This window comes from Cryptomeria japonica, chromosome 1 (genome assembly GCF_030272615.1).
Source record: "Cryptomeria japonica chromosome 1, Sugi_1.0, whole genome shotgun sequence".
Taxonomy (NCBI): domain Eukaryota; kingdom Viridiplantae; phylum Streptophyta; class Pinopsida; order Cupressales; family Cupressaceae; genus Cryptomeria; species Cryptomeria japonica.
In genome coordinates, this window is record NC_081405.1 from 190,899,159 (window position 1) to 191,043,337 (window position 144,179).

Consider the following 144,179-nt stretch of genomic DNA (forward strand, 5'->3'; position numbering starts at 1 on the left):
AATAGCTCTTAAGATGAAATGCCAACTGAAAATTACCTGTCCATACCTCATGAAATACACACATTAACATCTAGCCCAGATGCAAAGTTGTAAGAATACACCATATGCAAATAGAAACATAGAAACCTCCTATCAACACATGAAGTACAAATACAATCTGATCAGAGGAGAGGATAATATGTATACCTCAATAGGAAATGGAGAGAATATCTCAAGATAAGTAGCTTAATCTTTGGGATGGGGCATATACCCGAGGAGGACGTCTTGAGGAATGTCACAAACTACTACACTCTTATGGTGGGCACTAGAGTCAATAGCCAAATTAGCCAGAAAATCTGCCAGTTTATTTAACTCTCGAAAACAATGAGATAATACGAAAGTATCTAAGAAGGATAATTTCTCCAAAATATGATCAATTATGTACTTCAAGTGCCAACAATTACTCTTGCAGTTCAAAACACTTTGAATGACTACCATTGAATCCCCCTGGATTGAAAGGTGTTTGATCCCTAAGGAAATAGCCAAATCAATCCCAAGTGACAAAGCTTGACATTCAACAAAATTGTTTGATTGAGATCCAAGGGCATGACATTGGGCAGCTATTAGGACTGCATTATGGTAAAAAATGGCCATACCAGCCCCAGCCAGACCCGGATTTCCCCTAGAAGCCCCATCAAAGTGAAGCTTGAAATGACCTAGAGGAGGAGGAGCCCATCTAGCTGCAATTCTCTTATTCCTATTAGCCAAACCCCTTGCAACAGACCCATGAGAAGGGATGCTAGACAAAGATTTCCATGTCCTTGTAATCATGCCATCCCAATGAGAAAAAGATGTCATATTTTCTAAATTCTTATGAATATATGACAAGGCCACCTTTGAAATAGAAGCCTCTATCTTGACTAAGATATCAGAAAGCAAAGCAGATGACTTTTTGAAGATCCTATTATTTCTTTCTAACCATATGCTCCAAATAATAATCGATGGAGATATGAGCCAAAGGCAGGCATAAAAGGAAGAGGAGAACAAAATAGGCCATGCTTTGAAGTGGGAGAGAAGGTCATTGCCAATAACAAAAGATAGACCTAGTTTCTCAAATAGCCATTGCCAACAACCTAAAGCAAAATCACAATGAAGGAACAGATGAGAGGAGGATTCCAATTTCTGATTGCACAAAACACAAGGGAAAACAACAGATAAACTCATCCTATCTAGTCTCATCCCGGTAAGAACCCTGTCTTGAAGAACAAGCCCAGCAAATGCTCTAGCCTTCGAGAGGCATGCTGGGTGCCAGAATAATTTGTAAGGCCAAGAAGAAAAATCCTTAGCCGGCATAAGAGAATTATATCCATCTTTCACTGAGCATTTGCTAGATGTGTTCTTTGTCCAAATCAGCTCATCTTCCTTCTCAGACAAGATGATAATTCTATCTTTGAGAATAGAACAAAAATCTGCTTTCATGTTAGGGCTAATAGGGAGAAAATCAATCAATTTCCATTTAGCCATCATCATATGTCCATTATGTACTACATTAAAATAATCAGATAAAAAGACCCCCCATTTATCTAGAAGAATTGATTTCAAAGGTGACCAATCCCTAATAGAATCCATAGGACAATGACCATTCCAAGCATCATCCCAAAATCTAATTTTACTACCATTATGCACAACCCAAGAAAGATGTGGCAACAAGACACTTCTACATTTCCCCATGAAATTCCAAATAGCCAACCCCTGAGGCAAAGTCGAGGCCCTAAAAATAGACTCCCTAGTTCCATTATAAAGATACTTGGTGAACATGATCCTAGCCCAAAGGGAATCTAGTTTATCATACAATTTCCATACTAACGTGGCCCCCAGGGCCTTATTTTGATTTTCCAAACTACGAATTCTAGACTCCCCAAGCTCTTTAGGAAGACAAACCTTATCCCAAGCTAACAAGGGGATCCTAGATTTCCCATCCTTATTATTATTCCAAAGAAAAGATCTCAAAATATCCTTTAAACTGACAATAACAGCCTTTGGAGCTTTTAGAATTGACATTAAATAAATTGGCACCGCATTCAACATAGACTTAATCAACACAATTTTCCTAGCCATGGTGAGCCATTTGTGGTTCCATGACAAGATTTTCTTTGACACCCCTGCAACTACTTTATCCTAGAAACTTATCTTATCCTTTTTAACAAAAAAGGGGATTCCTAGGTAGCTGCAAGGGAAATTCCCAAGTTGGAAACCCCAAAACTTCTGAAGCTTATCTTGGATCAAGGAGTGAGTGTTTAAGAAGAAGATCTTAGATTTTTCCTTGTTGACCTTCTGAACCGAAAATGCTACATAAGTCCTAACCACTTGATCTATAGCTCTAGCCTCCTTCAAGGTTGCACAACCAAACAATAGGGTGTCATCAGCAAAAAGGCAATGGGAAATCCTCTGATCAAAGTTATGAATTCTGATACCCTTCCATAAACCGTTCTCACGAGCTGAGCAGATTGCCCAACTCAGAGCTTCAACTAATAATATAAATAAAAAAGGAGACAGTGGATCCCCTTGCCTTAATCCCCTAGAAGAGTGAAAGAAGCCACAAGGGGACCCATTGACAAGAACCGAGAATCTTGTCAAGGAAATACAAGACATGATCCATTTTATTCAAGCCAAGGAGAAACCTAACCTTGACAGTACAACTTTTAATGCATTCCATTCAACCCTGTCATAGGCTTTCATCATATCTAACTTAAGGATCATGGTAGGGTATTTCTGGGTTGAAATTGAATGTAAGACCTCGTGAGCAACTATAGGCCCTTCAGAAGTTTCCCTTTGTGGAACAAACCCTCCTTGCTCAAGAGAAATTATTCTTGATAAAAGTTTGGCCAACCTCATAGCAATTACTTTGGCAAATATCTTATAAATGGTGTTACATAAAGCTATAGGACGAAAATCTATAAAGGTTTTAGGGTCCTCCTTTTTAGGTAAAATAACAATTAAGGTAGTGTTCATTTATTTAAGGATAGACCTATTTCTCCTAGCTTCCTCTAGAGCCAAAAGGACATTCGGACCCACAAAATCCCAACATTTCTGGAAAAATAAAGGAGTGAAACCATCAGGCCCAGGTGCCTTATCTAGGTTCATAGAAAAAACAACCCCCTTAACCTCATCTATTGAGAAAGGAGACCTTAACATTCTATTATCATCGAGAGAGACAAGAGAGGGAATGTGAGAAGAGATATTGTTAAAGTCATCGATATTCTCAGATGAAAGAAGGTTCTTAAAAAACTTTACCGCTTCCCTAGAGATGTCCCCTGACAATCCTGAATACAAGAGAACCTACTCCTAACCCTTTTCATTTTAGTAGTAGCATGGAAATTTTTTGTATTCTTATCTCCATCAGCTAGCCAAAGCTCCCAGGATTTTTGTCTCCAATAAACCTCCTCTCTTGCTAAGATTTCTTCTAGTTCACTCCTGAGAGACCTGATTTCATCCAACACCTTAGAACCCATACCATGCCGCAATACATGCTTATTCAAAACCTCTAACATATCTAAGATCCTTTTTTTTTCTTCAAAAATATTCTTGAAGTGAAGGGAGTTCCACCCCCCGATATTTTTTTAAAAAAAACTGATCTTCTTGACAATATTGAACATTCTAGAATCATTAATGAATGGAGCCTCTCCCCACCATTGTCATAGGAGGGGAAGAAAGAGGGATCCCTAAACCACATGGGTTTGAACTTAAAAGGCAGTTTGTGAGAAGGTCTATCTCTCACAATAGACAGGTAAACCAGAAAATGATTAGACCCAGACAGGGGAAGGATGGAAGAGAAAAACTCAATGTCAGATCCAATCTTTCCACAATTTGAGAAAATTTCTTCCTCATGTTTGTCTATGTGAAAAGACCATTATTTGGCTTGCAATAAAAAAGAGACATGTCAGAAGTGAATGCATTAAAGTCATCCATAGACTTCTTATTTGGACAAATACCCCCTGATTTTTCTCCTAAATCCAAAATTATATTAAAATCTCCCCCAAAAATGATAAAGGAGTGATTCCTAAGGGGGGATGAAACCCTAATGAGTTCTTGCCAAAGATTGTATTTAGCCAAGATACCTGAGGGGGCATAAATGTTAAACACGCATACTTTAAATCTAGAATCTTTGTATGATACTAATGATAACATCCAATTTGGCGCAGATGCAACCAATTTCACATCAACTACAGAGTCATTCCATAATAATGCCAGGCCTCCCGATGCCCTAGAGGCCGAGCAAGATAAACACTTCCACCTCTTCCAAGCATAAAATACGTACTCCAAATTCTCCAACGAGATTTTAGTCTCCTGAAGCATACCTAGATCCCACTTAACCAAGTCTAACTGAGACTTGATCAAGCGTCTCTTGTTAGGGGCATTTAAGCCCCTAACATTCCATGAGATAATCCTTATTGGTCTCGAGGGGAGGTCGACACTCCCCTCTTTTCACTAATGGGAGAAGAACAGTTCTCCCCAAAAATTTTGTGTAAGCTTCTCTTGACTGCCACAGATCTAGTAACCGGAGGACTGAGAACACACTTTTTTTTCTTTTTAATGGAGCATGAGTCACGACCACTACTTTTTCCATTACCTAAAGACAATGTGGAAGCCTTCTTAAACCCAGGGGAAGCAGGCAAGACTTGCTGAATACCTTCATCAATTTCCAGCTGAGTTTTACGGTTCTTTGGAGGTCTACCCTGCTCGGGGACACTACAACGTTAGGGAAATTCAACTCAACTTGGGCAATAGAAGAACTAATAGGCATTTTAAGAGGAATTGACCGATGATCCTGGGAGACATTGATAGGAACCTCAGAGGGATTTAAAGAAGGAGAATTTGGCAAACTCTTATGAATTAAATCTAGGTCATTTACAATAGAGCACATTATCTTGTCCGAGACCTCCTCTTCCAAAAGATCCTTATTAGATTTAAGAAATTGCTCAACTTGCTGAACCCTATGTTCATCTGGAGAAATATGTAAAGACACCTGAGGCATACCGCACTCCCTGATAGGCTCATTATGCAGCAACTCTTTTACTTGTTGAATTAGAGCATCATCATTAAGACTAAAGGGGGTAGACACAACCAAAGCAATCCCCCCGGTATCTACAATATGATGAGGAATATCCATATGACCAGTCGACTGTTCTAAGGAACAAGGGGCCTCATCCCCTAGATTGACACCAAGCCCCTCCTTTTGAACAGGACAAAAATTGGAACCTTGTAAAGGAGGAAGACATGTCTGGCTATCTAGATTAGCAATGCCATCTTTAACCTGAACGACAGACTTGGGAATACTAAAGGCTTCCAACTCAACCTGAGTTAAAGTGTTCACATCACTTTCTAGTATATCAGTGGCGGTTTTATGTTTAAATTGAGCGGCATTGTTGAGACCCTCCTTGGACGAGTAATCAGACTCAACGAAGACTTGAATGGATTCTTTAGTAGGGGCGGGATTGAAAGGAACATATAGATCTTCCTTATTGTTTATACCAGCTTTTGCATAACAAAAATCCAAGAACAGGGGAGCATCCACAACAATCAAATTTTGACAAAGATCATCATTCATCTTCACAATAGGTTATTTCTAAATGCCTTCATTTGATTTAAGATTACATGAAATTGGGCATACTGAAGTAGGGGAAACTAGCACACATATTTTTACCGGAACCTTCCCTTCCTCAAAAATAGATTTAGAAGTAAAAAAATTCCCAAAGTTATCCCCTATGGATTTCAGCACCTCTGGATCTATGAATTCAAAAGGAAGTTGTGGCAGTCCAAGCCAAACCGGTAGAGTTTTAGGTTTGACCCATTCTGGGACAAAAAAGGGTTTCCAAGCGGAAACCCTACATAAAACATTACCAAACCAATGATATGAATTCGCAAGAACATCATCCTTAAAACGGGGGGATTCAAAAACCAAAACATAGGAATTTGATGATAACAACTGAAAACAAATTAATGCAGGTCAATGTTTGCGCAATTTAGAGTGCAATTTAGATAAATTGGTCGGAGGGACCCAAAATTCCCCTAAGATAGCCACAGAATGTAACTTAGAGGCCCTTTCGGCCACAATAGAACCAGTGAAATCAAAAAAGGGTCACGGAAACCAAACCTCTTTCGTTGGGACTGTATCAACCAAGTTACCATTTTCCATACGATCTTTACTACTCGAGCTTCCCGCATCTTTACCAGCAATACCAGCGACAACCGCTTGTTTTACAGACTCGGATGCCCTAAGAGCAGCTTGGACTCCCTTGACCACCACTTCAGCAAAATAACGGTTCGCAGAAACGAAGATGCCCTACTGCTTTCCCCTATTAATGTTTCTCCCATTGCCATTTAGACCTCGCCAGTTGAAGCTACCCATACGACGCCGCAGGAAACTCTTAAAAAAACCCTGAAAAAATTTGGAGACCGGATGGAATTCTCTACGCTGCCTTCCCGAATGCGGAGCCCTATCTTCCCAACGCCCCTTGTAGAACACCCACTGTGGCACATGTGGCGGATCATCCCATGCTACATCTGCCCAAGCGCCAAACCGCCTATTGTCTCCTTCTTGCAGAGCCATTTTTAATTTATTATTAGCCCTTGGTTTATTTTATTGGGCTTGATGAATTTGATATAATTATTCAAATTAGTTTAACAAATAAAATGAACTCAACCCAACAATAGCACACATATGTAGTATATTTGTAATATTGATATTTTTAAATTTGTTTCTCATAAATCATAATATTTTAAGTTTTCATTAACATATCAAATTGTATTTGAGTTTATGATTAATATATGATATCTAATCCAACATCCAAAACTAATTAAGTCATCCCAATAGAGTCTCCAAAATAAAAACCTCTAGTGACAAAATTGTTAGATTGATGAAATATGATACATGCACTAATTTGTGCCCATAGAAAAACAAATTTTGTTTGGTAAACATGAACTTATAATTTTCACGTTTTGTGGGTGATACATACCATCCCAGAAAAATTTATTTCATTTTCTCTACAAAATAATTTTGATAATATAGTTTATTTATTAATAAAGCTATAATGGGGAGTGTCTATTTAGAACATGACCTACAAATTCAACATATTGGGGAGTGTCTATTTAGAACATGACCTACAAATTCAACATATTGGGAAGATTCTCATTCATGATTGTCTAACTTTCATACTCTATATACTTTAATAGTCATTTATATATGTTCTAAATCATCCCAATATATTATTTGCATAATAAAAGCTTCTAGTGATAAAATTGTTGGACCACAACATTAGAATAAATACACTAATTCATGACCATAGAAAAGTATACATTGTTTGGGTGAACATAATGTATGTAATTTTCACTTTTTGTGGGAAATACATACTATCTAAAGAAACTTGATATAATTAGGCATGAAGACTTAAATTTAACAATAATGATGTATATAGTTTTAATAATACATAGTATTTATAACCAAATAGGATCTATATAGAGCACCGCCTCTAAATTCAACATAAAAAAAAAATGCTTACTTGAAGAAATTGTCCAACTTAGATATTTTGCATAATTTTAATTATATTATTTTTTGTATAATTAATTTATATCTCAATAACCCAATATTGCAAGTGAATTGCTGGACTAGGGTTGTTGTTCTGGTGTTGGTTCTCTGCTGGCTTTTCTGTGTTTTGTGCTCTTCGCTCTTTCTTGTGTTGGTTTTTTGCTTTGTCTGATCTTTGCCCCTTTGATGTAATGTTGTTTATTTCTATTATGGGGTTGTTCAGTTTTTGTGCTCATTGTTGGATTAAGTTCTTGTTAAGACTTCATTGAGCTTTGATACTGTTAAAGGGTTTTGGGTCCCTTCAAAACCTATATTTGCCTTAATAAAAAACATGTTATTGACTTCAAAAAGGCAAAAGGTGAATATTAAAAAATAGCAATTTGTTATCAATTGGTTGGGAACATTGACATAGAGTATATAAATGATTGATTAGAGTCAAATCCCCAATCTCTCTTGATTTCATCGATAAATTAGTTAGTAGGTTTAGGAAAGCTAAGCTTATCAAGAAAGAATTCCATACACACCTTTTGGTAGCATTTAAAGACTACACAAAATTTGAAAAAACTCCTAAAAGTTAACCCATGTAGATTTAGTCATGTTTAGGGAATATTAGATAACAACTTTACAAACTCTAGATCAAACTTAACATATTCTCACTATTTGAATTCTTTTTCACCAAAACCACAAAATACAATTATATTTGATGAGTAATCAATTCAATTAGCTTCTCTAACTTTGAATACTTTATACATTCAACATTTCTGTAAAATAAATAGAAGATACACCATACATCTACATATAAATAAGCCACAAGGAGCTTCATTATTCCGATAGAAGGTATTAGCAACAAAGAAAGAGGGTGATTATTCAAGAAATGCAAAGAGAAAGAGAAAAAGCATATGGACTAGAAGCATAGAAGAATTGTAAAATCATCTAAACAACCTAGACAAGATAAATTTTTATCTCTCTTTAGCTATTTTAAAAACTAAAAAAATAAAGATAAGTAGGTAACTATTAGTTATGGCTACGAGAATGTAATGAAATATGAAATTTCTATAATAAATGGTTAGGACAAAAGCACACCAATGAGGGCGTTCATACAACTCTACTAGCTTCCAAATTAACTTTTTAATATTTTTCTTCACACTTCATTGTGATGAGGATTTAGGAACTAATGATATTGTGTTGAATAATTGAATTGTATTTATGAATTGTGTTATATTTTTCACTATGATTCAATTCTACAAGCATGTCTCCATGTTCTAGATTGTAAGAATATTTTTTAATCATCATCCTTTGTAGGATATTTCATTCCTCACATCAGGCCACGTCAACCCCTTGCATCATCATCCTTATGGAAAAAGGTACTTGAGATGATTTTTTATTTATTTGATGCTTTTGGATATTTTTATCTTTATTTGAGCTTCCTATTATACCTAATTAGATTCACCATGATCACTCATATCATGGGGTGTTCTTTGAAAGGTGAAACTAGGGGCACAGTCTTGGCTTTTATGTACTTTTATTCATGATTTTTCCCATGTTGTTCCCACCAAGATATTTTTTGATCTCGTGTTCCACTAGGGCAATACTTTTGTTTATGGTTTTCTAGCACTATTCCTATTGAATTTCCTTGTGACTTTGCTAGATTTTGGACTAACCTTTGTATTTATTGAGTTATTCCTATGCATGTGATACAAAGTTACCTTGGTTTCTCGTACCCTGGTACATGGTATCTCATATTAAATCAAATTAAGTGTTCAATTTTGTAGCTTGCACCCATGTCCTATTTTTTAACTTGACAAAATAGGGGCCCATCTATCCTTTTTCTTCTCCTTATATTTTTTCTTTTGTTTGTTTTATTTTCCCTTGTAATTTTTCTTATTCCTCTTTTTCATTTCTCAAGGATTGACATTTTCGCTTTTGAATTTCTAAGAGTGAAAGTTTGGACCCCCAAAAATCTTTCTTTTCCCTTTTTTCTCTCTCATTGGTTAGACAATTGTGATTTGTCAATTTTACTTTAAAACTTTGAACTTCAACCCTTGACCTTTGCATCTTTGTTTCTTTCTTGTCTCCCTATGTCAGGTAAGAAAATGTGAAACTCGACAACCCCAATCCCTGACCTCACCTAATGTCACTCCACCTAGTGTTTATGATGGTAGGTAGAAAAGAAATGTTTTGTATTTTTTATTTCTTCTATTTCTCTTTCTCTTTATTAGGTTTGTTTATTTTGGGATCATTTGGGGTCTTTGGTGCTATGTTTCTTGGTTTTTCCTTGATTTTTTTGTTTTTTGTTTTTTATGGTTTTTAGTTTTGCCAAAGCTCTCGATTGAGCCCATCCTTCGTTATGAATTAGATCATGGATTTTGTGCCCTTTCATTGTCTTGTTGTTCCCTACAACTAAGTGTACTCCCGCTTGTATTTTTTTCTCAAAATGACACTAATGCAAAAAAAATAGGGTTTAATTATTAGAAATATTGCCTTGAGAAGAAGATAATAAATGTTGCAGTCTTAAGCATCAAAATTTTCTCTTAAGATCCTCACAAGACATAAGATATTTATTTTTGCACACGATCCCTAAAACTTCACAAAATGACCTAGTCTTCAAAACCTAAATTAGACTTTTCGGGACATGGATATGCCTTAGCAATTTATAATTTAGACAAACACAATAATTATAAACCCTGATTCTTGATCATTACAAAAGATCCCTGGAGGAAAATTACTAAATAAAAAAGGTATCAACAATCGGACTTCAAATTTTTCCTTTAGAAATTAAGCTCAAATCAAAAAATGAGAAAACATAAATCTTTATCATTGACCACCTTGAAAATCCCTTAGAAAAATAAGAAAAATAAAGGAAAGACTAGAGATCACCCTTTAGAGTTTTACTTTAAAGAGTTAACTTTAAGTCATGCAAATAGAAAATAGTATCTATGATCCTTGATACCCAAAGAGAAAAGGTTCTTTAAATTAATCATTAATAGTTGGACATCAATGATCAATATTTCACCTTTCAAATTTAATTTTGTAATATGTGAACAATATCTACAAACACCAATCCTTGACTTAACCAAAATTCTCAGCCATAATAAAGACCATTGGGCATCAAATATTAGTGTTCATATCGATGACATTCTTCTTAAGTGAGAAAATGAAGTCCTTGATACCCTTAGCTATCGATCTCCAAGAATTTTTCAATCATTATTCTTATTATCAACCATTGGTGATCAGTGGTTGAGGTGTTTGGTATACTAGTGCATGAGGAGTATGTAAATGTATACTTTCAAAAGGGAATAGAGTACTATGAGAAAATAAAGTCTACTCCCGATTACATCAACAATATCTTACTAACTAAGTCCAGTAGAGGAGTGATTAAATATCTAAGATATTACACAAGAGAGATTTCCATATTGATGTAAGAGGTTAGATTACATTAATTAGTTGGGTTTTAGGACACCCTAGTGATAAATACTGGCACCGATGGATGTTTCTAATTCTTAAATCCATCGTAAGCAATAGACACAAGATTGTTGGACAACCATCATCAATGAAACCATTCACCAATAGTTGAAAATAATGAGAAAGAGGCAAAGTTCTACATGACTTCTTACCTTGTCTATTATTACCTTCTCAAGCCATTTTACTTGTCCTAGAGAGAGTTGGCTGCCAAAGAGACCCTAACTCAAGGATATACAAGTATTATCCTCAATTGAAATTGGAAAGTGTAATGGAGGGTAATAGGGATTCACTAGCCTAACATACAAACTAGGAATCAAGCCAAATCCCATTACATTACACTAGGGAATAATCAATTAGACCTCAACTTCAAACCTATTGGTGAGAGTTGGGCACTAGCTTGTTTGATTGTTCTCCTTACTGAATTGATTTGAATTGTTTTAAAATTTAATGTAAAGCTAAGCCAAAAGGTGGAAAATTGATAATGAACAACATAAACTAGTAAATGTAGATCTAAAAATGAACTAACATGTACAAAATTAGAAAGAGGAAGTAGAGAGGAACCTGTCACAAAAATCTAATTAAAACTAGGTGGACCTTGATACAAGGCATCCCTATCCAATTGGTGAATTTTTTAGTACTAGAATTGGCTCTGAAACATTGAGAGCTTGTGCCTACTTCCCACCAAATATGGGCCTAAAATAGGAGGAGAGGGATGCTAGGAACCCTTTTCTACATGATTCTAGGTGAAATTTGAAGAGGTTCTCTATTTCTAGGTCTCGAGTAATTTTTTCGTCTTTCCTCTCCATCAAAAACATGTAGCTAAACCTAGATCTACACATAATAGGAAAAAAATAGTGTTTGGGTTGTATAGGAATTTATCGTAGTCAAACCCTAATTTGGGACTCAACCCTACAACCATGATGATTAGAAAATAAAAAAATCATTTGAAATTCTTTAATGGAAATCATGAATTGAAAAGATTATACCTTTTGTGTTGGAGGGAAAATTAGGGTTTCACCAATTAAGATAATAAAAACACTAATCTTGTTGGTGTTTCCAACTAATTACTCCAAGATCCCTCTATGAGAAACCAACCTCAATCTTCAAGGTCTTGGATTAGTGAACCAATTGACAGAGAAATGACTAGGGATAAGGAACTAGTCACTCTCTTTATACTTTAGGCTTTGTAAGACCTAGGCAGGTATCCCTTTTAACAACATCTTTGGTATTTTAATTTATTTGATGTTGTAACTGATATATTCTCATCCTAATAAGTGATTCAGTAAACGTTAAAACCTTTAGGATGTGGCTTTCACCCTTGTGGAGATTCTGATCACTATGAGAACTAACTATCCCAATTTCTTCAAAATGAAATTTATGAAATGAAAATCTCTTAATTGAATAGTAGATACAACTTTCCTTTTTCCATAGTTAACAACACAATACCATGATCAATGCATTATCTGTTTGGATAGATGAACCATTATTACAATATAAATTGTACAAACTTTGCACCATCTTTTTCCTATTATGAATAGTATCTGATATTAATATGAATCTCACAATTGCAACGCACTACTTGTTCTCTACATAGAACTCCTTTGAATAAAATTAGCAAGTTTAATCTTCTATGTTAGAAGAAGGTGAAATTTATTCAAGCTCAACAACACAATGAAGACATGTGAATTAAAAATTCTTAATTTTACTTATTCATATAAGATTTTGGATTACAAGTAAAGAAACAACTTGGAAATTATTAGATTGGATTTCAAGATGTTTATACAACTACAAAGCACTTCTACCTATCCTTTGCAAAAACACTACAATTAGGACATGAGACTTCAAATTATAGTATTGTATTGCAAGAAATATGAATTTTGTTGCATATTATTCACCCTTAGTGAATGAGTATATAATCTTCTCTCTTAAAATAGTAGGTTGCCTATATCTCAAAGAAGAAGAAGAAGAAGAAAATAAGGCCTTGATTATCCTTTTATAGAAAAATTTAGGATGCAACAAGCTTCGAGCCTTTTACAATATCAAAATTTAGGTAACTGCCTAATAGGAAAAAGACAAACAACTTTTTGAGTTCCCTGCCAAGGACAAACATTCCTTTATCTTTCTCTATAGGTGGTAGTTGTTGGAGATGATCTGGAAACATTATTTTCTTTGCTCAAGCTCCCTTATTAGGTTGAAAATTATGATAACCCTGCAAACCTATTAAATACACATTGACAAAGAGAAACTTACAAATCCTTCTCAAAGATATGCATTTAATAAGAAGGATAAAGGTCAACATATTTAGGAAGATATTAAAGATTTGTGATTCATTCATGAAATACACCTTTTCAATCTCATTATATTCAAAGATGAAGAAAGGAAACATCATCTTCAAAAAGGTGGGAAACTAAAAATTCAAAAATTCAAACAAATTTAGAAACAAAAGAAAGAGGGATTATGAGAATTCAAATCAATATTGCTTGAACCCTTGCAACCTCCCAATATGTTGCATATAGCTATCATCTTCTATCTTTGATCTTGCAACTTCCATCTTTGTCATTCCACTGTCAAATATTGATAGTACATCCATATGTGACTACAACTTCCCGTGTATCTATGCGTCATCTATGAAGACATCTATCAATATTGGATCCACAATTGCCCTAATTTTTATCTTCCACTTTGCCTTTGATCTCAACACCTTTCTTCCTTCTGTATTGCTATGTTCTCTGTCAAATATGACTGGAATGTGGCTTGTGACCAGGCACTAAAAACCCTTGAGTTCAAGCTTTATTCTATGAGTTTACATCTTATAAGTAATGAAGACGCCTAGTTATTTCAAACCTTGTACTGAACTAAATCAAAATGTCATACAAATAAGCAGGAAGAGACCCAACCAAAGAAATCAAAATGTCATACAAATAAGTAGGAAGAGACCCGACTAAATCAAAATGTCATATTAAAGATTTATGATTCATTCATGAAATACACCTTTTCAATCTCATTACATTCAAAGATGAAGAAAGGAAACAACATCTTCAAAAAGGCGGGAAACTAAAAATTCAAAAATTCAAAAAAAATTAGAAACAAAAGAAAGAGGGATTAAGAGAATTCAAATCAACATTGCTTGAACCCTTGCAACCTTTTGATATGTTGCCTGTAGCTATCATCTTCTATCTCTGATCTTGCAACTTCCATCTTTGTCATTCCACTATCAAATCTTGATAGTACATCCATATGTGACTGCAACTTCCCATGCATCTATGCGTCATCTATGAAGACATCTATCAATATTGGATCCACAATTGCCTTGATTTTTATCTTCCACTTTACCTTTGATCTCAACACCTTTCTTCCTTCTGTACTGCTATATTCTCTGTCAAATATGGCTGGAATGTGGCTTGTGACCAAGCACTAGAAACCCTTGAGTTCAAGCTTTATTCTGTGAGTTTACATCTTATAAGTAATAAAGACGTTTCATTATTTCAAACCTTGTACTGAACTAAATCAAAATGTCATACAAATAAGAAGGAAGAGACCCAGCCAAAGAAATCTCCAAATAAATCTCCAATATGGAAAATTGTTGAGAGTATCAATGCCAGGGTTGATGAATCCACTGAGGAGCCTGAGGAAGCCTGCAGCAAGCAAGCAGAAGATGAACTGGGTGTAGCCTTCTGGGAACCGGTTAAGAAGGAAACAAGTTGCAAACACCAGAAAGACCTCAGTGTTCCTATACTGGTAGAAGCTGCAGCAGGTGAAGAAGAAGATGAAGTGGAAGAAGAAGAGAAAAAGCAAGCAGAACCAGCTAGGGTCATTCCTAGGTATGTGAAACTACATCATGATCCGAAGTAGATCATAGGAGATAAATATGCAGGGATACTCACAAGAAGAAAGGTGAAAGAAAACTCTTCTATGATTTCTAAATTTGAGCCTAAGACCACTAGAGAGGCACTTACAGATGAAGACTGGATAAAGGAAATGGAAGAGGAGATGGACTAGATAGAAAAGAATGCAACATGGTCCTTGGTAACCAAACTAGAACACAAGAATGTAATAGGTACCAAATGGGTCTTCAGGAATAAGCTGAATGAAGAAGGCACACTGGTAAGGAACAAGGAAAGACTTGTATGCAAGGGATATGCTCAGGAAGAAAGAGAAGACTATGGAGAAACCTTTGCCCTAGTGGCTAGATTGGAAGGTGTCTGAATGCTACTTGCATTTGTAGCATTCAAGGGGTTTAAGGTATAACAGATGGATGTAAAATATACCTTCTTGAATGGAATCCTAGAAGAAGAAGTGTATATTGAGCAACCGGATGGGTTTTCTTTGTCAGAAGATAGTAAAATAGTGTGTAGATTACACAAGGCCTTGTATGGATTGAAACAAGCACCAAGGGCATGGTATGAATGGTTACACTCTCATCTTGTGAAAATAGGATTTCAGAGAACAAGTAAGGAAAGCAACATATACCTGAAATATGAAGGTGATCAGATACTGATCTGTGAAGTATTTGTAGATGACACAATCTTCGAAGGAGATGATGAAATGAGTCATGCATTTGCAGATGAAATGAAGAAAGAGTTCGAGATGTCTCTCATTGGAGAGATAAAGTTATTCATTGGTCTATAGATTCAACAGATGAAAGAAGGAATCTTCATTACCCAGTCCAAGTATATCAAAGAGGTATTGAAGACCTTTGGCATGGAGGAGAGCAAATCGGCTGGAATTCTGATGGTGATCGACTGCAAACTGACTAAGGAGGATGACTCAACATTGGTGAATGAGAAGGAGTACCGGTCAATGATCGGTAAGCTGCACTATGTGGTGCACAGTAGACCGGATATTGCTCATGCAGTGGGCATAGTAGCTCATTTTTAGAAGAGTCCAAGAGAATCCCACTTGGTAGTGGTAAAAAGGATTCTTAGATACTTGAAAGGGACAGCTGACTATGGATTGTGGTATCTATACAATGGCGACTTTGATCTCAAAGTATTTATCGATGTAGATTGGGTAGGTAGCGTTCTTCCTTGGTGGAAAACTACTCTCCTGGATGAGCAACAAGCAGAGCTGTATTTCCCAGTCTATAGATGAAGCAAAATATGTGGCAACATTTATGAACTGCACTCAGGCAATCTGGATGAAGCATGTACTGAATGGCTTGAAAGTGCCTATATCTGAACCAGTGAGTATTTTCTGTGATAATACTAGTGAAATCAATATTTCTAAAAATTATCATTTCTTGAGAGAAAAGGTTCAAAAAAAAGAGGTTGTATTAGAACATGTTTCCAATAAGGAGCAGTTAGCAAACATATTCACTAAGCCCTTACCGAAGACTACATTTACCTATTTGAGAGGTGAATTAGGGGTTCTGCCCCTTCATGAAGTAAATTAAAAATGTGTGCTCAAAATCAGTTAGGTACTATAGTGACAAATCTTACAAGGTTGATGTGTTGAAAGATGCTACTCCACAGGGGGCGCAACATAGTGGAGCTTGGAAGCTTGTGCCTCCACTTTGGCATTGTTGTCAAAGGGGGAGATTATATCTGGAGGAGAAGATATCTGATGTATGGGGGAGAAGATATCTGATGATGAAGATATATGGCAGAGTACACACTAACCAGTCCAGATGGTGGTGGTTGTGATCTTTGAACCGGTATATGACAATTGATATATGTTATTGAGCATGGTGCAGATACTGAGCAATGATACACTGAGTATTGCCATCAATGCCAAAGGGGGAGATTATTGGCATATGATGAAGTGGTGACAATGTATGTTGTCATTGATGTCAATAAAGTGCTCAAGAAGGTACATTGATATGCACTAGTATGAAGATTGGAAGCGGTTTTGGTCAATCGGGATGGAGTGGACCAGTGTCGAGGCTCACTAAGTGTAATTACCAGTTGGTAGTCTCTATTTAGTTTTAGGTTTTCTGGTATGGCCTGTGCGGTGCAACCAATGGTGTTTTGTGAATGTTAAGGATAAGGATCAGGATACCATGCCAGTTGTGTGCACATGAAGGATTTCCTTGAGGATTTTGCGCATGGAGATCAAATGTATTGAATGCCTACCTTGGGAATGCACGATTTTTTGAGCGATGTATGAAGAGCGCGTGATTGGTTACCATTTTCTAGATGCGGTGAGGATCGGATGATGCAGAGTGACTTGAGATCTATTTAGATCATTTCATTCTATGTAATGTGTTTGGACGGTCAGATTTGGATCACTTGAAATTGTAAACCTAAAATACTTTGGGTTTAGGGTTGATGTTACCGACCTAATTTTTGTCTATAAGGTCGATGAGTTTTGATATTGTTAGTGTTGGCAAATGTTGTGTTTGTGTCTGCATGTTGAGATACTTGCCAAACCAAAGTGTGGAACCTGTAGAGTGTGATTGTAGAGGAGAGGAGCTGAAAAGGATCTACCTTAGCAAGTAGTGTTGTTATCAGATCAAAGCTTTACCTGTTGACTTCTAACCATTTAAACAGAAGGAAAATCCCTTGACCGGGTAGCTTTAACAGGCTTGTTGTAAATCCTCTAACCAGGTGACTCAAGTTCATTGAGTTCTTTAAATCCTCTAACGAGGTAACCTTTAACAGGGTTTCAACCTTTAATAGGGTTTATAGCCATCCCTTAACTGGGTGATCCCTAACAAGATCGATTCCTAATAGAACCTTATTGTAAATTCTTTAACCGGACTAGGCTCCTAACAGAGTGGACTTTAAAAGAGTTCAAAAAAAGCTTGTGGGTATTCATCTACACCATGGTTTTTCCCATTTGGGTTTCCATGTGAAAAATCTGTGTTATGGCTTGTGAGTTTTCATGTGATGATTGAGTAGTTTTTTATTAAAGTTGAATATGCATGTAGTGCTAAATGACTGTGGTATTATTAAAGCTACTCATGCATGACTAAACTGGTAAAGTTGCTATCAAAATCTGAGATCTGTTAAAGTACTTTTGGTTAACCGGTTTAGTTGTCTGAAGTATTTTTGTGTTTAACCGGTATACCCATGGTTAAGCTCAGTGATGAAGACAACCAGTCAGCATTGTTTTAATATGATAAAGTGTTGAGAATGTTTTTTCTTGTATTGATTCACGCCCCCCACTCAGTACTAGTTAGGGTATCATTTGTTCATCATTATTCATCAAGCCTAAATTTATAGAAAATTCGGAGAGAAACCAATGGCTGAGATAGAATGATGATGAGCGGTCAAGATTTTCCAAGAGGAAGCACAATCCAGGTGAATTGATATGATTGGTTGCTTTACTTAGTTTTAAAGGAAATTGAACTAAAATTAAGATAAAATGAAAAAACTAATTTATTCTCTATTTCATTCAATTTTGATATTTAAATGTTTTAATTGCTTTCTTTGAGATTATTCTTCAATTTTTAATTTGATTTTCAAGATTATCTCCAATTGATTTCTTTTCTCAGATTTTAATTCTTTTTTGTCAATTAATTCTTTTTTGATGATTTAATGGCAAATTGATTTATTTAATTAAATAAACTAAGATATTCAATAAAATAAATAGGATAATTGTTTAAAAATGATTTACTTGGAATGATCAATTAATTAAATAAATATTTATTTAATATTGGTTGATTAATTTGCCATGTGACATCTGATGATTTAAGAAATTAAGTGTGTGCTCAAGATTAATTTAAATTGCCTTTGGTTAGGACCTTGGTGATGTTGTCGAGATTAGGGGCCCATGGTTTAGGTGACCATTTTTAGGGTATTACATTTTCCCCTCTTTGAATTAATGTGCGAGCAGTGCGTTGGTTCAAAGAATAGTTGATGTCTGGGAGATACCAGTTTTGAATTTGATTGATCATGAACCAGATGAAGAGCGAGGTATTCAGCTTGATTTGAAGCGATAAAAGTGAATAGAGTTTGATTAAAGCGAAACTGATCTCGAACTTGATTGAACTAGGACTGATGAAGAGCAAAGATACTGAACTTGAACTTGATTAATCAAGAAGTGGATCTTACTAATATAGAACTTGATTGAACTAGGCACAATGAGTGAAGAGAAAAACCGGTCTTGAACTTGATGGATCAAGACACAATGAGTGAAGATAAATTGTCTAGCTTGATTCGATGCGATGAAACTGAACACCTGCTTAGATTGAGCGTGTGATCAAAGAAACTCTTTAAAACCTTGATTGAGTTTAAATGAATAATCAGCTTGATGAAAAGCAATGCAACTGATTAACGTTAAGAGACTAATTTAGACAAAGACAATATCAGCTTGATATGAAGCGATGAAACTGATATGCCTTTAGAGATTGATTTGGTTCAGATGATCGAGAAATCTCAACTTGATATGAAGCGATGAAGTTGAGATGCCCCTAGCGATGAGGTCTTATTTGATGTTCGGTAAAGATTACTTGCTTGACTTGCAACGAAGGTTTTGAAATAAATTCTCGACTTTGAGGATGATGTCATGAGTATGCCCCATCTGGAGTGAAATCGAAAGATAGCGAGGGTTGCACAGTCATTTTAAGCAATTATTTTGAGCGATTATAAGTTATTTGAGCACAAAGATTAATGTTGATGATTAAAATTAGAGTTGATTTGAGAATTAAATTGAGATTTAGCATTGATTAATGAGAAATTGAGTGCAAATTGAAGAAGAGAATGAGCAGGTGATGAAAGTGCTAAGTGGTCTCATTTGTGTGAAATTGACTAGGAGGATGATCTCAGATTTTGATTTTGATCTCGAAAATAGAATCAGGACGGTCGATTTAGCTTAGGGTGCAAGTTTGACGTCTATCAGAGCAAGTTGAAAAATTAGGGTTTTGGCTATATAAGGGGTCTGAGTGTCATTTTCAAGTCATTTTCACCTCTCCAAGTTTGAAATTTCAAAATCCCTCTACGAAGAAAAATGGCCATTCCAATCCTAGAGCACCGTTTTGAGCACCAGAGATGTCACAATCGACAGCGAAACTATGACCCGACAGTAAGTGATCAATCTTAAGCCTTTTGGATTTCTTAAATTTTGAGTTTTGATTAATTTTTTGTATTTTTGAGCCATTTGAAGTCGTGTGCCACGGTTTGTCGTACGGCGAGACATCGTTTCTCATATGATAAACTATCTCTCATGTAGTTTATTGTATGGGCTTGTAGGGTTTGTCGTATGAAGTCGGTCCATGTCTCGTACGAACTTGTTCTTGAGTGCCCCTTTTGTCATGCGATGTCTAATGTTGTTTCGTATGGGAATGTTTTGTCGTGCGATGTCTAATGTTGTTTTGTATGGGAATGTTTTGTCGTGCAATGTATAATCTTGATTCGTACGAAATTTTGCCTTTTTGTGAAAACTCGTATGAAAAACAACAAGCATGTTTTAGGGTCAAAATATCAATTTTTGATTTTGCATTTTGTATATTTGGCTTTGCAAGCATGTTTAGCATATTTGTAGCACAATTTAGATCACATGCTGACAGTGTTTATGTTTGATTTTGCAGATACGGTTGCTGGATATCTTGTTTCGATGTGTGTATCCACCTACTATGGGATTAGTTTGAAATTTGTTAGACATAGACAAGGCTCATATTGAGGCATGTGGATTTGGATACCTTCTTTAGATGCCAGATATCCATGTTAATCATGGGATGTTGACTGCACTAGTAGAGCGATTCCATTCAAAGCATAATACGTTCCATTTTCGCATAGGAGAGATGACTATCACACTTGAGGATGTCTATCGTATTCTCAGGATTCCATTTGCTAGTGATAAGGTAGATTATGATTCTACTTAGCGACCTGGGATTTTAGCTTTGAGACATATATTTCATGATGAGACCGTCCTTGAGTGGGCCATTACATGGGATGTTATGATGGCTAGATATAGTGAGCAGATTCCACTAGCATGTGTGTTAGCAGGTATGATAGGATTTTTTGTCATGTCATATAGGGGACAACAAGGATTTCTATGTGGTTGGGATAGGATGCTGGAGAGACTACTGACTCATCCTCGGAGATTAAGGTGGGGTTATTATTTGTTAGCCCACATGTATCATGAGATGCACGAGGTTGCATATAGGGATGGGAAGAGCATGGCAACATGAGTCCTAGTTTTGCAAATTTGGGCCTGGGAGCACATCCTAGTATGTCGACTGGTAGTAGATGATGCTCGAGAGCCTCACCAGCCTATTGTATATTGCTATTCAGGCTATGCCACTCATCCCCATCTGGGCAAGATAGATTACTAGAGGAGATAGCTCGATGATTTGATCATGGTAGTATGGAGACTGTATAGGGGTTTGGAGCTATAGAATGAATGGAGAGCACAGAGGAAGGATATGTTTATGACACATCCTCTTATTGGTCGATCAATGTCCATCATTGAGCATTTTGCCATTTCTAGGGTTATGAGGCAGTATGGCAGACCACAGGGTATGTCACAGGAGTTTACAACCTATGCCCGATATGGAGATGAGGAGAGATGAGGATGGGCATCGAGGTTATCCTACGCATTGAGCATGTAGGAGGTAGTTTGTTTATAGAGACTGAGATGGGATTACTTGGAGGATGTCATGGATGTAGGGGTATTGCCCCAATACAGGGATTGGATCCAGAGGTATACGTTTCTGAGATTCATAGATTTCACACAGCACACACTTCTTATAGAGGAGGCTGAGGATGAGGCACCAGCCTAGGCACAAGTACTAGGTCAGGTATAGGGGCGAGGATAGGTGTAGGGACAAGGACAGTTGCAGGGTCCGAGAGCAGAGGCACCTAGGCGAGTAGGAGGTGATCCTGGGGCTAGTAGCAACAATATATCAGCCGAAGGGAGACAACGACAAAGAGGGGAGGGTGGATCGTTAGGGGTTGAGATTGGTGGTTCTAGGGCGGCAGAGGATGGAGGGAAGGAGGAGAGAGTAGCTCCTCAGTAGGTGAGACAGTGAAGAGATGAGTAGGAAGGCAGAGAGGGAGGCAAAGAGCTTATGAGAGAGCAGGGGGCAGCAGATGCAACACGGTCTCTGAGGGCTAGATTGAGAGATTTGCAGTCACAGTTGACAGTGGAGCGGACACAGCTTGCAGAGCGGGATCGACAACTTGCAAAGGTCAAAGCAGAGCGTGATCAAAAACTTGTTGAGATCAAACCAAAGAGTGATCGACAACTTGCGGAGGTTAGAGCAGAGTAGGATACTCTCCAACAAGAGGTTTTGCATTAGACTAGCCGGGCAACCTATTATGTTGCCATGTATAGCATAGTAGTTCTAGTGGCACAACAGGTTGTTCTATATTCACAGTATATGGCTCAATCTGAGGGAGCTAGGGCACCTAGATAGGACGTCGGTCAACCGACACCACCTCCTCCAATTGGTGATGAGGGAGAGGCGGAGAGTTAGATTTTGATATCTCCTAGATTTTGTTATATGTACCCCATTTTTGTAGCCTTATTCGATGATTTCTCTGATGATACATTGTATATGACAGTTGATATCATTTGTACTCTGAGACTTTTATGATAATATATATGAGATTTTGGTTTGATTTCATCATACTCGTGTTGATTGATTATGAGATGTCTTTCTATATGCTTTATTATATATGTATGTATATTTTTCAGAATGGATGTATGCAATGGAGATGTGTATGGATGTTTGTTTTTGTTTCTTTTTCATATGCAAATAAATGATGAAAATGAGTAATGAGTAATGCAAATGTTTATTTTTCTTCATGCAATAATATGAATGCAAATAAGTAGTAATGAAATGTATGGATTTATATAAGATGCTCATGTATGTAGCTAACATCTCAATACACAAGTACTCGATTGGAGAAACGATGATGAAAAAGAGACATTTAGCTGAGAAATGATGATGCTTCAAACTCTCATTAAGAAGATAAAGAGATCATTGTTATTATGCTGAAATTACTCAAAATGCATAAAATTTAGAATGAATGCAACCTAAACCTAGTCATTGGATTTGGAATGCTTAATTTTCATCACTGAGCATTTTACAAACACAACAAGCAGAATAGAGTTCCTTTCTTTTCATATGCAATATTAATTATCTTGTCTGCAATGACCCTTTTTTTGTTCATATCCTTGGATAGATTATGCATGCTTCCGGATTGCACATTAAAAAATTCCCTCAGCAAACAAAGAAATGACTCCAACCTCCCTATAGCATACAAATAAGCGGAGTCGAGGTATGTGTGGCGATTTCACCTTGATGTGAAGGCACTTATCACAGACACCCAGCTAATTAGATGTTTCCAAATCATTGGACTCATTCCTACAAGAAGAAAACAAAGAAAAGTATTATGCCCCCAATCCTTGCTCCTCTTAGTCAAGATGTACAACTTTGTTTCTTGCTTAACCATGAAATTAATCTACTACCAAGAAAAAATGCTTTATTGGTGGTGCTTTTTTTGTCATCTACATCTCTTGCCCAATTTTCATCTGTGTATGCACATAAATCAAAATTTTCATCTCTAGGATACCATAAACCAAGATTTGTAGTTCCTTGTAGATACCGGAAAATCCTTTTCAATACTGATTCATGATTTTCTTTAGGATTACTCTGAAATCTTGAAACAATACATACTGCATTCATAATATTAGGTCTTGTTTGTCTCAAATACAGTAAACCTCCTATCATAGACTTGTACCTAGTCAGATTAACAAGTGTTGATTCATCCTTCAATGATAGTTTATCAGTTGTAGTCATAGATGTGCTTACCAGTTTAGAGTTTTCCATGCCAAATTTCTTAAGTAATTCCTTCAAGTACTTTGATTGATTTATGAATATACCTTTATTAGTTTGTGAAATCTGCAATCCTAAAAAGAATTTTATCTCTCCAATCATAGACATTTCAAATTCTTCTTGCATCTTTTTAGAAAAGTCTTTACACAATCCATCTTCTCCTCCAAAGATTATATCATCAACAAAAACTTCAATAACCAAGATGTCATCATTAGTCACTTTGTAATATAGATTGTTGTCAACATTACCTTTAGTGAAACCAATCTTGAAAAGATATTTGTCCAATCTAGCATACCAAGCTCTAGGAGCTTGCTTCAATCCATATAAAGCTTTCCTTAACCTACAAACCATATCTTTGTCATCTGTCAAAGAAAATCCATCAGGTTATTCAATGTAAACTTTTTCTTCAAGATCACAATTCAAAAATGCACATTTAACATCCATTTGATATACTTTATAGTTCTTGTGTGCTGCAAAAGCCAAGAATAATTTGATCGCCTAAATTCTATCTATCGATGCAAAGGTTTCATTATAATCAATTCCTTCTTTCTATGAATATCCCTTACACACTAATATTTCTTTATTTCCGATTACCTTACCATCTTCATTAAGTTTATTTCTAAATACCCATTTAGTTCCAATTACATTTTTGTCTTTAGGCCGAGGAAATAATGTCCATGTGTTATTCTTTTCAATTTGTTCCAATTCATCTTCCATAGCTTTAATCCACTGTTTATCTTCACATGCCTCATTAAATGATGCTAGTTCAATTTGAGAAATAAGACATACCTCTTCATTTGCTAGTCTTCCTCTAGTCATAACTCCTTGATATTTGTTCCCAATTATCTGATTTTTGGAGTGATTCAATCTTACATACCGGGGTGTTTTTACTTGTTGTTGTTATTCAGTCACTGTAGAATTCTCAGATGATGTCAGTGTGACTGGATCAACATTTTGTACCGTTGTGCTCGTAGTAGGTTCATTTGTGATTATCTCAATTGCTGGTTCAGAGTCTATAGACCCTCTAAACTGTTCATCAATCTTCACATTTGCACTTTCAATAATTTTTTGTAATCTCTTATTAAAACATCTATATGCCTTTCTCTTAGATGAATAACCAAGAAATATTCCTTCATCACATCTATATTCCTTTTAATTCCATTCACTTCACATAATGTATTAAATTCCTTAGATGTGAATTCACCTCCTCGATCTGATCTCAAACATTTAATTTTCTTACCAGTTTCATTCTCTACCATCACCTTGAATAGTTTGAACTTCCCAAAAGCTTCTGATTTCTCCATGAGAAAAGTAACCCAACACATTCTAGAATAGTAATCAATGATTAGCATAAAATATCTATCTCCTTGTAAACTTCTAGTTCTTGTTGGACCACATAAATCAGTGTGAATTAAGTCAAGAACATTATTGGATTTCTCTGGTATACTCTTAAAAGTTTCTCTAACTTGTTTTCCAAATTGACATTCCTTACATACCGGATTGTGAGGCTTAACAATCTTAGGCAAATCTCTTACTGCCTTAATTGTACTGATTTTCACAAGGCAATCAAAATTTACATGACATAGTCTCTTATGTCATAACCAACTCTCATCAATATGTGCAATCAAGCATGTCTTCTCATTGTTATTCAAATGAAAGATATTACCTCTAGTCTGATTACCGGTTGCAATTTCTAAACCAGTTTTGTTCATGATTTTGCATTTACCATTCTTGAATTGTAACTGAAATCCTTTTTCAACTAATTGACCAAAACTCAAAAGATTATGCTTCAAACCTTTAACATAGTAAACATTATCAGTATTATGCTTACCATCAAAAGATATAGTGCCTTTTCCTCTGATCAAACAAGCTTTGTCATCTCCAAATCTTACTAGACCTCCATTGTATTCCTAAAAAAGTTAAGAATTTACTCTTATCACCAGTCATATGATGTGACCATCCTAAATCAGTAATCCATTCATCCTTATCTTCAATTTTAGTTGCTAGGGCCTGCTCTACCAGTTTAACAGTAGGTGTTGGTTGATCTTCTGTTATAGCAACAAAAGCCCATCCATTGTCTACCGGTTCCTCATCAACATCATCAGTAACTCCTTCATCAACATAGTAACATGATTTGTCTCTATTCTTCTTAAATCTGTATCTTTGATATTCAGGGTTAGGCTCATATGTTCTTTTAGCTTCTTCTTTCAATCTTGCATGTCTATCAGGACACCTAGAAGCCATATGACCAATCTTATTGCAGTTAAAACATTTAAATGGTGCTTTACCTTCATACTTACTTCCAACTGGACCTTTAGGCATTTTCCTTGCAAATAGTGCTTCAAGCTCTTCCAGTTCTTCATTCTCCTTTCTAATTTCTTCAAGTTCTCTTGCATAAACAACTTTCCAATTAGATTTCTTAGATAATGATGATGCTTTGAAAGCTAAATCTATCTTAATGGTAGCAACATGACCAAATTCCTCAATTTCAAAAGCTTAAAGTTTTCCAACCAAAGTGTCTCTAGATACTGATGCATTAGGCATTGTTCTCAATTCATTAATAGCAGTAACTTTCATTTTATATGCCAGTGGAAAAGCTCTTAAAACTTTAGAAATAATTTCATCTTCACTTAAGGTTCCTCCACAACATTATATACCCAAAACAATTTCATTTACTCTTTCCATAAAAGCAGAAATTCTTTCATCTTCTTCTATTTTTCAGATTTTCATACCTGACCCGGAAGCATTCCAGTTTTGCAATTTTGATTGTGGTATCACCTTCATTCAATGTGTCCAACTTGTCCCAAATAGCTTTAGCAGTAGATCTATATGATAATCCCATGATTTGCTGATCTGACAATGCGCTCAAAAGTGCTTCTCTTACTTTGCAATCATTTTCCTCATCTTTAGCCAAGGTTGGTGGAATAGGTTGACTTTGAGTAGGAACAACATAGCCATTCTTTGTAACATCCCAAATGTTCTTCCCAAAACAATTCAAATGTGTCTCCATCCTGATCTTCCATATGCTTCGAACTGTCCTTCCTAAAATATTTAGAAGACATTGGATCTCCTCAGGTTGTTAAACTTCTGAAAAAAGAGGACTAGGCTCTGATACCAATTGTTAGGTCCCGAAGGCAACTGAGAGGGGGGGTGAATCAATTGTCCAATAAATAAAAACCAAAACTAACTTAACCAAACTTAATGCTTAATGCCGATAAACCAAACTTTAATGTCGACAGACAGTTTAACAGTTAATTGCAGTACCGGTAAAGTTTAATGCATGAAACAGAAAGACAAATAACATACACAACACATAACACAATTATTTTTACGTGGAAACCCTATAAGGGGAAAAACCACGATGCGAAACCTTACCCACAATCAAATGATACTACTGCAGATAGTATGTGTGTACAATATGGAGTCTGCACATGTAGAAAGGCCAACTACCTAGAGCTCACTGCTCAATCACAAAATGGGAGTCACACTGACTACAATTGGATTGTTAAATCCAATGATAATGTACTACCTAAAATAGCATCTTCATATGCTGGATTTAGTACTGGTTAAGCTATGATTTGCCTTTTTCAAACCTTCCTTCAATCTTGAATGATTTCTGCATGTATAGCTCTGCTTATATTCGCATATACCTTATTACAATCCCTTTTTCCACACTCTATATTAATCTCATAAATGAGATCTTACATTTATACCACAACCTAAGACCAAATGTGTAGGTCGGCTTACTAAAAGATATTACAATAAAATTAATTACAAATGAATCAATATGCGATGCATGATGTTGTCTCAATGCATTTACAATAGCAATAAATCATCTTCATGATGTGCCGTGCTAATCTAGAATAGATATGCTTGCTGGTCCATAATCTAGACCTATTTGCCAGTAACAACAAATATGCAAACCCGATTAGACCAATGAATAAATCACCAAAACAAAAGTGTCCAAACAATGTCTTCAACATAACCAAGTAATCTCCAAGTCATTCCAAGTGTCGGTGAACAATATAACCTACCAGTGAACCAGATACCAGTGACTGTGCATAAGTCACTAAACATGTCGGTGAACATAACCAAAGATCTCCAAGTGCTAATAAGTGTTGACAAGTGTTGACATCAATGACAAAACCATATCAACATATCCAAAATACCAACAAAGAGACCATCATAAATGACATTTGGAGTTGAAGTTTGTGGCTTCATAACCTCATATAGTTTTCCTAACTATCTTGGTGATGGAGGAAGAGACATTAGTGAGAGTACAGGTTCTATTTTATATCCATCCATGTCAGTATTTGTAATTTTCAATTTCTTCTCTGAATCTTTCAACAAAGTTTCTGAACTTTCAACTGTAGAGGTTACTTTATTATGAGGAACAAAACCATCATCACTCTGTGTTGATGCATTATAAGTGTACAGTGGAAAATCGCGATCGAACCCTAAGTGTTCCCCCCACCACTCCAAGGAGAGAGAAAGGAGGTCACTAGGGTTGACGGTTTTCACTTAGGGGAGACTTTACATTCAAAAGAGGGGTTGAAACCCACAAGATCCAATCCCACACAATGCAAGATTGGATTCTAAATGAGTTTCAAGGGTTGTGACAGCAAGGCTACCCTCTTTTGTAAAGGATGTAGATAGAAGGATTAAGCTAGGAATGCATGAAAAGTGAGAAAGATTCACTTATAAACAGAGATAGGAATATGGGATGAAGCTGCGGACCTGGAATTAGCAGTAAAATGTCAAGATGACGCTGTCCTGCAAATTTGAGTGAAAGTTGATGGGACGATGGCGCCTGACGTGCACACGGTCCTCCGAAAAATCCGTGAAACGAAGGGGGATCTGTTCATCTCTGCATAAGGATTCCAGATCTTCAATTACAACCGCGTACTTGTAACCTACACACAGAAAAGAGAGGATGATTGGGGGGTTAGGGATTAGGGGTTTGCCCTTAGGTCAAACCCCAGTTTTGGAATTAACCAAGAAATGAGAAATGTTGTAAATGTAAATGATTGTAGTGTAATAAAGTACCAATACCTTGTTGTAAGAATGTTTGTATTCTTACATGCGAAGGTGTAATTGTTGTTGTATGTTGTATGTTCTAAGTGATCTCCTCTTCAATGGTTGAATCCTTGTCTTGAATGCAACACTTAGCCTTGAATGGAGACTTAGAATGCTCAATTGCTTGAAGGAATGCTTGAATGCTTGAATGCTTGAATGCTTGAATGCTTGAATGCTTGAATGATTGAGTACTTGAGTATCGCTTCCGCATCTTGCACACATATCTCCTTCCTTTTTTCATCTACCCTTTTTGAGAGGGGAAATGTAGTTTATATACTTGCCAATTAGGGTTGAAAGACTGATTTTTCTGACCTTGGGCCGACATAGCAACCTTATTTTCCAATTTGCAAACTAAAAGACCCGAAGCCCCATAAGAGACCGGGCCCAAAATAGGACCAGGGACCAGGGCGCTGGGTGCCATGGTCCCACCTCCAGGGATAGCAGGGTGCAAGGAGGATCAGGCCAGGGTGCTGAAAAATGCAGTTTTTGATGCCATGAACAAGTTTCGGGGTCTCCATTTAGGTTCTGTGTTGCATCGCCATCGTGAAGACCCAAATGCAGTCGAAATTGCAAGTGTCACAATTTTAGGACGTTACAATAAGTATATCTTGTATTAGCAAGAACACTGACTTCAACTCTGTTGTAAAGAAATTTCAAGCACTGATGATATGTAGATGGTATTGTTTTCATTTTGTGAATCCATGGCCTACCCAGTAAGATGTTGTATGAAAGAGGAAGGTCAAGGACCTGAAAAATAACATCTCTTTTCATAGGTCCTATCCTAATTGGTAATAGTACTAGAACTTTAGAGGTTCTTTCTTCTTCATCATAAGCTTTGATCGTTATTTTCTTTGTTGGATCAATGACATTTTTTAGAAAATCCCAACTGTGTCAGTAGATTGTGGGTACAAATATTCAACCCAACGCCTCCATCTATCAAAACACGTTTAACTTGATGTTTATGGATCATAGCTTCAATGTGTAATGGCTCGTTATGCGGGTGATTGAGTGAGTTATCATCTTCTTCAGAGAAAGTGAGGTAATGAGGAGAAGTTAGGTGACCCACCATAGATTGAAACCGATCTACATCTAAATATTTAGGAACATTAGTAGTGAGAAAAGCTTTGTCTTGGATCTCTCCATGAATAGAAGAGATATTAAGCAGTTCTAAAATGGAGATTTGAGCGTTAGTTCTTTTCAGTCGTTCAACAATGCTATAACTAGGAGAGGATGATGAAGCCAACTACTTAGACTTAGGTGTGATTGTATATGTTTGTCTGTTTAAAGAAGTTGGTAGATTTGATGTTGTTTGAGTAGAAGTTGATGAACTAGCTCCTTGGAGAGTAACCTTCTTCTAAGTGCGGGTCACAACATTGATAGTTTGTGCTTGATTTTGTTTATCTTTGATTATGATCACATTGAAATATTCAAGTTGGGAAGATTCAATCATGTTGATCACGTTGTCATTGTTAGTGTAGGTGTAATTGACTTTAGCACCTCCCTTGGGTTTTGAGGAATCACCTTGTTCATAAGAAGGTAAGGGATCTTTAAAAGCCTTGTGATTGGCATTAGTCGTGTGATTTCCAACAACGATTTTGCCAGCATTGATGAGATCTTGAATTTCATGTCTAAGCTTCATGTAGTTGTTTGTGGTATGACCCTTATTTCGATGGTATTCACAATATTCATTTTCTCTCCACCATTTAGGTTTAACTTCTGGATCGTATGGTCTAGAATTGTCTAGCAATGTTATCAGGTCATTTGCTAATAAAGTTTTAAAAGTTGATTCATATGATTCATCTAGAGGAGTAAAATCATGCTTAGGCTTTGAAAGCCAAGGTTTCTCTTTAAACCATTCTTTTGATTTTTTTGGAGGATTTTCTGTTGCAGTCTCAGCTACTTTGAGTGCTTGTGTGCCACTAGCCAGGTTAAATATTGTGGATTTTGATTTTGATTGAACATTGTCTACCACTCTATCATTAACAACGTTCCTGTTGTTATCTTTGCCGTATTTCTAGTATTTGTTCTATTCTTTATAAGTAGAACCTTGTGATGTTTCTTTCCAAAGTGATATATCTCCTTTCTTTATGAGTACATCTTCCATTTTGTTTAATGAAGGATACACTTGCATTTGGATATTATATTTTAATTCAAGGATCAAGTTATTGACAAAGATATCCATCTTCTCAGAATCTGGAATAGGTCGTGAATATCTAGAGAACATCTTTCTCCAACGTTGAAGAAAGGTGAGAAAAGGTTTTCTTGTTTTTTGTTTAGTGTTGCAAAGCTCAATCATAGTGACTAGATGATGAATGTTATAAGATTATTGTTGTAGAAACAATTGGATTAATTCCTCAAAAATTTTAATTCCCATAGATAGGCTTGAAAACTATTCCATAGCTTGTCCTCCTAAACTTCTCGGGAAGAGGCGCATAAGGTATGTTTGTTCGTGCATGAATTCCATACATAAAACACAAAATTCTCTGGCATGGTCTTGAGGATCTGTATTCCCATCATATTCATCAAACTTGGGAATCTCCACTCTTGAAGGGAATGGAGGCATGTAGAGGTTTTTGTCAAATGGGAATGAACATATCGTGTCCAGAGAATAATGCTTTGATGTTTTATCCTTGTTTTTCAGTTCTATGATTTACGTTTGTAATGTTTGTAATTGTTTATTTACCAACACTAAAGGTGTCTCTTCCTCTTTGGTGATGAGGGTTTCAATGTCATAATTTATAGGAAGTTTAGCGCCTTGCTTTTCTAGCTCTAAAAAATGCTCTTCCTTTTTCTCTAGACATGATTATCTTCATCATTTTCTGGAAATGTTTATCATTTAGACATTTATTGATAACAATTTCTGTAGGTTCAGAGGCTACATATTTGTCTAATGAGGAATCACTGTAAGTAAGTTAGTCATAAGTATCTCATTTAGTAGCTTGTCTTTCTTGCCTTTCTCTAGACATGGTGGGAGATAGGGGCTGATAAAAAAATGGTAGATTAAAAATTGGTATTTGTGATGATGAAGGTTTATTTGGGACGAGTTCTTCTACAAAGAATGGATTGTCATTTGACGAAAAAAGATACTCCTTTACCTTTGTCTACTTTCTTGCGAGAACTTCTATTTTGAACAAGCATTTATAACTGACGAGACCGAGAGCTAGATGTGATGCAGAAGTCAAGATCAAATAGAATCTAGTTGTTCATTTAACATAGTGATTGAGATAAGTAACTAAGATCTGGTCTGGTTTTAGGAATGATCTATCCCGTGTAAGACGTTATCTAAGTTAACTTAGGTTTGATAAGATGTTGATTGAACTAGCTGGAAGATTATCAACAAAATTGTGCAATGCAACGACAGGGGTACACTGTTGAGATTGTTTATGCTCAGAATTATGTTAGCCAGTTTTGTGTTTGTTGTAAATTGATCTGGGCAATTTTGACTATTTTGACTGACAAGATCAGGGATTCGTACGATAGAGTTTTCAGACTCAGATGATAGTTTAGCTGTTTACAGACAATAAAGACAGTTATTCATATGAGTTGCTACCTGATTTCATACGACAGTTGGACAGACTCCAAACAATAACCTATTAACTGTGATGTATATTCGTACGACAGACAGTTAGAGATCAAACGATAGTTTTTCAGATTCGTATGATAGGTTTAGCAGAGCCAAACGACAAATTATTATGAGCAATGAAAAATGGTAGGACAAGAGGTATTTAGTAGGACAATAATTCAGTAGACTCATATGACAAAGGACTGGACAGAAATGAAATTCTGACAGAAAGAGTTTTCACGACTGACGAGGACTAGTTTTTGGACATAGATTGATGTTTCGATGACTGACATAGACTAGTTTTGGACATAGATAGAGTTTTATCACTAAATTGTTGATTTGTTTTCTCTAGTATCAGTATTTTAGTTTTAGTTTCAGTTTCAGGGATGAAAACATAGAAAAAACACAAGATATATATATATATATATATTTATAATGACTTCAATCACAACACACTAACCCTATGAAAGTTGGCTTAGAGAAGAAAACCTTTGCTTGCTGACTTAGGTACACATGCAATAGTTAATCAAAATACGGTCATTGAGTCTCATGCAATGGATTTTCAATGTCGTATTAGCTGACTCCAAACGCTAATGGGGGCACGATATGACAAGTGTCTTGGGAGAATTACTATCTCTCTTGCACAAAGATTAGCCCCCTTTCGGAGGTGAATTTGATAGCTTCTATCTTATAGTTCTTAGTCAGAAATTCTATTTGAAATTACCCCTTGAAGTCATGCAAGCATGATTGAGGCCTATAGCCTGACAAGGTACTGAAACAAACTGTAGTCACATAAACGTGATTGAGACTACGAGGCCCTACAAAATGCTCGATATGAGAGATCTCAAAGAGAAAACTCAAATAATCCCATCCTATGAGACTTTAATCACCAGAGGACTATTTATTATAGTGAGTTGGAGTGTTTAGGTCCAGTTGTACTCATAGGGTGATTAATTTTTCCCACTGTGACAGGCCTGCTAAAGGTACACAAATCTCAAAATTTAGAAAAACCTTCAAGGGTCTAGATTTCCAATTGTTTGTAAAAGACAAGAGCATACTCTCCTACCTCTATGATTTTTCTAAAAACACAAAAGACAGATTTGTTCTTTAACCAGATAGCAATTTAAGGGCCTAAAAAAAAAAAATTTAAAGAATACACAAAGTTTGGTCGATTCTCTTTTAGGCAACCTACAAAACCAATGCATCGATAGTCATTTTTCTTTTGATTCTTTGATAGGCGTATGTTCGATTGATAGATTCTTCGACAAGCGTTCTCCATAAAATTAGTTAGGCTTCTCGTACGAGTATTCTCACAAGCCCAATTGACAAAACACAGAGTCAAATAATCAGAGCAGAAACTCGTACGAGCTCTTTTTTGGATTTGCATGATAAAACATAGGCCTTGACAGAATGTTGTACAATGCAGGAAGTAGACTCATATGATATTTAGCAGAGATTGTACGGACGAGACCTGAAAGATAAAAAAGTGATTTTTGAGGCTGAAGGATTGAATTCTGAGCCCCACGACGGGTGCCAAATATGTGTGTGTGAAAAGTGGACCTGTATCTGTATCTGTATCTAAATACACAACACTTCAATTAAGTCATTAGATGCATGGTTAGTAAATAAATAATCAATAAATAATAAACCATTACAAAGAAACCTATTGCATTCTAGTAGATGCGAGTTTAGCCTTGCTCTCAGATTTTATATGTAATACCAGTGACTAGACGACATCTAAATGAAAGATTTAATCTATATGAGCATGAATTTGAGCTAAATGAATGCAAGATTTAAGTTAGATATGCATGATTAATCTAACATGATTTAAGCAATATTTAAGCTAGATGATTTAATAAGGATGCAACAACTAATATGTAATATCTCAATGCACAAATCTCAATGAACCTAGAGCAAAAACAACATAATAACAATATATTCTCTAGGATCCTTGAATGAGAGATGAGAGCCTGAATTTATAGAAAATTCAGAGAGAAACCAACGGTTGAGATCGAATGATGATGAGCGGTCAAGATTTTCCAAAAGGAAGCACAATCCAGGTGAATTGATGTGATTGGTTGCTTTTCTCAGTTTTAAAGGAAATTGAACTAAAATTAAGATAAAATCAGAAAAAACTGATTTATTCTCTATTTCATTCAATTTTGATATTTAAATGTTTTAATTGCTTTCTTTGAGATTATTCTTTAATTTTTAATTTGATTTTCAAGATTATCTCCAATTGACTTCTTTTCTCAAATTTTAGTTCTTTTTTTTCAATTAATTCCTTTTTTGATGATTTAATGGCAAATTGATTTATTTAATTAAATATACTAAGATATTCAATAAAAATAAATAGGATAATTGTTTTAAAATGATTTACTTGGAATGATCAATTAATTAAATAAATATTTAATTAATATTGGTTGATTAATTTGCCATGTGACATCTGATGATTTAAGAAATTAACTGTGTGCTCAAGATTAATTTAAATTGCCTTTGGTTAGGACCTTGGTGATGTTGTCGAGATTAGGGGCCCATGATTTAGGTGACCATTTTTAGGGTATTACAGGGATAAGTTCCCAAACCGACCATTATGATCTGAGAAGTTTTAGACATATACAGTCATAGCAACTATCCATGAAGGTCATAGAAGCCTCAGAGTAGTGGTAAATGAGATTGACAGTCCATTCAATGATTGTGAGAATCAAAGTGAGTAGCCCAATTGATAGAGGAGTACAGTGTCGTCAACTCATCACAAAGACATGAACCTTAAGAACTTTATGTTAACAGTGACAAGTACATTAAGGAGCTGATCATCAAGAGAGTAAGGTAATATTAAGCTATGATGATTGCAGTTCATCAAACACTAGATAGTCGTTAACATCATCCAATAGATTCATAAAAGACAGTCACCATGAGAAATGACAGGGGTAACAACCACAAGAACTAAACAATATAGCCTTAGAAAGATTGCAGCATTCTACAATCAGTTTATAGAAGGATTGAAGTCAATAACAATAATAAATTATCATCAATGGGAAGTCCAAATACCCCTAAGACAATGATAACAACAAAACCCTGATTTAAGGGAAATAAAAAGAAAGCTACAATTCATGAAAGTTACTGCTAATAGAAAAAGAGCAGACTTAGTATATGAAAAGGGAAAAGGTTGCAGTCTTAAGGGTTACACTGTCAAAACCATATTAAACAAAATAAATTTTGCAGACCTAGAATAAATGCAGTCATGATCCATGTGATAGAAAGTATATACGAGGGTTCTTATTGAAACCCTAATTATATATTACAATAACTCTTTCCAAAAGATAAGCCTGTGTAAAGTGAAGCAACGATCATGCATACCTTTCATGCCTTCATGTAGAAGAATTATCCCCTATGCATGTCTAAGTTAGACCTTCAAAACCCACAAGCTGCAGTTTGAAGCCTCAGGGATCAAAGAGCACATGCATGGCAGTGACGGCACAACAATAGGTCCTCAACAAAGAGATGCAAAATGAAATAATACATAAGGAATTAGGGCTCGAGTTTTCTTGTTTTGCATTCCCTAACTCAAGATTGAGTTGGGATTTTCTTTTATTTGTTTTTGGAAACAAATCATGTATCTTATTATTTTCCCCTTGGTAAAGGATTTTAAGATTTTTCCATGCTGTGCATGTAAAACTCTAAAATAAAGGGCTCCTTATTTTACTTCGTATTTTGATTATAATTTAAAAATATTTATTAAGGTTTATTTGAAAAACTTAATAAATATATTTTAAGTTATAAAAAGAAAAATAAAATAAAAGGAAATAATAATTTTTTTAAATCATTTATTGAAAATAATATTATCAATTATTTGAATAATTGTTAAAATAAAAATTATTAAATGATGAAAAGAAAATATATGCAACATGCAGTTTTAGAAGGACATGATCTTTTAGGAGCTATTTTTGGCACCACATAACATGCAGATTTTGCAGACAGATAGTTCTTTTTAGAAAGCTATTTTAGCAGTTCAGATATCATGCAAAATTTCAGAAGGGGGTGTTTGCTTTCTTCTCAGGGCTATATTTGGCATGATCAACATCCAATTTTTTGAAAGGGATTAGTTCTTTTTGGGAGTTCACAGTAGTCAGAGTATCAGTTGCATATTTTATGAGTTAAGGGGCTATTTTTATCATCAAAGACTATTTTTAGCAGATTTTGGCATGTGTTTTACACACTATTTTAGGCAAATTCACCTAGGGTTTCTTCATGCAGACTTTCAGTTCAGAGTTTAGTTATCTTCTATATATTCTCGTCTCTTCTTTATTATTAGGAGTCATTTCTTTCCTCGACATGATTGTGGACTTTATTCAGACCCTTTCATGCTAAAGGATGGTATGGTAGCTCACATTTTTGAGTTTGTAACAACAACAATTCTTTTATTTTCAATAAAATAGAAACAAATTCCTTCTCGATACTTTTTGTCTAGTGTTGAATGAAAGATATTGATGATTTTTTTGTGATTTATTCTTCAAATTCTTTACTATTGTATCTTTCAAGCAGTATTATTTTTAGGAGGATACATGATAGATGCAGGTTATAGTTTGTGTAATCTAATTTTGATGGGTTTGTAGTTGTGAATCTATAGTTTATTTTCCTTCAAGCAAGCTTTTCTAATCAGGCCCTTTCTATGAAATATTTTTGTATTCACATATTCAGTTGAGTTGTGAAACTTTCAAAGTTATTTGTTAAAGATTTTGTGGGTTAAGTGGTTGCTGATTTCAAAAGCAATATTTGGTGCATCACCTGGTAAGATAGGTTTGATTTCAGTATTATTTCTATCTCTTTTCTCAAGAAAGTTTACAGGAGATTCATCAGATAGGAAGTTGGCTTTGATCTCCAGATGTCTACTTTCAATATAGGCAAACCCACAAGCTTGAAAGTATTCCCATGTTTCGTTGGATTGTTGGGTTTTACACTTAGAACATGAGGCGCAATCCTTCGTGACATCAGTCTTAAAATGACATGTGATAGGACTAGATCAATTATTAGTTGTATATTGCACTGTCATGCAGCCAAATACCAGTGCAATAAAGGAAAATTTGCACAAGGTGCACCTTAAAATTGACCTCCTAGTCAAAAAATAATTGCAAAATTCTCGTATGTAAGATATATGCATCCCACTGATTACACTAAATGAATTATCAATAGTATACTAATTATAAAAATGACTAAAAGGATACAAATTTATACACATTTTTGTAGAATCAAAAAGGCATGTGCCCTAAGGATAGTTTTATCTTTTTCAATATTAAAATTATAATTGAATTTGTAGTGGATAATGAAATATTATCCCTTGTGGATGGGTTCTCTAGTCATAATCAATTTAAGGTACTAGCATGTTAATATTAGCACAAAATGGCCTTCATAACACCATAGGAAATATTTAATTAGTATGTTATGTCCTTTAGCTTGGGTGCAAGATACACCCATTAAAAGGCTATGACTATCATGTTCCATCATAAATATAAAGATTATATTGATGACATATTGGGAAAACCTAAAACTAGGGTCAAATATCTTACAATTTAATGACAAATCCTCTAGCAACTAAAATAATATTATTTCTATGTAAATATAAAGAAGAATGTATTTGGGTACCTTTAAAAATATTGAGATACATTATCTCTTAATGGAGTATTGATAGTGATCTTGCAAAAGCCAAAGCTATCATGGAATTACCTCTACCTCATAACCTCTAGAAACTCAAAAATCTCTAGGGGAAGATGCAAGCTATCAGATGGTCCATTACTTAACTTATAGATAAATACTAGCCATATGCTCTTTATTTTAAGAACACAAAATTCTATTGATATTAGCCATGCTAGAAGGCCTTTAAACAAATCAAGTAATATTTGGCCAATTCCCTAGTTCTCATGGGACTTAGTCTAAACCATCCCTTATTGTTATACATCTTAGATACTCAAAATTATTTGGGTTCCTTATTAGCTCAACACAATGATTATGGGTGAGAAAGATAAATTTATTACTAAAGTAAAACATTAGTTGGTTATGTATCTAACTGCACATCCATGGAAAAAACATGTCTGGAATTCATAGTTTTGGCCTTCCCAAAACAAAGATACTATATGCTCACACACAATACAAAACTAATGTCCATGATTGATCCATTGAAATGTCTTCTATCTAAAACTAATTTGATAGGAAGAATGACCAAATTGGTTATACTTAGTGAATTCTATATTGAGTATGCTAGTGAAAAGATTATTGAGGGACAATAAATTGCAAATTACTTAGTAGAGGCACCCTTGAAAAATGCTTGCTCTCTAACTATGGATTTTATAGATGAGTCCATCTCCACTCTTGCTACAACACAAGAATCACAATATAATTTGACAGATCTTTCACCACTAACAACTTAGGAGCATGCATATGTTTTCTTACAAAACAAGGTGAACTTATTCCAAAATCGTTCAGGATCAACTTATCATGTACCAATAACATAGGAGAATATAAGAAATTGATAGGTTTCAAACTACAATTTCAATGTAATGCCCACCATCTATTAGAATTTGGTGACTCCCAATTTGTCATCAAACAATCCAATGATGAATATCATGTAAAAGATGGCAATCTCATTCCATACAAATAGACGGTGGATAGATTCAAATAATACATCAATGAAATATCTTTTGAAAACATCTTTTGAATTATTAATAAAATTATTTATACTCTAATTGTAACAGGCTCTCTTGTTGACGTGTAAATAGACACAAAAGAATACTAGTTTCTAGTGGAGTATTTATTCATCCCAACATATGATGTCCTTGAATCTAAAATGGTAGGTGATATTGTTGGTCCTAATAATCCATAGTACCATGACATCCATACCTATCTCACCCATCAAATGCTTCCATCCAACAGTAACCATTAATTACTAGATAATACATTGAGCTACTATAAAGCGAGATTTTCTTTTTGAAAGAGTTTTTGTTTGTAAATCGCTACATCATAGCATATTTCTTTTATGTTTATTTTCTTGTAGTTGTATGATCAATTATTTAATTTTTTACACTTCTCTCCTCTCATAGACAGATGTAGAAAGTTTATTTGTTAGCTCTCCTTCATTTCAAAATTATGCAAAGAGAAAGGAATAAGCTTTGGAGTAGGCACATAAAGAATTTTAACAAATAATAGAGTGGGTCGGTATTGCCATGATTAAAGTTGAATATTTAGTTGGGACTCGATCTTACAATTGATGAGTTGGAGACGCTCAATGCATGAGATATATATTTTCTACAATGAATGGTCATGAAGAGAAAGACACACACTACCATACTTATGCTTGAGTGAATACAAACTTGTGCTATAACTACAAATGATGATTTATGATTTTGTGTAATACTTTTGATATGAAGATATGAGTTGGTGAGGACACAAATGAGACCTCATCTCCTAAATAAGCATTCAACAATAACACCTTAAATGGGGTTTGAACTTTGATGGAAAGAACAACAAGGAGGCAACTTAACCAACACATTACACCAATACCAACAATGTATAATCACAACACTTTACTAATTGAAAAATGAATTTATTTGACATTAATTTGTTAATATAAAAGATGAAAGAATGCTTGGCTTCTAGCCTCACCATTTTGTTTGCAAATATCACCAATTATATACTTCTCATTATATAAAAGATAACCATATTCAATATGATTTTTTTGTTGTTAATAAAGGATTTATATCATTCATAATATCATTTTTACTACTCAATATACAACACAAGTTTTAGATTTAAACCTCTTCGACTAAAAATCAAAGATTCAGCGATATTCATTCTGCAAAAATTCTTTGAAATACAATTCTAATCCCATCCCTTATGATGTCACTATTTCTTCATGACACCTAATTCTTAATATAATCCATATAAAATTCTTCAACTAAAAACATGGGCATGTGACAGCACCACATTCTAGACGGCTCGACTGTGAAAGTATTTGTTTTTCACGAGTCCAAATCTGATCCAATACATTCAAATTCTTTTCTCAAACTTTGTTTTTTCTTCATTATTTATATCTCGCACCAACTTTATAATATGATGTGAGTGGTACGACACAAGAAGAATAAATGACGAAAAAGATAAAAAAATGTTCATTCCAACTGCCGGCTGTATATAATCGAGATATAAAATGTTCTGTTTCATACTGCCATCTGTATTCAATCGAGATATTAAAAAGTTGATTTCATACTGCCGTCTGTATTCAATACCTGTTATTTTTGGCATAGTTTGGCATAGTTTGGTTTAATATCTTTCTGAAATTGTTTTGATTCAAATCCAAGCATCATATTAGACAGATATATCTTTGACAAAAAAAAATACTAATTAAAATAGATAAATCTAAACAATATGTTTTTATATTTTAATTTTTTTATTCAAATCTAAGCACCATATTAGATAGGTATACCTTTGAAAAACAAAAGTACTAATAAATTATGATAAATCTAACCAAATTAATTATTATTTTGGAGAAAACGTGCATCTAATATAGTTTTGTGGGCTTTTATATAAGGGAGGTTTTATATGAAAGGGCGGAGTTTATTAGGGTTTCGCAGCTATTTCGTCTGAATTTCTCTGATCAGTTTTCAGAAGATCGTTAGAGATTAAATGGGTGGTGGGCAAAGTGTGGAGATGGTGGAGAGAGAAGGTTCTTCTTGTGGAGGAGATTATTTACCTATCTCTGCTGAGGTGGAGAATGGGAAGGTTCAAGGAAGGCCGATGAAAAGGCTCCCACCAAGGAGAGGCGATGTAAAACGGCAGATCTTTGCTTCGATGGGTCAGTCATTAGCAGAATTGGTGAGATCCCTGAAAGAGAGAGGACAAGATTTGAGCAAGCTGATATATAATCAGATTGTTGTCCTCCTTTCTAAAATGTCTCGGTCAAAGACTAACCCCATGACTGCTTCACAGGTGGAGGCTGAGACTATTTTAAAGCTTACAGATATTCAAAACTTGTAAGATATAATCTAAGTAGCAAATTTTGCCCTTGTTTCAAGTAGCTTGCAGGGGCAGTCATTATTAATGTGCACGGGTGATTAGTAGTTGTTTTTGAATAGGAGCATTGTTTTGGAAATCAGGGATTTCCCAGTACAATTTGAAATGGTGTATACTCTTATAAAAGGATACATTTTTCAATGAAATAACAGAGATTTTTGTTATTGATTTTGTCTCTGTTTAGCCAAGGCATAATTGCCAAATATGTTTGAATATAAAGTATACATTATTTATTGTATTTATTGGGCATTGCAAAGTAGAGAGATACTTTGTTGTTGATTTTGTGACTAGTAGTTGTTTTCTTAATAGTAGCATTGTTTTGAAAATCAAGAATTTATTTGTACAATTTGAAATGGTGTATAATTTTGTAAAAATATCCATTTTAAAATGAGAGATGTTTAAATAAATGCCTGGACATGAAATATTGCTAAATATGGAATACACACTGTCTATTGAGCATTTCAAAGTAGAGATATTTTGTTGTTGATTTTTGTTAAATATGTTTTATATAAAAAACACGCTATTTATGGAGCAATGCAAAGTAGAGATATTTAATTGATGATTTTGTCGATGTCCAAACATATCACAATTGTGAAATGTGTCTAAAAACCATATTACACATTATTTATAGATCATTGAAAAGTATAGAGATATTTTGTTGATGATTTTGTCTATGCCTAGATATAACACAATTGTGAAATATTTTTTTGATATATTACGAAGGGAAAGGGTCATGATCCCAAGTTTAAAACAGTAGAAGAACCACCTAAAATACTAAGAGCCATATAAGATCCAATCAAGATCAAAATGACACATAAGCCACAAATAGTATCAAAGTTTTAACAAAATTGACATGTAGGCCTTTATCAACAGTAACAGAAACAATAACATAAATAGAAAGATAAAAAAGATAGGAGAAAGTTTTTGAAATGTTGATGAGAGTAGGAGCAAAGGCTAGAGTACGCAAAACCATAGCCTCCTGTAAAGGAGGCATAGTTGGATGTGATCCATGCAAGAAAAACACAAATGATGAAGATGGTATCAAGGATGTTGATGATGATCTCCTTTTCGAGACCCTATTGGGTGCCCTCTTGCATACTCATCTGGAGTCAAAATCCATTATTTTTTATTAAAGTAAAATAGGCTTTTGAAGGGACCCCAAAACCCTTTACAAAAAAGGACAACCAACACCAAGAGAGAACCAGACACACACCAAAAATTGACCAATAACTAAAAAGAAGGGAAACCAAAAGATTTATAGAAACAAAAACCCATTGAAGATTCTTTAACATTGTTGTAGCTTCTACATTCTTGCAAATCACACCTTCATTGATGTTCAAAACACCATGGAAAATATGGGCTTGATAAATCTTACCTTTATCATGGTTGCGCCTTCTAGTAAAGGGGCCAAGAAAAGGTGTTGTACTCATGCCATGTTGATCAGCAATAAAATTCTTCCCATCATTCTCCATAGAAGTTGAGGGGGAGCCAAAGTTACCCTTTCTCAAACCTTTAAGGTTCCATACCTTGTCATTCAGTTGTCTGAGACCATCCAAACTATTATGTATGGCAATTCTACTCATAGCTACAATAGCTCTAAGCTTATCATGAATCTTATCAATGGTCCCTTCTAGAGACTTGATCTTATCCTCATGATACATCTTCATAGTTTTCACATCCTTGGTAATATTTTGGATAAGAGAAAGCACTTTATTTGCATTGTCCAAAGGAGTCTTATTCAAACTATTTTGCCCCAATTCCAATTTTTCACTAAGGATATTAACCGTATCCTTAAGCAAGTTGATTTCATACACCATTCATCTAAAAAGGTTGTTTTACCCCTTCATCACATCCTTGGCCACCACTAACATGTCCCCTATTTTAATGGTAGAGGACCCCTTATCCATTCCTGTAGGGGTGCCTTTATGTATTTCAACAAGAATAGCTATGTGGATTTCCATCCCCTATGGGTCCATCCCAAAATCGAGGATGTTGACCTTGTCCCCTTCCTCCTCATCCAATCTCTTTTTGACATTCACACTCAAGCTCTCCAATCTTCTTGGTATTGGGGGAATTTGGTCTTCCTTTTGTCCCAAATAACAGAATGAAACAAATTAGGGCCTTTTTTCTTCTTTTCTTTCACCCTTTTGTACTTTGGAGATATAGAAGATTCCCCCACCTAAAATTTACACTTCTTAGTAGAGCTAGGGGTTAGGGAGTCTGAAACATACTCCACTGAGGGCATATAATTAGAGTCTTCCTTATTTATTTCATACTCATGGGGCCAATTAGGGGTGAAATTCTTCATCTCGGGATGTTTTCAATTACCAATACAAAAGAAAAAATCATTATTAGATGGGGTATCCTCAAAGTTAATAGAGAAATTAGAAAAACGCCAACAAACATTCTAGGAAAACTTAATTTTGCATTTAGAAGAAGATGGATTAGTTTGAATAGACAAATATTAAGCATGCTCCATGATAAGGAGAATGAGGCCTTCATGCAGAACCGGGGAATTGGGGTTCCTTCTCTTTGCATTAAAATCCCATTGCTAAGAGAAGAGAGAAGATAAAAGGGCATAAAGATTCACCTATCATGCCTAAAATAATTTAAAATCATGAAATGATAGCTAAACAGGCTTAAAAAATGGCCATCAAGTGTTAAGTACCTCATGGTAACTTTTGCAACTTCAACCCAAAGGGGTTTCATATGGACACACATGGTCATATCTCCCATTTGTAGTCCTCTTAACCCTCTTCCATTCACCTTCTTTCAAGAAGGTATTGACTTCTTTGTTAGACACCTTTCGACCCCTAAAACATTTCTTACCCTCCACCAACATTCTAGTGTATCAGCAATGAGTTCTTCAAAGACTAAGATTTCAACCTTATATGCATGCAAAATCCCATTCTCCCAACCTTCTAGAAAAGTATTGGTCACTAGAGGATCGTGGCCATGGAGTTTCTCTCACTAACTCATTTGAGGTCCAAATCTGACTAAATTTTCCAATGAAAGTGAATTAACTTATTGTTTTGTCAGGTACCTTTCAATTTAATGTGATTTTTTTACTTGTTTTTTTAACTAGTCCCCAACGTTCATTGAAATTTTGACGAACAATTATTATCATTGTTATTCCTATTATATTCTAACTGATATCAATGACGACGACGATATTAAAATGAAGGAAAATAATTGGTTCCAAATTGTATTTTAAATTTGAAAGTATTAAAATGAACTTTTAGTCTATTTGGCTTGTTTTTATTTGAATCTCACATGCGTAGGAGTAGAGAGTTGGGGCTACGATATAGAAGGCATAATCCAATTCTACAAGAAATCCCAATAAAACCACCATTGGCATAATAGCTGCAAGGATCAATTGAAATACCAAGCTGCCCACAAAGCATCTAGCCAGCCAAAAATTGAAACATGGAGGGAGAGAGAGGACAAACAAGTGCAAGTGCCAACAAATCCACTGTAAGTGTTGCATTCTATATTTTGGTCAATTCCCATTAATCATCAAATCTACTATAAAATCCTTCTAATTTACTAAACAAGGTTGAAATGGTACTTTGTTTTTCTACATTGAGTGGGTAAGGCTTTTGGGAGCAAAATTTGTATCAGCTCTCATGGAGTCCACAGGTATACATCTCCTTCACAAGATTGCCTAACTTGTTTGGGATCGGATGTACAACTCTCTCTTTCATAGAGTTTGCCCACAAATTTTATGGTTCTTATATTTTATATTTTTCTTTATGTCAATTTTTGTCATCAGATTATACAACCACACTTTACATTCCTTCCAGCTTCAGCATTTTGTTACAAGAGAAAGTACCCAATGATGTACTACAAAGCATAATGCTCAAAGCATATTAAAACAGTTTGTCACAACACTAAGACATTCGTCTTATGAAATACACCATTACTAATTATCATATAGGTGTTGTACCATCCTCAAAATTCCTCTGCAGCCTCATCAGCTATTTTAGGATGTATATGTTGTCTTGCATAAATGATATATGAAGTGAGGGTTGGCAGGTCTAATGCATCCAATGTTTTGTCCTCAAGCTCATCATGATAATGCAATGCAACAAGATTCCTTGCAAGGCACCGATCTGTTTGTTCATTAGCTTTATCAAGCACTAGGTAGATCAGATCAAACCTGGAAAATAATGTTGGAGGAAGTTAGATATTATAAATTACCAAAAGTCTAGGGTTGCAGGGTGAACCGCTAGGATTGGCACAAGCTAAAACCGATGTCCTTGCATTAAGAGATGCTATGATCCCAACCTTTGCAATTGACATTGTTTGTTGTTCCATAACCTCGTGTAACTTGCTACAAGCATTATCTGACATCTTGTCAAACTTATCTATGCAACAAATACCCCTATCACTCAATACTAGTGCTCCACTTTCTGGAACTATTTCTCTAGTTTCAGAGTCCTTTGATACACAAGCAACCAAACCAACTACAAAAATTTCATGACCACTTGCATAAATGCCTCGAGGAGCCAACTTATGCAATAATGAAGTACTGTGTTTTTGTTACATTGAGTGGGTAAGGCTTTTTGGGGCAGAAAATTTGTATCAACTCTCATGGAGTCCACATGCATACATATTCTTCACAAGATTGCCTAACTTGTATGGGCTTGGGCATACAACTCTCTCTTTCACAGAGTTTGCCCAAAAAATTTATGGTTCTTACATTTTTTTTATGTCAATTTTTGTCATTAGATTGTACAACCATGCTTTGCATTCCTTCCAACTTCAACATTTTGTTACAAGAGAAAGTATCCAACGATGTACTACAGAGCATAATTCTCAGAGCATATTAAAACAGTTTGTCACAACACTAAGACATCAGTCTTATAAAATACACTATTACTAATTATCATATGGGTGTTGTACCATCCTTAAAATTCCTCTGTAGCCTCATCAGATATTTTAGGATGTATATGTTGTCTTGCATAAGTGATATATGAAGTGAGGGTTGGGAGGTCCAATGCATCTAGTGTTTGGTCCTCAGGCTCATCATGTTAATGCAATGTAGAAAGATGCCTTGCAAGGTATTGATTTGTTTGTTCATCAGCTTTATCAAGGACTAGGTAGATCAGATCAATCTTGGAAAGCAATGTTTGAGGAAGTTGGATATTATCAATAACTGAAAGTATAGGGTTGTAGCATGAACTGCTAGGATTGGCACAAGATAAAACTGATGTCCTTGCATTAAGAGATGCTATGATCCCAGCCTTTGCAATTGACACTGTTGGTTGTTCCATAACCTCATGTAAAATGTTATGAGCATTATCTGACATCTTGTGAAACTCGTCTATACAACAAATGCCCCTATCACTCAATACCACTGCTCCACTTTCTGGAACCATTTCACCAATTTTAGGGTCCTTTGATACATAAGAAGTCAAACCAACTGTAGAACTTCCATGACCACTTGTATAAATACCTTAAGGAGACAACTTATGCACATACTGAAGTATTGTGTTTTTTTACATTGAGTGGGTAAGGCTTTTTGGGGCAGAAAATTTGTATCATCTCTCATGGAGTCCATAGGCATACATCTCCTTCATGAGATTGCCTAACTTGTATGGGCTTGGGCATATAACTCTCTCTTTCATAGAGTTTTCCCAAAAAAATTATAGTTCTTACATTTTTTTATGTCAATTTTTGTCATCAGATTGTACAACCATGCTTTGCATTCCTTCCAACTTCAGTATTTTGTTACAAGAGAAAGTACCCAGTGATGTACTATAGAGCATAATGTTTAGAATATATTAAAACAATTTATCACAGCACTAAGACATCATTCTTATGAAATACATTGTTACTAATTATCATATGGGTGTTGTACCATCCTTAAAATTCCTTCAGATTCTCTTAACATTGTCTCTATGGATTGTAACAAACCCCTCACTCACAAGGTTTCCAATTGCATTGTGAATACCATTGAGGTTGACTTCCTTGGATCCCTGCTTGTGCATTTCCTCCAATAACCCTATTTTACGTGTTGATGGTCCCCCTACCTGCATCTTTTCCATGATAAGAATCCTAACTGATGAAACAAGATTGGCTCGTCTTATTCTTTCATTGGCTAAAACTCCCGTAGTGATGAGATCCATGTTAATGGTCCCAGTTGAATGATCGGTGGAAGATTGCTGAAGTGCAACTTCAAGTAGGCAGAATGCTTTTGCCACATCACACCTTTTGACCCACTCAGAGAATCAAATGCAGCTATGTAAGGAAGTTAAGTAGAAGAACAATTTCCTACACTAACCTTGAGACGAGGGTAATGCAATTTTTTTTTAAATATTGTCATAACAATTACAAAAACTAGAAATAGATATAATAACATTCAAACCATAACACAATGATTTACGTGGGGAAAACCCTTTCGGGAGAAAAACCCCACACTCCAAAAGTCACCCAATGTATTATTCCACAATCAAAAACAAATTACGATATACTTGCAGAGCAAGTTCTTCATAGGAGTACTACTAATCAGAGATTCAGAGGTAACTCAATATCTATAAGACTCTTACACACAACCTCTACCTCACGCACCTCATATATATGAGATACAATACAAGAAACCGTCAAACAGTATTACAAAACCATGGGCTAAAATCACCCAATAAGGTGTAGCCAACCTTATCCCCCTTCTAGATGCCCTATGATGCATCCCTCCCTTTTTATAGCTCATTTATGTGTCCGATGTATTTTATATTTCCTATTTCAAGAGTACAAACTTCCAAAGGCCATAACTTGATAACCATGTGTCTTATTGACGAACTGTTTGAAGTGTCGAAAAGATTGCAAAGTTCTCTATTGCCTCATAAGCCGCTATGTTGTTTACACCCAATTTTCAAGGCATTTTGGGGCTTCTAAAGTCATCAAAATCATATTTAAATATTTCATTGGACCCCTCCAAAACGGAAAATTTAATATCTTCAAAACTAGCTATGATCTTGTGACGTAACTTTATCAGAATGCTTATCTAGCCAGCCAGAAGTTTTGGGGAGAATTTTGCACCATTTCATACTCAAATGAAAAATTACTATAAATAGTAACCTCATGTAAATGCAAGGTTGAGACACCAATTTATCAACAAATCTCCCACTTGTCAAACACCTTGCAAGAGCAAAGGGAGTATCAACATAATGAATCAATTGATAGGGGCCATGAGGTACATAGACTCCGAGCACCATTTGAAATTTTATGTTCTCACAGTCTTAGTTAAAGAATATGCAACATTCATCAAAGCTTCTACCTTAACTAGCTTCACCCTGATTTCTTCGACCATATCTCTGACAAAATGATATTGAACATCATTGATCTTGGTCTGGGCATGAAATGTCGGGTTCTTGGATAGGAAGATTGCACTCTGACTATCATGGCTCCTTGTTTTATTCCAATGTCTGAACAGAGTCTATTAAGCCAAATGGATTCTTTACAAGCATGAGTAGTTTCCATATACTTTGCTTCAGTAGTAGACAAAGAAACCATAGCATGTCACTTACTCATCCAGCTAATTGCAACACCAAATAAAGTAAACACATAAGAAGTGGTGGATCTTTTGCTATCAATATCACATGCCCAGTCTGAATCCACATAACCATGAATATCAAGGGAAATCACATCTCTAATTGAATTACCATGATAACACAAACAATACGCTGAGGTATCCTACAAATATCTGAAGACTCTTTTGATTGCATCCCAATGAACTCTACCAGGATTAGACATATATCTGGATAGAAATCCCACTGCTTGGGTAATGTCTGGTCTAGTACAAACCATAACATACATCAAACTTCCAACTACACTTTGGTAAGGAACTATACTCATGTCTTCTATCTCCGATGGGGATGTAGGACAATCTCTAGTAGATAATTTTGTTTCAACTATAAAAGGAACACACAATTGTCTACAATCCTACATGTTGAACCTCTATAACACTGAATTCACATACTTAATCTAGCCTAGCTATAGCTTTCTATTCATTCTATCTCTTCTAATTTCCATCCCAAGAATATGTTTTGCTGCACCAAGATCTTTCATTTCAAATTTAGCAGTGAGTTGAGACTTTAGTTCTGAAATCATACATTTCCCTTTACCAATGAATAACATATCATCAACATACAATGTAATGTATAGGAATGATCACCATCAATTTTATAATAAACATAGTGATCTGATTTAGAATAGTTAAATACCAAACTCAACACATATGTATCAAATTTATGGTACCACATCCTAGGACTCTATTTGAGGTTATACATTGGTTTCTTTAATTTATAGACCAAATTACTTTTACCTTTCACCACATACTGCTCTGGTTGTGTCATATAAATATCCTCCTCCAAATCATCATGAAGGAAAGCAGTTTTCACATCCATTTGCTCAACCTCTAAATCATAAGCAGTAGCAATAGAAAGAAAAAATCTAATGGATATCATTTTGGCAACTGGAGAAAACATCTCACCATAATCAACACCCTCAACTTGAGCTCATAGCCTTTTGCAACCAACCATGCTTTATACTTCTCAATGCTTGCATCTAAACCAATCATTTTCTTGAACACCCATTTGAAACCAACAGTCTTTCATCCTTCAGGAAATGGTACAAGATCCCATGTATCATTATTTTTTAAATATGCTATTTCTTCTTCCATAGCAATCTTTCAGGATTCTGCATCATTCATACCTAATGCCTCTTCTACAAATTTTAGTTCATCCACATTAGTATTCAAAGAAAAAATACATCTCCAATCATCAGGTGAATATCTTTCAGATGGTTGTCTATGTCTTGTAGACCTTCGAACAAGCTGAGTTGGAGGTTCTTCCTCCTCTTCTAAAGATTCGGAGCTATATGAGCTCTCCTCAACTTCTTGTCTATCTAGGGTTCTCAATTCAACTCTTTTAGGTGTAGAAGGAAATTGAATCACATCTTCCTTTTTAGTCTATTATGGCTGTAATGTAAGAGAAGGATACTTAATTTCTGTAAAAATAACACTTCTACTTGTTGGCATTTGGCATAACTGATGCAGATCGGGTGATGCAGTTGAAGTTGGATGACTGCACTGGTAAAGGATAGAAGTCTATTTGTGATGAAGGGATTGAGATTCTATGAATAGATGACATGATCAATTATTTGTGTTGTCATTGCTGGCAATTGATGTTGGTATTTTGGTATGGTTTTGTCATTGATGTCAACACCTACTTTGGAGATCCATCAACATTCACTGGCAAGCAAGTAAACTATGCAACAGATATTGGTATATGGTTCACCGGCAGGATATATTGTTCACCAGTGCCTGGAATGATATAGAAGACACTTGGTAATGTCAAAGACATCATGTGGACACTTTGTTTTGAAGAATTAATCATTGGTATATTCATATTTGCATATTTGCTTTTACCAACAAATAGGTCCAGGTTATCTAGGGTTACACCGATAGGTTTATCTTTTGCAGATCAGCATGGCATGCTATGGAGATGATTTATTATTGTTGTAAATGCATTTAGCTGACATGTTTAATCGGTTATTGCATCGGATATTATATTGTATGGAAAATGTTTTATTGTAATATCTTGTAGAGCCGACCAACTAAAATTAGTCTTAGGGTATGGTATAAATGTAATATCTTATTTGTAAGATCAAGTGTGGGAATGCGAAAAAGAATTGAGTGAAGGTATATTGAGATCAAGCAGGGATATACATGAAGACATCATTTGAAGGTGAAGTTAGGTTTTTGTAGAAGCATATCAGCATTACACCGGTATTGAATCCAGCATATGAAGATGCTATTTTGTGCAGTACATTCTTATTGGATTTAACCATCCAACTGTAGTCAGTGTGACTCCCATTTTGTGATTGAGCAATGAGCTCTAGGCTGTTGGCCTTTCTACATGTGCAGACCTCATTTATGTACACTTACTATCTTCAGCAGTATCATCTGATTGTGGGTAAGGTTTCCCACCATGGTTTTTCCCCTTATAGGGTTTCCACGTACAAATATTGGTGTCATGTGTTGTGGATGACTTTATGTTTATGTTTCATGCATTAATCCTTACCGGTATAGCAATTTATTGTTAACACTATCTACCGACATACTTAATTGGTTTATTGGTATTAAGCATTAAATTGGTTAATTAGTTTTTGGTTTGAATTTATTTGACAACTAATTCGCCCCCCCCCCCCCTCTCAGTTGTCTCCGGGACCTAACAATTGGTATCGGAGCTTAGTCCTCTTTTGCAGAAGTTTAACAACTTGAGGAGATCCAATGTCTACTAATTATTTCAGGAAGGACAGTCCTAAACTTGATGGAACCAACTATGGGATATGGAAGATCAGGATGGAGACACATCTGAATTGCATTGGTAAAGACATCTGGGAAGTTACTAAGAATGGTTATACTATTGTTGTAACTGGTCAGACTGCTCCAACTACCTTAGCTAAAGATGAAGAAAATGACTGCAAAGCAAGAGAAGCACTTTTGAGTGCACTATCAGATCAACAAATCATGGGATTATCAGATAGGTCTACTGCTAAAGCTATTTGGGATCACTTGGAAACACTGAATGAAGGAGATTCTACAGTCAAAATTGCAAAACTTGAAAGCTTCTGAGCCAGGTATGAACATCTGAAAATGGAAGAAGATGAAAGGATTTCTGCTTTTATGGAAAGAGTAAATGAAATTGTTTTCGGTATTAAATGTTGTGGAGGAACCTTGAGTGAGGATGAAATTGTTTCAAAAATCTTAAGAGGTTTGCCACCGGCATATAAGATGAAGGTTACTACTATAAATGAGTTGAGAACAATGCCTAATACATCAGTAACTAGGGATACATTGATTGGAAAACTTTTAGCTTTTGAAATTGAAGAATTTGGTCCTGTTGCTACTATAAAAACTAATTTGGCCTTTAAAGCATCAACATCATCTGCTCCATCATTTGACAAATCAGACTAGAGAGCCTTTTATGCAAGAGAACTTGAAGCGTTATTCGCAAGAAAAATGCCAAAAGGTCCAATTGGAAGTAAGTATGAAGGTAAAGCACCCTTTAAATGTTTTAACTGCAATAAGATTGGTCATATGGCTTCAAGATGCCCTGATAGACATGCTAGACTAAGAGAAGAAGCTAGAAGAACATACAAGCCTAATCCTGAATATTAGAGATACAGATTTAAGAAGAACAAAGACAAATCTTGTTAGATTGCTGATGAAGGTATGACTGATGATTCTGATGAGGATCCAATAGACAATGGATGGGTTTTTGTTGCTATAACAGAAGATCAACTAGCACCTACTACTCAACTGGTAGAACAAGCCCTAGCAGCTAAAGTTGAAACAAAGGATGAACGGATCATTGACTCAGGATGCTCACATCATATGACTGGAGACAAAGGTAAATTCTTGAACTTTCAAGAATACAATGGAGGTTTAGTAAGATTTGGTGATGACAAAGCCTGTTCAATCAAAGGTAAGGGTTCAATATCTCTTGATAAGCATAACACTGACAATGTCTACTATGTTGAAGGATTAAAGCATAATCTTTTAAGTGTTGGACAATTAGTTGAGAAGGGATTTCAGTTACAATTTAAAAATGGAAAATGCAAAATCATGAATAGAACAGGTTTGGAAATTGCAACTTGTAATCAGACTAGAGGTAATATCTTTCATTTGAATAACAGTGAAAAGGCATGTTTGATTGCACATATAGATGAAAGTTGGTTATGGCATAAGAAACTATGTCATGTAAACTTTGATTGCATGGTAAAAATAAATACTTCTAAGGCAGTTAGAGATCTACCTAAAATTGTGAAACCTCAGAATACAATTTGTAAGGAATGTTAATTTGGAAAACAAGTTAGAGCTAGTTTCAAAAGTATTCCAAAAAAATCCAATAATGCTCTTGATTTGATTCACACTGATTTATGTGGTCCAGCTAGAACTAGAAGCTTACAAGGTGATAGATATTTCATGCTAATTATTGATGATTATTCTAGAATGTGTTGGGTTACTTTTCTCAGAGAAAAATCAGAAGCACTTGGAAAATTTAAACTGTTCAAAGCAATGGTTGAAAATGAAACTGGTAAGAAAATCAAATGTTTAAGATCAGATCAAGGAGGATAATTCACATCTAAGGAATTTAATACATTATGTGAAGTGATTGGAATCAGAAGATAGTTATTAGCACCTTAGACACCACAGCAGAATGGAGTTGTTGAAAGGAAAAATAGAACTTTCTTGGATGCAGCAAGAAGTGTGTTATCAGAAGCAAATCTACCACATGTGTATTGGAGAGAGGCAGTTAGCACTGCTGTCTATACATTCAACAAAGTTCACATCAAAGGTGAAACTGGTAAGACCCCTCATGAACTATGGTTTGGTAATACTCCCACTCTTAAGTATTTCATAATTTTTGGAAGTAAATGTTATATTAGAAGAGATGAGTATATTGGCAAATTTGATCCTAGAAGTGATGAAGGAATATTTCTTGGTTATTCATCTAAGAGCAAGGCATATAGATGTTTTAACAAGAGATTGCAGAAAATTGTTGAGAGTACAAATGTAAAGATTGATGAACAATTCAGAGGAATTTCAAGGTATATAGACTCTGAACTGGAAACAGAAATTGTGACAAATGAACCTATACTGAATCCACCGGTACAAAATGAAGATCCAGTTACCCCGGTATCATCAAAAGATTCCACAGTAATTGAAGAACAACAACAAACTAAGACACCTCGGTATGTAAGATTGAATCATTCTGAAGATCAGATAATTGGAAACAAATTTATAGGAGTTATGACAAGAGGAAGTTTGGCAAATGAAGAGGTATGTTTTATTTCTCAAATTGAACCATCATCTATCAATGAGGCATGTGAAGATACATTTTGGATTAAAGCTATGGAAGAAGAATTAGGACAAATTGAGAAAAATAATATTTGGACATTAGTTCCCCGACCTAAAGATAAAAATGTAATTGGAACCAAATGGGTATTTAGAAACAAACTTAATGAAGATGGTAAGGTTGTTAGAAATAAAGAAAGACTAGTGTGTAAGGGATATTCTCAGAAAGAAGGAGTTGATTACAATGAAACCTTTGCACTGGTAGCCAGAATTGAGGCAGTTAGATTATTTTTGGCTTTTGCAGCTCACAAGGATTACAAAGTTTATCAAATGGATATAAATGTGCATTTTTGAATGGAGATCTTGAAGAAGAAGTATATATTGAACAACCTGATGGATTTTCTTTGACAGATGACAATGATATGGTTTGCAGGTTAAAAAAAACTCTGTATGGATTGAAACAAGCCCCAAGAGCTTGGTATGCAAGGTTGGATAAATATCTTTTAAAGATTGGTTTTACTAAAGGAAATGCAGATAGCAATTTATATTACAAAGTAACTAATGATGACATCTTGATTATTGAAGTTTTTGTTGATGATATAATCTTTGGAGGAGAAGATGGATTATGTAAGGAATTTTCTCTTAAAATGCAGCAAGAATTTGAAATGTCTATAATTGGAGTAATAAAATTCTTTTTAGGTCTGCAGTTTCTCAGACTGATAAAGGTATATTTTTGAGTCAATCCAAGTACTTGAAAGAATTACTAAAGAAATTTGGGATGGAGAACTCTAAACCGGTAAGCACACCTATGACTACAAATGACAAATTATCTCAAAGGGATGAATCTACACCTGTTAATCCAACTAGATACAAATCTATGATAGGAGGTTTACTATATTTGACACAAACCAGACCTGATATCATGAATGCAGTATGTATTGTTTCTAGATTTCAAAGTAATCCTAGGGAAAATCATGAATCAGCAATAAAAAGGATTTTTCGGTACTTACAAGGCACAACAAATATTGGATTATGGTATCCTAGAGATGGAAATTTTGACCTATGTGCATACATAGATGCAAATTGGGTAGGAGATGTGGATGATAGAAAGAGCACCACTGGAGGAGCATTCTTTCTTGGAAAGAGATTAGTTTCTTGGTTGAGTAAGAAATAGAGTTGTACATCTTTATCAACAACAGAATCAGAATATGTTGCAGCAACAACTAACTATACACAGGTACTAAGGCTTAAGCAAATGTTGAAAGACATAAAAGTAAAGTGCAAGGAACCTATTACTATTTATTGTGATAACACTGCATCAATTGATATATCTAAGAATCCGGTATTACATTCTAAAACAAAACATGTTTCTATCAAACTGAATTTTCTAAGGGAAAAAGTTGAAGAAAAGGAGATAAAACTGGTTTATGTGAATACTAAAGAACAACTTGCAGATATTTTCACAAAACCTTTGCCTAAGGAGACTTTTGAATATCTCAGAGATCAGCTTGAAGTCATACCACCACCTGTAGAGACTTAGATAGTTGATGATTGTCATCAACCGACATAATTAAAAGACAAATCTTTTATTCTGGTATTTGATGAGGAAGCTACTTCTCAGGGGGAGTAGTTGGTATTTTGTATGAACTTGACTTTTGTAACTTTGGCATTTGATGTCAAAGGGGGAGAGATATCTATGGAAAAACACATTATCTTTTTGGGGAGAGATTTTGAAAAACAAATTTAAGGAGAGATTGGTATTGAAAAATCTTTGGATAAACACATGCTACTCCCATGGGGAGAAATGGAGATTGTTGGTTTTTGTATTTGGCACTTTGATGGTTTTTCCATCTTGTGTTGCCATCAATGCCAAAGGGGGAGATTGTTGGTATTTTGGTATGGTTTTGTCATTGATGTCAACACCTACTTTGGAGATCCAGCAACATTCACCAGCAAACAAGTAAACTGTGCAACAGTTACTGGTATATGGTTCACCGACAGGATATATTGTTCACCAGTACCTAGAATGATATGGAAGACACTTGGTAATGTCGAAGAAATCATGTGGACACTTTGTTTTGAAGAATTAATCATTGGTATATTCATATTTGCATATTTGCTTTTACCGGCAAATAGGTCCAAGTTATCTAGGGTTACACCGATAGGTTTATCTTTTCTAGATCAGCATGGCACGCTATGGAGATGATTTATTATTATTGTAAATGCATTTAGCCAACATGTTTAATTGATTATTGCATCAGATATTATATTGTATGGAAAATGTTTTATTGTAATATCTTATAGAGTCGACCTACTAAAATTGGTCTTAGGGTATGGTATAAATGTAAGATCTTATTTGTAAGATTAAGTGTGGGAATGCGAAAAAGAATTGAGTGAAGGTATATGCGAGATTAAGCAAGGATATACATGAAGACATCATTTGAAGGTGAAGTTAGGTTTTTGTAGAAGCATATCAGCATTACACCGGTACTGAATCCAGCATATGAAGATGCTATTTTGTGCAGTACATTCTTATCGGATTTAACCATCTAACTGTAGTCAGTGTGACTCCCATTTTGTGATTGAGCAGTGAGCTCTAGGTTGTTGGCCTTTCTGCATGTGTAGACCCCATTTATGTACACTTACTATCTACAGTAGTATCATCTGATTGTGGGTAAGGTTTCCCACTGTGGTTTTTCCCCTTACAGGGTTTCCACATATAAATATTGGTGTCATGTGTTGTGGATGACTTTATGTTTATGTTTCATGCATTAATCCTTATCGGTATAGCAATTTACTGTTAACACTGTTTACTGGCATACTTAACTGGTTTACCAGTATTAAGCATTAAGTTGATTAATTAGTTTTTGATTTGAATTTATTAGACAACTAATTCACCCCCCCCCCTCTCAGTTGTCTCTGGTACCTAAAAATTGATGTTCTTGATGTTTTTTTTTCATCTAAGTGATTTGGTTTACCGGAAGATAGGGTTTACCGACAATGAACTAAAGTCTCTGAAATAGGACTTTAACTAGTAAAGTAGAATTGTTTTTATTGAATTGGTCGATTGGTGATGACTAGAAATTTGTGGTTTGGATGGTGAACTTGTATCATGGAAAGGTGTATATGACCAAAACTAGAACTTGTGATGATTACCAGAAGGTGTGTTTCAAATTTTTGATGAAGCTTTGCTAAGGTTTTAGTAGGGTTTAAGGACTGGTGAAGAAATCATCAAACTGATAATGATTTATGTTATGGCAGTGATCGACAGCGAGTCTACATAAAGTTGATAACACGACACAACCCACGTGAAAGATTTGATAGCTGTTCTGGCAGGATTCAAGGAATATTTTCTTGGGAATCAACAAAATGCTTAATAGAGTGTTTTGAGGATACATATCGGATTTCTGTGATGGGTTATGAACAACTAACAGTTGATATTGCATTGTAATTTTTTTTAATGATCTAGATAGTGATCTATGATGATCTCTTATGATCTAATTGTAAATTCATGATGTAATTAGGTTTTGTGGCTGACCTAGTTGAAATGGCTATTTAAGTTGACACAATTCATGTTTATTGTGTCAGTGGTCTTAGAAAATGTGTTAAGCTGTCCAAGTGAAGTGTGACATTTTCCTGAGAGTTGTAGAGTGTTGTGTATAACTGGATCTGATCAAGAAAGCAGAGTAGTGCAAGTAAACAAATCATTTTCTTACTATTGTTCCCTGACAGTTGCAACAGGTTAAATCCCTTGACTGGGTAGGTTCTAACAGGCCTTAAACATTTAAGTACCCTAACAGGGCAGTTCTTAAAAGAGTGTTGAATTCTCTCACAAGGTTGATCCTAACAGATCATCAGGCTCCTAATCATCTTGCAAGGCAAATCCCCTAACCGGGTGACTCCTAATAAGGTCTTCTTTTAATCGGGTGTATTGTAAGCTCCTAACAGGGCGTACTTTGAAAGAATACAAATATTTGTGGGTGCCAACTCCTGCCATGGTTTTTTCCTTATTTGGGTTTCCATGTCATGTTCATGTGTGGAATGTTTTTCATGGGATGTTCTTGTTTATATTGCATTTCATGCATTATTTTTGAGATACCGGTTATGATGTTTTATCAAAAGTTTATCAGAGGTTACCGGTACTGATAAGAAGTTGTTTGAGAAAGTATTTGATCTTATTGATAAGGTTAATGAGTTGGTAATTGATCAAGTTTATATGATTACTTTGGCGATGAAAGTATTGATAAATGATTTGATTAATGTGTTAAGAAAATATGATAAAGAGGTTATTAGATCTGATTACATAAGTTGAGATATCTCAGATCTGAAATAAGTTTGATTTTGAGTTAAAGTTTGAATTGGTCTTAATACTGATTCACCCCCCCCACTCTTACTTTTAACTAGATCCTCATAGGATTAACAATTGGTATCAGAGCTTTGGTCCTCTATCTGCAGAAAGCCTAACTGCTTAAGGAAATGATTTTGAGGAATTCAAGATGATGAAGAAAGAGGGTCCCAAGTTCAACAAGGATAACTACAAGATCTGGAAAGACAGAATAAAGATCTACATCAAAGGTCTTGGTGCACAATATTGGAAGCAAGTTGAAACAACATATGTTGCTCCTACCACTACTCCCTTGACACCAGATGAACTTAGAGAACAACAAGATAACATGCAAGCCCTAGAAGCTATTGTAAGTACTTTATCTGATTCAGAATATATTGATATTCAAGGATTGGAAACTAAAGGCGAGGTTTGAGAAACGTTAGAGACAATCTATGGAGGAGATGAGCATGTTCAAAGAGCTTGAGAGGAAAGATCGATGACGTGAGAATGCTTGAAGGAGAGAATATTGGACAGTATGTTCAGAGAATCAAAGAAGTTGTTGGCGGCATTAAGAGTGTTGGAGGAAAAATAGAAGATGATACAATAGTAAGTAAAATGCTCAGAACTCTTCAGCCTTAGTATGCTATAAGAGTATCGAAAATCCAAGAACTTAGATCTATTTCAAAGGATAAGGTAACTGTTTATTCATTGATTGGTAAGCTTACAACTGTTGAGTTAAATAGTTTTGACAATAGTGTGACAAAATCTATTGAATTTGCCTTTAAAGCTTCTATTACCAGTTTATCTGCTAGAAAAGGAAAATATATATGTCAAAATCATGAGTACAAGACAAGTCATGGAAGTAACCAGGGATATGAAGACAATGAAGATCAAGTGATGGAACTTGAGGCATTGTTAGAAAAGAGATTTCCAAGAGGCACTAGTAAGTATAAAGGAAAGCTACCTTTGAAGAGTTTCTCTTGTAATAAAATTGGTCATATTGCTACTAACTGCCCTAACACCGATAAGAAAGAAAGGTTTAGAAATTCAAAGCAAAGGGAAAGAAACATTGTTATGTTGTAGTAGATGAAGGTGTGACTGATGAGGAGTCAGAAGAAGAAGATGACAATAAAGAAATTGTGTTTGTAGCTGTGAAGGAGGAACTGTTTGATAAAAAAGGCACTAGTATCTCATATGGAGGATAGTGATGAGTGGATTATAGACAGTTGCTGCTCACACCACATGATCGGAGATAAAATTAAGTTCACAACTCTTAAAGAATTTGATGGAGGTGTTGTTAGATTTGGAAACAACTCTCCTTGCATGGTGAAAGGTAAAGGTTCAATCTCTCTAAATGGAAAGAGTAATGTTGATGATGTATTTTGGGTTGATGGTCTTAAGCATAATCTTTTAAGTGTTGGTCAGCTCAATGATAAAGGTTATTTGCTTGAGTTTAAGAGTGGAATCTGCATAATTCTTGCAAGTAATGGTGAATTGATTGGTACTGGGAAGCAAACTAGAGGTAACTTATTCCATTGAATACTAATGTTAATAATTGTTTGGTTGCAAGAGTGGAAGACGGTTGTGGCATAAAAGATGTTTCCATGTCAATTTTGATAATTTGGTTAAGATAAGAAAGTCAAGTGTTGTAAGAGGATTACCTCAACTTGTCAAACTAGATATAGTGATATGCAAAGATTGTCAAATCGGTAAGATGACCTCTATTTATTTCAAGAGAAAGAATGGTATTTCTGAGAATGTTTTAGATTTGGTACATACTGATCTCTGTGCCCCTATGAGAACAAAGAGTTATTATGGTGATAGGTATTTCAGGATCTTTGCTGATGACTATTCTAAAATAATGTGGGTAACATTTTTGAGAGAGAAATCAGAACCATTTAACAAATTTAAATCATTTAAAGCTCTGGTTGAGAAGGAAACCGGTAAGACCTTGAAGTGTTTAAGATCAGACCAAGGAGGTGAATTCACATCTGATGAATTTGTGAAGTATTGTGATGAATAGGGTATAAAGAGACAAATGTCTACTCTGAGGATACCACAACATAATGGCATAGCAGAAAGGATGAACAGAAAAATAGTGGAAACTGCAAGAACCATGTTATTACAAGGTAATGTATCCAAAATACTTTGGAAAGAAGCGACCAGTACTGCTATGTAAACTTTAAACTGGGTACTAGTAAAAAGAGGTAACAATAAGACACCCTATGAGCTATGGTATGGAAAAAATCCTTGTGTTAGTTATTTTAAAATCTTTGGAAGTCAATGTTTTATCAAAAGAGATAACTACACTGAGAAGTTTGATGCAAAATTTGATGAGGGATTTTTTCTTCGTCACTCTTCTAAGAGTAAGGCATATATATGTTACAATAAGAGAACTAGCAGAATTGTTGAAAGTGCTAATCTAAAAGTTGATGATTTATTTGATAAGTCTGAAGGTACAAGCAGATCTGAACCTAAAAAGGATGATAATAAGGAAACGTTTGTGATCACTGAACCAGAAGCAAAGAATAATGAAGAACTAGCAAATGCAAAACTAGGTGCTCAACCAATAAGCGATGATAGTGAGGAAGAAGCTGAAGAACTAGATGAAGAAGATGCAAAACTGACACAAGAAATACCTAGATATGTCAAATTGAATCATTCACAAGAGAAGATAATTGGTGATACGAATGTAGGTGTGCAAACTAGGAGAAATATTCAAGAGAAATCATGTTTGATATCTACAATTGAACCCAAGACAGTTAAGGAAGCACTGAAGGATGATGATTGGGCTAAGGAAATGAATGAATAATTAGATCAAATTGAGAATAATCAGACATGTCACTTGTTCCTAGACCGGAGGATAAGAATATAATTGGAACAAAATGTGTCTTTAGGAATAAACTAGATGAAGAAGGAAGGATTGTAAGAAACAAGGCAATGTTAGTCTGCAAAGGGTATGCTCAAGAGGAAGGTGAGGATTATGGTGAAACATTTGCACCTATTTCTACATTAGAAGATGTAAGGATGCTACTAGCATTTGCTGCATATAAAGAATTCAAAGTCTACCAAATGGATGTCAAGTTAGCCTTTCTAAATGAGATTCTAGAAAAAGAAGTATGCATTGAACAACCAGATGGATTTTCTTTGACCAATGATAAAGACATGGTGTGTAAATTGCACAAAGCTCTATATGGTCTTAAGCAGGCACTGAGAGCATGGTATGAAAGATTACATGCACATTTGATCAAGATTAGATTCCAATGTACCAGTGAGGAGAACAAAATTTATTTGAAGACTGATGGAGATAAGATGCTAATAGCAGAAGTGTTTGTTGATGACATAATTTTTGGTGGCAATGATAATATGTGTATGGAATTTTCTAATATAATGAAAAAGGAATTTAAGTGTCTCTAATCAGTGAAATTAAGTTCTTTATTGGCTTACAGGTTCAACAACTAGATGGTGGTATCTTTATTTGTCAGACCAACTATATCAAAGAGGTGTTGAAGACTTTCGGCATGGAAGACTGCAAATCGGTAGGGACACCAATGGTGACTGGTTGCAAGTTGTCAAAGGAAGATATTTCCCCTATTGTTAGTGAAAAAGAGTATAGATCTATGATTGGCAAGATACACTGTATTGTCCATAGCAAACCGGACATAGGCTCATGATGCTGGATTAGTGGCTAGATTTCAAAAAGAGCCTAAATAAAGTCACATGGTGGCTATGAAGAGAATTTTTTTAGTATCTCAAAGGCACAGTAGACTATGGTTTATGGTATCCCTATAAAGGTGATTTTACTTTGGATATCTTTATTGATGTTGATTGGGCAGGTAATGTGGATGATCAGAAAAGCACAATTGGTGGAGCTTTTCTACTTGGAGGAAGATTAGTAGCATGGACGAGCAAGAAACAAACTTGTGTTTCTCAATCTACAGCTGAAGCTGAGTATGCAGATGCATCCATGAATTGCACGTAGGCAATATGGATGAGACATGTGCTAGAAGGATTCAAGATAGATATGTCAGAACTGGTGACTACCTATTGTGATAATACAAGTGAAATCAACATTTCTAAGAATCCTTTACTTCATGCTAGAACCAAGCACATTGAATTGAAGTATCACTTCCTAAGGGAAAGAGTTCAAGATAAGGAGGTGGAGATGGAATATGTGAAGAGTAAATATCAGTTAGCTGATATCTTTAGTAAGCCCTTATCGAAGGCTACCTTTTAGTTTCTTAGAGGTAAACTATGGGTTAGACCCCTAGACCAGAAGAACTAAAATGATGGAGATCCATCAATCCTATGGATTTCATGTTTTTTTTTCACTAATGATTGATGAGGGTACATGATACTCCTTTAGGGAGCAAGTCTGATTTAATGCTCTGTTATAGTTTTTCTGATTTATGTAGTAGAGATGATGAAAGAAGCAACAACACAATTGAAGACAAGTGATGCATTTACATATTTGGCATTGTTGTCAAAGGGGGAGAAGAAATGAATAGAAATCAGATATGGCAGACATATCAAAATTTGAAGATCAGATTGAGTGAAGCATTGGCTAAGGGGGAGATGACAAAAGGAGAACCGACAGAGATGTGATATTGGAAAGCAAGTTGTAGATGATGATGTTGTTCTGATTGTATATTTGATTAGTGTTGCCATCAATGCCAAAGGGGGAGATTGTTTGCATTTGGCATGACTAATGCAAGTCAAGTGATGTAGTTGAAGTTGGATGACTGCACCAATAAAGGATAGAAGTCTATTTGTGATGGCGAGAATGAGATTCTATGAATAGATGACATGATCAATTATTTGTGTTGTCATTACTGACAACTGATGTTCCTGATATTTTATTTTGTCATCCAAGTGATTTGGTTTACTGGAAGACACGGTTTACCATCAGTGAACTAAAGTCTGTGAAATAGGACTTTAACTGGTAAAGCAGAATTGTTTTGATTGGATCGGTCAATTGGAGATGATTGGTGATTTGTGGTTTGGATGGTGAACTTGTATCATAGAAAGGTGTATATGACTAAAACCAGAACTTGTGATGATTTCCAGAAGGCGTGTTTCAATTTTTTGATGAAGTTTTGCTAAGGTTTTAGTAGGGTTTAAGGACCAATAAAGAAATCATCAAACCGGTAATGATTTCTGTTATGAGGGTGATTGACAACGAGTCTGCATAAAGTTGGTAACATGGCACAACCCGCGTGAAAGATTTAATAGCTATTTTGGCATGATTCAAGTAAGATTTTCTTGGGAATCAACAAAATGCTTACTAGAGTGTTTTGAGGATGCAAATTGGATTTGTGTGATGGGTTATGATCAACCAATGGTTGATATTGCATTGTTATATGTTGTAATGATCTGGATAGCGATCTATGATAATATCTTGTGATCTAATTGTAAATTGATGATGTAATTAGGTTTTCTAGTTGAAATAGTTGAGATGGCTATTTAAGTTGACACAATTGATGTTTATTGTGTTGGTGGTCTTAGAGAATGTGTTAAGCCGCCCAAGTTGGTGCAGGAGCACCTAGTTGAGAAAAACTCCCATTTTTTGAGTTTTTCATGCTTTCATGTTTGTAATGTCTTGTGATAGGTTTTTTATGCTTTTTTAGGTTGTTATGAGTCATGTGTAGTGGTTTTGATCTCATTTTGGGCTTAAGAGATCAAATCTTGCATTTCAAGCTTTGAGTTGACAATTTTTGGCAAAAAAGTGCAAAATTGCCAAAAAGGTCTTTTAATGCTTTCCAAAGCATTGGAACATGTTTTTAAGGTGTTTTTAGGAATTTATAAGTTTATTAGACAATTTGACAAGGTTAGATTGTGAAAAATGCCTTTTTGAGCAAGAAATATTGTCATTTGGCTCAAAAAGTTGTCAAAATTGTCAATTTTTGTGTTTTTCTTGCAAAACATGGTTATGGAAGATTCCAGTCCATACTGAGGTTGATAAAAAACTTTGTGGAATATAAAAACACCTCTCTTTTCCTTTAAAAGGGTTGGTGATTGTTAAAACCAAAGTTTCTTCAATAAAATCAGAAAATAATGGCTTTATGACTAGTTTTTTGTATCTTTTAGCGAAATGGTCCGTACTGTACCTTCTTAATCCATAATTTACCTTTGGGAAAGTGTTCATGGTACTTTTTTAATGCTTTGTAGTTGATTGTAGCATTGGTTTCTTCAAAAATTTTGATTTTCCAAAATTATTTCTAAATCTGGGTGCTTGCTGCCTTGTCAAGGGTTTGAAGCTCCAAAATGACTCCACTTGACTAATCCATTCTTGGGATCCAACAATATGGATTCAATAAAGTTGGGATTCAGGTATATATTGTACATATTCTCTATTTTATTCCAAGAGTGTGGTTGGAAGAAGAACTTGAGTGAATACTAGGCAAATATTGGTTATTTGGCTAGTAGCATGAACAAAAACTCAAGATTTGCACCCAAAAGAAATTTGGAGTGAACAAATGAATGAGGAAGAGGTCTGGACATGTGACCAAGGGTGTTGAGAATCATTTTTTGTTTGTTATATTAGCTTGTTCCTTTTAAAAATATTCTCAATTTGTAAGTAAACAATGAGTTCACTGTTTTTGCAACTATGTTTGTCAAAATGCCAAATGGAATGCTTCAAAATCATTATCCAAGCCTTGTAACTCTAAAGGAAATGTAATAGGAAGGTTTATTATTTTTTTTCAGACCTCATTGAGGTATATCTCTAGTACAAACTCCTTGATATGCAGGTCTAAAGATGGAGCAACAGATATGACTGGTAAAGGGGCAGTGAATTGATTGTCACAGTGACAGTTTTCTGATTTTCAGTTTGTATGCCAAATGTTTGGCAAAATGACAAGTGGTAAAGGCTTGGATAGTGTTATCCAAGTTGTGGTAGAATTCCTCAATCAGTTTTAGGCCTTTGTTCATGAAGAAGTTGACAAATCAAACTTTGCACGCTCAAAAACCCTCACTAAACCCTTCTTTTGTGCCATAAAAAGTGGACAGTCATTAAACCTTCCTCTTGGAGCTCAAGACTTGAAAAAATATTTAAGCATAGACCTCCTAGACATCATCCAAAACAATTTTTATGGTGGAAATTCTCATCGTTGGGCTAGGTGAGCAAAAAAGAGCCAATTAGGCCTCACAGGCTAGTAGCCTTGTTGCATAACACACAAAAATGATAGTTTTTGAAAGAATGCTCAAACCCGTTGGTAAGGAGAAATTGGGGGCTTGTGAAACTTTGCAAGAACATTAACAAATACCTTAAGGGGAGTTTGTTAGGAAGGTGATATTGGAAGTCCTTGACACTATAACCATCAAGACTAATTTTGTGAACACAAATAGAAGACTCAAACATATCCTTTGGGTAGTAAAGTTAACTTCTTGAGCAGGTTGGCCCTTTTGAGCACCTTCTGGATAATCTCCCTATCACAAGTGAAGTGTGAGATCTGCCTCAGAGTTGTAGAGTATTGTGTATAACTAAATCTGATCAAGAAAGTAGAGAAGTGCAAGTAAATAGATCATTTTCTTACTGTTGCTCCCAGCAGTTGTAACAGGTTAAATCCCTTAATCGAGTAGGTTCTAACAGGCCTTAAACATTTAAGTCCCCTAACAATGTAGCTCTCAAAAGAGTGTTAAATCCTCTCACAAGGTTGATCCTAACAGATCATCAAGCTCCTAATTAGGCTGCAAGGCAAATCCCCTAACCAGGTGATTCCTAACAAGGTATACTCTTAACCAGTCGTATTGTAAGTTCCTAGCAGGGCTAAGCTCCTAACAAGGCGTACTTTGAAAGAGTACAAATATTTGTGGGTGCCAACTCCCGCTGTGGTTTTTTCCCTATTTGGGTTTCCACATCAAAAACTAATGGTGTTCATGTATGAATTTTTTTTCACGTGATGTTCTTGTTTATATTTCATTTCATGCATTATTTTTGAGACACCGGTTATGATGTTTTATCAGAGGTTATGGGTACTAATAAGAAGTTATTTGAGAAAGTATTTGATCTTATTGATAAGGTTAATGAGTTGGTAATTGATCAAGTTTATATGATTATTTTGGTGGTGAAATTATTGGTAAATGATTTAATTAATGTGTTAAGAAAATCTAATAAAGAGGTTATAGATCTGATTACAGAAGTTGAGATATCTCAAATCTAAAATAAGTTTGATTTTGATTTAAAGTTTGAATTGGTCTTAATACGTATTCACCCTCCCCCCCCCCTCAGTATTAACCAAATCCTCATCGGATTAACACTACTATGAATTACCTTTTATGCAACATGGTCCCAAACTTTGTATCCTTTCACACCATAGCTATACACGATGAAGATACATTTCACAACCTCATTCTCCAACTTTGTTTGCATCTCCTTTGGCACAAGTGGATATGCCTCACAACCAAAAACTCTAAGATGTCTCAATGAAGGCTTGTGACTCGACCATGCTTCCATAGGCATTTTATTAACAAGGGATGATGCAGGAGACTTGATAATTAGGTAGCAAGCAGTGGCAATAGCTTCAGCCCAAAACGTTTGTTCTAGACTAGCACCACTCAACATACTCCTAGCCTTCTCCATCAGTGTTGTGTTCATTCTTTCTGCAACTCCATTATACTACTGAGAATATGAATTTTTCTTTTGTCTGTTAATGCCATAGTCTTTACAAAATATATCAAAATCATTAGAGCAAAATTCACCACAATTATCAGTCATCAAAATTTTAATTTTCTTCCCATTCTCCAACTCAACTATTTCTTTAAATTCTTTAAATCGATTGAAAACTTCAAATTCTCTTTAGAAAATATACCCGTGTCCTTCTACTAAAATCATCAATAAATGAAACATAATATCTGGATTTTCTAATAAAAGGAATATCTACAAGACCAAACAAATCAGAATGAATAAGATCCAAAACACCACAAGTTTTATGAGAACTCGAGTAAAACTGAATGCGGATTTATTTTTTATAAATGCAATGCTCACATAAATCAAAGTCAAGATTACAATCTTTCAAACCTTAAACAAGTTTTTTTATTTTTCAAGGTCCTTAGACCCTTTTCTCCAATGTGGCCAAGCCTCTAGTGCCATAAGATAGTATTCTCTACAGGTAACTTTGCTTCAGAAGAAAGAGCACCCTTGGTACCCAAAATTCATTTTTATCTATTGAAGGTGAAACCTTCAAATGTTCCACATATTTACTTTTTATAGAAGTGCTATTACACTCAACAGTGTATGCGTCTAGCTTATACAAAGTGTCGAACCTGACACTTCTAGAAATTACCATAGCACCCTTAATCATCTTACATCCTGCTTCAGAAAAGACTACATACACACTCGCGTATATCGATAAGCTCACAGATAATTTTTTTTGTTTTAATCCAAGAACATGTAGCACACCATTTATCCTTTTTATTCTACCATCAAAAAACCTAATTCTAACTTTTCCTTGACCAACAATATCTAAATCTAAATCATCACCCAAGTACACCTTACCTCCATTAAATTCTTTAGATTCAGAAAACCTTGATCTCTATTGGCAGTCATATGAAAAGATGCACCCAAGTCAATTAACCAGGCATCATTACTTACATGAGTCACCAAAGCTACAATAAATGCATCAACATCTTCCTTCTCAGACTCAGAATCAAAATCAATCTTCTTCTTTTCTTCTTTGTAGTCCTTATGGATGTGACTTGGTTTATCACAATTTGAGCAAATGACTTTGGACTTATCACACTTCTCATTCTTCTTTCCTTTCTTCTTAGGTCTTCCATGAACAATTAGGGCTTCCTTCGAACTATGGGATACCTTCCTTCAAATCTCTTCACAAAGTAGGGTACCCACCACATTTTAGACTTCAAAACAACATAAGTACTACCGATAGTCATAACAAGAGAATCCCATGAATCAGGCAAAGAAAAAAGCAAGATGTGGCATTTGTCTTCTTTGTTCATGTTAACAGCAATAGATACTAATTGAGTCACAAACATATTGAATGTTTTTAGGTGGTCTGCAACTCGTCCAACCTCTTCCATCTTCAAGGAATACAATTTCTTCCTCAAGAAAACATGATTTAATAAATATTTCACTTGATACATTTCACCAAGCTTAGTTCATAGCTTCTTTGCAGTGTTTTCTCTGTGGATATTGATCAGAACAAAGTTTGCCAGATATAGTCTAATTAGACCCTTAGCTTTGTTAGAAATTGACACTCATTAGATTTATTTTTTTGTCATTGATGGCAACAAGATTAGATGGAAGTCATATACCGATAGGCACCGACTTTGGAGCATTTAGGGCTACATCGGCACCGACATTAGTACTGCATGGAAGCCGACATCAAGGCAGATTTATTTAATAAATCATTTTGTAATTATTGTCGAGACCGACATTGAATAACTTTTGTAAAAGCATTATAAGCCAATATAAGGAATGTTGTTTGTAATGGGTATATAGGTCAGTCTGCTAGGTCATTTTGAATGAGATGAGATATGACATAGGATGCGACATAGGAGAATATAGAAGAACTATATAATGTGAAGTATATGTATGTAGATCATTTGTATGTGAATTTTATATCATGTAATGATCTGTAGATAGCTTGGAAATCATTCTTGGAGGAGAAGAGATACTGGTAGTAGTGTTCAAGGTTTATGAACTCAGAGGTAGAGCCGAAACTCTATTTGGCATAGCAAATGCATTTTTGAGTTTATTTTTATTATTTTAATTCAACAGAAGCATGTAGTCAGTGAGACTCTTTAGTGATGAGCAGTATGCTCTAGGCACTATGCCTTCCTGCATGTGCAGGTCCCCATTATATGTAATATCATTTCATATGGCCAGTGAACTGATATTGTGTGTCACAAATCCCATCGTGATTTTTCCTCTTTGAGGTTTTTCATGTATAAATTTTGCGTGTTACGGTGTTCATTTATGTGGATGGTTTATTTCTTCAAGTTATATATTTATTTGTTTATTGGTTTATATGTGTATGGTATAAAAGGATAAAATCTTGTGTTACTAGAAAAAAACTGATTCACCCCCCACCCTCTCAGTGTTCTTAGATCCCAACAATTGGTATCAGAGCCTGGTACCTTAGAAGAAGCTTAACAACTTGAGGAAGATATTGAAACCAGAATATTTGAATATGGCTATGGAGAAGCAACTTGAGATGGCTCTTGAGGATTATGATGCGGAAAGGATAAAGAACTTGAAATTGCAAGAAGAATTGAATTCTGCAAATGAGTTCATTCTTATCCTGCAAGAAAGGTTATCACTAGCTCAAGGAAAGAGAAAAGAACTTTTGCAAAACCCAGATGATGAGAAGAAGAATGCACTTAAGGAACAATGTCAAAAACTAAGTCAAACAAACATGCTCATGAAGAATGAAATGCAAGATCTAACTATAAGGTTATCAAAAGATATTGAGGATATAAAGAAGAAGGAAGATAATCTTGTTATATCTCTGAAAAACAAATTTGATGAATGTGGCAAATTGACTCATGAGAATAATATGTTGAGAACTGATTTGGCACACTCCTAGAATAATGAACAAGAACTTGAAAGATAAATAACTACTCTGAGAGATGATCTAACTACTACAAGTGAGTATAAAGAAAAATTCAAGATTAGTGTTACACAGTTGGATGACTTATTGAAAAGACAAAGGAATATTGATGATTTTAGAGGACTTGGATTTGTACAAGGTGAAAGCTCTGGTACTACAAATGAAGATCAGACAACCAATATGTAGAACTCATTAGAATGAAGGAAATCGGTAAGGCAATCTAATGCTTATAAATTCAATGGTAGATGTTTTGTTTGCAAAAAAATTGGGTATATGGCTAAACAATGTAGAAATAAAGAAAATCAAAACTACAATTCTGTTTCCAGTCAATGCACAAATTGCAAAAAATATGGTCATAGACCAGAAGATTGTAGAATGAATATTAAATGTCATGCATGTGGAAAGTTTGGACATTTTTCTAATCATTGTAGGTCAAGGAATGACATAGGATTTGTCAAAGCAATTTAGAAGAACAATGTTACATGTTATGCATGCAACAAAATAGGTCATATTGCTAAATACTGCAGAAGCAAGCCTCAGCCGGTTAGCCATGATAAAGATAATGAGAAAGGAAAGTAGAAGGTAGATGAAATACAACAAGATCACACCAAGAGATGGGTTAAAAAAATTGAAGAACCAAGTGGAGATGGATCTACACCGATATTTCCACTGGAAGAACAGGGTATTCCTCCACCGATAGGAAATTCCATCGGTAACTAAGGAATAAGCCTTAGGGGTTGGCAATGTCATTGCAAAATCATACATATTACCTCGGAGGAGATCTAAAGAGATCTAGAAGAGATCTAGAGAGTTGTGTTCATCATTGATGAAGGTTCACCCGACACAAGACTATGAAACTGGCATCCGTAGGGTTGCTCGTAGAGCATTTATTACAGAGAAAGATTAGGGTTTGATTCATTGATAAAAAGGGTAAGTGAATTCATTTTCACTCATCGAGCATTTAATCATTCAGAACGAAGAAAAAATGAATTAAGAGCAAGTAGAGCCATTTTGAAAGGATTTCGAGCAGAAACACTCAGTCTTCCACCAGTGTTCACTTTTAGGTATTATTCAAAAATGGCATCGGGATCTTCATCTCCTACTTGTTAGAGTATTCGGGTATTTACTTGATTAATTAAACATTATTTGTTTAATTATTTAAGTTCCCTTTATCTCTTTTACACTTAAGCTAATTTTAGGTGCATATAATTGATTATTTTAATTAATTATTATGTGCAAACCTAGGTTTTCCCTTTTAGGGTTTCTTGACCTATTAAAGGTTGAGTTCTTTCTTTTCATTGTATGAAGAAGGATTATTATTGACAATATATTTTGGAGATTATTGAGCTCTCATCTTTTGGAGCATATTTTTCCTGTGTATTTTTTCCTTTTGTGATTTGCTTCATTATTTCTCCTTGTAACAGGTTTTTCATCTTGCAGAGATTATTTGGGCTCCTGTGGTGTTGTATTTTCTCAACTCCTATATGGTATCAAAGCTCAGATCTATAGCTACCTGTTCATGTTTTTGAGATTTTTGGCTTTGGAAGTATATCTGGGGTTTCAGGTTTTTTTTTTTTTTTTTTAAAATGTACCTAGGGTTTTACCTTTTTTCTGAGCACTTTGGGCCTAAACAGACATCACCATCGTGCTCAGAAGGCCAAAAAACCCCTATGGTCATATAAAATTTGACCTATTTTGGTTCCTGAGTCTCTGGGAGTATTTTTTCTCCAAATCCAAGTTGTATGACCCTGGCACGCAGTTCGAGAAAAAAATTCATTTTTTTTTTTTTTGCCTTTTTATAGCATGCAGGCCGAAATTTGATTTTTTGAAAAAAAAAATTAAAAAAAAAAAAATCAAAGGTGATAGTTGTTTTTTTTAAAAAGAAAAAACATTTTTTTTTTTTTTTGAGGTTTGTTTTATTGGAGGGTACCGGGCTGACAGTCCGGCCGCCATAAAAAAATCAAAGGCGATAGTTGTTTTTTTAAAATAAAAAAACAATTTTTGTTTTGTTTTGGGGTTTGTTTTATCACAGGGTACCGGGCTGACAGTCCGGCTGTCGTATGGCGACCAGACTTGTCAGTCTGGCCACCTGCCAGCCTTGGCGGCCTCCATTTCCCTCCAGTGGCACTGCCGTCTCTAGCCTTTGCCAGCTCCTGATGCTTCTCCTCGTCGACAGTGCCTCCGTCGGCCTCCCGCCCACTGCAGCTCCTCCGCGTCGTCGTGCTCAACCTCCGCCAGGGATCGCCCGCCTGCACCGTCTGTGGCTTCTCCGCCCTCCTCGGCCTCCTCTGCTACCCACGCCCAGCTGCTAGGAAATCTCCGCCTGGCCGATGCAGCTCCTTGACCGCCACCTGGGGCCCATCGTCGCCCCTGCGGCCCTGCTATGCTCGAACGCACTGTCGCCGCACCGCCCAACAGCCACTGCTTCGCATGCGAGTGCCGCTCCACTTGGCTGCCACCGAAGCTCCTCTTCGCCACCGGAGAACCACTAGGGTACCACCGGAGCGCCACTCCTTGGCCTCCTCCGCCCAAACAAGCCACCAAACCTCTTTTTTGACCTTTTTTAAGGGGGATTTGGTTTTTTGGCCCTATCTTGAGCATACAGAGTCATTTTTTCAAAAACGAATAGGCGTCAGAAAGCTGGTTTTGATGCCGACCTCATGGTGTTGGTAATTTTTTCAAATTTTTTTATTTGACTATGTTTTTTTCCAGTCAAAGTGAGGTCTAGTTTTGGCACTTCGGGAGCCATAAAATGAGCATCCGACCTTTGTTTTTCGAAAAATTTATATTTTCGGAAAGAGTGTGTTGTGTACTTTCCAGCCATCTAAGTTTTATTTTCAAATTCTACTCCATGCATATTTTATTCAGTTTTTTATTTTTTAGCACTTTGGTGGATATTGTGGTTGTTTCAGGTCCTGGGATCTCTTCTCTGAGTAGGGTGTCTCTATTTTGATTCTCGTTTCTATTTGCAATCTTCTTATCATTGTAGCTTGTATTTATGTAAACACACTGAGATAAAGTGTCATCATGCATTGTTTACTTAGAATCTTGCATATCTTGTGTCTTGTTGTACATGCACTATTGATCAAGTGCCATGAGGGGGTTGATGTTTGCCTATTGTTTGCCATCTTCCTTTGTCAAGTGAGTGTTCCTTCCACGACGTTCGTCTCATGATGATGTGTCTCAGCACCTTTGATGTTCTTGGTTCTTTGTCATGCAGTTGTTTTTGGCTGTCCTTTTCAGTGTTCCTGTCCCTCTTCCACTTCCGCATTATGGGGAGGTTTATCCTGTTGGTTCTACTGCTTCCATGGTTCAATTGATCAGCTCTTCAGGCTTTGGTTTCTCATGCCATCTGTATCTTCAATTTCAGTTGTTTTTGCCTTGTTTGTCTCCCGATTCGAGTAGCGTCATTTGAGGGCACTCATGCAGATTATAGTCTTCTCTACCTGGTCATGTTATAGTTCAGTGGATGTTCTTTAGATCAACAATTATTCTTCGACAGAGTTTGCAGGTTCTTCATGCTTCAGTGATATTGTTTTCCATCTCTTTTTGGAGTAGAGTTTTGTTCCCACATGGTTTTCTCTATTTCTCCAGTTCATAGAGATTTCATTGTATTTGGGTACTTGATCAGGCCTTGTTGCCGGGACCCATCTTTATTGCTTTCAGTAGCTATTCTAGGTTTTAGCTTCTCCCTAAGTCTAGCTTAAGGGGGGGTGTTAGAGTATTCGAGTATTTACTTGATTAATTAAACATTATTTGTTTAATTATTTAAGTTCCCTTTATCTCTTTTACACTTAAGCTAACTTTAGGTGCATATAATTAATTATTTTAATTAATTATTATGTGCAAACCTAGGTTTTCCCTTTTAGGGTTTCTTGACCTATTAAAGGTTGAGTTCTTTCTTTTCATTGTATGAAGAAGGATTATTATTGACAATACATTTTGGAGATTATTGAGCTCTCATCTTTTGGAGCATATTTTTCCTATGTATTCTTTCCTTTTGTGATTTGCTTCATTGCTTCTCCTTGTAACAAGTTTTTCATCTTGCAGAGATTATTTGGGCTCCTGTGGTGTTGTATTTTCTCAACTCCTATACTACTTTCATTGCAAATCCCACCATTGTCAAAGTCAAGGATAGGTTAAGGCCCGTATTCAAGGAGATTCCCAAAATTTCTAAGAAGACTCTATGGGAGCATTTTCTAGGATTATGTATGTCGAAGATGTAAGGGCATACATTCACTACACCCTGGAGGATCTAGGCATAGAGGACATCAAAAGCATGTATCAATCCATGATACTAGGAGTCTCTGGAACCATTAAACAAAAATATAAAGCAATTGAGGATCTAGGGTTAACTGATATTCTGTACATACCAGAATTCAAGGATGAAGTTATCGGATATGTTCTGAGCAGGGTTCACAATGAGTTTATCTGGTTGGATAGGCCTTACATGATCACAAAGGAGGCTATTCAAGCAGTCACCAGCTTACCCAAAATCAAACAAGAACCTGACAAGAAAATTTCCAACATAGAGGTTGAGAAACTCACCGGTGCAACTCTTGATAACAAATCAATGAGAATCAGCATATTCACCGACACTGATGTGAAATTTGCAAGCATGATAATAGGTTATAAGGTAACTCAATCCAACCGATTGAATTTTGTTGCTAGTTCATACATTCATGTTGCATATCAGATGCTAAGGAATAATGAAAAATATGATTTATGTGAATGGATGAGGAGTGAATTGATGTTGAACCTTGGGATGAACAAGGGAGTTAAGAAAGGAACTTTCAAATATGGAAATTTGATTGTTTGTTTAATGCTTTACTTCCTGAATGAGTTACTTGATCTTGGCAAGAAGCGTTGAGCTCGTGACATACCGATAGGTATGAAAATCAAGGAAGCAATCACTGGTCTTAGTACCAGTAGAGATGAGAAACTTTGGGGGTATTTCAAAACATTCCAAGAAAACATGAGGCAGAGGCAAATAATATCAAATAGAATTGTGGAGAAGTACTCCATCAATATCTATTTTATGATAAAAACCGATGAAACCCTTTTGGAGGCAGTTGAACCTAGGACAATCTGGATTACTGAGCTTGGATATGAGGTGAATGATAGCATTTTTGAACTCTATGCAAAAATGTTGCTAGATGCCCCATTGGATGACAAAACAAAGCCTTTTGGTACAACATAAGAAAAGGCCCTTGAAATCAAAACTAGTTTTAACAGGAAGAGAAGAGAGAAGAAAATAAAAAAAATGTATGCATATGTACAAGATGTAATTCATAAGATAGACACTCAATTGGATATTGGATCCAAATTGGCAGCAAAATTGACAGTGGCTAGTACTGCAGAGGTGAAGAAGCTTGAAACTTACATTTCTACCATCACTTCTAATTCTAACCCTAAGGGAAATGAACCTCTATCTTTCCGAAGGGTACAAAGGAAGAAAGTGGGTCATCCACCGGTAGAGTAGAAGAAGGAAGAGCCTGGGAAGAGACTTGTTAGAAAGGCAACTAAACCTACTGCACCACCACCTCCGGCAAGGAATCCTATACAAAAGAGGAAACCAGTCACATCTACACCGGCAACCACAAGCAAAACGAAGAAAAGTGATGACACTGAGTCCGGTAAGACTAAAATGACTTGTGCTGAGCTAATTGATGAAATAACAAAAGATGGAATTTTGAAAAATGTATCTATGTATTATGAAGATTTAGAGTATGATGAGCAAAATGAAATAGAAGAGGCTATTTTGTTACATATATACATTTATAAGAAAACCTTAATAGAAATTTTGAAGGAGATACCTCTATCTTTGTATAATAAAATTGATGCTAGAAGAATTGACACTGTCAAGAGAAATAGGGAGATTAAGGAAGTAGCACTTTTGGAAATATCTGGTTCTATAAACAATGAGGAAATGAAAAGATGCATGGATGTTGCAAATAGGATAGTTTTCAGTAGTAAACCCCGACAGATAAGTCTAATGATGGGTAGAGTAAATGAGGTGATAAATGAGACCAGTAAGGGTTGGACCAAATTCTTTCAGAAGAATCCAGATTTTCTTACATCTTAAGAAGAATTTGCAAAAGTTACATCTTCCACCATTCCTGACAAATCAAAAGGGAAAGGTATTTTGGGTAGTTCAACTCCAATTTTGACTACACTGACAGTAACTGTAGACATTCAGACACAATCGATAATAAATGAGAGTGTATAGTCCATACCGACTGAAACTATTTTTGAGAAAGGAAATATACAGGATACTGTAAATACTGTGGATAATACTCCACCAGTAGTAATTGACACTGCACCAAGTGGTGAAGCCACCGGTGCAAAAGAGGTTGTAGAGGATAAGATAAAGGAAACTGAATCTATACCGACAGTTAAAACTGATTCCCCGACAAAGGTTCTGGCAATTGACACTTCTCAGGTTGAGAAGAAATCTATCACTGAAATGATTCCCACTGAGTTGATGATGATGGCAACTCATAAATTATTGAAGGAGGGAATAATTGATCAATCAGTTACAATATTGCATAGATTTTTACCTAATTGTAAGATTGAAGATGGAGCAAGCCCTTACAGTAAGCTCAAGACTCTAACAGAACATATTTTTAATAATTTTCAATCTCTGAGGCAGATTGCAGACCGACAGGCTCTGGAAAGATTCACTACAGCTAAAAGAGAAGCCTTTGACCAGATCATAGAAACAGAGAAAAAGAAAATTGAGGCCAAACTCATTCTTATTGAGAATTGTTTGAAACAAGGTACAAATATCTACAGGGTCTGATGTAACATAGAAATTCTTATAGCTAATGTAAATAACAGATTAAATGAGTTACATGATAAGGTAGCTAGCATTGCAAACTCTTTTGATGGATTAACCACACCGACCACATCTATTGATGGACAAATTTTGTCCTTAGAGAACCAAATTTATGCTTTTGAGAAGGAGAGAGATAAAGTAATTAGGAGAGCAATAAGTCTTAGAGGATTGGTGAGTCCCAGATTGGATTCACTAGGTGTTCATAAAAGAAAGTGCATGGACATGATTGCTAAACCCACACCGATAGATGTCAAGAAGAAGGAAATACTTGCTCACTTACTAAGTGGACTAGCATCTATATCTAACACCTTCAAAACCAGCTGGGATACATATCTTCGGTTGTTGAATAAGTCTTACCCCAAAAATTTGAAGTTGGTCAAACTCCAGTGACATTAATAGTATTCATTTATTCTTTTGTTTTGAATTCTTTCAATTTTTTCATTGGTCTTTGGCATTGATGCCAAAGGGGAAGTATGTAATGTGAAAAATATTAGAAAAATCAGATAGGATCACATGGGAAGGATATCAGGATATCAGAAGGAGTGTATTGCTCAGGGGGAGCATAATTCAATTGAACCGGTAGGGAATCCATTTCTCACATGAGTGTTTCCATCAATGCCAAAGGGGGAGATTGTTGGCAATTAAAACTCATTAGATTCATTTTGTTGTTATTGATGGCAACAAGATTAGATGGAAGTCATATACCAGCATTAGGAGGCATATACCGACAAACACCGACTTTGGAGCATTCAGGGCTACAACAACACCAACATCGACATCGACATCAGTACTTCAAGGAAGTCGACATCAAGGGAGATTTATTTAGTAAATCATTTTGTAATTATTGTCGGGGCCAACATTGAATAACTTTTGTAAAAGCATTGTAAGCCGACATAAGGCATATTGTTTGTAATAGGTATATAGGTCAATCTGCTAGGTCATTTTGAATGAGATGAGATATGACATAGGATGAGACATAGGAGAATATATCAAAACTATATAATGTGAAGTATACTTATGTAGATCATTTGTATGCAAATGTTATATCATGTAATGATCTGTAGATAGCTTGGAAATCATTATTGGAGGAGAAGAGATACCGATAGTAGTGTTCAGGGTTTATGAACTGGTACAGAGCAGAGCTAGAACTGGAACTCTATTCGGCATAGCAGATGCATTTTTTATTTTAATTTTATTGTTTTAATTCATCAGAAGCTTGTAGTCAGTGAGACTCTTTAGTGATGAGCAGTATGCTCTAGGAAGTATGCCTTCCTACATGTACAAGCCCCTATTATATGTAATATCCTTTCATATGGCCAGTGAATTGATATTGTGTGTCACAAATCCCACCATGGTTTTTCCTCTTTGAGGTTTTCCACATATAAATTCTATGTGTTATGGTGTTCATTTTTGTGGATGGTTTATTTGCTTCAAGTTATATATTTATTTGTTTACCGATTTATATGTGTATGGTATAAAAGGATAAAATCTTGTGTTACCGACAGAACACTGATTCACACCCCCCCTCTTAGTGTTCTTGGATCCCAACAAGATTTTTGGTCCATAACATCATACTAAGCCGCTGCAATAGGATCTAAGGGCCTTTTGACATTCGCATCAATAACATCCCATAGATCTCGATTTATTGGCAGATCTTCCATCTTCAGCTTCCACATCTCAAAATTTGTTCCATTAAATTTCTCCACCTCTATTTTCCCTAATGAACTTGTCATCTGAAAATTCCTACAACAAGATCAAAAAGTGTCTTCTACAAAATCTCCCACTCAAATCTAGATTAGTTCAAAAAACCCAACAACCCACAACTGAAACCAAATATGATCAAGCTATGATATCATTTGTAAGGAAGTTAAGTAGCATAACAACTTCCTACACTAACCTTGAGAGGAGGGTAATGCAAAAACTTTTACCGATCATGTAGTACCCCTACCCTAATCAATTTCTAATCTTGGTTTGGCCTTGGTTAGTTTATCATAATATAATGTTATAGTCAGGTGTTGTGATTTTAGTGCATACTTGTTAATGTGGTTTTCGTACCAATTCATATGTAGGTTATTAATTCTCATATTTCATGTTATTATCTCAAGCTAACACTTTCTTTAAGTTTATATATGTATGCATGTATGACTCTTGGTTGTAGGAGATTTCAGGTACAGTGTCGCATGGGTGCGAGCTTCGTCTCCACCTGAATTTGCAGGTTTGAGTGTACCTCTTTAATCCTTAGAGTTGGATTATGTGGTCATAAGATCCTTGTTTGACCATAGTCATGCTCACATGAGCGTTGTCAGTCATCGTCGGTATTTCCTTTGGTTGGGTTTGCGGGTCGTCTATCCATTTGGCTTTTTGGGTTGCGTGTTTTGTGTGTATGGTTAAATTGAATAATTACTCCTTAGTATTTAATTTGATTATATATGTGTTTGTGCATTAAAGATTAATGGACTAAATTAAACAAGGCTTCTTTATGCGATTATCGTTAAATTGAATAGCTTGATTTAAATCGGGAGCAAGTTCAATTAAATAGTTAATTTTAATGTTAAATTTATTATGTTTATGCTTCTGAAAAGAAAGATTTAAATTTAATTGAAATAGAATTAATTTTATCTTCTTGGCATTTTGGAAATAGAAAGGTTAATTTCAGTTATTTGAGAAAATCAATTTTAAATTGAAAAGCAAGTTAATATATTGATATAGTTGGAAAATAATGATTTTTGAGGAATTATTTTAAATAAAATATTTTAATTCCAAAAATAAATTTTGGTCAAACTTCTCCCATTTAACCTAGGTTTGAAAATTATTTTTAGGATGATTTTGTTTTTGGAAAATATTTTTGGAGAATGAAAATTTGGGGATTTTGCAAAAGAAAGGATTTTGGAGCTTGCAGGTTGGGCTCTCCTTCGATTTTGTCAGGATTGCTGAATCAGGTAGGCCTCTGGTTTACTTCTTGTGTTCTTGCTTAAAGAAAATTGTTTTTGGTGTTTTTGTAGAAATTTGGTAGTACAAATTAACAATCTTATGTTTTTGGAAATGGAGGAGTTGTAGTTGAATTTTTTAATCTAAAACCCTCCTTGCTTCCCTTCCAAACCTCCAGATGTCAATTTTGTTTGTATAAATTGATTCTCAAAAATTAAAACCAAATTTTGGGGTTTGGCTGTTCTTGAGAAAAATTGGTCTAAAACTCCAATGAATCTTCACTTATATAAGTTTTAAAAAATGAAATTTAGTTTGGGGGTTTGGCAGATTTAATATTAAATATGTCTAAATCAATCTTACCTTGCCAAGATGGTGTTTGATTGAAATAAATTTTCCTTTTCTGAGCTATTCTGTAAATGGAAATTAAAAAAAAAAAAAACCATGTCCTGTGGGAATTTCTTTTTAAGTCTCTGTGAGATTGTGGTTTATTTTGCTATGTGTGACATTTTATTAATAGCATTTTTTTTTTAAAAAAATAAAAAAAAAAAAAAAAAATCTTAACCCCCCCACGTGGCAAGGTTTCCCCCACCACGTGGAGGGGAAAGGCGTGCTCCAAGGGTAGCATCGCTGCCCTTGGCAGCGTCTGCTACGTTTGGGTAGTAGCACTGCCTAAGGACAACGCCTGCTACCTTTGGGTAGCAGCACTGTCTAAGGGCAGCATGAGCTACCAAGGGGGGGGCGGGGGGCTGGGGCACGTGGGTGGGTCCATGTGGGTACCCTCCCCCCCATGCCTTTTTTTAATTATTTTTGTTAAAATAAATAAATAAATAAATGTTTTTTTAATATATTTTTTTAATAATAATAAAAAAAATATAATAATAATTCATTATTATTAAATGTAATTTTTTAAAATTAAGTTTAAATAAATTTTAATTATGACATTCAATTAATAAATTACGATTAGTTTGTAATTAATTAATTGTATAAGTGGCAATATACATTAATTAATTTTCAAAATTATATTTTATTAGTAATGCATATTTTTCTTATTAGATACTTAATTTTTTATTTTGTTATTAATTATTAATTGTTTATATTTTATTAATCATGGATTAATAAGCATATATTAATTAATAGTTAATTTTGGCATTCTTTTCTCTATGCGTAAGGAAATAATTGTTAAGTTAGGAATGAACTATCTTTAATTGGATTCCTTATATGTTTATGTTTCCTTGATCTGTATAGTTTAACTTGGTTCTGAAAAGATGAATTTGGAGGAATTATTTTTGAACCAGTATGGCAATGATGTTTTAATTGAAGATTAAATATCATATTTAGTTGGTTAATGGTTGTTTAATTATATTTATGTGAAATTGGTTTAAGAACTCATAATGGCGTATTTATGTATGTTCGATGCAAATGAATCTCAGAGAGTTAGAAAACCAAGAACGACCTGTACCTAGATGAGGTGGATAACTGCAATCTAACTTAGATCATTTAGAAAACTTGATTGACATTTAATATTTAAATCATTTCGGAAAAGATTGTATCTGTTGGTTATTGCCTATGCAAGTTTAATTTATGTATTCACTTTTGCTTAAGTAATGGCAAGCCTTGCTTTGTTTGATTGGACCCTGTTGTATGGTTGATTTGGGTACCTGTTTCAGTCCTCGGTCTTGAGTTGACTGTTATTTTGTTGTGGTGTTGTATTGGTCATATCCTTTATGTGGGTGTCGAATGATGAATTCGTGGTTGACCATAGTTGGTCAAGTCTCTGGTTAGAGTATCGTCAATAAGTGTACCTCTTTTGAGTCATGTTTGACCAAATGGTTGTTCCCTCCATTTTGAACTTCATTTGCTTGACCATGTGTGTTCCTTGGTTTTTGAGTTTGTTTGAGTTTAGTCTAGTGTCGTATGGGAAAGTGGCTTTCAATTGGGGGCCGCACCCAAAGTGGCTACTGGGTAACCCATCGAAAGTGAGTCTAATAAGTGATAACCTAATAGTAGATTAGAATGTTAATCTCTAAGTAAGATAATTGTGCCTTGCACATGGGATGCATGATAACATAGACTCGACATGCTGTGAGAAGGCCTAAAATGGCAAACCATCATCCTTGTCTTCACGAAAGGATGTGTGGGTCCAGATGAGGCTTGGATGGGCCGGAGGTTTGGACTAGGTTGCCAGGGTAACCCAGTGTATGGGGCCGAAACCTATGAAGACCTGCCATGGTAACCATATCGGGTTGTGTGATGGCACTTGTCCCTACGTTCACTAGTGTGTGGTTGTATTGTCTTGATAGGAGCCCTTTTGTGGGTCATCCTATTGTTTATGCCCTTGTGAGTACCATTTTCATGTTAGACCTTGGGTTGCGATGAATCAGTTTTGTGGATGCTCTAATGGACCTTTGTATTAGCTTCGATTATGTTTAGCTGGATCCTTTCCTTTTCAGGGATCATTTATGTATTTATTGACCAATGTGGTCGTTTGTATATTGGTTATGTTTCACCTTGATGGCAGGATTGTAGATAATGAGAACCTCATGTATTCTTAACTTTATTAATTATCAAAGGGGTCTTGCAGTTGAGTAGACCTAGAGATGTAGCCCTTTAGGGGTGAACTCCGAGATCATCTTGGTGTTATTTGATGCTTTTGTTCTTATGTTTCATGTTTAGTGTTAGCATGTATGAATGACATTTTGATGGAATGTATAAATGGATAAGATGGAATTAATTGTAAATGCATGTATGCAATCGTCTTTTAAAATGTATTAAATTGGAACATGAAAGAATGTAGCTTAAGATAATGGAATATATTCAATCATTGTTAAGGAAATTAAGTGTGCATGGAAAGAACTCATTAGTTTATGATGAAATTAAAATGTGTTATTAAATTAGATGCATGACTTAAATTCTAAATGAAAGTTTGAATGAAGGGTATAAATAAATCATAATGGATAAACATTAGCATCTGATTTATATTTTCATCTTTTGAAAGAAATTATCCTTGTTTAAGAATTATCTCATTTTTAAGATAATCAGCTTATTGGATTTATTAGTGTGAGTTAAATTAAATGTGTAATTAAGTAATCATGTTGGGAAACTCTGTAAGTGTTAGTTGATGTCTTCCGCTATGTAATCTGAATTTTGATATCTCGTTGTATCTTAATGTTGTGTTTATCTTTAAAAAAAAATAAAAATTATTGCACTCTATTCTTGTGTTATGGCTTAATCCCTTCGGGGTTTCCTGGCGGGGCATTATAGATCATCACAACAGTTACAAAAAACATAAATAGATATAATAACATTCAAACCAAAACACAGTGATTTACGTGTGGAAAACCCTTTCGAGAGAAAAACCCCACATTCCAAAAGCCACCCAATATATTATTCCACAATCAAAAAAGATTATAGTATACTTACAAAGAAATATCTTCACAGGAGTACCACTAATTAGATATTCAGAGGTAACTCAATAGCTATAAGACTCTTACACACAACCTGTATCTCACACACCTCATATATAGGAGATATAATACAAGAAATCGTCAAATGGTATTACAAAACCATGGGCTAAAACTAGCCAATAAGGTTTAGCAGACCTTATCTCCCTTCTAGATGCCCTATGATGTGTCCCTCCCTTTTTATAGCTCATTTTTGTGTCTAATGTATTTTATATTTCCTATTTCAGGAGTACAAACTTCTGGAGGCCATAACTTGAGAATCATGTGTCCTATTGACGAACCATTTGAAGCACTGGAAAGCTTGCAAAGTGCTCTATTGCCTCATAAACCACTATGTTGTTTACTCCCACTTTTTAGGGTATTTTAGGGTCTCTAAAATTGTCAAAATCAAATTGAAACCTTTCATTAGACCCCTCCAAAATGAAAAATTTAATATCTTCAAAACTAGTTGTGATCTTGCAACATAACTTTACCAGAATGCTTATCCAGCAAATGAGAAGCTTCAAGGAGAATCTAACACAATTTAATGCTCAAATGAAAACTTACTATAAATAGTATCCTCATGCAAATGCAAGGTTGAGACACCATTTTCCCAATAGGTTAGTGCTTCACTAATTCTTATCAACCTTTCAATTTGATGAGGTGTTGCTGTGATAACCTTTTTGCTACTGCCAGGGAAGTTGCCCTTCCTACACATTTCAACATAACCATTGATCAGATCCTCTACAGCCTCATCAACTATTTTAGGAAGTATATGTTTTGCATAAGTGATATATGAAGTGAGAGTTGGGAGATCCAATGCATCCAGTGTTTAGTCCTGAGGCTCATCATAATGCAATGCAAAAAGATGCCTTGAAAGGTGTCAATCTATTTGTTCATCATCTTTATCAAGCACTAGGTAGATTAGATCAAATCTAGAAAGCAATGTTGGAGGAAGTCGGATATTATCAATAACTGAAATTCTAGGGTTGTATCGTGTACCGCTAGGATTGGCACAAGCTAAAACTGATGTCCTTGCATTAAGAGGTGCTATGATCTGAGCCTTTACATTTGACACTGTTTGTTGTTCTATAACCTCTTGTAACATGTTATGTTGATATGGTTTTGTCATTGATGTCAACACTTATCAGCACTTGGAGATCTTGGTTATGTTCACCGGCAAGTCAAAGACTTATGCAAAGTCACCGGTAGTTGGTTCACTGATAGATTATATTGTTCACTGGTACTTGGAATGAATTGGAGACTAGTTGGTTATATCGAAGACATTATTCGATCACTTGGTTTTGGCGATTTGGTTAATTTTTTATTCAGGTTTGCATATTTGCTTTTACCGGCAAATAGGTCCAGGATAAGCACCGACAAACATATCTATTCTAGATCAGCACGACACGTTATTGAGATGATTTATTATTATTATTATAAATGCATTGAGCTGACATCATGCATCGCATAATGATTTACTTGTAATTGATTTTATTGTAATATCATTTAGTGAGTTGACCTATTCAAATTGGTCTTAGGTTATGGTATAAATGTAAGATCTCATTTGTGAGATTAAGATGTGATTGTGAAAAGGATTGCAATAAGGTATATGCAAAATAAGTAGAGTTATACACGCAGATATCATTTGAAAGTTGAAGGAAGGATTTTGTGAAGGCAATTAGAACTAAAACGGTACTAAATCGAGCATATGAAGATGCTATTTTATGTAGTACATTATCATTGGATTTAACCATCCAATTGTAGTCAGTGTGAATCTCATTTTGTGATTGAGTAGTGAGCTCTAGGCAGCTGGTCTTTTTGCATGTGTAAAATCCATATTGTACACACATACTATCTGCAATAGTATCATTTGATTGTGGGTAAGGCTTCCCACCGTGGTTTTTCCCCTTACAGGGTTTCCATGTACAAATATTTGTGTTATGTGTTTTGGATGTTATTGTCTTTCTTTTTTATGCATTAATCTTTACCGGTATTGCAATTAATTGTTAACACTGTCTATCGACATAAAGTTTGGTTTATCGGTATTAAGCATTAAGTTTTGGTTAAGTTAATTTTGGTTGAATTTAGTGGACAACTGATTCACACCCCCCCCCCTCTCATTTGTCTCTGGGACCTAACAATTGGTATCACATCATAGTCCTCTTTTTGCATAAGTTTAACAACTTGAGGAGATCCAATATCTTCTAACTATTTCATGAAGGACAGTTTGAAACTTGATGGAACTAACTATGGCATATGGAAGATCAGGATGGAGATACATTTGAACTGCGTTGGAAAGGATATATGGGATGTTACAAAGAATGGCTATACTGCTCGTAGACTCAAGGTCAACCTATTCCACCTAATTTGGCTAAAGATGAAGAAAATGATTGCAAAGCAAGAGAAGCACTTTTGAGCACATTGTCAGATCGGCAAGTCATGGGATTATCAGATAGATCTACTACTAAAGCTATTTGGAACAAATTGGAAACATTGAATGAAGGATATCCATAGTCAAAATTGCAAAACTTGAATGCTTTCAGGTCAGGTATGAAAGTCTAAAAAATGGAAGAAAAAGAAGAAATAATTTTTGCTTTTATGGAAAGAGTAAATGAAATTGTTTTGGATATACAATGTTGTGGAGGAACCTTAAGTGAAGATTAGATTGTTTCTAAAGTTTTAAGATCTTTGCCACCGGTATATAAAATAAAATTTACTACTATAAATGAATTGAGAACAATGCATGCATCAGTATCTAGAGACACTTTGGTTGGAAAAATTTTAGCTTTTGAGCTTGAGGATTTTGGTCCTGTTACTACTATCAAGACAGATCTAGCTTTCAAGGCATCATCATCAATTGCAACATCATCATCATTTGATAAATCTGATTGGAAATCCTTCTATGCAAGAGAACTTGAAGAAAGTAGGAGAGAAAATGAAGAACTTGAAGCACTATTTGCAAGGAAAATGCCTAAAGGTCCAATTGGAAGTAAGTATGAAGGTAAAGCACCTTTTAAATGTTTTAACTGTAATAAGATTGGTCATATGGCTTCTAGATGTCCTAATAGACATGCAAGATTAAGAGAAGAAGCTAAAAGAACATATAATCCTAACCCTAACTATCAGAAATACAAGTTTAAGAAGAATAGAGACAAATCTTATTATTATGCTTTTAAGGAGTTACTGATGATTTTTATGAGGTTTCGGCAGACAATGGATGGGCTTTTGTTGCTATAACAGAAGATCAACTGGCACCTACTGTTCAATCGGTACAGTAGGCCCTTATAGCTAAAGTTGAAGATAAGGATGAATGGATTATTGATTTAGGATGTTCACATCATATGACTGGTGATAAGAGTAAATTCTTAACCTTTCAGGATTGCAATGGAGGTATAGTAATATTTGGAGATGATAAAGCTTGTTTGATCAAAGGAAAAGGCACTATATCTTTTGATGTTAAGCACAATATTGATAATGTTTACTATGTTGAAGGTTTGAAGTATAATATTTTGAGTGTTGGTCAATTAGTTGAGAAAGGATTTTAGTTACAATTCAAGAATGGTAAATGCAAAATCTTAAATAGAACTGGTTTGGAAATTGCAACTGGTAATCAGACTAGAGGTAATATCTTTCATTCGAACAATAATGAGAAATCATGTTTGATTGCACATATTGATGAAAGTTGGTTATGGCATAAGAGACTTTGTCATGTAAATTTTGATTGCATTGTGAAAATCAGTACTACTAAGGCAATAAGAGATTTACCTAAGATTGTTAAACCTCACAATCCGATATGTAAGGAATGTCAATTTGGAAAGCAAGTTAGAGCAACTTTCAATAGTATTCTAGAGAAATCTAACAAGGTTCTTGATTTAATTCATACTGATTTATGTGGTCCAGCAAGAACTAGAAGTATACAAGGAGATAGGTATTTTATGCTAATCATTGATGACTATTCTAGAATGTGTTGGGCTACTTTTCTCAAAGAAAAAATTGAAGCATTTGGGAAATTCAAACTATTCAAGGTGGTGGTAGAAAATGAAACTGGCAAGAAAATCAAATGTTTGAGATCAGATCAAGGAGGTGAATTCACATCTAATGAATTTAATACATTCTATGAAGTGAATGGGATCAGAAGACAGTTATCAGCACCCCAAACACCCCAGCAGAATGGAGTTGTGGAAAGGAAAAATAGAACTATCTTGGATGCAGTCAGAAGTATGATATCAAAAGCAAATCTACCTCATATATATTAGAGAGAAGCAGTCAATATAGCTATTTATACATTCAATAGAGTTCACATCATAGGTGAAACCGGTAAGACCCCACATGAACCATGGTTTTGTATTACTCCTACTCTTAAATATTTTAGAATATTTGGAAGTAAATGCTATATTAGAAGAGATGAGTATATTGGCAAATTTTATCCTAGAAGTTATGAAGGAATATTTCTTGGTTATCCATCTAAGAGAAAGGCATATAGATGTTTTAACAAGAGATTGCAAAAAATTGTTGAGAGTGCAAATGTGAAGATTGATGAATGGCTTAGAGGAAATTCAAGGTACACAAACTCTGAACTAGCAATAGAGATAATCACAAATGAACCTACTGTGAATACACCAGTACAGAATGGTGATCCAGGTACACCGACATCATCTGAAGATTCAATAGTCACTGAAGAATAACAACAAATAAAAACACCCTGGTATGTAAGATTGAATCACTCTGAAGATCAAATAATTGGAAACAAATTTCAAGGAGTTATGACTAGAGGAAGATTGACAAATGAGAAGGTATGTCTTATTTCTCAAATTGAACCTACATCAATTAATGAGGCATGTGAAGATAAATATTGGATTAAAGCTATGGAAGATGAATTAGAACAAATTGAAAGGAATAACACTTAGTCATTAGTTCCTCGACCTAAAGACAAAAATGTAATTGGAACTAAATGGGTTTTCAGAAATAAACTTAATGAAGATGACATGGTAATCAGAAAGAAAGAAAGATTAGCATGTAAGGGATATTCATAGAAAGAAGGAATTGATTACAATGAAACCTTTGCACCGATAGCTAGAATTGAAGCAGTCAGACTTTTATTGGCTTTTGCAGCACACAAGAACTATAAAGTATATCAAATGGATGTTAAATGTGCATTTCTAAATGGAGATCTTGAAGAAGAAGTTTATATTGAACAACTTGATGGATTTTATTTGACAGATAACAAAGACATGGTTTGCAGGTTAAAGAACGCTTTGTATGGATTGAAACAAGCTCCTAGAGCTTGGTATGCTAGATTGGACAAATATCTTTTCAAGCTTGGATACACTAAAGGTAATGCTGACAACAATCTATACTACAAAGTGACAAATGATGACATCTTGGTTATTGAATTTTTTGTTGATGATATAATCTTTGGAGGAGAAAATGGTTTGTGAAAAGACTTTTCTAACAAAATGCAACAAGAATTTGAAATGTCTATGATTGGAGAGATAAAATTATTTTTAGAATTTGAGATTTCACAGACTGATAAAGGTATATTCGTATGTCAATAAAAGTACTTGAAGGAATTAATAAAGAAATTTGGCATGGAAAACTGTAAATTGGTAAGCATACCTATGACTACAACTGATAAATTATCTTTGAAGGATGAATCTACACCTATTAATTTGACTAGATACAAATCTATGATAGGAGGTTTACTATATTTGACACAAACAAGACCTGCTATTATGAATGCAGTATGTATTATTTAAAGATTTTAGAGTAATCCTAAAGAAAATCATGAATCAGCAATGAAAAGGATTTTTCGGTACCTACAAAGCACTATAAATCTTCGTTTATGGTATCCTAGAGATGAAAATTTTGACTTATGTGCATGCACAGATGCTAATTGGGCAGTAGATGTAGATGACAGAAAAAGCACCACTGACGGAGCATTTTTATTTAGCAGTAGACTAATTTCATGGTTGAGAAAGAAACATAGTTATACAAGTCTATCAACAACAGAATCAAAATATGTTGTAGTAGCAACTAATTGTACACAGGTATTATGGATCAAGCAAATGTTAAAGGACATAAAGGTAAAATGCAAGGAACCTATAGCTAACTACTGTGATAATATGGCAACAATTGATATATCAAAGAACCCAGTATTTTACTCTAAGACTAAACATGTTTCTATCAAATTAAATTTTCTAAAGGAGAATGTTGAAGCAAAAGAAGTGAAATTGGTTTATGTGAATACTAAATAGCAGATTGCAAATATTTTTACAAAGCCTTTGCCTAAGCAAACATTTGAGCATCTCAGAGAGAAACTTAGAGTCATACCCCCACTAGTAGAGACTTAGACAGTTGATGTTTGTCATCAACTGATAGAATTAACAAAGAAATATTTTATTCCAGCTTTGATGAGGAGAGCTACTTCTCAGGGGGAGTAGTTGGCATAATAAGTTGGTATTTTGTATTTGTTTTTGTATTGCTTTGGCATTTGATGTCAAAGGGAGAGATATTGATATGGAAAAACACATTATCTTTTTCTTTTGGGAGAGATTATTCCTAGGGGGGAGATATTATGTATTTTTTATTTCTGGTTAATGATCTCTTTGGGAGATTGTTAGTTTTTTTATTTTTGGCATTTCTGTTTTGACACTTTGATGGTTTTTCCATCTTGTGTTGCCATCAATGCCAAAGGGGGAGATTGTTGGCATTTTGGATATGCTGATATGGTTTTGTCATTGATGTCAACACTTGTCATCTCTTGTCAACACTTATCAGCACTTGGAGATTTTGGTTATGTTCACCGGCAAGTTAAAGACTTATGCAAAGTCGCTGGTATTTGGTTCACTGGCAGATTATATTGTTCACTGGCACTTGGAATGACTTGGAGACTACTTGGTTATGTCAAAGACATTATTCGATCACTTGGTTTTGGTGATTTAGTTAATTGTTTATTAGGGTTTGCATATTTGTTGTTATCGACAAATATGTCCAAGATAAGCACCGATAGACATATATATTCCAAATCAACATGACATGTTATTGAGATGATTTATTATTATTAAAAATGTATTGAGCTGACATCATGCATCGCATAATGATTTACTTGTAATTGATTTTATTGTAATATCTTTTAGTGAGACGACCTAGTCAAATTGGTCTTAGGTTATGGTATAAATGTAAGATCTCATTTGTGAGATTAAGATGTGATTGCAAAAAGGATTGCAATAAGGTATATACAAAAATAAGTAGAGCTATACACACAGACATCATTTGAAGGTTGAAGGAAGTATTTTGTGAAGGAAATCAAAACTAAATTGGTACTAAATTCAACATATATGAAGATGCTATTTTATGTAGTACATTATTATTGGATTTAACCATCCAATTGTAGTCAGTGTGACTCTCATTTTGTGATTGAGCAGTGAGCTCTAGGCAGCTGGCCTTTCTGCATGTGTAGAATTCATATTGTACACACATACTATCTGCAGTAGTATCATTTGATTATGGGTAAGGCTTCCAACCGTGGTTTTTATCCTTACAGGGTTTCCACGTACAAAAATTCATGTTACGTGTTGTGGATGTTATTGTCTTTCTGTTTTATGCATTAATCTTTACCGGTATTGCAATTAACTGTTAAGACTATCTACTGGCATAAAGTTTGGTTTACCGGTATTAAGCATTAAGTTTTGGTTAAGTTAATTTTGGTTGAATTTATTGGACAACTGATTCACCCCCCCTCTTAGTTGTCTTCGGGACCTAACATACTACGAGCATTATCTAACATCTTGTCAAACTCGTATATGCAATAAATACCCCTATCACTCAATACGAGTGCTCCACTTTCTAGAACTGTTTCACCAGTTTAGGGTCCTTTGATACATAAGCAGTCAAACCAACTACACAACTTCCATGACCACTTGTATAAATGCCTCAAGGGGCCAACCTATGCACATATTGAAGTACTATTTTTTTTAACATTGAGTGGGTAAGGCTTTTTGGGGTAGAAAATTTGAATCATCTCTCATGGAGTCCACAGGCATACATCTCCTTCACGAGATTTCCTAAGTTGTATGGGCTCGGGCATACAACTCTCTCTTTCATAGAGTTTGCCCAAAACATTTATGGTTCTTACATTTTTTTTTATGTCAATTTTTTTATCAGATTATACACCCATGCTTTGCATTCCTTCTAACTTCAACATTTTGTTACAAGAGAAAGTACCCAATGATGTACTACAGAGCGTAAACAAGTATAGTCAAATTAGTTATTAAAGAAATATTCATACAATGAGATAGTGTTGAAAATATATTTATGTAGGGTGCCTTATAGCCGTTCTCCCTATTCAATGCTATCTTTTAGGGTGCCTTATAGCCATTCTCCCTATTCAATGCTATCTTATAGGGCGCCTTAAGGTTCTGACTAAATAAGGTTCTGATTTTACAAATTTGTAATGTCCCCTAGGGTAAATGACTAAGGTTCTGATTTTAGATGTTGATTGGATTTTGGAAGCAAAGATCTTTAACCTCTATTGATCTGCAATTGCAAAATAAAATCAAAAGATACTAATAATTATATTAAGGGTTGCTTGTATAAACAAATATAGTCAAATTAGTTATTAAAGAAAGATTCATATAATGAGATAGTGGTGAAAATATATTTATGTAGAGTGCCCTATAGTAGTTCTCCCTATTCAACACTATCTTGTAGGGTGCCTTATAGTAGTTCTCCCTATTCAACTCTTAAGTCCTTGCTGGCAAGATGCTCATTAGATTTTGGTCAAAAGATAAATTCATCCATATCTAAGGTATACATCCTTAACTCTAATTGTCTTGTAAAAGATAATATTACTAGGGTCCTACACTTCCAGTGATAGAATTACCTTGAAAGCACTTTGGCATTCCTTCCTTCATGGTTCATAATAAACCTTCAGACTATCAGAAAGTCATTCAAAGCTTACAAAGTAAGATCTCTGATTGGAAAGTTAAGTGGTTATCAATGGCATCTAGAATACAAATTATAAAATCAACTCTTGACACCATTCTCAATTTTTACATGGTTGTTTTGAAATCTCCTAAATCAGTAGTCTCAAAATTAGAGACTTATCAGAAATTTCATTTGGAAAGTAAATCTAGATTAAAAAATAAAAATACTTCTAATCTCATTAGCAAACATGAGTTTAGATAACTCTAAAGGTGGATTGGGTATTCACAACATCTCAATGATAAATTTAGCTCTAGGTACAAAATTGGTTTAGCACATGTACAATAAGCCTCATGTCAAATCATGTAAATTTATGCAAAGGAAATACCTTTATTTTTCTAATCCAAGAAATAAGTTTACAGTTTCTAATCCTTAATTTTATTATTATTATTTATTATTAAATTATATTTCAAAGTAGGGACATTATAGTCCACCCTTCCCGAATTTGCTTGTCCTCAAGAAATGTTGACTTTAATTTTCTCAAACAAAGGTGATAAGAATGACACACCTATGACCTTCATATCCCATTTGGTTCACTCTTTTTATTCTCATATTATAGATTAACTAAATATTTAGAGCCAAAAATAGATCATACACTTGAAAATACAAAGCATACAGATGGATATATGAAGACACAGAGCATACATAGAGTATACACATGAATATATGCATTGTTAGACCCTTCTTATTGGTTAGAATGCATTAATTATTGTATTGCTTGGAAATAAAATATTGATCCATAATTGATTGATAATTTATGTACTGTATTGCTTGAAATAAAAATATTGATCGATAATTTATGTATTGTATTGCTTGGAAATATAATATTACAAATATGCAAGTATAGGTGGTATTAAAAAACCACCAAAGTTTTGCCACACACAAAAAAGCCCCAAAACCACCCTCAAAACTACCATCCTAGCAAAAAACAAACCCTACTATATGTAGAATTGGCCCACCAAAACTACTAGCAGAAATCCCTATGTACATACAAAATTGGGTTGAAAACAGACATAGACAAAAAGATACAAATAGACAACACAAACTCCACCAGCCATGGCAGGATTAACCCAAAAGTGGCCTATACTCCGGGTCCTCATGGAATTCTGAGAGCCACTTCATTGCTTGGGAAGTCTTGGGTCTCAGTCGCAACTCTCAACCCACCTCTTCTCGTGCCACTTCATGAAGAACCCCTAAAACTTCATCACATTGCTTCAACCTTTTGAAAGTTTTGAATGCTTGTGATCCACGAAAAGAAAGAGCTCTGCATTTTTCCTTCAAATCATCATTAGCCCATACAATGTGTGGTAGCAGTGCCACCAGACCAACCACCCCTACCTCAGGAACAATGCCCACCATTGATACCACACGAGCACACACACTATCCAAGTTTAACAGATACCTTGAGTCAATTACAACTCTCAAGGCATTCTTCACCTTGTCCACCTCAGCCTCAAAATGGAAACCCCAAGCTGCATTCAATGAATATGCCTCCATGTTTGTCCTGTAGCTATGACTTACATGGAAAATTTCTTCTCCCAGCAGCATCTTCACAACCTCATATAGGTTCTTGTCCTTAAACAAAAACAAACCTTTCAGCCTCTGGTCCATGAATCATCCAAAAAATGGGACTAATTTATTGTCAGTATGGAAGGAGAAATTGACTTCCATGATGCGTAAGGTACCCAAAACAACTCTGCATACAATATGATACCAAGAAAATGGCACTCCAACAACACTCTACCCAATCCACTAAAGCTTTAAACACCTCACACTCAATAATGACAACCATCTGCCGTCGATATTTATCACAATATCTACCATCATTACTCTCAATGTTCTCTAGTTCACTCGCACAACTCATCTGCACAAGACGACATTAAAGCCATCTAAATATCAACCATTCAATGTGTATGACAAGGCAAGATCTCTGCTTATCAACATTCTCAATCATCACAAGGCAATAATGCAAGACAATTCGTTCAAATGTATTCAAGACAATTTGCATCATTTAATTCTATTCAGGTCGATCCACATGTGTGCATTGTCCCATTAAAGGTTCTGACACCATTTCACAAACCCACTTTATTTTTCCTTTCGAAATAACATTGATTTTTCTATTTCTCAATCCTCACTTTTATCTTTCGCAAAATAGTGATATATTCGCCATTTTGCAAATCATTATTTTAGCTTCACAAAACAATGACAGGTTAGCTATTTCGCATCCTTCATATTTAGACTATGCAAAACAATGAAAGATTCTCCATTTCACATCCTTTATTTTTTAACTCTTGCGAAATTGGCATCTGATGATGTTGTTGTATGTGCGACAATATTTTCGTCAAACTGGCATGCTCCACATTGTCTTAATTGTGACAAACCACTTAAATATTTGATGAAGTTACTATATGTGCAACGATTGTTTTCATCGCAAGACTAACAATATTTTTTCGCGACATCATCCAATGACACTTGGTTGATAGTTCGACGAAAATAGGAACGTCGGACAAGTGACAAAATTTTTCTGGGTATTTCATCGATAATCCAATGATAGTTAGTCAAAATTTCAATAAACATGCGTCGGAAATTGGTACCAAATACAATAGTGTCCAGATATGGAGTAACACCTCCCAGCTAAAGTTTATCCCAAACAAGATGTTTTTTCTGTCATTTTTTATAAGAGGTGGGCTCTTCCCAATTTCTCTCACCACTCATAATGTTACAATAGGTAACAACGAGCCAACAACTAAATGTGGGAAATGTAGACCCCAAAAAGAAAGCAAAAACTAGACCAAGAAAACTTACAAATAAATGTCCTACTATTTCCTTCCATTTTGGAGAGTAGGAATCTCATCCTTCCCATCCACATAGGTCAAGTGAAATGAGCCATCATTATAAAGAGAGTCATCGGATTAGCATAATCAATTATCATCAACAGTGAGATTTTTAATTTCCATGGGGATGTGATCATAAGATCCCCACTATAAAATATGAGGTTGCTTGACACCAAAGTTAGCAAAACCATTAGCAAATTTATTACCTTTGTGAAAAATACATGGGTGATTTTTAAATCATCAATAGATTTAAACATTTCAATGGTATCAAGAATTACGCTTTTGATTGTCCAACTAGGAGCCCAAACACCCCTTAAATAGTTGATAATGTTTAAAGAGGCACTCTCTAGCCAAACCTTCTGATAGCCATTAGAGATTGCCAATTTGATTCCAATGTAGGCTACATTGTCCTCGACATAATGGTTGAATCAAAAGCAAGTAATTTTGACCCATGCTTTTGGTGATTTAGAATGTTGATCCAATGAGTAGCTTTATGAAAATGATGTGGAGGTTAGAGAGGCACTCCAATCTAGGAAGAGTAGATCTACTATTGTTGATTGTTCACCATTTTCTTCCTCTATTATCTTCGACTGTGGATTTCATAAGGGATTTATTTTTTCCACTTCAACTTCTAAGAAGTTTGGAGTTGAGAAAACTACAATTTTAATGTGTGTTTGTACCAAGCCACCTCTATATCCCCTATTTCCATCACTGGTGGGGTGGACTATGTGGGGTAGGTTGGTTTGCTTGATCTTGATGGGTCACTAATGGATGGGCTACTTGTTGAAGAAGCTGGGGTTTGTGCCCCTTTGAATTTTGAGAAGAAGGATGATGATAAGCCTTATCTAGAAGGTAATAGAGGAATGGATGTTCCATTGCAACTCTTGTCCACCCTATGGTTTTTACAAATTCTAGTGGGTTGGTTGTTCTATAGAATAATGTTCAGAACTGTGCTAGTGAGGTTATGGGTGTGGATACTTCAAGAGATTTTTCTTTGTCTACAAAATCGATTGCTTCCCCTGAGACTATTCTTTTTTCCTTTACCTATAGATCCTCTCTATGTGAAGGAGATTGTAGTGGAGGTTTCTAATACTCTTCTTATCAAGTCTTTAGAATGGTTAGGGAGCTCACTTATTGAGATATTTTATGACAATCTTTCAAATATTAACACTATAAGAAGATGGGTCTCTCATGTTTTGAAATTGAAAGGGCAAGTCAAGGTAACTATAATGTTTAACTATCGTTTCCTCTTTTTTTTTTTTGATATTGAGGACTATTTTAGGATTCTTAGCAGGGTGGCCTAATTCCTAGGCTTGGTTAGCCTTTGTCTTGCTAAATGGTGCCCTAGATTTTTGGAGAGAAAATATCCTTACATCCATTGCCAACTCTTTTAGGAAATCGTGTTCTATTGATCCTATCACTAAATTCATGAAGTCTTTGTTGTATGCAAGATTTTGTTTTCTAATAGAAAATGATTTAAGGTGATCCCTTCTCATCTCACCCTTTCTTCTAATTATGGGAAATGGGTGTAGGTTATTGAATGTGAAAGTTTTATGATTGTTTGTAACCAATATGGTCAAGCGGGTTATACTTTTACTACTTTATAGATCAACAAGAATACCCAATTTATTTGGATAAAAAAGTAGCAAATATCTTTTACTTTAATGTCCTCTACCAATATCACTCATAAAAATTTGGTGGATAACAAGGAGAAATCTTCTTTATAGATTAAGAAGTTGCATAGGGATTTAGCTGGAGGTTATTTCGATAGTAATAAGAAAAGGTGCTTGAGGGATATAGATCACTCTTTTGATACTAATTTGGAGCAGATGGTACATAATAGGGGTACCTATCATTTGCTGATTTTTAATGTTGTTTATTTAGAGTCTCCTTGTCTCAAGAAAATGAGTTTGGGGGAGAAGAACCCTAATTTTAAAATTAACCAAAAATCTTTTGACTGTTTATTTAAACCACCATAATTTTGGTTAGGTTTCTCTTTATAGTGGTTGACTGTGTTGGCAGTTGACACTCATTTGATTCATTTTGTTGTCATTGATGGCAACAAGATCAGATAGAAGGCAACAAGACTTGATGGAAGTCACAAACCGCCACTAGGAGGCATATACTAGTAGATAGCGGCATTGGAAGCATTCAAGGCTACATCAAGAAAGGTTTATTTTAGTAAATCATTTTGTAATTATTGTCGAGGTTGACATTGAATATTCTTTGTAAATGCATTGTAAGTCGACATAAGGCATATCATATGTAATAGGAATATAAGTCAGTCTGCTAGGTTAATTCAAGAAAAAGAGAAGAGATGGTATATAGATAGACATATAGCAGAAATATGAGATGTGAAGTATATGTATGGAGATAATTTTTGTATGTGAACATTGCATCATGCAATGATCTATAGATAGCTAGGAAAGCACTCTTGGAGGAGAAGTAATACCGGTAATAGTTCAAGATTGTGAATCGGTACAGAGTAGAACTAGAACCAAAACTCTATCTGGCATAGCAGATGCATTCTTGAGTGCATTTTTCAGTAATTTACTTTGGCAGAAAGCTTGTAGTTAGTGAGGCTTTTTAGTGATGAGAAATATGCCTTCCTGCAAGTGCAAACCCTTGTTTATATAATATCTTTTCATATGGCTAGTGAACTGATATTGTGGGTCACAAATCCCACCATGGTTTTTCCTCATCGATGTTTTCCATGTATAAATTATGTGTGTTATGGTGTTTATTTATGTGGATGGTTTATTTGCTTCTTGTTATATGCTTATTTGTTTTCCAGTACATACATGCATGGTTTAGAAAGTTAAATATTGTTGATTCCGGTGGAACACTGACTAACCCCCCCCTCTCAGTGTTCTCAGATCCCAACAATTGGTATTAGAGCTTGGTTCCTCGGAAAAAGTTTAACAGCTTGAGGAAAATCTTAAAACTATAATCTTTGAATATGGTTATGGAAAGGCAACTCGAGATGGCTCTTGAGGATTATGATGCTAAAAGGATGAAGAACTTGAAATTGCAAGAAGATTTGAATTCTGCAAATGAATTTATTCTTATCTTGCAAGAAAGATTGGCATTTTCTCAAGCCAAGAGGTAAGAACTTTTGCAACAACCAGATGATGAGGAGAAGAATGCCCTTAAGGAACAATGTCAGAAACTAAGTCAAGCAAATATTCTCATGAAGAATGAAATGCAAGATCTGACCATGAGGTTATCAAAAGATATTGAGGACATAAAGAAGAAGGTAGATAGTCTTGTTTTATCTTTGAAGAAAAAATTTGATGAATGTGGAAGATTGATTCATGAGAATAATCTGTTGAGAACTGATTTGGCACACTCCCAGAACAATGAACAAGAACTTGAAAGGCAAATAACTACTCTAAGATATGATCTGACTACTGCAAATGAATACAAAGAAAAGTTTAGGATCAGTGCTGCACAATTGGATGACTTACTGAAAATACAAAGACAGATTGATGATTCTAGAGGACTTGGATTTGTACAAGGTGAAAGATCTAGTACTGCTAATGAAGATCAGACAACCAATATGCACAACTCATCAAAATAGAGGAAACTGATAAGGCAATCTAATGCTTATAAATTCAATGGTATATGTTTGTTTGCAATAAATTTGGGCATATGGCTAAACAATGTAGAAATAAGGCAAATCAAAACTACAATTTTATTCCCGGTCAATACACAACCTACAAGAAATATGGTCATAAATCAAAAGACTGTAGAATGAATGTTAAATGTCATGCATGTGGAAAGTTTGGACATTTTGCTAATCATTGTAGGTCAAGAAATAATAATAATATTGGATATGTCAAAGCAATTCAGAAGAACAATGTTACATATTATGCATGCAACAAAATAGGACATATTGCTAAGTATTGCAGAAGCAAGACTCAACTGGCTAATAATGATAAAGACAATGAGAAAGGGAAGCATAATGTGGATGAAATAAAACAAGATCATACCAAGAGATGGGTTAGAAAATCTGAAGAACAAAGTGGAGATGGATCTATACCAGCAAATCCATTGGTAGAACAAAGTATTCCTCCACCGACAGGAAATTTCATCGGTAACTGAGGCATAAGCCTTAGGGGTTGGCAAAGTCACTGCTAAATTTTGCATATTATCTTGGAAGAGATCTAAGGAGATCTGGAAAGAGATATGGAGAACTATGTTTATCATTGATAAAGGTTACCCTGACACTTAACTGTGAAACTGACATTTGTAGGGTTGTTGGTGAAACATTAATGACAAAAAAATAGGGTTTTATTTGCTGATAAAAGAAGCTAAGTGAATTCATTTTCACTCATAGAGCATTCAAGCAATTAGAGTGAAGTAAAGGAGAACTAAGAGCGAGCAAGCATTGAGAGAGGATTTTGAGCAATAATCTGAAGCACTCAAATCGTCCATTGGCATTCACTCAGGTATTTTATGACATGGCATCTAGATCTTCCACTCCTACTTTTATTGCAAATCTGACAATCGTCAAAGTTAAGGATAGGTTAAGGCCAATCCTTAAGGAGGTTCCTAAAATTGCAAAGAAGGAAGACTCTGCGGGAGCATTTTCTAGGGTTCTTGAAGGAGTAATGTATGTTGAATATGTGAGGGGATACATCCACTACATTCTTGAGGATCTAGGTACCAAAGACATAAAAAGAATGTATCAATCAGTGATACTAGGAGACACCGCAAAGATCAAACCAGAATTTAAGGCGATTGAGGATCTAGGGTTAACTGATATTCTGTATTTATTGGAATTCAAGGATGATATTATCAGATACATCCTAAGAAGGCTTCATAATGAATTCATTTGGTTAGATAGACCCTACATGATCACAAAGGAAGCTATTCAAGTTGTCAACGACTTACCTAGGATTGGACAAGAACCTGGTAAGAAAATTTCCAACACAGAGGTTCAAAAACTCACTAATTCCACGTCGGATAATAGATCAATAAGGATAAGAATGTTGGTATTTTGGTACGATTTTGTCATTGATGTCAACACCTACTGAAAACAAGCACTTTGGAGATCCAGCAACATTCACCAGCAAGCAAGTAAACTGTGCAAAAGTTACTGGTATATGGTTCACCGACAGGATATAATGTTCACCGGTACCTAGAATGATATGGAAAACACTTGGTAATGTTGAAGACATCATGTGGACACTTTGTTTTGAAGAATTAATCATTGGTATATTCATATTTGCATATTTGCTTTTACCGGTAAATAGGTCCAGGTTATCTAGGGTTACAACGAAAGGTTTATCTTTTCCAGATCAGCATGGCACGCTATGAAGATGATTTATTATTGATGTAAATGCATTAAGAAGACATGTTTAATCGGTTATTGCATCGGATATGATATTGTATGTAAAATGTTTTTATTGTAATATCTTGTAGAGCCGACCTACTAAAATTGGTCTTAGGGTATGGTATATATGTAAGATCTTATTTATAAGATCAAGTGTGGAATGCGAAAAAGAATTGTGTGAAGGTATATGTGAGATCAAACAAAGGAATGCACGAAGACATCATTTGAAGGTGAAGTTAGGTTTTTGTATAAGCATATCAGTATTACACCGATACTAAATCCAGCATATGAAGATGCTATTTTATGCAGTACATTCTTATTGGATTTAACCATCCAACTGTAGTCAGTGTGACTCCCATTTTGTGATTGCGTAGTGAGCTCTAGGTTGTTGGCCTTTCTGCATGTGCAGACCCCATTATGTACACTTACTATCTACAGTAGTATCATCTGATTGTGGGTAAGGTTTCCCACCGTGGTTTTTCCCCTTATAGGGTTTCCATGTACAAATATTTGTGTTATGTGTTGTGGATGACTTTATGTTTATGTTTCATGCATTAATCCTTACCAGTATAGCAATTTACTATTAACACTGTCTACCGACATACTTAACTGGTTTATCGGTATTAAGCATTAAGTTGGTTAATTGGTTTTTGGTTTGAATTTATTAAGACAACTGATTCACCCCCCCCCTCTCAGTTGTCTCTGGGACCTAACAAAGCACACTAACTGACTCAGACATAAATTTTTCAAGCATGATCATAGGATATAAGGTAACTCAATCAAACTGATTGAATTCCGTTGCAAGTTCATCCATTCATGTTGCATATCAAATGTTAAGAAATAATGTGAAATATGACATGTGAATGAATGAGGAGTGAGTTAATGTTAAACCTTAAAAAGATCAAATGAACCAAGAAAGGCACATTTAGATATGTAAACTTAATTGTCTGTTTAATTCTTTATTTCCTGAATGATCTACCCGGTTTAGGAAAGAAGCAATGGGCTCATGACATACCGGTAGGTATGCAAATCAAAATGGCTATCACCGGTCTTGGTACCAGTAGGGATGAGAAGCTTTGGGGTTACTTCAAGATATTTCAAGAAAATATGAGGGAAAGGGAAAGAATCTCTAAGAACATTGTGGAGAAGTACTCCACTGACGTATGTTTTATGGTGAAAACAGATGAAACACTCATGGAAGCAGTTGAACCCGGGCAAATTTGGATCACCGAGCTTGGATATGAGGTAGATGATAGTATTTTTGAGCTTTATGAAAAGATGCTATTAGATGCCCCATTAGATGACAAGACAAAGCACTTCGGTACAGCAAGAGAAAAGGCTCTTGAAGTGAAAATAGGTTTCAATAAAAAAAGGAGAGAGAAGAAAATTGATAAAATGTTTGCATATGTGCAGAATGTGATTTACAAAATAGATACTCAACTAGGTTCCCAATCTAAACAGGCAGTCAAACTGGAAAAGGTTGCTACTGAAGAAGTGAAGAAGCCACAAGTTCACATATCCCCAATCACTTTTGACTTTGACCCTGAGGATAATGAGCCTCTAGCTTTCAGAAGGGTGCAAAGGAAGGATGTGGTAAAACCATCGGTAGTGCAACAAAAAGGCAAGGCCAAGGAGGAGTCTTGTCAGAAAGGAAGCTCAGCCTATTGCACCTCCACCATCGATAAGGAAGCCTATGCAGAAGGGTGATGATACTGAATTTGGTAAGACAACAATGACCTGTGCTGGAGTTATTGATGAAGTGAAAAAATATGGGATATTGAAGAATTTATCTAAATATTTTGAAGTTTTTAAAGAGAGTGAGCAAAATGAGTTAGAGGAAGCTATTCTATTGTATATAGATATCTATAAGAAGGCATTAGTTGAAATTTTGAAAGAGATATATTTATCTGTATACAATAAACTTGAAGCTAGGAGACTTGATGCTATCAAGAGGGATAAGGAAATCAAGGAAGTTGCACTTTTGGAACAATGTGTCACTATAGATAATGAAGAAATGAAAAGATGTATAGATACTACTAATAGGACAATTCTTTGTAGTAAAAACTGACATATAAGTCTTATGATGGGTAGAGTGAATGAGGTGGTAAATGAGACAAGTAAGGGGTGGAAAAATTCTTTCTGAAAAACCCAAACTTTTTCACATCTCAGGAAGAATTTGCAAAGGCAACATCCCCTACAATTCCTGACAAATCAAAAGGAAAGGGTATTTTAGTCAGCTATAATCCAATTTTGACACATTCACAACTGGCTGCAACTAAAGGCACACATGCACAACCAGCAGTCACAAAGAATGTATAGTTTATACCGACACAAACCAATTTTGAGCAAGAGAGTGTATAGGACACTGAAAACACTATAGATAATAATCCACTGGCAATAAGCGACACTGCACCAAGTGGTGAAGCCACTGGTGCAAAAGAGGTTGTGATGGACAAGGTCAAATCAACTGAGTCCATACTGGTAGGCAAAATAGATTCACCGGCAAGAGTCTTGGCAATTGACACTTCTCAAGTCAAGAAGAAATTAGTTTCTGAATTAAGTCCAACAGAACTAATGATGATGGCCACTTAGAAATTGTTAAAGGAAGGAACTGTAGACAAAGGGTTAATTGACAAATCAGTCTTTGTATTACACAAAATAATGCCTCACTATCAGATAGAGGATGGAGCAAGCCCTTCTGGTAAGCTCAAAGCTTTAACATAACACATATCAAATAACTATGAATCCTTGAGACAGATTGCAGACCGACATGCTTTGGACAATTTCTCTGCTATAAAAAGAGTAGCTTTTGATCAACTTATAGTAACTAGGAAGAAGATAGATGACAAACTTATCTCTATTGAGGTTTATTTGAAACAATGCACCAATATTTAGAGAGTATGTTGTAATATAGGAAGTCTAAAAGCCAATGTAAATGACATATTGAAAGAATTATATGACAAAATGGCTACTATTGCTAATTCTTTTGATGGGATAACTACACTAACTACATCTGTTGATGGACAAATTTTGTCCTTGGAGAACCAAGTTTTTTCTTTTGAGAAAGAAAAAGATAAAATACTGAGGAGAGCAAGAAATTTAAGAGGACTGGTGAGTCCAAGACTTGACTCTTTGGGTGTTCACAAGAGAGAATGCATGGACATGCTAGCCAAGCCCACACTAGTAGATACCTATGAGAAGGAATCATTTGCCCACTTACTCAGTGGACTTGCATCGGTATCGAACACTTTCAAATTAGGCTGGGACACATATCTTCAATTGCTGCAAAAGGCATACCCAGAAATTTTGAAGATGACTAAGTTTGAATGACTCTAATTGTATTCTTTCATTTTTTTATTCCTTCACCTATCTATGGAATTAATGTCAAAGGGGGAGTATGTGCATATGTGAAAAATATTAGAGAATATGAAGTGTGTTTCTCAGGGGGAGCACACCGGCAGGGAATCCATTTTTCACATGAGTATTGCCATCAATGCCAAAGGGGGAGATTGTTGGCAATTGACACTCATTGGATTCATTTTGTTGTCATTGATGGCAACAAGATCAGATAGAAGGCAACAAGACTTGATGGAAGTCACAAACCGGTACTAGGAGGCATATACCGATAGATACCAGCATTGGAAGCATTCAAGGCTACACCAGCACCGACACCGGCATCAGTACTTTAAGGAAGCTGACATCAAGAAAGATTTATTTTAGTAAATCATTTTGTAATTATTGTTGAGGCTGACATTGAATATTTTTTGTAAATGCATTGTAAGCCGACATATGGCATATCATATGTAATAGGTATATAAGTTAGTCTGCTAGGTCAATTTAAGAAAAAGAGAAGAGATGGTATATAGATAGACATATAGCAGAACTATGAGATGAGAAGTATATGTATGGAGATAATTTTTGTATGTGAATATTGTATCATGCAATGATCTATAGATAGCTAGGAAAGCACTCTTGGAGGAGAAGTAATACCGGTAATAGTTCAAGATTGTGAATCGGTACAGAGCTAAACCAAAACCGAAACTCTATCTGGCATAGCAGATGTATTCTTGAGTTCATTTTCAGTAATTTACTTTGGTAGAAAGCTTGTAGTCATTGCGGCTCTTTAGTGATGAGCAGTATGCCTTCCTGTAAGTGCAGGCCCCTGTTTATGTAATATCTTTTCATATGGCCAATGAACTGATATTGTGGGTCACAAATCCCACCGTGGTTTTTCCTCATTGAGGTTTTCCATGTATAAATTTTGTGTGTTATGGTGTTCATTTATGTTGATGGTTTATTTGCTTCTTGTTATATGCTTATTTGTTTACTGGTACATACATGCATGGTTTAGAAAGTTAAATATTGTTGATTCTGACAAAACACTGATTCACCCCCCCTCTCAGTGTTCTCAGATCCCAACAGCTTGCTTTGCAGTTGAGATGGGTTTCTCTTAGCTATGGTTTGTTGTGTCCATTATTTTTTTGCTAACCTTTTTCGGTAGTTTCTTTGTTTTTCTATGCTTAATGTCATATCTCTCTTAGTGGACAAGGTTTTGGGCCCTTTCAAAACCCTACTTACCTTAATCAAATTCATACAAAAGATAATAGCATCCCTAGTTGCAAAAAAAGTCATTTTATTAGGTTCCAATAATCAATTAGGGATTTTAGAAACTCCTTGCAATATTTTCTAATTTGTTTCATATTTCCTTTTTTATCTTCTTTCTTTTTGGTTCCACTATCCTTTCTCTTCTTCTTCAAATGTTTCTTTATCTTCAAACCCTCTAAAATTGTACCTATGACTACCCTGTGCATAATTACATATGTTACATTACAATTATATATGTGAGATTCCATTCCTTCTTTTTGATTTTTTGTTTACTAGTCTTCATTTTTATCCTCAATCTCTACCATACAACCTTCTAATTCAACCAAGTCTTAAGGGTGTTGATATCCTTTGTGTTTTATCCTAATCATTTTTCTTGATAGACATTATCCCAATGGTTTTTAGTTTTTGTATTAGCCTTTGGTAGTCTATTATCATCCTCCTATTTAATACAAAGTACACACTATTTATGGGGCATTGAGAAGTATAGAGATATTTTGTTTTTGATTTCATCTATGCATAGACATAACACAATTATGAAATATGTTAAATAAATAAAAAGTGCACACTATTTATGGGGTTTTGAAAATGTACAGACATATTTTATTTTATTTTTCCATGTCTAGACATGATAGAGTTGTGAAATATGACTAAATACAAAATACACACTATTTATAGGGCATTGCAATATACAAAGATTTATTGCTATTTATTATGTGATGAGTATTTTTTTTAGTAGTAGTATTATTTTGGAAATCAAAGAGTTTCTTTGTACAATTTGAAATGGTGTATAATTTTGTAAAGAATATCCAATTTTTTAATGAAAATACAAAGATATTTTTGTTGTTCATTTTGTCTATGCCTCAACATAAGATAATTCTGAAATATGTTTTATTATAGAGTACACACTATTAATGGGGCATTGCAAAGTATAAGTATTTTTTGCCAATTTTGTATATGCCTATACATAACATCATTGTGAATTATGTTTGAATGCAAAGTACAATGTTATTTTATTATTGATTTTATCTATTCATAGACATAAAACAATAGTGAAGTATGACTTTCAATATAAAGTACACACTATTTATGGAGCATTGTAAGAGTATAGAAAAAAAAAATTGTTGATTTTTTCTATGCCAAGACTTAAAAAATCTATGAAATATGTTTAAACACAAAGTACACAATATTTATGGGCAATGCAAAGTACAAAGATATTTTATTATTTTTATTAGGTAAGTAGGGTTTTGAAAGGGCCCAGAACCTTGTACAAAAAGAAGGAAAGAGCATGAAACATAGAGAGACACCACAACACAACTAGGAATAACTAGTAGGAGACTAAAAAAGAAAAAGAATTACAAAATCTTATAGAAACCAACCAACCAAACCAAAGTCAAGTTGGCTTAAAAAATTGTTCCAAACACTTTTGATTTATCTTAATACAAGGATCCTTCTCCCCAAATATTTTTTCCATAAGACAAGGAGAAATCATAAGACCATTGGTGAATCCTTCTTCCAACTCCAAAGCTTATAAAGAGGTGGTGTCCATTTCTTAATAGACTATAGGTGAAAAATATATTTTTAATATCTTCTTTCAGAAGTTCCATAAAGGAAGTATTGGAATCCTCCATAGAAGCTAGCATTTGTTTCTTTTCTTCCAAACAAAGTGGTGTTTCTTATTTCTCAAGCAAATAGTGGAGGCATGTCCCACTTTACCACAATAATGACAAATAATCAAAGAGTCTTCACATTCAATATTAAGTACCCAAACTCCAAAATTTGAAGATAAGGAAATTTAAGTGGGGAGCACCTATATTTTCTCCACAAACACAAAAAATATGGTGAATAAAAAATTCTTCACAAATTTGGTGATCTTATCAATAGCACAATATTTCCCAAAAGAATTGGCAATAATCATAAAATATTTTTATTCCAGAACTCCAAGGGCACCTCTAGAAAATAAGCACAAATATGAAACTTCAAAGTATCTCTCATTGAGCTAAAACTAGGAGATTTTTTTTGAAGAAAAAGGCTATTCATGCCAAGAAACCAAGGTTCATCTAGTGGGATCCTAGAGAAATCTTCCAAAAAGGAACAATTAGAAGGGAAAAAATCCATTCAACATTGTAGCTACTTACCTCAACCTAGCCTCTAATTTTCCAAACCTAAAGAACCCATCTTGTAATAGTATCAATGGTGGGATGATTACCAAAGAATATCCCAACAAGAAAACTCCTAAACCTAGTCGTCGACTCAATATGAAGGGAATTAGGAATAAAAATTTAAACCTTCCATTCCTTCATAACCTTATTAGACATGCCGTTACTAGAACACCTAGTTTACACCATAGAAAATACACAGGCAAAGCAAGGGAACCAACAAGAGGAGAAGAAATGGTACTTTCCACCAACCCAAACCAATTTTAGTGAAGAAATAGTAGCCACATATTTGCCTCACACAGTTCCTCTGAAGCCCTAGAGGGGATGGGATACAAACAACAACAAGAGGGGAAGAAGCCATCACCCCACATCCTTCAAGAACTAACTCGAGATGAAATTAATTTATATCATCCATAATATTTTGGCTATCAAATCTTTTTGAATAGAAGCCATAGGAACCATCTGGTCTTTATCAATATTTTGGGGGAGAAGAAATCCTTTTCTCAACCCCCAACCTAGATTACCCTAAACAATAGCCATACTATCCTACCTTGCAACCTTGACCCTTGAGCCTTCAAGTGAGGCTCTAAAAGAATATACAGTAACTAGTAGATCATCCTCCTCTTCAATTCATTCACTTATATGATCAAAGCCACCATCCTCATCACTAGAGACACTAGCAAAATCATCATCCTCAACATAATCCTTGAATCAAACTTGAAGCAAATCATAGCCCAAACAACTATAGTCTTCCAACAAATTATTCATCTCAATCCATTATATGCTTTGTCCCTAATTTGGTATGCAATAATTCATCTGTTGTCTAGCCAAGAATTTCTAGGAACAAATAAATTAATAAAATAAAAATAAAGTAATAGAATAAGAATTAAAAAATTATTTTCTCAATAAAATTTTTTAAAAATCTTCAAATAAAAAATATTAAAAAGATCTTGAACAAAATAATTTTGAAGAAAAACAACTATGACTAGTATAATAGAAATTAAGTTTTCTTCTTTACAACTAGTATTTGTTAAATTTTTATTAGCAAATGGTTTGTTCCTAGGTAGTCTTCATAATTTGATTCATCCATTTTGAATTCTATAGCCCAATAAAATAAAATAATTTTTCAATGATTCTAATTTAATTGCTTGATTTATGTTATTTATGAATTATTTAAAATAAATAGATTTTATAAGTCTCACTAAAGTGTTAAAATTATTAGACCTCACATGACCTTCAAGTTTGAAGTTGAGTTTTGTTCATTACAAAAATGTCAAGAATTATTTTATTTTATTTTACTACCAACATAAAACCAATAAAAACTACAAAGGCCCTTTAGAAACAAATCATTTGCTCATCAAAATATTTAACAAATATTGTTTCTTATGAAAAAATCAGCTTCAACTATGCTATTTATAATTGTTTCTACTATTATCAAACTTGAGTTCAACATCAATCATAACAACTATTCATTTCCAAAAACTAATTAATCTCAAACTGTATCCTATTATACCTTATCATCACTCATCTATAAATATTTTTATTAAAGTAATAAAAATGTAGCCATAAAAAAAAATAAAAAAATGTAGCCATAACATCTATAATATTGATCTACAAAATTTTGTTAATCTCAAATTGTAACAAACCCCCCCCACACACACATATATATATGGGATGCAGTAAAAAAAAGTGCACCATTCCTCTCCCCTAGAAAGATGGCACCTTTTTTAAAAAAAATTAAGCATATAAATTTTTTTAATATTAAAAACTTTATAACTATCATCCATTTTATTGACTGAAAACTTTACCTCTTAAGGACGAACAAATTGGTAAATGGTCCATTGTGCAGAAATTATTGGTGCTTAAATGGTAATTCTCCATAGAAATTGACGATGCTTTTGATTTAACATATGCACAACTGGGGAAACCAATATGATGGGGAACATGGAGAAATTGACGGTTGTGTTTTCCAATGTACAAGACTGTTGTTCATCGCAAATTGCTTATTGTTTTGATTCCAACCTACAACCGTGCATTTCAGGCATTTTATTTATAGGCTATAGCTCACACTTTAAGGCTTGTTGAATCACTGCTCTTTGGATTTTTGTCGAGATGCTTTTGTTGCAGTATTGTCTTCATGGCATTGTGTACTTTACAGATGATGATAACATTGGAGCTGTTTGAGCAACTGACAGATATTAGGTTTGACATACTTTCATCTTCATATCTGTTTTTCATATTATGTGCCTCTGTAAATATCTTTATGTTTTAGTGTTTGCTTTTGAGCTAAATTTTTCAATTTAGATATTATACGTACACTTCCCCAAATTAGTATTTCTGGAGCAATATGTACAGGTCAAAACTGTAACAGGATGTTTTCTTAATTTATATAGAAAAAATGTGAAGATAAGGCCTTAACTTAACTTGATTTTATCCATCGATTTCATTATATGATAAGAGGAAACATGAAAACAATTTCTTGATAACATGATTCCTTGTGTTCTCTCTCTCTTCGTTGTGATTTACAAGTGTTTAATTGTATTAGGAGAAAAATGTTTATTTCTTTTGTGCATGTCTGAAACCCTCAACCAAAACATGTTGAATGGTGATGTAAAATGATTTCTATTCCACATTTCTGTAGCACAGAATTTTACTAAACATTGATCTTTTTAAGAACTACCTTTCTGTGCTCTCAGACTAAATGAATGACTATTTATGACTAGGGTAAAGCAAATAGCAAAGAGGACGATTTTTTAATTTATTCTTAAATAGTCTTGAAACTATTTTTTAGTTTGTTTTCCTGTTTTACTATTAAAATTCTAGAAAGTGAGTCCCCTCTACTAAATGCCATTTCAGATTCGACTGGACTCCTTTCCTAGGTATAAATATGACACCTGTTATGAAGAGTTTATAAACTATCAGTATAATCCATCTTTGTAGTCAGGGCCACTCTGGACTTTGAATGGACTAGATCCAAATGAAACAAGAATTCATAAAGATTTGATATCCCGTTTGATGTCTATCTTATTTCTGATAGTTGTGTGTTGCTTGCAGGTTTCTTTATACCAACCTGAGCTTGAGCTGTTTTCCTGATAGTTCACGAGGTCTCTGCTATTATTTTTTATTTTTGCATTGAATTTCTCGGTGACTGTCTTAGCTTTTGCTCAACCCTGTTTATCATTTCTAATTATTTTTCCATTGGGTTTTAAGTTTCCATTACTATGTTCCGTGTATGACATTAATACCAAATGAGGTTATTAAATAGCATTGGCTCGAATGGTGTAACTTCTCTTTCACATGGAGGAAAGATTTTAGTTCCTCTTCTCTCCTCTTTTCAAATGTTTTGAAAAATAGATATTTTTTTAGGGTTGGGATTCTTTTTTCTCATCTGTTTATAGTTTAGTTGAAAGGCTTTTATTTTTTGGTTGTTTTGTGGTTTATGAAATCCTTCTATGCTGTGTTAATGGCTGATATGTATATGGATTTAGGTCTTTTCTAGTTTACTTAATCAAAACTTCTTCTTCACATCAATTAAGATTACAAGTTACCAGATTCAAGTCTCTTATCATAATCCTGATGTTCATTTTGGTGCAGGTTGTCATAAGAATTTTATTTTCTCTTTTTCCCTCTTTCATCTATATCTCAAAGGGTAGATCTTTTCTTAGGGTCAGGATCTTTGTTACCTGCCAATTCATAGCTTTGATAAAAGATTTTTATTTTATTTTTTGGTTGTTTCACCACTGGTAAGACCCCTGTTGGCCACCTTGAAAACTGATATGTATATGGATTTGAGCTCTTCCGGATTTACTTAATCAAAACTTCTCCTTTACACCAACTAAGATTACAAGTTACCAGATTCAAGTCTCTTACCATAATCCTAATGTTCATTATGGTACAGGTTGTTATAAGAATTTTACTTTTTTTTTTCATTGATCTATATCTTCAAAATGAGAAGTGTGTTTAGGTGACTTATGATCTATCTCTTGTATTATCTTTCTCAAACACTGACTATTTTTCTCCTCTCACATGTGAGCAATTGTTTAGTCATTAGCTTATTTTTTAAAGTTCTTCCACAAGCTAATTGACATTGGGAAAGAGAAAATAATTTAAATAATTAAGTTGTCAAAAAGTTACTTTTTACTATTTTAATTAATAGCTTACATTTAAATATTTAAGTGGAGATAAATTGTTGCTAGATTACTTGTTTTACTTGATATATTAACTTGAATTTTCAGATGATTTGATGCTACAATTTTATTAGGCCATATCCTTTTAAGATGAACTTTGATAATTTAATAAATTTTCAATGAATTTTTTATGTAACTATTATACCAAAAAAAAAAATTCTATTTCAAATCTGTAGTTATTAAGAATTCTTATTATTACCATTTCGTGTGTTTATGCATTTTAAATAGTTGTTCAATGGTTAGGCTTTCTTGCATTAAAATTGGGTTGTTTTAGCCTCTCCAGGTGATTAGAGAGTATTTTCAGTATGCATTAGTTCTGATTTTAGTATGATGGTAGTACAGTTGTATCAGCACTGTTTCAACCTTTTACTTCAACTTTCAATGTATAATTTAGTTGGGTTGATGAACACACATTCTAGGTATGATATTTTATGTTCATTTTGAGTCTTTTATAGTAATTCATGTTAATGCAGCAGTCTAATTTTATAATCAGAATATTATATCAGACATACTATTTTATAGTGTATTCATGTTTACCTTGTAAATTCAGATAATAGTATCATTGGAGACCTATATATTTGTATACATTTTATCTTATAAAACTAGATGATATATCACCATTTTATATGCATATCATGCTACTAGGTCTTGGTTGGTTCACTATTAGATCCATTGTTTTTTCCTTATTCCATTTTGACATTGAACAAATTGATACATAATCAACCATTTTTGCTTAAACTAGCTTAGACATTCTATTAGTGGTTTGAATTAACATACATCATTCACTAAAGAAGTGTTTGGCTGGTTATGGTACATTTGTGCTATGGTCAACTTACCCACTTGGATAATAAAACAATATACACACACATATGATTTGTTACGAAAATGTAAACTCTACTTCTTAATATTATATAGTAGTTTCATATGCTGCAGCTATTCGATTCTATTACTATTCCCCAATTTAAGAAATGGCTGCAAGCTAGTCTCAGACATAATGTTTTTCTCTGACACTGATAGTGCTTATGTTTTACTACTTAAACACCATCATCTTGAATGTTTTATGGGGATGTTTGGTGATTTATTCAACCATGTGTCCTGCCTTCATCCCGATATTGACCAGTTTAACTAAACAGATTAAGAAAGGAGTCCCTTAATGGATTTGTTATTAGCTAATTTATTCTTCTTTCTTAAAATTGTATTAAACTTTCTTAGAAATTCTCAACCCTAGTTTCTACATTCGATTGAAAAATCTTCAAAACCCTAGTTTCTACATTCGATTGAAAAATCTTCAATTGTCCATGATCTTGGTCTACAAATATCTATTTTTTAGAGAAATATCTATTCTTAGAGTTGTCTCATATAGGAAATGTTCGTAATTTGGTCATCTTAGAATTTTTTATTATGTGATTAAATTATATTTTGTCGTTTCAGTTCAATTTGTATAGCATTATGGAAGAACATAAATACATACACAATTCACAACACATGAAACATAAAATTTAATTTGAGAAACTCTTTGGAAAAAATCTTGCAAAAGAAAATGTCAACAATTATATTGATCTTGGGTTCTCACTCCCAATGAACCCTTGATTTTATCGCGATATGTAAAATTTTGAACCTCTCTTGATTTAATATATTCAGAACAACTCCATTGATCTATAACCATAGAATCTAAATATGAATCTCCTTACCCCACCTTCCCCAATCTATAGATGCAATCTCTCATCAGACATCTTTACATCAACGACTGATTCCATACATGCCATGATTAGATGTAGACCAAGTCATAAAAATTGTATTAATTTGTAACATAAAAACTAGATACAATACAGTCTCCTTATTTCAACTTCCTCAATCTGCAAACTTACAGCCTACACATACTTTGCAATCTCTCAACAAGCATCTCTGCATCATCAGCCTATTCCATCCATGTCATGAACTAAATGTCGTAACAAAAATAGTATTAATATATAAAGGTACAATCCAAAGACAATAAAGTCTCCTTATTTTGCCTTCCTCAATTTGTAAACTTTCAGCCTACACACACTTTGCAATCTGTCACGGCATCTCTACATCATCAACTTTTTCCATCCATGTCACAAACTAGATATAGTCCGAGTTGTTTCAGAGGATTCCAATCGACTCCACAATCTAGCTGTTTGTTGAATGTCATCTATAAAACAACCGAACTTAAATTATGTTGTGATGTCATCACTGCTACATATTATTTCCATGAAGAGTCTCCAAATGAACAAACTACTCATCAGTCTAGATGTTCTGGAAAATGATTCAAGTTATTAGTTATTGACTGAACATCCTTGTATAGAAGAGTAGTAAAAAGTCTTCTATAGTATTGCCAAGATCCTTTCCATGACTTGTGGTAGGACAGAAAGCAGTCTTATGAGCTGTGGTACTTCTAGAACACATACCTTCCTCTGCTATTACTACCGCATGCACACGAGTACTGCTTCACATATACCAGATATGCACAATATGCACAATATGCACGCAATAACAATAACACAACCAAACCTCATGTAATTATACCATGGCTTCAACACGGTATAAGACACCACCAAACCATGCAGCAAAAGCTAAATCTCATTTGATTTTGCCAGATCAAACTTCTGCATAACAAATAGGAACTCTCTACAGGTGAACATCACACCAAAGTCCCAACACATCCAATTCTTTGATTGCCCCGAACATTGATAATCAGTGAGCCCTATCTGCTATACTTAAGTCATGAGGAAAACGAATTTGATCGTTGTGATCATGAAACCAGTTGCCTAATTCTGGTCTGCTCAAATTGGCCTTCAGGTTCACGTCAAACTTGAGTTTATAGAATTGCAGACGGATTGTAGGTTAGTGATCTGGTTACTTAAAATCTTGCTCTTTAAGTGACCATTCTGTTTTATCCTTAATATTACAGATAGCGCGCTCACAAAATCTTTCTGGAGTTATTCAGAAGACTGTATGTGCATTGTGGTCATGGATGAATTAACTTTTCTATGGATATTTGCTATATTTGCTACACACAAGGTGATGTTGTGCACCTCTTATTCATAATATGGGGTTCATCTATAGATTGTCATGTGTTGCTTCAAATGTTTTCTCCTTAAACTATAAGACCATCATTTTCATCGCTCTTTCTCTTGAAATTCTGTTAAAATTTTAGCAATATATACGTTAGATATATTTGATTCACAAGTGAGGGATTTGTATTCTTAGGTCACAATTGTGTGGCTTTGCATGATCTTTTCACACGGATATTAATAGGTTTTGAATTGTTCATTTTTATTTGCAAGTCATTTTCGACATAATTATTAGTCTATTTAGTGTGAACCGATGCCTCGAAAATAACCTATGGCATCATCCTATCTTTAGGAAGTGTTGGCCCCTCGTTTTCTCATCTTGTGTTGTTTTATGGCATAGGAACACTGACCTTACAGAGTCTCAAAGTTAGGGCTGGGTCTTCTTCTCCTTGTGCCTTGGCATCCTTTCATATCATGTCAGTACCTTGCAAAGGTACTACTATCTTTCCAAAGTATTCTAAACTTTGGATATGTTATCCAATTGTTGCTTTGAAGTTATGTGGGCGCAAGCATTTTAAGAAAGTGACCAAACTTTATATATTTCAATTTTCTAAGAAAGTTTAAGGAGGTTATAGTCACAATTTGAACTCTAGATCCAAACCTGAAGTCTAAATAATGCATTTTTTCAGTATACTAGGGCTAATAGATGTACAAATTGAGCTGGTATTTATTATCTTTAATATGACAATTTTAAGTGTGATCTTCAGGCGTTTTGGTACATGGCCAGTTTGCATGCTTGCTCATAGTAAAAACAAGGCAATCTTCGAAGGTTCAGTACGCAATGAAAGTCAAGCGATTGGGTGGCACACAAATGAAAAGGGAAAACAAATCTATTTTAGATTTCATATTAATATGTCAGGATTTGCGTTCAATAGCACCATTGCAATTTTGGCAGTAACAAAAATTTCAATAAAACGCAGTGCACAATTCTAATACCAAATCTTTAGGAAGTGTTGGCCCCTCGTTTTCTCATCTTGATTTCGAAGGTTTTGTAATTTATTTGAATGAGTAGAAAAATTTATCTGCTACTGAACAATTTTTGTGTGTTTGTTTATTTTCTTCAATTGATATCAGAGCTTTATTCAAGAAATTATCCCCAAAACTCAACCGTAGTTGGTTTGGTTGTGCATCTTTTTTTAAGCAAAAGATTATGGTAAGTGTTAAAGTTGTCATTTAAAAGAAAAACAAATAGAAGATATTGTCAAGGCAAGAAGATCTAGCCAGCATAGTAAAGTTGAAAGCCACCCTAGCTAAGGTGAAGTCGATCTTCATATGAGGAGATCAAAGTCAACGATATTTGTAGCCTACCAAGAGGAATCAAGATTTTTTTTGTGTAAACTTATGATTAATGATAAGAATTGTCCAATCAGCATAATATGTCAAGTTTCAAACCACCTATGAAAAAAGTGAAGAAGGAGAAAGCCCTCGATAGGAGGGAAGAAAATCTCATTGAAATCCAGAGAAGTTATCATTGTTTTGTGTTAAATTCATTAGTGGTTGAAATTAACGAGGAGATTGTTCCAGCATTGTAAATTCTCCCACTTGCATGAGAAGAATTGCAATCTTGCATGGAGCGAAAAATATAATTTATAAGACTAACTATTGTTTGCAAGAGCTAAAAATAATGGTTCTAAAATTAGAATGAAGTTGTTAACTATAGTTGTGCATAAATATGCATTCATCTCTTCTATTTTTAATTTGTATTCAATGTGTCAACGACCTCTATTTATTGAGGTAAAATTGTAATGTTTTACTTGTCTCTGATCTCTATGATCAGTTGATCTTTTATCCAAAAGATTTTGTAATTCATTTGAATGAATAAAAATATTTAGTTTCCATTGAGCAATTTTTGTATATTTATTTTCTTCAAAAAATATCCATCTCCATTTCAAAATTCAAACTTACCTATCTTCATTTACTCCACTGTCAAAAACAATAACTATTGTTTATGTGCATCAGGGAGGTGTTGACAATTTTTCCTACTACCCTCAACCCTAAGAGAAAATAGGAGCACCTAGACCATGCGATTGAGAAATCTTAGTTCTCACTTGACTCTATCTACAAATTGAAGACAAGAAAACACAACACAACATGGCTTAAACCAACCCTCTTGACTTTGAGCTCCACCAAACTCGAGAGGGTATTACCCAAATCACAAGTTCATGCAACATTATTAATTCATCCCTAAACAACAACTGCAGGTAGCTAATAATGGATAATTCTCAGGTTTACAAATAATGGCACTAGTACATTTAGAGTAGCTTTCTGACGATTGTTCGTCGAAACTTAGACAACTAAACATCGAAATTCTGACGTATTTGTTCGTCGGTGATTCTAACGATAGGATTCACATCAAAATTCAGATGACACCACATTGGAAATTTCTATGCACCCGCGACATGTTTTTTTGACGAGGAGACATTGAAATTCTGACGTCGTTGCATCCTTTATCATCGTAACCTTTGTCGATGACCCTTTATTTATCGTCGTAACATTTGTTGATGCATTTTACTTTGGCAATGTCTATCGGGATAAGTCTTATCGATAGCCTCATCGGCTATCGGCAAGACAATATTTCTCTATTGCCGCTAGGCGGCATGTTTGTTTGACAAGGAGACGTCGAAATTCTGACCTTGTTGCATCTTTTATCGTCGTAACCTTTGTTGATGACCCTTTAACGTTGTAACCTTTGCCAATGCATTTTACTTTTTCCAGTTTCCATTGGGATAAGTCTTGCTGATAGCCTCATCGGCTATCAACAAGACATGATTTCTCCATTGCCGCTAGTGTGTGTTTTGTCGATGGACCATCTTCAAGGAGATGTCGGAATTTCAACAATTATGATGACGGATGAGGCTGCATCCTGCGACGTTTTTGTCATTGCAAGTATGACAACATCTTCAGTTGTCTTGTGGTATTTGTCAGAATTCCGGCCTTCCCCAACATTTAAAAAAAAAAATCCCGACTGCTTTTGTCTACATTGATGACCCTTTATCGCCATAACCTTTGTTGATGCATTTTAATTTTTGCCAGTTTCCATCGGGATAAGTCATACCGATAGCCTCATTGGCTATTGACAAGACAAGGTTTCTCCATTGCCGCTAGAGTGTGTTTTGCCAATGGACTTAAACGGTGTATGTTATCTCGATCACATGCTTATACTTGTCAGTGTTACCATCAAGTTGACTTTTACCGATTACAAAGGATTAATATCAGTAGCATTAATATCAGTGAGCTTACAAAGGATTAAGTGTAGTAGGTACTTCATTATCAAGAAGATAAAGATGAAATAGCTACAAGAATGCATGAGAAGACTTATCATAAGGAATCATAATAGTAAATGCCAAAAATGTCTTACAACCACTACATAAAGCATTCATAAATTGTCATATAGATGGTCATATTGTTGTTTAAAAATACTATCAAAGGAGGATATTATAAAGATAGAGACCTAGAACTCAATATGCAGTCATGGATAACAATGTAGGATTAGGTATAGTCAACCTAGACCTTGTTTAAATGGAAACATTTGATAGTGCACGTGCCTAAGGAAAACTCTACAAAATAGTGAGCAGCAAGACTATCAAGAATAGTATTTCAGTCTTAGGCATACACAGCTCAAGGAGATAATGATTACCAAAGAAAGCACTCACAACGATATATCTAGTCATAAAAGATAATCATCTGAGTTGGAGACATGAGAATATTGTAGAACACAAAGTAGATAGTGCCCTCATAAGGCGTACTGAGACGGGAGGGGTGAATCAGTACTTCAAAAAAAATTTTCAACAATAACTTTACTATTATGCGTAAACCGAATAGTGCAGTAACATAATATAAAGCTAAAACAAAAAGATAACAATCATACATGATTCACTCCATAACTCATATATTTTGGTTACGCAAAAACTCTTGGTTAGAGAGAAAAACTACGGTGGGGATGGCACCCACAACTTCACTACTGCAATAATAAAGGTTGCTTGGTTAGAGCTACATGTTTAGCTATTTCTGATAGCTTACCCTGTTAGGAGTATCAAGATCTGTTAGATCTACCTTGCTAAAGGATTTTACAACACTTATTTTAAATGTTGCACCTGGTTAGAGGCTTTACAATTTATAGACTTAGTTAGAGTCTTTTACCCTGTTAAAGGTTTCTCTTACAACTTCAAAATATTACAATAAATTGTAATGCCCCGCCAGGAAACCCCGAAGGGATTAAGCCATAACACAAGAATAGAGTGCAATAATTTTTTTTTATTTTAAAGTTACACCACACAAGATACAACAATATATCAAGGATTCAGATTACATAGCGGAAGACATCAACTAACACCTAAAGAGTTTCCCAACGAGATTACTTAAATTTCACAATTCACTTAACTCGCACAATTAACCCAATAAGCTGCTAATCTAACAACGAGATAATTCTTAATCAAGATAATTTCTTTCACAAGATGGAAATATAAATCACAAGCAAAGACTCATCCATTAAGATCTATTCATAATCTTCATTCAAGCTTTTCATTTAAAATTACAAGCCATACATCTAATATTCTAACACACTAGAATTTCATCATAAACATATGAGATCTTTTCAAGCATATTTAGTTTTCTAACCAGCAACTGAGTATATTTCATTACTCTAAGTTACATTCTTTCATATTCCAACTTATTGCATTTTAAAAGATGATTACATACATGCACCTACGATAAATCTCATCTAAACCACTTAAGCATTTGATCATCATGGCATTCAAGAAAGAACTACATATAAGCATATAAAGTTAATTCCATTTATCCACTTAACCATTCTAACATAAGCTAATCATACATGATAAAGCTGAATAAAGGAAACATAAGAGAATAACATCACATAACACCATAATGATCTCGGAGTTCACCCCTAAGGGCTACATCTTCGGGTCTGCTCAACTGCAAGACCCCTCTGATAAATAATAAGGTTACGGATACAAGAGTTTACACCATTTACAATCCGGCCATCAAGGCGAAACATAAACAATATACAAACGACCGCATCGGTCAATCAATACATAAACGATCCCTAAAAAGAACAGGATCCAGCTGAACATAATCAAAGCTAATACAAAGGTCCAGGAGAGAATCCATAGACTGAGCCATCACCACCCAGGGTCTAACATGAAACCGATACTCACAAGGGCAGATACAAAAAGACGACCCACAAAGGTACTCCTAACAGGACAAAACGACAACACACTAGCGAACGTAGGGACAAGTGTCATCACACAACCTGGTATAGATACCATGGCAATTCTTCATAGGTCCCGGCCCCACACATTGGGTTACCCTGGCAACCTAATCCGAGCTTCCGGCCCATCCAAGCCTCATGTGGACCCACACATCCTCTCGTGAAGACAAGGATAGTGGTTTGCCATTTCAGGCCTTCCCACAGCATGTCGAGTCTATGATAGCACTCATCCCATGTGTGAGGCACATTATCTTTCTTAGAGATTACATTCTAATCTACTGTTAGGTTATCACTTATAGACTCACTTTCGATGGGTTACCCAGCAGCCACTTTGGGCGCGGCCCCCAATCGAAAGCCACTTTCCCATACGACACTAGACTATACTCAGACGAACTCAAAACCAAGGAATACACATGGTCAGATGAACGGAGTTCAAGAAGGGAGAAACAATCATATGGTCAAACATGACTCAAAGATGCACACTTACTAACGGTACTCTAACTAGAGACCTGACCAACAATGGTCAACCACAAATCATCATTCGACTCACACAAAGAGGATATGACCAACTACGACAACACCACAAAACAACAGTCAACTCGGGACCGAGGACTGAAACATGTACCCCAAATCATTCCATACGACAGGGTCCTATCAAAACAAGCATGACTTGCCATTTCATAAGCAAAAGCGAATACAGAAATTAAACTCGCATGGGCAATAATCAGAAAAGGCAATATTTTCTCAAATTGATTTAATCATTAAAAGTCGATCAAGTTTTCTACAAGATCCAAATCAGATTATAGTTATCTACCTCATCAAGGGATAAGTTGCTCTTAGTTTTCTAACTCTCTAAGGTTCAAAGCATTGAACAGACATATAAAGCCGTAAAGAGTCCTTAAACCAAATTCATATTACTGAAACTTAGACAACCATTAAACAATTAAATAAGATATTAAATCTCCAACAAAACATCATTAACATACTGGTCCAAAGCCAACCTCTACAGTTTCATATTTTCAAGTCTAGATGCATAATACGGATCACGAAATATAATTATAAAAAGAGAATCTAATGAAGCTAATCATTTCCAAAAGCACATCGTTTCAATTTCTATGATCAATGGTAAAATATCTCACTTACTTCTCAATTACTCAAATGATATGTTCTAAGATAATATTTAACATCATCAAATAGTAATTACATCGTATTTCAACGATTTTCCAATAACACATTATTCTATTTTGTTTTTAAACAATAATACCTCAATTAGCCAAATGCTCTAATCATCTAGAAGGTAAGATCTAGATTTATTAATCCAAGATCAATAAGAATATAAACAACAATATTCAATTGCGAAATAACAGTTGTAGAACTTAATTAGACAGAGGGCATAAGTCACGAAATGAAGTTGAATGACAATTAACCTATAAACTCCATTATAAAATTAATCAATATCAACTAGCATTTGCCACTATTATGCCGCCTTAATCAAGATTAAGAACTAATTAAAACTCAGCATTAAAATAACATACATTAAAATGATATTACATATCATATGCATTTTTTTTTTTTGAATACTAAAAAAAAATACATTAAAAAAAAACATTTAAAAACTATGATTTAAAACAACAAACAAAAAAATGCATTTAAAAAAACGAGGCGAGGGCGGGCCGTGCCCTAGCCGCAGTGCCGAGAAGGCTCGCGGGCGGTGCCACGATGGTGCTCGCAGGTCCCGCGGCGCCCTGCGGCCACCGCGGTCCCTGCGGCCACCATCGTGGGCCGCAGCCGCAGTGTTCGCTGAGCGGGAGAAGGGGGACGAGCGGGGGAGGGGAGGAGGAGTGGGTGGAGCTCCGCTCCCCGCCTTCCAACCCCAAACCAAGGGTTAAAAACAAACACGCCCAGTCCACTCCATTAAAAATAAACAACGCATAGTTCGATGATAGAATGTATTATTTTTTTTTTTAAAACACACAGTTCGGAAATTAACACAAACGCCTAGTTCGATATGAAAATAAATGTTTTCTTTTCCCCTTTTAAACACAGTTCAAACTTCTAAAAACAAAACGCCACTACAAAGCTTGATAATGAATTTCGATTCAATATAAATTCGGATTAAACGAACTGCGTTTGAAAACATATTTTCTTGATGGTTTTTCATCCTTTCCAATAATAGAGGGTTTCAAACACCCAAATAGCAATGAGGAATAACACACCTCAATTAAAATCTCCAGCCAAACTCATAATGGACAATCAACTTGATTTTTCAATAACAGAATCATTTCTTTCAACCAGAACAGTAATTTCTTTTGGCAATAAGAAAAACAATTCAAAATCCTACCTTCATACGCAATCCTGGAATAGCTGAAGGAGAGCCCACCTGTCAGATCCAGCAAAACTGCCTCCTCTCCAAAAACCCCCAAATTTCATCTCCAAAATTTCTTTCCAACCAAAAATTCTCCAAAATGTCCATCCTCCCCAATTTTCCCCAAATTTTGGGTTATATGGAAGAGTTGACCAAAAATTCTATTTTTGAAATTAAAATTTTTATTTACAAATAATTCACAAAATTAATCCTTTCTAACTATCACAACAAATTGACTTGCTTTTCAATTCCAAAATCGATTTCTTCCTCTAATTCAATTTAACCTTTCTAATTACAGAAGCCAACAGAATACAATTAAATCTATTGCGATAAAATATAAAACTTTCTTTTCAACAGCATATACAAAATGCATTTAATATTCAAAATCAATCATTTAATCGAACTTACTCCCAATTTAAAACGAGCAATCCAATATCAACGAAAATCGCATAACGAAAACCCGATTAATTTAATCCATTAATCTTCAATGCACAAACGCATATATTTAATAAAGAAAATTACTAAGGACTAATTAATCAATTTAACCATGCACACCAAGCACGCAAACCGAGAAGGTCAACCAAACAGACGACTCGCAAACCCAAACAAAAAGGGATTACCGACGACAACTGACGATGCTCACTTGAGCACGACTAAGGTCAACTAGGGTCTTACGACCACCTAATCCAACTCTAAGGATTAAAGAGGTACACTCAAACCTGCAAATCCAGGTGAAGACGAACCTCACACTCATGCGGCATTGTACCTGAAATTTCCTGCAACCAATAGTCATATATGCATACATATATAGAATTTAATGAAAGCATTAGTCCGATACTAAAATCACGAGATAGGAACACTTACCAACTTGCATACAACTAGTATGAAAATCACATCAATAGCTATGCGTTAAATCAACATCTGACTATAACATTATATTAAGGTAAACTAACCAAGATTAAACCAAGATTAGAGATTGATTAGGGCAGGGGTACTACATAAATCATTACAAATATTTGCAACTTTACATCTGGAATGTTATAGCAGATTCTATGTGCTCAAAATGATATTATCTTGCTTATAGCATACCTTGATAATCCATATATTAACTCAGTAAACCCTTCTGTTTACTCTGTTCCTTGACTGTTCTCTGAAATCCTTCTTGGTGACCTTTGAGTTTCTCTGTAACAATCATAACACTTTGTGCTTTCTTATGTATCACACATGTCTTACTTCATACACCTCTGTGTCTCTCACTCTATCTATACATGTATATATCTAATCTCAATCCATGTTGTATAAATAGATCTCTTATGTCGGTGATCTGATTCATTGCTTTGATCTTACAAACATGATTTATCGAATGAATAACCATGCAAAATATTTCATTGGCTAGATGACCTCAAAATCATACACAATCTTTAAGTGCAATTTCCAATGTGATAACGGTTACTTGTTCCTCAATCTTTGTAACACGTTTCCCATATATGTCCAGGTTCAGTGAATCCGGTAACACGTTTCACTCGGTGTGTGTTCACTTGGTATATCATTCTTGTTGCTCGGTAGACATAGAGTGTTACTCGATAGAGTGTTCGGTGTATACTACGCTCTGAGACTACTTGCTTCTTTAACCGACTGCACTGTGCTTACCGACTGTAAGATTCAGTAGAAGTAATCGACTAGAATATATAGAATAACTTTGAACATAAGACTAATGGCAATCTTAGTAAGTAGTAACAATCTCCCCTTTTGACATTAGTTGAGACGTTTGACAAAAACTACTTTCAAAGTTATAACTCAAAAATCTATATACTATAAAATTTGACTAAACTGACAATATATACATTTGTCAATGAAATAGTATATTCAAATATACTCCCCTTATCAATATATTGTTCATAACTCTGATTTTGCATACTCGGTGATCAATGTTCTGTGTACTGCTCTTGGTCTTGCTTACTTCTCTATTCACTGCTTGGTATACTCCCCCTGTATACTACATTTCCCTGTATACTTTGATACTATACTCACTCCCCATTTTTGACAAACATCAAAATTTAGTTACCATTTGGTGGAGGCAACTGGTCAAAGATGGATTTATACTTTGTCCTTGCTTCAGTGAGGGCGACAGAGAGTGCATCCTTGACACTGTCCATTAAAGAATTTTGTGTGTGAATGTCAGCCAATAGAGAGATTAAGACATCTAATGTGCTTCCCTCTTGTATAGTAGATAGGTAAGTGGTTCGGTTGATCTGTTTTTGAACGGAGGACAAGTGTGGAATGAATAAGGTTTGAAGAGTCATAATGTCCATCCTTATTTTGTGCTCTTTATTCCTGAGTTCCAATTGTTGAGCCATGAGCTGTTGTAACTTTGTATAAAAATTCTGAACAGAATTGGGCTTAGTGATCAACTTATTTGAGAGATCGGTGATCTCTTTCTCAATTGCTTCTATTTTATTTTTGATATCTTTAATGAATAAAAAGAATGTACAGAGTTTCTGAAATAAATAAAGAATGTGCTTGAGTTGAGGGGACAACTCAATAATAAATTTGACAAGTTTAACTTTGCCAAGAGCAATAGCTTTATGTACCTCTTCAATTTTTTTTGCAGTGAGCTCTTTGTCCTTTAACTTTCTCAAATATTTAGATGCATCTACTCCAGATGTCTTTATCCGATTGAGGAGTTCATCCAGTTGAATATGGATGGCTACATCTGTTGACACTGTAGCTGCAGGTAGCATATCTGATAATAGTGTATTTACCTTTTGAAGTACTTTATTTTTCTTTTGTATGGCCATTTGTTTTTCCTGTTCGGCCTTTGCTTTGCATAGTTCACCAAATTCAATTAGTGCTTGCCCTTTTAATTTTGATATGTCTACATTGGGCAACACTATTGGTTTTGATATATCAACCTTGAAACTATGCTTTTTTATCTTCTTTTCTTTAGATTTGGCCAGTTGAACCAATACAATAGCTTGGGAGGCTTGTGGATCCTTGGTAGGTTGCTTAGTGGAGGCAACACTTTTTGTCGGTTTCTTTAGCCTTTGCTGAGTCCTTCGGTGGTTTGGTGCTCGGGGTCTTAGTTGCAACATTTTCAGTGTTAGGAGGATCCTGAGAGGTCTGTTCCTTGGTAGCCTAAGGAGTAGCTTCTCCTTCTGTAGACTTGTGAACCTCTGCACCTTGTTCAATATCCTAAGGGGCCTCAGTTACAGCAGAATGAGTGACTGGAGGATAAGGCTGAACTTGTTCCAAAACTGACTCACGGGATACCAGTTTTGCATAGGCATTGCCTTCTATCATTTATTGTTCAGGTACCTCAGTGTCCGTGATGTCTTCATCAATTTGTATGGTGTCAGCAGGGTCTTGCTTGGTGACATTAGGATCTTGCTCAGTGATATCAACAATTTCAACTATAGCTTGCTCACCAGTATCCTTGATTCTAAATATTTCCTGCCACTTTTCTTTTGTCTCATTTTCTACTTCAATATATAGACCATTCATCAATTTTAAGGCTCTTTGCTTGATGAGGAACTTTGTGTTGTAGGTTGTCAGATGTTCTTTTATTTCAATTATCGACATGTCTGGAAAGAGATGTACCAGACTTATTTCTCTAATCTATTTTTCCAAGTCCATTGCATATTTCCACCTATTATCAATATGCAAATATAATTCATTTGGAAGTGACTTAGATAATTCCAATGGAGCCAATCAAAATTTCAATAGTGTGCAGATAACAGCTTCTTCTATTTGTCTCTTTTCATCATCAGATCTGGATTCATATTTTACATATCTGAATGATCCAAATCCACCATATTCTTTCAAATTAGCACAAAAATTTTCAACACTATGTACATTTACCTTCTTTCTCTTGACAATCTGAAATTTGTTAGCATCTTCAGACTTGGTGTCACTAGACTCTTTTGCCAAAATGAGTCTCCAAGTAGATTTCTTATAGGTCTTTGTTACCTTAGGAACAACAACAGTCTTTGGTTTCTTACTCGGTGACACTGCAGATGCTCTTGTGTTTGGGCTCTTTACTGAGGGAGTCGGTGATGCCTTTGATGTGTCCTATTTCTTTCTCTTCATAACTTTCCCTTTAGGCAACTCGGTGCTTAGTGTAATAGCAGCCTCTTGGGCTTCTGATTCTTCTTCAGTGATTACTAGTGTGCCCTTGATAGGTGTGGAGGAAGAACCTTCTCCAAATTTCTCTGATAGTGCCTTGATCATCTTTGTTACTTTTCTTGTAGCTTTTGGTACTACAATGCTCATCTTTACTTTCTCCTTCACTTCTTCATATGTTCCATACCTCAACTCGGTAGCATGCCTTGGTAGTGTAAGAAAGGCATCTATCTGCTGTTGTGTGATGTCAAAGTCACCCTCATAACCCATAGGTGGCAAAGATTGAGTTCTTGGTTCCACAGCATTCACATAACAGTAATTAGTGTCTACTTCAAAACATGTCATCTTTGTATTTTTCCACTAGCTAGGGTGGAATTCTATACCTGTTATGCATCTTCTCTTGAAACTTGCTGAAATAATCATCCATAATATCATTGAAGTTGTCACCTAGACGTTTGATAAAGCCATTGATTTGATGGGTGACTGGTCGGTTTAGCTCCCAAACAACTTTACTAACTGTTGGAAAGAATTTTTCAAAATAGAAAAACATGCATAATAACAGTGATCCAAACTTTAGTGTATTAGCCGAGTTTTTCTTCTTCGGCTTCCTAATGGTGTTCAGATTCTCAAATAGGTTTTTCAGCAATACTTCACAAAGATCAATTTTCATTCCCTTTTTCACAATTTTGTATGCTAAGTTGACTGCTAAACAGGGTACACTGTTTTCCCTTGCCGATTGGAAGAAACAATAACCTATCACTCTAATAGCAAACTTTAGTTCTGCATCATTGACATTGTTCAATTTCAGTTCTCTGCAATTTGATTCCACTTCGGTTAAGGTGATCAATTCCTTTTGTGTTATCATCTTCTGAGCTCAGGCATGATCATAAGTAGGATAACTGGTGATCAGATGAATGATTTCCTTGGTAATTTTGAATGGTTGCTCCTCTAACCACATAAAATCATCGTGAAGTCTACTCAGAACAAACTTGACCCATTGGGGTTTGAAGACACGGGGATAGGTTAGGGCTTCAGTCAATCCCTTGATCTTAATGTGCTCATACTTGCTATCCAATTTCCCATTGGTGCACAATTCATCATAGGTGTCTTTGATTTCAACATGACCTAGTTCTTCAACTCGACATTTGGTGAAGAATTTGACATCCTCAACTAGTAAAACTCTATCCGAGATGAGTGAAAATGCAGTTTTGTCATCCGGTTCTGATGCTACTTTGGGAGTTAGAGAGTATTTTAGTGAGGGTTTTTCAACATTCTTAACAACAATGGGTTCTAGGATCTTCGATGTCATTGTAGATTTCAGATAGAAATTATCAAAAAGATCCTTATGGTTTAAAAACTTTGAAATGACATATGCTTTTCCTCTTAACAAATATGAAATAGAAATCTTCAACAGATATGATCGATAAACCAGCTTAACAATGCATTGAGATTGATGTAAATACCTTGAATTTCACCTCGGAGGAGGTTTGATCACCTTTGATTCGCTTTGTTATGCTCTCTTGAAAACTTGGTAAGTGAAAAATGACCGCGTAAATGCTTTAAGTACACAATATACCTTATCGGGCTCCGTGCAGGTTAGGTTAAAACATTAAATGCACTCGGTTTCACTAAACTGATTTACTCTCCTTTTTCCGCTTTAACTGAGTAACCAGATTTCCTTCATTTACCGACTAGACAGGCTTCCTGTAGTTACTGACTTGACAGTTTTCCTATATAGTGCTTTCAAAAGACTTTGATAGAACTTCAAACTTACTAATACATCTTAGTTATGCATATTTTGAATTAAGTACATAATAAAGTAGGAACTGTTAAGATTTAATCTTTTGAGAGAATGCAGTCCCTTCATACCTTTACTGATTAATTTGGAATAGGTGCACCTAACTCGATAGGTAAGGTGCTTTCTTCATTTGACACAATTTCCTTCTTTTTCCAAATCATCTGTAATTTGCCTTTTATTTCTTCAATGTCTCCTCTAGGTTGATCTTTGCAATCTCCAACCAAGTGTCCAACTTTGTGACAATGAAAACATGCCATACCAGGATCTCTCCATGATCTTCAGTTGTTCATTCCAAATCTTATAAAGTAGTTGGCACTTATATGTCCATATCTTTTACAACATTCACACCATATCCTTGTATTGTAATCCCATGGTACTACAACATATGGTCGGTTAAGTTCTCTGTGAGTTTGGTAGCTTCTAGTATTTGCTCGGTGTGTAGACCACATATAGTTCTTTTTCTTAAACCAACACTTCTCGATACTGTGTCCATATCTATTGAAGTTTTTACAAAACCATTTGAATTTTGCCTTCTTATAATTACTAGCAGACTTTGCCCTATGGTGGTTAAATGTATGACCATATTTATTGCAATTGTAACAATAACCATTGGATTTAGTGACATTTGGTTGCTTACCTTTTCTGATTTGGCACATGTTGGCAGTATGACCTTGATTTCCACAGTAGTTACAAATAGGCTTCTTTCTTTTGATGTTCTTTTTGTTTCCAGCTTGCTTTGATGATTCTCCTCTCTTAGTAGTATGAATTCCCTTCTCGGTAGAGTCTTTTCCTTTGTAACCGAGTCCTGCATCTTTGTTGGGTCTTCTTGTATTCAGTTGCTCATCCAACATCTTTGATGCTTCATAACTCTTCTTCAGTGTTTCTTTGGATTTCTTTTCTATTTCAAGTTCATTGTCAACCTTGATACTTCAAGTTTCAATGCTTGATTCTCATCATCTTTCAGATTTGCTTCATGATGTGCATAACCTAGTTGATCTGACAGATTATGTTGAATCCCAGTCAATCTTATGATTTTATCATTCTTTTCAGATACTAATGCTTCAAGTTCTTGTTTCTCTCTTTCTAGATCTCTTACTTTATCCTCAGCTGTCCTCAATGCATCAAGATTTTCAGTCATCTGTATGCTGAAATGCTCATGTTCTCTTTTCATTGCTTTTAGTTGATCAGTCAGTGCTTTGTTCTTTTCTTTCAACACTTCAATCATTTCTTCAGTCTCTTCAGACATACTGTTCTTAGATGATGTCTCAATTTGTTCCACTAACTCTTGAGAGTCCTACAAATCATCTGATAATCTTCTTCTCACTTTTAATAATTTTTGCATTTGTCTTTGCATGTCTGCAATCACTTGATTAGCATGATCCAACTCTTCTTGCAGATATACAATTCTCCAAGATTGTTTATAGCCTTCCATTGATAAGATCTTTCTCTTTAGGAAGTTAAACCCTTTTCCAAGATTGAGGCTCTGATACCAATTGTTAAGCCCAATATGGAAAACTAATGTACTGAGAGGGGAGGGGTGAATCAGTACTTCAAAACTTTTCTTCAACAATAACTTTACTGTTATGCATAAACCAAATAGTGTAGTAACATAATATAAATATAAAACAAATAGATAACAATCATACATGATTCACTCCATAACTCATATATTTTGGTTACGCAAAAACTCTTGGTTAGAGAGAAAAATTGCGGTGGGGATGGCACCCACAACTTCACTACTGCAATAATAAAGGTTGCTCGGTTAGAGCTACATGTTTAGCTATTTCTGATAGCTTACCCTATTAGAAGTATCAAGATCTATTAGATCTACCTTGCTAAAGGATTTTACAACACTTATTTTAAATGTTGCACCTGGTTAGAGGCTTTACAATTTATAGACTTAGTTAGAGTCTTTTACCCTGTTAAAGGTTTCTCTTACAACTTCAAAATATTACAATAAATCATTACAAATATTTGCAACTTTACATTTGGAATGTTATAGCAGATTCTATGTGCTCAAAATGATATTACCTTGCTTATAGCATACCTTGGTAATCCATATATTAACTCAGTAAACCCTTCTGTTTACTCTGTTCCTTGACTGTTCTCTGAAATCCTTCTTGGTGACCTTTGAGTTTCTCTATAATAGTCATAACACTTTGTGCTTTCTTATGTATCACACATGTCTTACTTCATACACCTCTGTGTCTCTCACTCTGTCTCTACATGTATATATCTAGTCTCAATCCATGTTGTATAAATAGATCTCTTATGTCGGTGATCTGATTTATTGCTTTGATCTTACAAACATGATTTATCAAATGAATAGCCATGCAAAATATTTCATTGGTTAGATGACCTCAAAATCATACACAATCTTTAAGTGCAATTTCCAATGTGATAGTGGTTACTTGTTCCTCGATCTTTGTAACACGTTTCCCATATATGTCCAGGTTCAGTGAATTTGGTAACATGTTTCACTCGGTGTATGTTCACTCGGTATATCATTCTTGTTGCTCGGTAGACATAGAGTGTTACTCGGTAGAGTGTTCGGTGTATACTGCAGTCTAAGACTACTTGCTTCTTTAACTGACTGCACTGTGCTTACTGACTTTAAGATTCAGTAGAAGTAACCGACTAGAATATATAGAATAACTTTGAACATAAGACTAATGGAAATCTTAGTACGTAGTAACACTGGATGCCAGTATGCTTCATTGTCGGTGTAAACTAGATGTCGATGAATGATGTCTGTGTTGCTAGTGAACCTGTAGAATCCTATTACCATTTGGTTTCCATCAATGATAACATCAACCATTCTCATATGAGTGTAGAATGCTAATAATCTCCCCCTTCGGAATTAATGGCAACACTCGTGAGAAAAATCCAAAAATTGTTGTCCAAAAACTGATCCCAAAAAAAGGAGTGTGCTCCCCCTGAGCAAGTGGTTTTTTCTGTGCATTTTCTTCCATATATTTTTCTCCATACTACTCCCCCTTTGACATCAATGACAAAGGATGTCAAAAATAATCAAAGAATACAAAAATTCTACCTCAACTTGTAACCGATTGTTTACAATTTTAAAGATATCTGCCAATATTAGATTCAGGCTTTGCGTGAATTTATTAATGTCAGAGATAATGGTTTTTGTCTGCTCGATCATGTTGGTCAGATAATGCATCTATTTCTTCGGTGATCATTCTCCTTGAATTAATGCTTTAGATAGCTCAACCCACTGAGTTATAAGACTGTCCAATTTTGGACCAAGTTTGTTTTTTAGCTCCTGGGCCTTCAACTTTATCCTGTCTTTTTCCTACTCCAATTTCTCTATCTTTTCCTCAAAAACTGCCATCTTTTGATCAAGAATTGAAGTAAGTTCTAAAGAACCTATCATATTATCTGCTATGTTATCTATCTCCTTTTGTGTTTCCTTAATCTTCTCATCAATGTCTTTAGTTAGGTGGTGAGTCTTTCAAGCTTCCTTATACAATTCTTTGTATTCCAAAATTGTGGAAGAAACTACCGGTAATAAGGAATCAATATGCTTAGTATAGTCCTTGATAGTTTTCTCAAAGACTTCACCTTTTTCTTTATTTACCCTTTCCTTAATGGTTTCTTCATTGATCTTATCTACAGCTAGAACATTTGAAGCAATAAATTTGGACAATGCATCCAATTTACTCAAAGAACCATCAATATGATCTAACTTACATGTAGGTGCAATTATTTTCAAAATAGGCAGTGTATCATCAATGGCCTTGTATGCTAAGGCATTGCACTCTGTGATTCTCTTAATTGAATCCAAAAGAACATCTGTTACATTTGTAGGTCGTAAATCTGTAGTGGATGTGCTTGGTTCTCCAATAAATTTCTTTTCCACAGATACTTGACCAATTACCTTAACAATTTCTTCCTTGTTACCATCATTTATTTCCTCTTTATTTACTATTGCTACCAGTTTCTCACTCTATGTTATTACCTCTGCATCTACTAGTTTCTCAGTGTCAGACTTCTTAGCTTCTACTGGTATTTCAATATTCTGGGAGTCAGCAGTGTTAACCAGTAACTTAGAGATCTCAATGTTTGTAGCATCAATTGTCTTAACCTCTACAGTCTCTTTATCCATAACAATATTAACATCCTATGTATCTACATTCATAGTAAAGAGAATGTTAGAATCTAGATAAGTATCATCATGAGTTATTTCTTCAACCTCCTTCTTCGGTTGACTGTATATATGTACCAATATTCCTGAAGTTATTGGTAAGGTGTCCTGTGCCAATGGAGAAAGGTTATCTATGACCTTTATAACAAGCACACTACCAATTTTGCTTTTACCTTTGTCCTTTTGATATACCTTCACAAAAGATTTATCCATTTTTTGTCTCTCCCTTTCCTCTTTCTTTTCTTTTTCAATAAAAAATATGTCCCATTTGTCTATAGTTTCATCAGCTATCTCTTTCACTATTCCTGCCATTAGGTTGACCTATCGATGACCACTCATAAAAACTGACCAGTTGGCTTTAGCAATTAGTTCATCAATCTCTTCTCTGGAATTAATAGGGTGAACAACCAACAATGCTTCAACCTTTAACTTTTTGTCCAATTCCATAACTGACATTCTTTTAGCCTCTAATCTTATGTATGTCATTAGGTAGATCATCTACAACCTCAATCAAAACTTTCTTGTAGATGTCAAGATGCAAAATGATGCTCTCCTCTATTGTGTCCTTATCAGAATCCTTGAATGAATGATAAATTTTATTCACATTGCAAAGATTACCATCTTGAGTTATCTCATTTACCAATTCCTCTAGTGTAAGGGTATCTGGTGCCTTAGGTTGTTTCTTCTTTGGAGTTAGCTTCTTCTCAGGCTCTCTTGCAACCTGCTTCTTCTTCCTTAATGTTCTTGCCTTTTTAGGAGAAGGAGAAGGTACCAGTGAGGGTTTCCTTTTCCTCCTTTCAACTCTCTTGAATTTTTCTACCTTACCACTATCTATATCAGAAGAAGTGACAACTAGTGAAACATGAGCTACTACTTCCACTCCTTCCAGTTCAATAGTAGAAATACCACTCAAGTTCATCACATTTTCCTTAACTTCTTTAGCCATCTTGGATGCATCTCTGATGAATTTTTCTCTTCTTTTGCATCGAAAAAACACTCTCAATAGTCTCAACACTGCCAAAAATTTCTTATGAAGGTTCCCTTGGTGCATCAAGAAGTGTCTTAGCATAAGCCTCAAGAATATTCAGATCAACTTCATATCCCATCTCTATTATCCAAATAGTTCTAGGAGTAACAACTTCCATCCATGTTTCATCTCTTTTGATTACAAAACAAATTTACTTGTCATACTTATCCACAATGCTCTATGGTATCCTTTCTCTAGCCTTCATTTGGGTTTGGAAGTTTTCGAAATAGGCTTTTACCATGTCATCACTGTTAGCACCAATTCTGGTAATAGCTTCCATGATATGTCTACCTACCAGGATGTCATATGCAAAGTTCTTGTGACCAATGCTAAGTATCTCCTTTGTGAAATAAATTATTAAACACACAAGTAGATTTCCAAAATGGAATGTTCCCTTCTTGTCACCCTTAATCTTCTTTAAGTTATCTAGAAATTCATCCTTAAGCCACTTAGAGATGTCAATTTTAGCATTTTTCTTAACCATCTCATATGCACTATGAATACACAAACTAGAAACAAAATTTAACCTATTTGCATGTGTAACCTTGTATCCAAATACCATGCTCACATATTTAACATTTGCATTAGTGATATCATTAACCTTAAGAGATTTGTTGTCAAATGTAGCTCCGGTTAGGTCCATAACACCCTTGTTTGGTATCTTCTTATTTTTATCAGGTCTAGTACCAGTTGAGGGTAAACCAGTAACTACCTTGATTGTCTCCTTACTAATTTTAAAAATAGAGTCTATCCACATAAACTCCTCATGAACTCTACTCAATACAAGATGAACTATCTTATCCGGAAATTTAGGAATGTTCAAAATTTCAACAAATCCTACATCCTTAAAAATCTTATGCTCTGGCTTGACTAAACCTTGTTCATCTGTTATAATATTTATGTACATGTTCTTCATTTCATCTGACCCTAAATTCTCTATGTTGCAGTGAATATAAATCATTGAGTCTTCAGAAAAAGAAATGCCCTTCGGAGTCTTAGAAAAGGCTCCGATGGAATCATCTTGCTTAGCAATCTCAGGGATGATTTTAAACATGGGTCTAGGGTGCTTAATGTTTTCTACCATAGTAGGGTTTGCAATAAATTCAGGTGGAGAAGATGAAGATGCCATTTCGAAAGATAAATATCTTTTGACTTGAAATCCTTGAATGCCTGAAAACACCTTGCTGCTTCACCTTAGAATGCCTTTGCTCTCTTTTTGTGCTCTTTGAATGCTTGGTGGATTGAAATGAGGGTTTTTCCGGTGTTTTAAAATAAAAAATCCTTCATCAACTGCATTAAATGCTTGCCAGTTAAGTGAAATCTTAACATATCTGCTGATAAAGAAGAAATATAACTTCTCACCATCAACCGAGGGTAGAATGCATAATTTCCAATTTTCTACCATATCCTCTAAGGATTATTCCTTAGTTAGATGAAGAATCTCCTACTGGTGGAGGATTGCTCTATTCTACCAGTACAGAGATAGATTCATCAACTCTCTGATCTCTCTTCTTAATCCATTGTTTTGAAAATTATTGCTTTATTTCGTTTACTTTTCTTTTCCTTTCTCATTAGATCCTTTATTGTTTGTCGGTATAGTCTTGCTTCTACAAAATTTTACAATATGCCTAATCTTGTTACATGCATAACAAGTTATATTGTTCCTTTGAATAGCCTTTCCATATCCTTTACCGGTTTGTGTTCTGCATTGATTAGATATATGTCCAAATCTACCACAAACATAGCATTTCACATTAATTCTGCAATTTTCTGAGTTATGAGCAACTTTATTGCATTTGGAACATTGACCGGTGGGTAAATTTGTATTCTGATTATTTCTAAATCTACACTGATTTTCTCTATGACCAAATTTGTTGCAGTTAAAACATTTTCAATTAAATTTATAAGCATTAGGCTATCTTACCAGTTTGTTGTGATCTTGATTATTTGCTGTCCCAGAACTTTCTCCATGCTCAAATCCAAGTCCAATTGTATCTCCATCAGATTTCTATCTTTTCAGCATGTCATCAAGCCTTTCTGAACTTTTCTTGAATTTGTCTTTGTGTTCATTTGTAGTGATCAACTCATTTTCCAAAATGCCAATTTGTCTCCTAATCTCCTCTTTATCATGTTGCATGTGAATCAGATCTATTTTTAGCATATCATTCTCATGACAAAGTCTTAGATTTTCATTTGCTCCATCATTAAGTCTCCTAGTCAAGTCTTCTCCATTCTTCTTCCTATCTTCAATATCCTTACATAGCCTCATGGTTAAATTTTGCATTTCATTCCTCATGTTAGTGTTCTCTTGCCTCAACTTCTCTGCAATATCTCTAAGAGTTTCCTTTTCATCATCATGTTTCTACATTTTCTCATGAAGTTTCTTCCTCTTGTTTTGTGCTATAACCATGTTCTCCTGAAGTCCTTTAATAAATTCATGCACAGTCCTCAGATCATCTTCAAGTTTGATACTCTTTAATTTTTATTCATCAAAATCTTCAAAAGCTCCTTCCAACTGTTTTCTCAAACTCTCCATCAATACTGGTTTCAGAATCTTCCTCAAGCTATTAGGCTTTTGCAAATAGAGGACCAATCTCTGATACTAATTGTTAGATGCAATGACAGTCCCAAAGACACTAAGAGGGGGGCGGGGGGGTGAATCAGTGTCTAATCGGTTAATGGAATATTTGAACTTATTTATAAATTTACAACCCAAATAAATGTAACGCTAAACAAGTAATAATGCAACAAAGAGAAATAATAGAGACCACATAAATGCACACCATAACACAAGATATTTTGGCGAGAAAACCTGGTGAGGGAAAAACCTCAGTGGGATTTGTGACCCATAATATTTACTCACTGGCCAATATGAATAAATATTATTTACAATAGGGACTTGCACGTGCAGGAAGGCCAACAACCTAGAGCTCACTTCTCAATGAAAGAGTCTCACTAACTACAAAATGGATAATTAAATTCAAGACAATATACTGCTCAAAATAGCATCTGCAATGCTTGATTCAGTACCAGTTTAAGCTCTGTTAGAAACCTTAACCAAAAACCTATTAGTGAATGATATTCACTTACATAACCTATCTGCCTTATTACAAAATATTTTCGCTATCTTTTACATAATACCATTACATAATTGCCTCTCTATGCTATATCAAAAATGACCTATAAGATCTAATACATATATGAGTATTTACAATACATCATGTCGGCTTTACAAATAATTACATTATAATACAATAAACAAAACTTGTCTCATGTCGGCCTGGATGCCGGTATGCTTCATTGCAGGTGTAAACTAGATGTCAGTGAATGATGTTTGCATTACTGGTGAACCTGTAGAATCTTGTTACCAGTTGGTTGCCATCAATGATAACATCAATCATTCTCATGTGAGTGTAGAATGCCAACAGGCACATGATAGTAAGTTTGAGATTAGACAATGCAACATGGAGATATGATCACTTTCTATGAGAAATGAAAGTGTAGTCATGATAGTATTTTTTAGTAGATTGGACTACCATAAACATGCACACGGAAATGACTAAAGGGTGGTAGTTTCAGTTAAGTGAACTTCAAGTTAGAATGCAAGTTCTTAGTATCATTCATCAATTCAGGCATTAGTTTTTAGAGAAAATATGGATTTCTAAGTTCATTATTAGTTTGAGGCCTGAAAAAGTGGAGTTTTGAGGATAATTTTTCTACATCAGTTAGAAGCCCCTAATAGGTCATACATGAGACAAGATGTATTTTAGATAATTTAACAACTAAGTTACCGATTTGGGTACGTATGCAAATACAAAATCGGGTACAGATTCACAAAATCGACAAAAAAAAATCCTTGGGTATGGGTAAGGGTACGTCCGTACACACACACACACATATATGACATAAAATCTACTCCAATGATATAAAAGTAGCTGAGAGAAAATGTAATCTTGAATTTATTTAGTTTATGATAGACTGAAATGAAATCAAAGTAAACACCCATACAATGAATTGCATAGATGCAGAAACTAATTTGATTAATGATGATCAATTAGGTCTTGAAACCCTCAGAAAAATATTGATAATACCAGATCTAGTCATCAAGATAGTAGGATGACAAAATCTAGTGATAAATAATGCCACTATAACTATTGGAAGATCTCGGAGCTGATTATTAGTCAATATGATAACTAGTTGACCAATAAGAAATTACTAATAGCAGTTTCACATCCTTATGACAGTATGAAGAAATCAACAAAAATAGAAATAAAGATCAGATTCCACCAATGATGACAGGATGTGTATTTATGACAATTGCAATTTGAATAGCAGTTTGGGTTAGATCACACCCCTTACAAAAGGTTGTAGCGTATATGAGATAGCAATTTAAATTGTACACTTTGCAGCTAGCACTACTTTATTAATTTGCTCCAAAATTAGGCACAACAGATTATGAATAATCACTAAAGACCCAGCCACCTAAGTAGGATCGTGGAGGAATCCAAGGGGAATCAGGCTCGAACCAGGACCTAGGTAGAATCAAAATCAAGATCTAGGGGTTTTAGTGAAGAATCAGTAACTTAGTTTAATAGTTAGTTTCTAGCAGTTCCACCTCCTTTTATGCATGCCCTTTCTTCAAATTCGACGCAAAATAAACTCAAAATGAACAATGAATGAACAAAATAAGACGGTGTGTCTATTCTAAAACAAAATGAACAAATGTTAAGGAATGAAAAGAGAAAGCATGTCTATTCTAAAACAAAATAAACTCACAAAACCAATGAGGCATGCATTCACTTGTAATGGGGAACTATCTCGTAGAAGCATGTTCACAACCTGCAACACTGAATATGTAACCTGCAAACAAGATACTTAGCATCAATAAGATTAACAATGAAGCATAGTGAAATATTCAAAAGTGCATTACTTTATTGAGCTTCTCTTTGTTTCCAGAATAGTTTAATATTCTCTACTTAATAGGGCCAACCACGTGAAGGTGGAAGCTCATTTAACCCCTCCCCCCTGCTATTATCACTCTAAATTCCCCATTAATGTCTAACATTCTTTCATCCATTAATGAAACATAACATTCAATCATTATCACGTAAAACATTAACACATAACATTCATTAACCTTCATTAACATGTAACATTCATCAACATTCATTAACACATATCATTCATCGACATTCATTAATAAGTAACATTCATCAACATTCATTAACACATATCATTCATTAACATTCATTAACACATAAAATCTAGTTATTAACATATAATAAGAATACAATCATTTCTTTTTTCTTTCTTTTTGAAGCTTGGAGGTAAAGACTAATTGGACTATCATTGTCATCATCATTTGTCCCCTCTTTAGTTCTGCCCTGTGCTCGTGATCTAGTTAATGTATGCCTAGTCTTGTACTCATGATGAGGATGCCTATGCAAATGGGGGTTTGTTGCAATAACAAAAAAATGGGTTAAATTCATGAGTTCTATTATTATGGTTACAAGTATTTCATTAATTAAAACAAAATTACAGGGGTGCTCTTTACCTGATGGGGCCACATCATCTTCCTGATCATTTTGTCTAGCCTCATCCTCAAAATCTTGAACACCCTCTAAATCCTTTGGAGTTGAAACATGAAAGGTTACATTAATCAATACACCAATTGCAATTAAATTAATTTAAAGGAATAACAGTGGTCATCTTTACCTGGTGGGGCCCCATCATGTTCCCGATGTTGTCTACCTGGATCATGCTCAACTTGCTCACCATGGTCTACATGCTCTAAAATAAAATAAGGCCTAGGTGACACTCTATCTATCTCCATCTCCTACGGGTGGCATGGTTCTTTGCTTATATTATCTGACATGATCTTTCTTCATGGGCAAAAAAAAGCGGGCTATAGAAACTTTGGTCTATAACCTTTACAAACTAAACAAAAAAATGTCGCAAGTATGGAAGTCTTCTTAGAACTAGTTATAAAGAATTTGAAATGTTAGTTATGAAATGATGTTTCAATATAATATACCAAATTGAAATACTTAAACATAGAAAAATTGCAAAACAAACCAAAACCATTGAACATTCAACACAGTAACATCATGAACATCAGTCATTGACAAATCACAAGAGCAACAACTATATTACAACTATGTCAAAGTACTCTGATAAGATCAAAGTAGTGATAAGGTCAGGAAGGTTCACAAAGATTTGAGGGATGCTATATCCTCTCTATATCACTAGGATTATCTAGAGTTTCCAAACTAGGCCAAGCAGTAAGTCAAGAGTAGCTACATTTAAAGGAGCTTCAAGGTGACCAACTCCCATCCATCTGTGATTTGGCTCGTGTAAACCAACCATCAGCTGAGTAGCTTGAAGGTGGCACTAAAATGAGACAAGGTAGATAGAGATCCTCTCAAGGTGCAGATTGGAGGATAGAAAGCTTATCAGACATTTCTTGGAGTGATAAAAAATGCAAATGTGATTGTGGCTACTTATCAAATGGTTTTAAAGATTCCTTTGAAGCAAAAACATGTATTGTTATCAGATGGTAGATATGGATGAGCCTTCACTTTGAAATTTTTTGCCAAAATGTATGCTTCAAAAGTAACCTAAAGATTAACTAGGAATAGTGGAGTCCATTTTTGTGTTAGTGGTTTTGTTCAGTTTATATTGAACCCATTAAGCAGATTATAAAAATTTGTATTCATAAGGAAAAGCAAAAGTTACAAAAAATTTAAAATCTGCACTATTGGCAAAAGTCAACCTGATGGTAACATTTAAGACAAGTAGAATTATGTGATTAGGATAGAATACACCGATGAAGTCCATCGACAAAACACACACAAGCGGTAATGGAGAAATATTGTCTTGCCAATAGCCGATGAGGCTATCAATAAGACTATTCCTGATGAGAATGTTGTCAAAGCTTATACTGAGGAGACATAATGTATCGGGAGGAGCTATGTCGAGGGAAAAGACATCGAGGAAATTATGCCCATCACCTAAACACATTTTAAGCTATCCTGATGTCCCATGAGACTAGTGGGATAACTAGCACCGATCAGCAGAAAGAGAGGTCATCGACTTATGTTATCTTGATGAGTAAGAAGAAATCAAGAGGCTGTGAAAATCATCAAATCAACATATGTCGATCAACAGGTAATCTCAATGTATCGAATAAAGGGATAGAGTTATGTCGATGGTGCCAAAATAAAATTACATCAGGGAGACTTGTGCCTATGAGCCATTGTCAAATCAAATTTCAAAACTAAAGCAAATGACTCTTATTAATGCTTGCATCGGGTTCACATGAAGCCAATTTATGGGATGCTAATCATTGTGAGTTTCCCATTGAATACATTTGTTATATAATTGAAGTTGCCTAACATAAATCTCACATAGTGAAGGAAATTGGCAGAATAGAGACTTCTAATTCATAAAGGGTAGAGTGAGAAATTGCAGTTGCAGAAATGGAGGCATTTAGTTCTTTAGGGAAAAAAAGATCAGCCAAGAGTTTAGACTCAGGAACCAAGAAATCCAAAATCAGGAGAAGACGCCCAAGTTAGAAAATTGAACCAGTATACATGATTGATCAAATGTAAGGGCCTGACCCTAAGTCTAGAAGATCAAAACAACATCTACCTGGATAGGATCAATTGGAAGATAGATATGAGGATGTTGGGGATGCTTGGACTACGGTAAGGGGCTATGAATTATTTGTATTCCATTACTTGAGGAGAAATAGGGGCGTGCCATTCTACAACCCTTGGGTTACAAATCTTGGTACACTTTTTTTCCTTAATGTTTTTGTAAATTTGAAAGTTTAAGAGATTCTAGTGAGAAATTATAATTCTGCGGGCAAATACATTTAGACTCCAAATGGAGAAGCCTTCATAAGGTTTTCAGTAAACACTATAAATGAGGTGTTCAACCTAGATTTTGGTTTTGATAAAACTTTATCTTTTGGGGAATTGGAAGAGGAATATCAAAGAATGGACACTACATACATTGGGTGAAAACTAGCTATCCATAAAGAAGAAGCAAGAGAACTTACAACATAGGATGGGCCACTATTTAACATTGATTTGTTCAGACATTACCTTCAGTACACCTATATGTCTTGTAGGCAGTTAGGAGGTGTTGATGTTCCAAAACCTCACAAGTATTGGGCCATTAGTTTTAGCTTCATACATTCAAATGTATGAACCCAAGTTGTTTGATTATGTGTGATATTTGGTGGAGAGATTGCATGAGGGTTTTTTGAACCTGAGGGATAATAATTTCCCTAATTTTAAGCTTTACTCATTATTGATGCATTTAATCTAATTCTATGGACGTTTTAGGGGTATGTGGCCCGAGGAATTGAGGCTTAACATCAGAAACAGGCAAGGGGAGGAGCAACCTGTTCAATTATGGAGTTTTGTTTGGGATTCTCATTACACAAGATCAAATTATATCAAATTTGAGGAATGGATAGTAAAGCCAATTTATCGGATGTATGGATTTCCTTGTGATGGATCAATCTCAGATGATATTAAAATATTTTTAAGACCTTAAGATTTTGATGACAAAAAGATAGTTAATCATAACTGGGGAGATTGGTATGTCCATAAGGACTTCACATGTTTCAAGATATAAGGGTTTGAGGGAACTCCCTATATGTTGCCAAAATGTGTTCTCAACTGAATAGCATACTTGGAGATTGTCAGACAATTGAGTGTCTCAAATGATATAAACTTTGGGGATCTACGTAAGTAGGCTTTCTTTTCAGATACTCTCATCTTTCAAGATTTCACAATTATTTCAACAAAATCCTATGATGTAATTGACAAGAAATTAATGGAAGAATTTAATTTATTCAAACATTTTGCAAGAAAGAATTATGATACGAAAGGATATATCCACTGTTGCAAGAAAAGGCAAAATCTAGGTGATTATTTGCATGAGTTTGGAAGCGGAAGATATATTTAGGAACATGGAAGATGCAAAGGCTCAAGAAGTGATTGATAACCTAAACAAACAATTGGAGGAGAAAAGACAGAGGTTAATGGAGATGAAGTCAGAAGAAGAAAAGCTAGAAAATGAACTAGAAGACACTGAAGCCATTTTTAGGTCAGAGGCAAAAGATGTGTAAGAAGAGTTCAATGAAGATGATTAAATTGTAACTAAAATGGAAATTTATAAAGATGCAAGATTGGATAGACATGTTGCTTTTGTGGCAGATGATGTATTTGTTAAATCCAAAAAATTTAAGTCTTTTCTTTATAATTTTAAAGGCAAAATGCTAAGGGAGTCTATCCCAAATGTGACACCTGAAAATGAGGCAAAATTATTGAAGAAACTAAAAGAGGATATAGAAGCAGAATTGGTGAAAATGACTCCACACACAGAGAGAGACAATTACTAGTAGAGGCTAGAGTAATTATTTTTCTAGGATGGGACCTAAGCACCTCTTTTATTTTTGATAGTTTATTGCACTCTGATAATAAGGAATTCAATTTGGATATTCAGGGAGTTAATGATATTTTTATTGGGTCAAGGTTTGGTCTAGATGAGGAAGAACTAATGCTATGGGCATTGTATCCACCAAACAAGAGACCAACAATCATTGATGTGGATAGGGCTTTTGGACACATGATGAAATTAAAGGTGGGAGAAATTGATCCTATTGTCTCAATAGATATAGGAGTAGATATTTCTAAATTCAATAGGGCACATATGGTTAGAGTGGTAAGGGAAAGGAATCACTACAAATCTATGTTTGAGGAGGCCGTTAGAAGAAGTGGATAGTCGGAACCCATGTTGCTTTCTCCTAAAAATTCAAAATGGAATAAGAAATGCCAGGAATTGTAGTACGAAATTCAAAGAATTCTCAAACATATGCAAAGTATAAGAATTGATACTACTTCTTTCTTATTGAATAAAAGATTTGAAGAGTTGCAGGGACACTTGGAAGACTTTTGGGTTGTGTTTTAGAAAAATGTGGACAATGCAGTGTCACATAACAAGATCAAAAATAGACTGGGGGTCAAGTTGCATGAGAAGAATTTGGAGGGAGAAGATGCCAAAGAGATTGAGAAAATTGAAAGGCTACTTTCAAAGCATGATAAATTCGATGCAAAATTATAAAAAGAATATGATGAGTGTAAAGATGTAATCCATCATGGTATTCCTATGTTAGTTGACTAGAAAGTTGAAATTAAGGATGGGGATAAATGGATTGTTGAATGCTGAAGTCTCCTCAGTGTTGTCATTGATGCTACCTAGACAGATGGAATAGAGTTAAAGGAAACCACTACACAGATGGAGAGGTTTATCACATTGGAGATCATGGCCAGGGATGTGATTTATGATGCAGATACCTATAAGTCGTAAAAGTGTTTGGAGCATATTAAGAATTGTGGCAAAGTGCTTGGCAATTAGCTCTTGTTCTGAATGTTTCAAATTGTTGTCTTTTAAAGTCTTATGCAATATGTTTGTTATGTTGTTAGTTGTGTTAGGGTCAGTTAGTTGGTTTTTTTTAGTTAAGATATTAGTTAGTGTAATTTTGAATGAAGGGGTATGCCCTTTCATTTTGAAAATAAATCCTCATTTGTATCTATAGAGGATCTTTTGATGAAATGAGAGATAGATTCAGAGATGCAATTATATACAATACTCTCGGGGTTTATTTTATGGAAATGCCAAACTGGTGAAAAAATATTGTACTATATGTAATCAGTTGATTATCTTATGTTTATTTCAATACAAAGATCAAGTGTTTTTCATCTCTGATGGTATTTATCTTTTTGATTGTTTGATTAGTTCCTGTGATAAATCTATTCATTTAGATTAAAATATAAATTAAATATAAT

General features: G+C 34.9%; 1 pseudogene; it reads right to left on the reverse strand.

Moving 5' to 3' along the window:
• Nucleotides 1–47,327: 47,327 nt before the first annotated feature.
• Nucleotides 47,328–91,399, reverse strand: LOC131070157 (DNA replication licensing factor MCM4-like; annotated as a pseudogene).
• Between the last annotated feature and the right edge of the window lie 52,780 nt (nucleotides 91,400–144,179).